The sequence below is a fragment of the Ranitomeya imitator genome, chromosome 1 (genome assembly GCF_032444005.1).
Source record: "Ranitomeya imitator isolate aRanImi1 chromosome 1, aRanImi1.pri, whole genome shotgun sequence".
Taxonomy (NCBI): Eukaryota; Metazoa; Chordata; class Amphibia; order Anura; family Dendrobatidae; genus Ranitomeya; species Ranitomeya imitator.
Genome location: NC_091282.1, coordinates 117,519,680 through 117,663,858, shown reverse-complemented (window position 1 = coordinate 117,663,858; position 144,179 = coordinate 117,519,680). Strand labels below are relative to the sequence as shown.

General features: G+C 45.0%; 1 protein-coding gene across 2 annotated transcripts; it reads right to left on the bottom strand.

Annotated features, from left to right (window-relative positions):
• Positions 1 to 38,713: 38,713 nt before the first annotated feature.
• Positions 38,714 to 110,764, bottom strand: S100Z (S100 calcium binding protein Z). Of its 2 annotated transcripts, none has more exons than XM_069745371.1 (3): positions 110,708 to 110,764; positions 47,414 to 47,569; positions 38,714 to 38,999 (listed from the first exon to the last, which is right to left on the bottom strand). In XM_069745371.1, exons 2-3 carry the CDS (start codon positions 47,552 to 47,554, stop codon positions 38,841 to 38,843), a joined length of 300 nt encoding a protein of 99 aa, XP_069601472.1. In that variant the 5' UTR covers positions 47,555 to 47,569; positions 110,708 to 110,764; the 3' UTR covers positions 38,714 to 38,840. The 2 variants fall into 2 exon arrangements, with proteins under 2 accessions (XP_069601472.1, XP_069601471.1); XM_069745370.1 differs by lacking the exon at positions 110,708 to 110,764 and adding an exon at positions 48,181 to 48,272.
• Positions 110,765 to 144,179: the final 33,415 nt, after the last annotated feature.

The window sequence follows — 144,179 nt, the reverse complement described above, 5'->3', positions numbered from 1 at the left end:
AAAAAAAGCCATACTCACCTCTCTTGCTTGCAGCTCCCGGCGTCCGGTCCCGGCGTCTCTGCGCACTGACTGATCAGGCAGAGGGCGCCGCGCAACAGTCAGAGCGGAGCGACGCCGGGAAGATGGAGCGGCGCCCGGCGGCTGGAACGGGGACAGGTAAATATGACATACTTACCTGCTCCCGGCGTCCGGCTCCTTCCCCCGGACAGCTGTCTTCGGTGCCGCAGGTTCTTCCTCTATCAGCGGTCACCGGCACCGCTGATCAGAGAAATGAATAGGCGGCTCCACCCCTATGGGAGGTGGAGCCGCCTATTCATTTCTCTAATGAGCGGTCCCACGTGACCGCTGAACAGGGGAAGAACTGCAGCACAGAAGACCGTGGGACGGCAGGAGGAGCGCCAGGATCGCTGGAAGCAGGTAAGTATGCCTCAGCGCCCTCACCCCCTCACCCGCCAACCCTGCCGCCCACCTTGACTCGAGTATAAGCCGAGAGGGGCACTTTCAGCCCCAAAATTTGGGCTGAAAATCTCGGCTTATACTCGAGTATATACGGTACATATATTATATACATATATATACCCCTGGCAAAAATTATGGAATCACTTGCCTTGGAGGGTGTTCATTCAGTTGTTTAATTTTGTGGAAAAAAAACAGATCACAGACATGTCACAAAACTAAAGTCATTTCAAATGGCAACTTTTTGACTTTAAGAAACACTAAAAGAAATCAAGAACAAAAATGTGGTGGTCAGTAATGGTTAGTTTTTTTTAACCAAGCATAGGGATAAAAATTATGGAATCACTCAATTCTGAGGAAAAAATTATGGAATCACCCTGTAAATTTTCATACCCCAAAATAACACCTGCATCAGGTTAGATCTGCTCGTTAGTCTGCATCTAAAAAGGAGTGATCAAATCACACCTTGGAGAGCTGTTGCACCACGTGGACTGATATGAATCATGGCTCCAACACGAGAGATGTCAATTGAAACAAAGGAGAGGATTATCAAACTCTTAAAAGAGGGTAAATCATCACACAATGTTGCAAAAGATGTTGGCTGTTCACAGTCAGCTGTGTCTAAAATCTGGACCAAATACAAACAACATGGGAAGGTTGTTAAAGGCAAACATACTGGTAGACCAAGGAAGACCTCAAAGCGTCAAGACTGGAAACTTAAAGCAATATGTCTCCAAAACAGGAAATGCACAACAAAACAATTGAACGAATGGGTGTAAACTGGAGTCAACGTCTGTGACCGAACTGTAAGAAACCGCCTAAAGTAAATGGGTTTTACATACAGAAAAACTAAACAAAAACCATCATTAACACCTAAACAGAAAAAAACAAGGTTACAATGAGCTAAGGAAAAGCTATCGTGGACTGTGGATGACTGGATGAAAGTCATATTCAGTGATGAATCGCGAATCTGCATTGGGCAAGGTGATGATGCTGGAACTTTTGTTTGGTGCCGTTCCAATGAGATTTATAAAGATGACTGCCTGAAGAGAACATGCAAATTTCCACAGTCATTGATGATATGGGGCTGCACATCAGGTAAAGGCACTGGGGAGATGGCTGTCCTTACATCTTCAATAAATGCACAAGTTTATGTTGATATTTTGGACGCTTTTCTTATCCCATCAATTGAAAGGATGTTTGGGGATGATGAAATCATTTTTCAAGATGATAATGCATCCTGCCATAGAGCAAAAATTGTGAAAACATTCCTTGAAAAAAGACACATAAGGTCAATGTCATGGACTGCAAATAGTCTGGATCTCAATCCAAATAAAAATCTTTGGTGGAAGTTGAAGAAATGGTCCATGACAAGGCTCCAACCTGGAAAGCGGATCTGGCAACAGCAATCAGAGAAAATTGGAGCCAGATTGATGAAGAGTACTGCAAGCTGTAATAAAAGCCATAGGTGGTGCAACAAAATACTAGTGATATGTTGGAGTGTTTTTTTGTTTGTTTGTTTTTCATGATTCCATAATTTTTTCTTCAAAGTGAGTGATTCCATAATTGTTCCCCTATGCTTGGATAAAAAAAAGTAACCATTACTGACTACAACATCTTTTGTTCTTGATTTGTTTTAGTATTTCTTAAAGCCAGAATGCTGTCGTTTGAAATGACTGTAGTTTTGTGCCATGTCTGTGATCTGCTTTTTTTCTTTGATTCCATAATTTTTGCCAGGGGTTGTATGTGACACCCCAGGGTCCTGGATGTCACAGTGGCATTGCTTTCTTCACGGGGAGAGTGATGTCACGCTTGGAAGCAAGGGAAGATCTCTTTTATCAGGTAACTACAAAGCACACAACATGTTCACACTCCAGGCCAGAAGGGTGAGCCCTGGCCCAGTTTGTGGGTGGCTCCTATATATATATATATATATATATATATATACTAGATTGTGGCCTGATTCTAACGCATCGGGTATTCTAGAATATGCATGTCCCTGTAGTATATGGACAATATGGACTGATTGGTTGAGGCAACCTTTATGACATCATCGTCGCCATGGCAACCATTATGACATCTACGTCGATACTGTGCCCGTCGCTGAATCAGAAACGTGGGATTTCTATGTCCTTTATGACATCATCGTCGCTGTGCCCGTTGCTGATTGGTCGAGGCCTGACGGCCTCGACCAATCAGAGACGCGGGATTTCCAGGACAGACAGACAGACAGACAGACAGACGGAAAAACCCTTAGACAATTATATATATAGATTCTGCCTTGGAGGGAAAGCAGTCAGTCTGTCAGAGGGACAGAGCAGAGTGAGTGAGAAGAAGGCCAGACAGCAGACTAGAGCAGTCTGAGGTAGAAAGCCAGAGAGTTGGAAAAGGCCAGAGAGGAGCTAGTCTCGGAACTTCAGCTGAGGCGGCGCTGGTACGCAAGGAGAATAGCTGAACAGGTGTGGGGTCTGCAGCTCCTGGCAGAAAGAGGAAGCAAGGAAGAGAGCAGTCTGAATGACTGAGGGGGCCGTGCAGCCAAGAGGGTGCTGCAGCTCCTGGATAGAGAAACAGAGAAGGAAGAACAGTGTTTAGTGAGCATGGAGAAGAGTGAAGCACAGTAGAGGGACAAGAGGGGAGGATAGCTGCAACTGGGCTACCTCCCTGGCAGAGCGCAGACTCCCTGGCAGAGCGCAGACAGCAACAACTATTTATCTCCTTTGCCAGGGTAGCTCTATATAGCTGTTACTTCCTGACCGGGAAAACTCTGGGTCACAGCGTTCCATTGAAATGGCACACCAGGGCCTGCTGGCTGGTGTCTGGGTGGATTGGTTACATCTAGCAGTTGGCCTGGCCTGGCTTGCTGCGCCTGTAGGGACTGAGACTGGTTCACATCTTTTGTAGTCCAGAGTGAACCATCCTTTTTCTCCGATATGGCGTGTATGAGTCACTCGGTCACCAGGATTAAGGTCCCTGTCCGGGTGTGCTTCTATTAAGTGGGACCCCAATGTCCCTCCGGTTCACAAAGATCTTGTTGATCATACCGGCTTCTTTTATAAATCCTTAGCCTCTCTGCTGGTTGAAAATCACTACTTCCTCCTGCCGCAGTGGTCCTCTTTCTGGCCAGGGGTTTTACGCATCTCGGCCTTCCCTGCCAGATTTCTCTCTTCTAAAGCTGCTTTGCGAGCCAGGGATTCCTTTCTCTCCCTCTCCTCCCAATGCCTGCAGTGCTCCAGCCAGGTAATCATGGGGATCTCCCCCTGGAGTGCGATCATGTGCTCCTCTGCGGGTCCCTCTGCGAACACCATGGGCTCTGGGGAGCTAGTCAGGGGTACACAGATTGGGATTAGTGGGGCTGCCATCTGACCCAGGCCGCTGTCCTCCCGGTCCCGGGGTAGCCGGTGACATACCCCTCCAGGCGTTGGAGTCGGTAGGATTTGTAGGGGACCCACCAGGGTGTCATCTAGTCCAGAGGTGGCTGCAGGACTGGCGGCCGGGGTACACTCGGCGTACGGTGGCATTTCACAGAGGACCTCGAAACCCTGGTCGGGTGTGTATAGCGGTGGAGGGGAGTCGGTATATCTGTCTGGTCTTCCACCGTCGGGTTAGGGTCACACCCCTTACCTCTGCTTCTGGAACACCAGATCTTCTTCTCCACTCCAGGCTGGTTGGGGTAGCTAACGGTCGTCTAACAAGACTTCCAATGGAGGCCTCTCTCCATCCAGCCACAGTCTCCTGCTGCATCCGCACGAGCTGCTGGGTAAGTTCTTCTACCTCTCTCTGCAGGAGGTCCGGATCCAGCATTGGTGACCAGTACAGCGCTTGCAGTCTCCGGCTGGGGGAGTCCTCCTGCTCCACCCCATGCTCCGGTGTCTGCTCACCTTCGTCCGCCATGTTGCTTTCCGGCAATGCCTCCTCGGTCTCGTTTCCTGTGGTTTTACTCCACCACGCTTGTCTTCATGGGTGGCACTTTTTCTCCTTCCCGCCATCCCAGACAAGGAGGCGGACTTTTCTAGTTGATGGGCATATTTCTTGGACATAGTAGTATTGATGGGGGGGCGGCCATGGTTTTCGCGCCATTCCTCCAGCTGCCACCCACGTGTCCTTTTCCTCCTGCACACCACATGGTGCAATAATGGTGGCGGTTTTAGCGGTAATTCACAGTCCAATAATCACACAGTTAAGCACAGTCTCTTAGGCACACAGGACCTGATTTTTTGGGTCGGTCCATCCTGTTTGTGACGCCAAAAATGAGCCGCCCGCCAGGACCGTCGGGTACTCGGTACTGGTTCCGGTACTCAAAGGGGAATGTCACGGTGGTGGCGACCTGGTCCATGGCCCTGGGCGCTCAAGGAAAAGGGAATGGTCTTTAAAGGGTTTAATAAAGTTTGTATTCGTGACGCCACCTGTGGTATTTGGTCACTGGTGACCAATGTTGCTTTAAGGGGTCCTCTGGGGTGATGTTATGGCAGCTGGATGGTATCACTTCCCACAGGTGAAGTAGGTCCCCTGGGCTCCCGGTATGTAGCTGAAGATGGTGAATAGTGTAGTAAAGAACGAGGATACAGGTTTGCAGTCTCTTTAACTGGTTTACTGGAGAGTTCAGGTATCTACAGTCCAGGGCACCAGATCACAGGTATAGGCAGGGTCCGGCTGGCTTAGAAGCCAGTTCAGAGTCCCCTTTACCAGGTGGAGATGAAAGCCTTCCACATAGCGCGGTGGTATTGTAGTCCCTTACTGCCTATGGCTTCTAGTAAGGTCCTCACAGTTCCTCTCTGTCCTCCATAAAGGTGGGACACAAACCCGTATGACAGGTGGCTCGAGCCTTTTTATAGTGTCTCTCTCACGACCCGGGCTCTGCGCACCACTGTGCCTCCTGGGTATTAGGGTGGACAGGTAACGTATAGTCCAGCTGTCCTGCCGGTTTCTGCTGTGCCTCCTAGAGTCCGACACAACCTCGGTCTTCCGCCTACCGGTATCTGCGGTCTGCCAGAGAGGTAGCCCAGTCACAGCTATCCTTCCCAGATGTCACTCTCCTGTGCTTTGCTCTCCTGCACGTTCTCTACAATCTGTTCTTTCCTTCTGTATTATCTTTCTCCAGGAGCTGCAACAACTCTGGCTGCACAGCCCCTTCAGTCTTTCCGACACTCACTGTCTGACTGCCCTCTTCTCTCTCCTCCTGACAGACTCCTCACTGACTGACTTCCCCTCCAGCCAGAATATATATCAAGGGAAGTTCCCCTGAAAACCGGGTTCAGAGTTACGCCTTCTGACCTGGAGTGTGAACATGTTGCATGTTTGTGTTTACCTGATAGAAGAGATCTTCCCTTGCTTCCAAGCGTGACATCACTCTCCCTGTGAGGAAAGCAATGCCACTATAACAACCAGGACCCTAGGGTGTTACAATTGCAGAAATGCATAGTTGCTATGAACGTCGACCACAGAGAATAACAGCGGCATTTAACGAGTTAACAGCCACAGGTGAATCGCGACTCCAACCGCAGCTGTTAGGGGCACATATCAGCTGTTCATAACAGCTGACATGTGTCGGGAAAGATGTGGGCTCAGCACCGGAGCCCACATCAAAGGGAGGGACACGACATGCGCAGGGCATATACATTTCATGTCGTGAGGGGGTTAAATGTTATGTTTTTCTCTGAAACTCAGCGATGTTTGAATATCAGGATCATAATACTGTGAACAGATGTAGAGCAGAGAGCCTGTCTGCTCCATCTCTTCCTCCAGCAGATTACAGATTACTCCTGGTCTGTGGCCTCTTGGAGATTGCTACCACACATCAGACATAACATTTTCATAGTCCTATTTCAGACAGGCTGAAAACACTTCAAATATCAGTAACAACCATATTCCCAGGTGAGGGCAATAGCTACCCAGGAAAAACGAAGTGCAGAGGAGAAAGTGTAGTTAAAATTTATGTTTATTAACAAATAATAAAAACATATCAGTTACATATACTGTGTAAGGGGAGGGGAAGACAAGGGGAATATATACCACCAGACAAACACTGGGGAGACGAACCTACTCCGGCCCCTGTATAATTGAAACCCCAAATGGTAACGTGAATGTACACCCAGTACATGCAGATAAAGAGGTCCTCGCCCCCAATAGAAGAAGCTAAGGCGAAACAGCGCTTGTCGGGCGCCCGGGGATCCGCACCTACTGCTCGCCATCTGTGCCCCTGCACTGCTGTGCACCTCCACACAGGTAAATAATTTTGTGACCAGCTGCACAGGTCTCTCTTCAATCACTTACTCCCTAGCAGGAACTTTTCCTCTCACATTCCCTCACTGGGAATCCACCTTCCAGCCTGTTAGCACTCTTGCTCAACTGGATTAAAATTACGGACTCTCATGTGTTATCTATTGGAGTGTTACCTGTCTATGGCCATACAGCACCCATATCCTTAGTGTGGAGATCACCTTTGTGCCATACTGTGCTCTTTATCTGCATGTACTGGGTGTACATTCACGTTACCATTTGGGGTTTCAATTATACAGGGGCCGGAGTAGGTTCGTCTCCCCAGTGTTTGTCTGGTGGTATATATTCCCCTTGTCTTCCCCTCCCCTTACACAGTATATGTAACTGATATGTTTTTATTATTTGTTAATAAACATAAATTTTAACTACACTTTCTCCTCTGCACTTCGTTTTTCCTGGGTAGCTATTGCCCTCACCTGGGAATATGGTTGTCACACATCAGATATGAAGCAGCATGATCGCGCCACTGCATCGTTCAATCTCTGACAAGCTGCAAGAGCAGACTGAGGCTGCAGTTGCAGGGGAGGCTGGATTAAGTGAGTTTAAATTTTTTTATTATGCGTCCTACGATTTGGGTGGGCGGCTGTGGTATAATCATTCTGTGTATAGGGGGCTATAGTGGTATTATACTTTGTATAGGGATTTATGGGGGTATCTTACTATGTATGTGGGGCTATGGTGACATCATACTGTATATAGGGGCTATGAGGACATTATATAGTATATTTATACCCTGCTCAAAAAAAATAAAGGCCACACTAAAACAACAGACTATAACTCAAAGTAAATTAAGCTTCTGTGAAATCAAAATGTCCACTTAGGGAGCAACGCTGATTGACAATCAATTTCACATGCTGTTGTGCAAATGGAATAGACAACAGATGGAAATTATTGGCAATTATCAAGACACACTCAATAAAGGAGTGGTTTTGCAGGTGGGGACCACAGACCACATCTCAGTACAAATGCTTTCTGGCTGATGTTTTGGTCACTTTTGAATGTTTGCTGTGCTTTCACACTCATGGTAGCATGAGGCGGACTCTACAACCCACACAAGTGGCTCAGGTAGTGCAGCTCATCCAGGATGGCATATCAATGCGAGTTGTGGCAAGAAAGTTTGCTGTGTCTGTCAGCATAGTGTCCAGAGGCTGGAGGCGCTACCAGGAGACAGGCCAGTACACCGAGAGCCTTTGTGCAAGGAGGAACAGCAGGATCACTGCCAGAGCCCTGCAAAATGACCTCCAGCAGGCCACAAATGTGCACAAACTGATAGAAACTGACTCCATGAAGATGGTCTGAATGCCCGAGTGCCTGATGTCCACAGATGGGGGTTATGCTCACAGCCCAACACCATGCAGGACTCTTGGCATTTGCCACAGATCACCAGGATTGGCAAATTCGCCACTGGTGCCCTGTGCTCTTCACAGATGAAAGCAGGTTTAAACTGAGCACATGTGACAGACGTTACAGAGTCTGGAGATGGCGTGGAGAGCGATCTGCTGCCTGCAGCATCCTTCAGCATGACCGGTTTGGCAGTGGGTCAGTAATGATGTGGGGTGGCATTTCTTTGAAGGGCCGCACAGCCCTCCATGTGCTCGCCAGAGGTAGCCTTACTGCCATTAGGTACTGAGATGAGATCCTGAGACCCCTTGTGAGACCATATGCTGGTGCGGTTGGCCCTGGGTTCCTCGTAATGCAGGACAATGCCAGACCTCATGTGGCTGGAGTGTGTCAGCAGTTCCTGCAAGATGAAGGCATTGAAGCTATGGCCTCGCCCGCCCATTCCCCAGACCTGAATCCGATTGAGCACATCTGGGACATCATGTCTCGCTCAATCCACCAACGTCACGTTGCATGACAGACTGTCCAAGAGTTGGCGGATGCTTTAGTCCAGGTCTGGAAGGAGATCCCTCAGGAGACCATCTGCCGCCTCATCAGGAGCATGCCCAGGCATTGTACAGTAGGGAGGTCATACAGGCACGTGGAGGCCACACATAATACTGAGCATATTTTCCTTGTCATGAGGCATTTCCACTGAAGTTGGATCAGCCTGTAATTTGATTTTGAATATCGTTCCCAATCCAGACCTCCATGAGTTATTCATTTTGATTTACATCGATTATTGTTATGTTTTATTGTGCTGAACACATTCCACTATGCAATGAATAACAATTTGCAACTGGAATATTTCATTCAGAGATATCTAGGATGTGTTATTTTACTGTTCCCTTTATTTTTTTGAGCAGTGTATATGTAATAGAGTGCAAGGTTGAGTATGTCACCACGAAACAGACAGACCAACTGTTGAGGGGAATTTATTAACAGGAGTAAGATTCTCCTCGCAGGGAGTAAACAGGGGGCTAATAGAGATAAAGTAAACAATTAAGCAGAATCGAAACGGTTAACGAATGTTCTTGTAACTTATCAGTCCAGGGCAGTCCTGACTGGAGGGTCCTTATTCCAATGTGGGTACAGTCACCAGCAGCGCTTGAAGATCCTGAAGTCTCTCCTCTGTCTCCTGGGAACTGGAGACTCTGGGGTTAAGTCTTTGCAGTCTTTTCTCCCAGTGAAGCTGGAAGCAGGAAGTAACACAGCCACTCTGCTGCAAGTCTCTGTATATTAGGCTGGCAGTCTCTCTCTGCAGCAGCAATGCTACACACACACTGAGCAGTTTACTTTGTCACACTCAGGGGTCCTGGCTTGTCAGTGCGGTCACCGGGGCTGCACGCTCAGGTCACTGTAAGGGGATACGTCTCCTCTGATTACGGAGGCTTCCAAGTCCAAACTCTCACATACAGCCTTCACTACGGCTGGTATCTCAGCCTCAGTGCCCTCATGGGGAGCACTCTCTTTTGGGGAGCGCGGCCTGCTCTCTCTCTGGGGTGCTGTTCCCTCTGTCCCGCGCGCTCTGCTCTCCTGCTCTTTTCTGACCACACCCCTCTCTCTTCCTTTCTGCCCCCAGCAGTCACATGGTCCCTTCTGTCCAGGCCAGAAAGTCTTTCCCCCAACAACCCAGCTGTCTGACTAAGTGGTTCCAGGAAAGGAGCAGGGAAAGCAACCTCCTTACATATATATATATATATATATATATATATATATATATATATATATATATATATATAGTCGTCTTTCTTGGGCACCAACACTACACTGGCAGCCCATGGACCATGGGAAGGAACTATAAACCACATATTCAACATGTCGCCCACCTCGGTCTTCATCATTGCCAACAGTGGAGGTTTCAACCAGCAGATGGGTTGTCTGTGTGGAGTGGTTTCCCCTGTGTTCCCATGATGCTGAATCTGGGGTGTTCGACCAGGCTGACTTTAGAACAGGGGTCCATATGTACTGAGCAGGTTTGTTAACTGCTGCTTCTGTGATGAACCAAGCCACTTCCCCAATGAGACATCCGCTACCCCCATTCAGTTTATATAGTCGTCCTTCTTGGGCACCAACACTACACTGGCAGCCCATGGACCATGGGAAGGAACTATAAACCACATATTCAACATGTCGCCCACCTCGGTCTTCATCATTGCGAACAGTGGAGGTTTCACCCAGCAGATGGGTTGTCTGTGTGGAGTGGTTTCCCCTGTGTTCCCATGATGCTGAATCTGGGGTGTTCGACCAGGCTGACTTTAGAACAGGGGTCCATATGTACTGAGCAGGTTTGTTAACTGCTGCTTCTGTGATGAACCAAGCCACTTCCCCAATGAGACATCCGCTACCCCCATTCAGTTTTGGAAATCTAGCAATAAGTCTGGGATCTGGTCCATATCTGGGTCACATTCTTGTAACACCATTGTTGCCTTTCATGAGCTACTTCTAAATTCCAAAGGGCTAAAGCCATGAGGTACCTCATCTTTTCCTAAACTTTTAGACATAATGCAGAATGGGAACCTGCACTCCCAACTCTATCATACTAACTCCAAAGGCCACTGTACTGTTCAGCCGTGCTGTAATTCAAAGGGAGAAAACCAGATAGAACCCTGCGACACCACAAAGGCAGACAAAGAGTAGCTGCTGCAGGTTTTTCTCCCAGTCTCCCCCCTCAATGCTGCACATACCAGCTAATGAGCTGTTTGAGCGTTTCCGTTAAAGTGCTCACACAACCCATTAGTTTCAGGGCAGGAGGGGGGTAGTGCACATGGAGCAGACACCATGTGTCTAAGGGTACCGTCACACTATACCATTTCGATCGCTACGACGGTACGATTCGTGACGTTCCAGCGATATCGTTACGATATCGCTGTGTCTGACACGCAGCAGCGATCAGGGATCCTGCTGAGAATCGTACGTCGTAGCAGATCGTTTAGAACTTTCTTTCATCGCTGGATCTCCCGCTGTCATCGCTAGATCGGTGTGTGTGACACCGATCTAGTGATCTAGCGATGCGATCCAGCGATGCGTTCGCTTGTAACCAGGGTAAACATCGGGTTACTAAGCGCAGGGCCGCGCTTAGTAACCCGATGTTTACCCTGGTTACAAGCGTAAAACTAAAAAAAAACAAACAGCACATACTTACATTCTGGTGTCCGTCAGGTCCCTTGCCGTCTGCTTCCCGCACTGTGACTGCCGGCCGTAAAGTGAAAGCAGAGCACAGCGGCTGTGCTTTCACTTTCACTTTACGGCCGGCAGTCTGTGAGTGCGGGAAGCAGACGGCAAGGGACCTGACGGACACCAGAATGTAAGTATGTACTGTTTGTTTTTTTTTAGTTTTACGCTTGTAACCAGGGTAAACATCGGGTTACTAAGCACGGTCCTGCGCTTAGTTACCCGATGTTTACCCTGGTTACCCAGGGACCTCGGCATCGTTGGTCGCTGGAGAGCTGTCTGTGTGACAGCTCCCCAGCGACCACACTATGATTTACCTACGATCACGGCCAGGTCATATCGCTGGTCGTAATCGTAGGTAAATCGTATAGTGTGACGATACCCTAACAGACGGTCTGAATCAGCTCTCTTTGGAACTGGGCCCCTGGTCAGTTAACACCTCCTGTAGAAACCCTAATTGACTAAAGATGTTGGGTAGAGCTTGAGCCACATGCTACGCATCTATGGATGACAGGGCAATGGCCTCAGGGTAGCGGGTGGCAAAGTCAACCATGGTGAGGATGAACGTCTTCCGCTGTGGCTGGGGATGGCTAAGAGGCTTACTAAATCGATGGCAAGCCTCTGGAAGAGTTCACCTTCCAGGGCCATGGATTGGAGTGGAGCACAGCAGGGTGCTCCCCCCATCCGTTGACAAACCGGACAAGAGACCTCTTGAGAGAACCTTGGCCCAAAGAAACTACTAAGATAACGGTCCAGGGTCTTTTTGACCTCAATGTGCCTAGCTGTAGGGAAGTCATGGGCCAAGTTCAGAAGTTGGAGTTGGTACTGCTGGTGTACCACGAGCTGATGGACCAAGAGTAGGGTTTCTCTGGGCAGATGCCGTCTTTTCTTGATATAAGAGGCCCTTCTCCCAACTATACACTTCCCAGTGATTTTTTTTCTCTGGTCAGGCAGCCATACTGTGGACAAGATCTAGGCCGGGGTCCGTGAGTTTGGCTTCCCTAAACTCCCTACAATCTATCTTCCCCCAGTCAATGGCCACAGTCTGGTCAGGTGTACTCACTGTCACCAGCTCAGAAGAGGATGATAGATGCTTGAAATGTGGCTTATCCTCGGGAAGAGGTGGCAGAAAGATCAATATCAGGGTTATGCTTGGCTTGGTGATGGGTGATGACAAACTGCCTGGACAACCCTTGTCCTAGGTTGTTCCATAAAATAACAGGTATGGGGTGGCTATCCATGAGCCTCACTTTCACCTCTTCCCGGTCAGTCCCCCAGTCCAACTGTACATGTGCCAGAGGGATGTCTGAACGCTGGCCTCCAGCGAGTGAGATGGTCACTTGTCAGCCTGGAAAATGGTGTTCTGGGGGGGACAATGGTTGAAGGGTCTCCTGGCCAATCTGGCTGCTTGCTCTGTGGCTTCGGGTTTCAGGTCTGCTTCTCATTCTCATATTCCTAGGGCGATTTTCTCTGTAAGTTGCTGGAGCATGAGCACATCCCGGAGGGCATCAGCGGAGTGGGTAGCCCGACCATCGAGCCAGCAGTGCCGTCGGTGTTGACTGCCAAATTTGCCAAATTCTACTTGAATTGGACAATAGGTTTTTCTTATTTTCTAGAGAAGTAATGTAAATCAAATTTCCTATATTTCAAGTGTTCATGCAGTAGTGCTACAGTGTGTAACTTTATTTGTTGGTTATATATGGAGATGGCTGCTCATAGTATGCACTTGTACACACCTGTTTTTTGTTTGGAAGTGACGGTCAGTCTTTTGTTATTTAGATTCTACATAGGAGGCCCCTTATCGAGACAAAGTCCAAAACGTAGTGCGATATCTGTCGTGGTGATGGTAATAATGGCCTATAAAATGTCATTAATAGTCCAGTGCAGTGCAGGCATTCCAGAGGCCTAAGGGACTGGACTGCATCCTGGGTCCGGCCAGTCAAATTAGTTCACAGGTATTTGGCCCAATAAGCTGTGGGCACCAGGTGTGAATACCTGGAACATTAGCATCAGGGTCTCAAAACTTTGCAGGTGTTCATCAACCTAAAGGCAATCTGTCACCTCCTGGGACGGTTTTAAGCAATTAATATGGGCATACAGATGTGTTGTGAATTCTGTTGTCAAGCTCCCTCCTGTGGTCATGAATGGTACTTCGGCTGGTTCTGTCCATGGGCTTCCTCTGGTGGTTGTGAGTGGAGCTGCTGCTTCTGAGTTTCCTTCCACAGGTGACGAGGTTAATTCGTTAGCTGGCTGCTCTATTTAACTCCACTTAGATCATTGCTCCATGCCACCTGTCAATGTTCCAGTATTGGTCTTGTTCTCTCCTGGATCGTTCTTGTGACCTGTCTTCCCAGCAGAAGCTAAGTTCCTGCTTGCTTTTCTCTGGTTTGCTATTTTTTTGTCCAGCTTGCTATTTTGATTTTGTCTTGCTTGCTGGAAGCTCTGGGACGCAGAGGGAACGCCTCCGCACCGTGAGTCGGTGCGGAGGGTCTTTTTGCGCCCTCTGCGTGGTCTTTTTGTAGTTTTTTGTGCTGACCGCAAAGTTACCTTTCCTATCCTCTGTCTGTTCAGTAAGTCGGGCCTCACTTTGCTAAATCTATTTCATCTCTGTGTTTGTGATTTTCATCTTTACTCACAGTCATTATATGTGGGGGGCTGCCTTTTCCTTTGGGGAATTTCTCTGAGGCAAGGTAGGCTTTATTTTTCTATCTCTAGGGCTAGCTAGTTTCTTAGGCAGTGTCGAGTTGCATAGGGAGCGTTAGGCAATCCACGGCTATTTCTAGTGTGTGTGATATGATTAGGGATTGCGGTCAGCAGAGTTCCCACATCTCAGAGCTTGTCCTATATTATTGTAACTATCAGGTCTTTCCGTGTGCTCTTAACCACCAGGTCCATAATTGTCCTAACCACCAGGTCATAACAGTACAGGTGGCCAAAAGTACTAATGCATCTCAATAGAGGGATAAGAGAAGTGCTGAGACCATTTTTTTTTCTTTGCAGTGTGTTTTGTCTCTCTTTTCCCCTTTACCTCTGGGTGGTTCAGGATACAGGTGTAGATATGGACATTCAAGGTCTGTCCTCTTGTATGAATAATCTCACTGCAAGGGTACAAAATATTCAAGATTTTGTGGTTCAGAATCCTATGTTAGAGCCTAGGATTCCAATTCCTGATTTGTTTTTTGGAGATAGATCTAAGTTTCTGAATTTCAAAAATAATTGTAAATTGTTTCTTGCTTTGAAACCTCGCTCCTCAGGTGACCCTGTTCAACAAGTGAAAATCATTATTTCTTTGTTACGTGGCGATACTCAAGACTGGGCATTTTCCCTTGCGCCAGGAGATCCGGCATTGCGTGATGTTGATGCATTTTTTCTGGCGCTCGGATTGCTTTATGATGAACCTAATTCAGTGGATCAGGCAGAGAAAATCTTGCTGGCTCTGTGTCAGGGTCAGGATGAAGCGGAGGTGTATTGTCAGAAGTTTAGGAAGTGGTCTGTACTCACTCAGTGGAATGAATGTGCCCTGGCAGCAATTTTCAGAAAGGGTCTCTCTGAAGCCCTTAAGGATGTCATGGTGGGATTTCCCATGCCTGCTGGTCTGAATGAGTCTATGTCTTTGGCCATTCAGATCGATCGACGCTTGCGTGAGCGTATAGCTGTGCACCATCTGGCGGTATTATCTGAGCATAGACCTGAGCCTATGCAATGTGATAGGACTTTGACCAGAGCTGAACGGCAAGAACACAGACGTCGGAATGGGCTGTGTTTTTACTGTGGTGATTCCACTCATGCTATCTCCGATTGTCCTAAGCGCACTTAGCGTTTCGCTAGGTGTGCCACCATTGGTACGGTACAGTCGAAATTTCTTTTGTCCGTTACTTTGATTTGCTCTCTGTCGTCCTATTCTGTTATGGCATTTGTGGATTCAGGCGCTGCCCTGAATTTGATGGACTTGGAGTTTGCCAGGCGTTGTGGTTTTTTCTTGGAGCCCTTGCAGCATCCTATTCCATTGAGAGGAATTGATGCTACGCCTTTGGCCAAGAATAAGCCTCAGTACTGGACCCAATTGACCATGTGTATGGCTCCTGCACATCAGGAGGATATTCGCTTTTTGGTGTTGCATAATCTGCATGATGTGGTCGTTTTGGGGTTGCCATGGCTACAGGTCCATAATCCAGTATTGGATTGGAAATCTATGTCTGTATCCAGCTGGGGTTGTCAGGGGGTACATGGTGATATTCCATTTTTGTCTATTTCGTCATACACCCCTTCTGAAGTCCCGGAGTTTTTGTCGGATTACCGGGATGTATTTGGTGAGCCCAAATCCAGTGCCCTACCTCCTCATAGGGATTGTGATTGTGATATCAATTTGATTCCTGGTAGTAAGTTTCCTAAGGGCCGACTGTTCAATTTATCTGTGCCAGAGCACGCCGCTATGCGGAGTTATGTAAAGGAGTCCTTGGAGAAGGGTCATATTCGCCCGTCGCCGTCACCATTGGGAGCAGGGTTCTTTTTTGTGGCCAAGAAGGATGGTTCTTTGAGACCTTGTATTGATTACCGCCTTCTTAATAAGATCACAGTCAAATTTCAGTACCCTTTGCCGCTGCTGTCGGATTTATTTGCTCGGATTAAGGGGGCTAGTTGGTTCACCAAGATAGATCTTTGTGGTGCGTATAATCTTGTGCGTATTAAACAGGGCGATGAATGGAAAACAGCATTTAATACGCCCGAGGGCCATTTTGAGTACCTGGTTATGCCATTCGGGCTTTCCAATGCTCCATCAGTATTTCAGTCCTTTATGCATGACATCTTCCGAGAGTACCTGGATAAATTCCTGATTGTATATTTGGATGATATTTTGGTCTTTTCGGATGATTGGGAGTCTCACGTGAAGCAGGTCAGAATGGTGTTCCAGGTCCTTCGTGCGAATTCTTTGTTTGTGAAGGGGTCAAAGTGTCTCTTTGGAGTTCAGAAGGTTTCATTTTGGGGTTTCATTTTTTCCCCTTCTACTATCGAGATGGACCCTGTTAAAGTTCAGGCCATTTATGATTGGACTCATCTGTGAAGAGTCTGCAAAAGTTCCTGGGCTTTGCTAATTTTTATCGTCGCTTCATCAGTAATTTTTCTAGTGTTGCTAAACCGTTGACTGATTTGACCAAGAAGGGTGCTTATGTGGTCAATTGGTCTTCTGCGGCTGTGGAGGCTTTTCAGGAGTTGAAGCGTCGTTTTTTCTTCTGCCCCTGTGTTGTGCCAGCCAGATGTTTCGCTTCCGTTTCAGGTCGAGGTTGATGCTTCTGAGATTGGAGCAGAGGCTGTTTTGTCGCAAAGAAGTTCTGATGGCTCGGTGATGAAACCATGTGCCTTCTTTTCTAGAAAGTTTTTGCCTGCTGAGCGTAATTATGATGTTGGCAATTGAGAGTTGTTGGCCATGAAGTGGGCATTCGAGGAGTGGTGTCATTGGCTTGAAGGAGCCAAGCATCGCGTGGTGGTCTTGACTGATCACAAGAACTTGACTTATCTCGAGTCTGCCAAACGGTTGAATCCTAGACAGGCTCATTGGTCGCTATTTTTCTCCCGCTTTGATTTTGTGGTTTCGTACCTTCCAGGCTCTAAGAATGTGAAGGCTGATGCCCTGTCAAGGAGTTTTGTGCCCGACTCTCCGGGTGTTCCTGAGCCGGCGGGTATTCTCAGAGGGGGTAATTTTGTCTGCCATCTCCCCTGATTTGTGGCGGTTGCTGCAAAAATTTCAGGCTGATAGACCTGACCGTTGCCCAGCGGAGAAACTTTTTGTCCCTGATAAATGGACTAGTAGAGTTATCTCTGAGGTTCATTGTTCGGTGTTGGCTGGTCATCCTGGAATCTTTGGTACCAGAGATTTGGTGGCTAGATCCTTTTGGTGGCCGTCTTTGTCGCGGGATGTGCTTTCTTTTGTGCAGTCCTGTGGGACTTGTGCTCGGGCTAAGCCCTGCTGTTCTCGTGCCAGTGGGTTGCTTTTGCCCTTGCTGGTCCCGAAGAGGCCCTGGACGCATATCTCTATGGATTTTATTTCGGATCTCCCTGTCTCTCAAAAGATATCGGTCATTTGGGTGGTTTGTGATCGCTTCTCTAAGATGGTCCATTTGGTACCCTTGTCTAAATTGCCTTCCTCCTCTGATTTGGTGCCATTGTTTTTCCAGCATGTGGTTCGTTTACATGGCATTCCGGAGAACATCGTTTCGGACAGAGGTTCTCAGTTTGTTTCGAGGTTTTGGCGAGCCTTTTGTGCTAGGATGGGCATTGATTTGTCTTTTTCCTCGGCTTTCCATCCTCAGACAAATGGCCAAACCGAACGAACTAATCAGACTTTGGAAACATATCTGAGATGCTTTGTTTCTGCTGATCAGGATGATTGGGTGTCCTTTTTGCCTTTGGCTGAGTTCGCCCTTAATCGGGCCAGCTCGGCTACTTTGGTTTCGCCGTTTTTCTGCAATTCTGGTTTCCATCCTCGTTTCTCTTCAGGGCAGGTTGAGTCTTCGGACTGTCCTGGTGTAGATACTGTGGTGGATAGGTTGCAGCAGATTTGGACTCATGTGGTGGACAATTTAACATTGTCCCAGGAGAAGGCTCAACGTTTCACTAACCGCCGGCGCTGTGTGGGTCCCCGACATCGTGTTGGGGATTTGGTTTGGTTGTCGTCTCGTTATGTTCTTATGAAGGTTTCCTCTCCTAAGTTTAAGCCTCGTTTCATTGGTCCGTATAAGATTTCTGAGGTTCTCAATCCTGTGTCGTTTCGTTTGACCCTTCCAGCTTCTTTTGCTATCCATAATGTATTCCATAGGTCATTGTTGCGGAGATACGTGGCGCCTGTGGTTCCATCCGTTGATCCTCCTGCCCCGGTGTTGGTTAAGGGGGAGTTGTAGTATGTGGTGGAGAAGATTTTCGATTCTCGTATTTCGAGACGGAAACTCCAGTACCTGGTCAAGTGGAAGGGTTATGGTCAGGAAGATAATTCCTGGGTCTTTGCCTCCGATGTTCATGCTGCCGATCTGGTTCGTGCCTTTCATTTGGCTCGTCCTGGTCGGCCTGGGGGCTCTGGTGAGGGTTCAGTGACCCCTCCTCAAGGGGGGGTACTGTTGTGAATTCTGTTGTCAAGCTCCCTCCTGTGGTCATGAATGGTACTTCGGCTGGTTCTGTCCATGGGCTTCCTCTGGTGGTTGTGAGTGGAGCTGCTGCTTCTGAGTTTCCTTCCACAGGTGACGAGGTTAATTCGTTAGCTGGCTGCTCTATTTAACTCCACTTAGATCATTGCTCCATGCCACCTGTCAATGTTCCAGTATTGGTCTTGTTCTCTCCTGGATCGTTCTTGTGACCTGTCTTCCCAGCAGAAGCTAAGTTCCTTTTTGTAGTTTTTTGTGCTGACCGCAAAGTTACCTTTCCTATCCTCTGTCTGTTCAGTAAGTCGGGCCTCACTTTGCTAAATCTATTTCATCTCTGTGTTTGTAATTTTCATCTTTACTCAGTCATTATATGTGGGGGGCAGCCTTTTCCTTTGGGGAATTTCTCTGAGGCAAGGTAGGCTTTATTTTTCTATCTCTAGGGCTAGCTAGTTTCTTAGGCTGTGTCGAGTTGCATAGGGAGCGTTAGGAGCAATCCACGGCTATTTCTAGTGTGTGTGATAGGATTAGGGATTGCGGTCAGCAGAGTTCCCACGTCTCAGAGCTTGTCCTATATTATTGTAACTATCAGGTCTTTCCGTGTGCTCTTAACCACCAGGTCCATAATTGTCCTAACCACCAGGTCATAACACAGATGGTAGAATTGTTCAAATAGTCATACCTGTATGACTCATAGCTGCCATCTTGTTGGTGAGAAGTCATCTTTTAATCATTTATGATAATGAGTTCTTCCAGGCTTTGGGGCAAGCGGTGTCTGGAAGAATACTCCTGTTTCTGGTGTTCATTTGCGTACCACCCCCGTCCCATTAGCGTAACAGTGGCCTGTGACGAGTACTGATGGCTCCGGAATCTCAAAACTGTGCCCAGCAATAGCACGATTATACGGACCTTTTCTACCCTTCTCTGAGCATTGGCTTCATTGTTCTGCCCAGGCGCTGGCAAGCCACTGCTAGAAGAACAATTTTATTATTATTATACATTTTTATAGCACCATTTATTCCATGGCGCTTTACACATGAAGCCAATGACAAGTGGCAGAGTCTCCCCCTTCCGCTGGCTTGCCATAGGTTAGAACCTCCTCAACATCTGGGCATCCAGGGCCAATAGCCCAACCAGCAGACACCAGCCTTTATGTGGCCAGGTGACCCAATTGTCCCAACCTGGGTTATCCAAACAAATTTATGGGCTTAGTGTTGGTTAGAGGAGCAGTTCTGTAATCAACCAGCTGGAACCATAGTCCCTAGGTTAAAGTACTCAAGAATCACTCCGGGGACAGAAGCAGGGCTCTTTTGTAACCCTAGGCTCCAATTTCAGGGCATTATCTCACAGGATTGTGGGGAGGTAGTCATGGCTGTTAACTCATTCTTCGATTGTTCAATTAGACTGCATAATTGTCCTTCAATTGGTACAGACTAGTACACCGCAGGGGGTGATACAATCTGTAATCAGCAGGCATTCCACAAATTAGCATTCAAAAATGATCATCAGACAGTCTCAGATGAAACAATGGCTCATGTCCTATCACTTCCTGAACAAAGGAATAGTACATTTGCCATAATTAAGAATAAGTTTAGACAGATTTCACTTAGATCAAATTTACAAACACCAATTTAGATTTTGTCACACTATGGAGACACTGGACTGAAGACTGTATGTGAAAAAGCACACCAAGGTTTCAATATGGTTTTGGTATCTACAGCATGCTCTCAGTTTGTAGCTAGCACTATTCCAATAGATAAGCATCTACGCACTAGACATAGTTTACTTCTAATAATGCTTAATCCCATAGTCCTATTAAATGACGGCTAGGTCACTCCAAAGAAGTATGATAAACATGGTCTATTGTGAAAGGAATGCCACAAAAGACAGAAGTGAAACAAAGAAAGGGAAATTCAATATAAAAATTAATACATTTTATTTGTACAATACAAAAATATTACAAATATTACAACTATAAAACAGACAGGGGTATGGGACCTCCAAAAGAAAGGGGAAAGATGACCAGCATCATAAAGCAATCAAAAAAATGACAAATAATGAGTCTATTATGAAATGATAAAGTGCACTGTGGTATTAATCAGTCTATTAGAGTTTTAATATCCTAATTTTTAATCCACCCAGATTTTAAGTAATAATTACTACGGTGCAGTACAGATTCAGCCGGGGCAATTACTCTGCTAACCGTGCTGCGCAGTGAAAGATACACTAATTGCACAGAGTATGCTAGTTTTTAATCCATCCAGATTTTAAGTAATAATTACTGCCGTATAGTGCATATTCAGCCGGGGCAATTACTTTGCTGACCGTGCTGAGCAGTGAAGATTATACTGTACTAATTGCACAAAATATAACTTTAGGGAAGGAGAAGAAAAGTTAGATACTCAAAAATAAGCAAAAATTCCAATAGAGATACCTGTTAAAGATGATGCTAGGAATAGAGGCAAGTGCCAGGAGCAGAGCACTGAGATAATAATAATAATAATAATAATAATAATCTTTATTTATGTAGCGCCAACATATTGCGCAGCGCTTTACAGTTTAACAGTATGAAACACAACAGACATAAGTAACAACGTTAACAATACAATAATTAAAGCGAAATAAAATGACCCTGCTCGTGAGAGCTTACAATCTACAATGAGGTGGGGGGAGATACAAAATACAGGTGCGTATTTACAATGATGTATTTACAATGATGGTCCAGCCATCTTCAGAGGGTGAGGGATAGATGGGGATAGTGAATGGGCTACACACACACACACACACAAACATAAAATGAGTTTGATTAGTGACCGTGGTAGGCCGCTCTGAACAAATGTGTTTTGAGCGAGCGCCTAAAACTATGCAAATTGTGGATGGTCCTAATATCTTGGGGTAGAGCATTCCAGAAGATTGGTGCAGCATGGGAGAAGTCTTGGAGGCGGGAGTGGGAGGTATGGATTAGCGCAGGGGTTAGTCGAAAATCATTTGCAGAGCGCAGCGGTCGGTTAGGCCAATAGACAGAAATGAGGGAGGAGATGTAAGGGGGTGCCGCACTGTGGAGAGCTTTGTGGGTGAGAACAAGTACTTTGAATTGTATCCTGTAATGAATGGGCAGCTAGTGTAATGGCTGGCGAAGAGCGGACGCGTCCGAGTAACGATTAGCCAGATGGACGACCCTGGCTGCTGCATTAAGGATGGACTGGAGAGGGGAAAGTCGCGTGAGGGGGAGGCCAATTAATAGAGCATTACAGTAGTCCAGACGGGAGTGGATCAGGGCGACAGTGAGGGTTTTTGTTGTTTCCATGGTGAGAAAAGGGCGGATTCTAGAGATGTTCTTTAGGTGTAAGCGGCATGAGCGGGCAAGAGATTGTATATGGGAGGTGAAGGAGAGATCGGAGTCAAACATAACACCCAGACAGCGCGCCTGCTGCCGGGGTGTTATTATGGTGCCACCCACAGAGAGGGAAATGTCAGATTTAGGGAGGTTAGTAGATGGCGGGAGCAGGAGAAGTTCAGTTTTGGAGAGGTTGAGTTTCAGATAGAGAGCGGACATGATGTTGGAGACTGCAGACAGACAGTCAGTGGCGTTCTGTAGTACAGCTGGGGTAAGGTCAGGGGATGACGTGTATAGTTGTGTGTCATCAGCATAAAGATGATACTGAAAGCCAAATCTGCTGATGGTCTGTCCAATTGGGGCCGTGTAGAGGGAGAAGAGAAGGGGGCCAAGGACTGAGCCCTGAGGTACCCCGACAGTGAGAGGAAGAGGAGAGGAAGTGGAGCCAGAGAACAGAACAATGCTAGTGATGCTTCCCCACGCCCGACGAGTGCCGTTTCGCAATTAGCTTCTTCCGGGGGCGGGTACAGGAGTGTAGGTGTTGAAGGGTTAAACATGGTGCCGTGTGCTCACAGGATGCGGCATGAAGGCCAAGTATGTCAGCCGGACCATAGCAAGCGTGTGCCAAGGTGTCCGGCCCCTAATGCCAAGGGAACTTCCAAAGCTGCGCTCCGTGACCTGCAGTGGAACGCACTTCGGTCACGTGAGTGAGCACCCTTGGAAGTTAGTAGGAGGATACGGCAACTCGCGCACGCGCATCAAGTCCGGGGGGAAGGGGAAGGAAAGGAATATGTGTGTGCCGGACCAAAGATTAAAGGACACAGAGACTGTGAGATAAGGAAATTAAGGGGATAAAGTAACGGAGCACAAATAAATTGGTGAAATGAAAAGCTTAGGGGCATTGTATTTAAAAGGAGGGGAATTGGAGATGAAATAAACAAGATACACACATATATATTATTATTATTATTATTATTATTATTATTTATTATTATAGCGCCATTTATTCCATGGCGCTTTACATGTGAGGAGGGGTATACATAATAAAACAAGTACAATAATCTTGAAAAATACAAGTCACAACTGGTACAGGAGGAGAGAGGACCCTGCCCGCGAGGGCTCACAATCTACAAGGGATGGGTGAGGATACAGTAGGTGAGGGTAGAGCTGGCCGTGCAGCGGTTTGGTCAATCGGTGGTTACTGCAGGTTGTAGGCTTGTCGGAAGAGGTGGGTCTTCAGGTTCTTTTTGAAGGTTTCGATGGTATATATATATATATACACTAGATGGTGGCCCGATTCTAATGCATCGGGTATTCTAGAATATGTATGTATGTATGTAGCAGCCACATAGTATATAGGACAGGCCACGTAGTATATAGGAGTATACTGTGGTATATACCATGTGGCTGCTATATACATACATACATATTGTAGAATACCCGATGCATTAATATAGGTCACACAGTAAATAACACAGCCCACGTAGTATATAACACAGCCCACACATTATATAGCAGCCACACAGTATATAGCAGCCACGCAGTATATAACACAGGCCACATAGTATGTAACACTGGCCACATAATATATAACACAGCCCACGTAATATATAGCACAACCCACATAGTATCTAACAGTGGCCACGTAGTATATAGCACGCAGTATAGAACACAGCCACGTCGTAGTATATAACACTGCCCACATAGTATATAGCAGCCATGTAGTATATAACGCAGCCCACGCAGTATATAACACTGGCCACGTAATATATACCCCCTGACGAAGGCTCACGCTGAAACGCGCGTCGGGGATAGGCACATCCAGGAGACGATCTTTCTACAGGTAATTTCGGCTCAGGTTACTGTTATTATCATTATTGTACCTTCGGTTTATCTCTAGCTTCTACCACTTTATTCATTAGTACCTCTGAGCAATTCCCTGTATCATTTTTTCATTTATAGTGGCTGTGCATTTGCACCCCTTCAGTGTATACTTTACACACACGCCCATGACATGTGTAATCACTATATGCACTTTAATCCCAGAGCATTCTTTTGGGTGGGACTATCCTAATATTTAGCATTGTTGCACATGCACTTTAATTTATAACACTTTCTGTGAGAGATAGATAGATAGATATATATATATATATATATATATATATATATATATATACCGTATTTTTCGCTTTGTAAGACGCTCCGGATTATAAGACGCACCCCAAATTTTGAGGAGAAAAATAGGAAAAAACTATTTTTTAATAAATTGGTGGGGCGTCTTATAATCCATGCGTCTTATTACTTACCAGGGGTTGTGGTTGTGGTGGATCAGGGTCCCAGGCTCGTTGCCGGAGGCAGGAGTGGAGCATTGCTGCAGGCTGGGATGAGGGGGTCTGCAGGGGGCTCCTGTGCTGCAGGGGGGCTCCTGTGCTGCAGCCTGGGATGAGGGGTCTGCAGGGGGCTCCTTTGCTGCAGGCTGGGATGAGGGGTCTGCAGGGGGCTCCTGTGCTGTAGGGCTGTCTCCGGTGCTGCGGGGGGCTCTGGCGACATTTTGTGAAAGACCAGAGCCCCCCGGCAGTTCTTCCATGCGTTCCAGTATGACTAATTCCGGGAAAATGGCCGCCGGAATCTCGAGAGATGAGATCTCAGCGCTGAAATCTCATCTCCCGAGATTCCGGCGGCCATTTTCCCGGAGTCAGTCATACTGGAACTAACTCCGGGAAAATGGCCGCCGGAATCTCGAGAGATGAGATCTCAGCGCTGAAATCTCATCTCCCGAGATTCCGGCGGCCATTTTCCCGGAGTCAGTCATACTGGAACTAACTCCGGGAAAATGGCCGCCGGAATCTCGAGAGATGAGATCTCAGCGCTGAAATCTCATCTCCCGAGATTCCGGCGGCCATTTTCCCGGAATTAGTCATACTGGAACGCATGGAAGAACTGCCGGGGGGCTCTGGTCTTTCACAAAATGTCGCCAGAGCCCCCCGCAGCACCGGAGCCTTCAGCATCACCCGGGGCAGCAGCGGACAACCACGGCAGTGGCGGCGGACGACAGCGGCGGCAGGCGGTAGCGGCGGCGGACACCCCCTCCTCCCAGCCTGTAATGGTAAGCGGTATATCCGCTTTGTTAGACGCACCCACATTTCCCCCCCAAATTTGGGGGAAATAAAGTGCGTCTTACAAAGCGGAAAATACGGTATATATATATATATATATATATATATATATATATATATATATATATATATATATATATATATACATATATTTATTCATTTATTTATACATACACCTCTTTATTTATTTTTAGTATTAATATATATATATATATATATATATATATATATATATATATATATATATATATATATATATTCATTTGTTTCACTGATTATTTATTCTTGTATTTGGCAGCCACTTTTTCATTTTTATTTTGTTCAAATCCAGTCTCCTGGTATTTGTGCCTTTCTTTTGGTTTCTGTTCCCCCCTACCACATGGTGTATCCTACTCTGTAATAAATATTTATTAATTTATTTATTAAATTTATTAATTTATTTGGGCATGAGTTCGGTCTGTTTCTTCCTCTGTTCTCGCTTGTAAATCCCCGAGTTGTCCGTTACTTCGTCCATTTTGGGTTACATACTAGGTACTTATACATACTTGTACAGTATATTGTTTCTTCTTTGTTATTATGTTGTATTCTGATCCACGTGTTATGTATACCCTGCCCTGAGATTTATATATACGTAATATATAGCACAACCCACGCAGTATAGAACACAGCCCATACAGTATCTAACACTGGCCAGGTAGTATATAGCATGTTGTGAATTCTGTGGCTGAATTCACTCCTGTGGTCACAAGTGGTACTGCAGCTTCTGAGCTTCCTCCCTCAGGTGTTCTGGTGAGCTCGTTAACTGCTTCATTACTTAACTCCGCCTGATGCTGCTATCCTTGCTCCTTGTCAATGTTTCAGTGTTGGATCTGAGCTTCTCCTGATTGTTCCTGTGACCTGCTGATCTGTATAGCTAAGTGCTTTTTGCTTTTTTGTTGCTTTTTTTCTGTCCAGCTTGTCTTTTGTTTTGCTGGAAGCTCTGAGACGCAAAGGGTGTACCGCCGTGCCGTTAGTTCGGCACAGTGGGGTTTTTTTTGCCCCCTTTGCGTGGTTTTGCTTTAGGGTTTTTTGTAGACTGCAAAGTTCGCTTTACTATCCTCGCTCTGTCCTAGAATATCGGGCCCCACTTTGCTGAATCTATTTCATCCCTACGTTTTGTCTTTTCATCTTACTCAGTCATTATATGTGGGGGGCTGCCTTTTCCTTTGGGGAATTTCTCTGGGGCAAGTCAGGCCTATTTTTCTATCTTCAGGCTAGCTAGTTTCTTAGGCTGTGCCGAGTTGCCTAGGTAGTTGTTAGGCGCAATCCACAGCCGCTTTTAGTTGTGTTTAGGATAGGATCAGGTGTGCAGTCTACAGAGTTTCCACGTCTCAGAGCTCGTTCTTGTATTTTTGGGTATTTGTCAGATCACTGTGTGCGCTCTGATCGCTAAGCACACTGTGTTTCTGGATTGCCTTCATAACACCTGTCATTAGCAAACATAACAGTACAAGGAGCCCAAACTAATGATTCTCAATAGAGGGAAAGAAAAAGTTCTGACATCATTTTTTTTTTTTTTCTGCTCTGTGTTCACTTTTTTTTTTCCCCTAGACATTTGGGTGATTCTGGACACAGGTGTGGACATGGATATTCAGGGTCTGTGTTCTTCAATGGATAATCTCGTTATAAATGTACAAAAAATTCAAGATACTATTGATCAGAAATCTATGTTAGAACCAAGAATTCCTATTCCTGATTTGTTTTTGGAGATAGAACTAAGTTTCTAAGTTTCAAAAATAATTGTAAGCTATTTCTGGCCTTGAAACCTCATTCTTCTGGTAATCCTATTCAACAGGTTTTGATTATTATTTCTTTATTGCGCGGCGACCCTCAAGACTGGGCATTTTCTCTTGCGCCAGGAGACCCTGCATTGAGTAGTGTCGATGCGTTTTTCCTGGCGCTCGGATTGCTGTACGATGAGCCTAATTCAGTGGATCAGGCTGAGAAAAATTTGCTGGCTTTGTGCCAGGGTCAGGATGATATAGAAGTATATTGTCAGAAATTTAGGAAATGGTCAGTACTCACTCAGTGGAATGAATCTGCGCTGGCAGCTTTGTTCAGAAAGGGTCTCTCTGAGGCTCTTAAGGATGTCATGGTGGGATTTCCTATGCCTGCTGGTTTGAATGAGTCTTTGTCTTTGGCCATTCAAATCGGTCGACGCTTGTGCGAGCGTAAATCTGTGCACCATTTGGCGGTACTGCCTGAGGTTAAACCTGAGCCTATGCAGTGCGATAGGACTATGACTAGAGTTGAACGGCAGGAATACAGACGTCTGAATGGTCTGTGTTTCTACTGTGGTGATTCCACTCATGCTATTTCTGATTGTCCTAAGCGCACTAAGCGGTCCGCTAGGTCTGCCGTCATTGGTACTGTACAGTCCAAATTCCTTCTGTCCATTACCTTGATATGCTCTTTGTCGTCGTTTTCTGTCATGGCGTTTGTGGATTCGGGCGCTGCCCTGAATCTGATGGATTTGGATTATGCTAAACGTTGTGGGTTTTTCTTGGAGCCTTTGCGGTGTCCTATTCCATTGAGAGGAATTGATGCTACACCTTTGGCCAAGAATAAACCTCAATACTGGGCCCAGCTGACCATGTGCATGGCTCCTGCACATCAGGAAGTTATTCGCTTTCTGGTGTTGCATAATCTGCATGATGTGGTCGTGTTGGGGTTGCCATGGCTACAAACCCATAATCCAGTATTGGATTGGAATTCCATGTCGGTATCCAGCTGGGGTTGTCAGGGGGTACATGGTGATGTTCCATTTTTGTCGATTTCGTCATCCACCCCTTCTGAGGTCCCAGAGTTCTTGTCTGATTATCAGGATGTATTTGAAGAGCCCAAGTCCGATGCTCTACCTCCGCATAGGGATTGTGATTGTGCTATCAATTTGATTCCTGGTAGTAAATTCCCTAAAGGTCGATTATTTAATTTATCCGTGCCCGAACACGCCGCTATGCGCAGTTATGTGAAGGAATCCCTGGAGAAGGGACATATTCGCCCATCGTCATCACCACTGGGAGCAGGGTTCTTCTTTGTAGCCAAGAAGGATGGTTCGCTGAGACCGTGTATTGATTACCGCCTTCTTAATAAGATCACTGTTAAATTTCAGTATCCCTTGCCATTGTTATCTGACTTGTTTGCTCGGATTAAGGGGGCTAGTTGGTTCACTAAGATAGATCTTCGTGGTGCGTATAATCTGGTGAGAATCAGGCAAGGAGATGAATGGAAAACTGCATTCAATACGCCCGAGGGTCATTTTGAGTATCTAGTGATGCCGTTCGGACTTGCCAATGCTCCATCTGTGTTTCAGTCTTTTATGCATGACATCTTCCGTGAGTATCTGGATAAATTCCTGATTGTTTACTTGGATGACATTTTGATCTTCTCAGATGATTGGGAGTCTCATGTGAAGCAGGTCAGAATGGTTTTTCAGGTCCTGCGTGCTAACTCTTTGTTTGTGAAGGGATCAAAGTGTCTCTTCGGTGTGCAGAAAGTTTCATTTTTGGGGTTCATCTTTACCCCTTCTACTATCGAGATGGATCCAGTTAAGGTCCAAGCCATCCAGGATTGGATTCAGCCGACATCTCTGAAAAGTCTGCAAAAGTTCCTGGGCTTTGCTAATTTTTATCGTCGCTTCATCTGTAATTTTTCTAGCATTGCCAAACCATTGACCGATTTGACCAAGAAGGGTGCTGATTTGGTTAATTGGTCTTCTGCTGCTGTGGAAGCTTTTCAGGAGTTGAAGCGTCGTTTTTGTTCTGCCCCTGTGTTGTGTCAGCCAGATGTTTCTCTTCCGTTCCAGGTCGAGGTTGATGCTTCTGAGATTGGAGCAGGGGCGGTTTTGTCACAGAGAGGTTCTGATTGCTCAGTGATGAAACCATGTGCTTTCTTTTCCAGGAAGTTTTCGCCCGCTGAGCGTAATTATGATGTGGGCAATCGAGAGTTGCTGGCCATGAAGTGGGCATTCGAGGAGTGGCGTCATTGGCTTGAAGGAGCTAAGCATCGCGTGGTGGTATTGACTGATCATAAGAACTTGACTTATCTCGAGTCTGCCAAGCGCTTGAATCCTAGACAGGCCCGTTGGTCGTTATTTTTTGCCCGCTTCGACTTTGTGATTTCGTACCTTCCGGGCTCTAAAAATGTGAAGGCGGATGCTCTGTCTAGGAGTTTTGTGCCCGACTCTCCGGGTTTATCTGAGCCAGCGGGTATCCTCAAGGAAGGAGTCATTGTGTCTGCCATCTCCCCTGATTTGCGGCGGGTGCTGCAAAAATTTCAGGCGAATAAACCTGATCGTTGTCCAGCAGAGAAACTGTTCGTCCCTGATAGGTGGACTAATAAACTTATCTCTGAACTTCATTGTACGGTGTTGGCTGGTCATCCTGGAATCTTTGGTACCAGAGAGTTAGTGGCTAGATCCTTCTGGTGGCCATCTCTGTCACGGGATGTACGTACTTTTGTGCAGTCCTGTGGGATTTGTGCTAGGGCTAAGCCCTGCTGTTCTCGTGCCAGTGGGTTGCTTTTGCCCTTGCCGTTCCCAAAGAGGCCTTGGACACATATTTCGATGGATTTCATTTCTAACCTTCCCGTTTCTCAAAAGATGTCAGTCATTTGGGTGGTCTGTGATCGCTTTTCTAAAATGGTCCATCTGGTGCCCTTGGCTAAATTGCCTTCCTCCTCTGATTTGGTACCTTTGTTCTTTCAGCATGTGGTTCGGTTGCATGGCATTCCTGAGAATATTGTTTCTGACAGAGGTTCCCAGTTTGTTTCAAGGTTCTGGCGAGCCTTTTGTGGTAGGATGGGCATTGACCTATCCTTTTCCTCGGCTTTCCATCCTCAGACTAATGGCCAGACCGAACGAACCAATCAGACCTTGGAAACATATCTGAGATGTTTTGTTTCTGCAGACCAGGATGATTGGGTGTCCTTTTTGCCGTTGGCTGAGTTCGCCCTTAATAATCGGGCCAGCTCGGCTACCTTGGTTTCTCCATTTTTTTGCAATTCTGGGTTCCATCCTCGTTTCTCTTCAGGACAGGTTGAGTCTTCGGACTGTCCTGGTGTGGATTCTGTGGTGGATAGGTTGCAGCAGATCTGGACTCAGGTAGTGGACAATTTGATCTTGTCCCAGGAGAAAGCTCAACTTTTCGCTAATCGCAGACGCCGTGTGGGTCCCCGACTTCGTGTTGGGGATCTGGTTTGGTTATCTTCTCGTCATATTCCTATGAAGGTTTCCTCTCCTAAATTTAAACCTCGTTTTATTGGTCCGTATAGGATTTCTGAGGTTCTCAATCCTGTGTCTTTTCGTTTGACCCTCCCAGACTCCTTTTCCATACATAATGTATTCCATAGGTCGCTGTTGCGGAGATACGTGGCACCTATGGTTCCATCTGTTGAGCCTCCTGCCCCGGTTTTGGTGGAGGGGGAATTGGAGTATATTGTGGAGAAGATTTTGGATTCTAGTGTTTCTAGACGGAAACTCCAGTATCTGGTTAAATGGAAGGGTTATGCTCAGGAAGATAATTCCTGGGTTTTTGCCTCTGATGTTCATGCTTCCGATCTTGTTCGTGCCTTTCATGCGGCTCATCCTGGTCGGCCTGGGGGCTCTGGTGAGGGTTCGGTGACCCCTCCTCAAGGGGGGGGGTACTGTTGTGAATTCTGTGGCTGAATTCACTCCTGTGGTCACAAGTGGTACTGCAGCTTCTGAGCTTCCTCCCTCAGGTGTTCTGGTGAGCTCGTTAACTGCTTCATTACTTAACTCCGCCTGATGCTGCTATCCTTGCTCCTTGTCAATGTTTCAGTGTTGGATCTGAGCTTCTCCTGATTGTTCCTGTGACCTGCTGCTCTGTATAGCTAAGTGCTTTTTGCTTTTTTGTTGCTTTTTTTCTGTGCAGCTTGTCTTTTGTTTTGCTGGAAGCTCTGAGACGCAAAGGGTGTACCGCCGTGCCGTTAGTTCGGCACGGTGGTTTTTTTTTTGCCCCCTTTGCGTGGTTTTGCTTTAGGGTTTTTTGTAGACTGCAAAGTTCGCTTTACTATCCTCGCTCTGTCCTAGAATATTGGGCCCCACTTTGCTGAATCTATTTCATCCCTACGTTTTGTCTTTTCATCTTACTCACAGTCATTATATGTGGGGGGCTGCCTTTTCCTTTGGGGAATTTCTCTGGGGCAAGTCAGGCCTATTTTTCTATCTTCAGGCTAGCTAGTTTCTTAGGCTGTGCCGAGTTGCCTAGGTAGTTGTTAGGCGCAATCCACAGCCGCTTTTAGTTGTGTTTAGGATAGGATCAGGTGTGCAGTCTACAGAGTTTCCACGTCTCAGAGCTCGTTCTTGTATTTTTGGGTATTTGTCAGATCACTGTGTGCACTCTGATCGCTAAGCACACTGTGTTTCTGGATTGCCTTCATAACACCTGTCATTAGCAAACATAACAATAGCAGCCATGCATTATATAACACAGCCCACGTAGTATTTAGCAGTGTGGGCACCATATTCTTGTTAAAAAAAATAGTTATATACTCACCCGGCGGGATCCAACGTAGATCCAGCGAACCTCTGGCGATGCGCGCGGTTGCTGCCATCTTGCATTCCCAGGATGCATTGTGAAATTACCCAGATCACTTAGCAGTCTCGCGAGACCGATAAGTCTTCTGGGTAATTTCGCAATGCATCTCTGGGACCAGAAGCTGGCGGCAGGCGCGAGCACCTCGTCGGACTACGGAGGGTGAGTATAGCAGGTTTTTTGTTTTTTTTAATTAATTTTAACATTAGACCTTTTTAATATTGATGCTGCATAGGCAGCATCAATAGTAAAAACTTGGTCACACAGGGTTAATAGCGGCGGTAACGGAGTGAGTTACCCGCGCATAACACGGTCTGTTACCACTGGCATTAACCGTGTGTGAGCGGTGACTGGAGGGGAGTATGCAGGCGCCGGGCACTGACTGCGGTGAGTATGGAGGGGGCGCCGGGCACTGACTGCGGGGAGTATGGAGCGGGCGCCGGGCACTGACAGCGGGGAGTATGGAGCGGGCAGGGGAGTAGGGAGGACTAATTGGACTGTGGCCGTCGCTGATTGGTCGCGGCAGCCATGACAGGCAGCTGCCGAAACCAATCGGCGACTTGGATTTCCATCACAGACAGAGGCCGCGACCAATGAATATCCGGGACAGACAGACAGACGGAAGTGACCCTTAGACAATTATATAGTAGATACCCCATACATATACATACACATACAGTATATATATAAATACACATGTTAAAATATATATATATATATATATATATATATATATATATATACACACACGTCAAAAATAAAGGAAAACATGTAGGTTTAAACTAAAAAATAGTAAGTGGTGTGGGGAAAGGAGAGAGAAATAAAAAATGGGAGAGAAAAGATGTCAAGGTGAATCATTTTGCACTTATAATATAAAATTGTAAATGTAATTGACAATAGAATCAGAAAAATTGAAATAGATCAATTTAGACTGGGTAGTCAATGAAATCAGAGCAAAAAGGTGAGACATATGTGAGCATGTATATTGTATATAGTTATAGTGACAAGAAAACCACAGAGGATAAAAGTGAGTCATTTTAGACTAATAATCATCATATCATAGTGAGAATGGATGCCGTGAGGAAAAAAAAAAATTAATACCACAGTGCACTTTATCATTTCATAATAGACTCAAAATTTGTAATTTTGTTGATTGCTTTATTGATGCTGGTCATCTTTCCCCTTCCTTTTGGAGGTCCCAAACCTCTGTCTGTTTTATAGTTGCAATATTTGCAATATTTTTATATTGTACAAATAAAATGTATTAATTTTTATATTGAATTTCCCTTACTTTGTTTCACTTCTGTCTTTTGGGGCATTCCTTTCACAATAGACCATTTCTAATAGTGCTTGTCTACATCTGTAATATGAACGCAACCCCTGGAACTCCCACAGTTCATTATAGCCAGAGTTAAGCTTAAGTCACACTAAACGACTTACCAACGATCACGACCAGCGATACGACCTGGCCGTGATCATTGGTAAGTCGTTGTGTGGTCGCTGGGGAGCTGTCACACAGACAGCTCTCTCCAGCGACCAATGATCAGGGGAAAGACTTCGGCATCGTTGAGATTGTCTTCAACGATGCCGAAGTCCCCCTGCAGCCCCCGGGTAACCAGGGTAAACATCGGGTTACTAAGTGCAGGGCCGCGCTTAGTAACCCGATATTTACCCTAGTTACCATTGTAAAAGTAAAAAAAAAAAAAAACACTACATGCTCACATTCTGATGTCACGTCCCCCGCCGGTGTCCACAGGGTTAAAACTGCTTTCGGCAAGAGCGCTGACGGTGACGTCCCCGCTGTGCTCTGCTTTACAGCTGGCGCTGACACATTAGCAGCGCTCCTGCCGAAAGCAGTTTTAACCATGTGGACGCCGGGGGACGTGACAGACATCAGAATGTGAGTATGTACTATTTTTTTTTTTTTAACTTTTACAATGGTAACCAGGGTAAATATCGGGTTACTAAGCGCGGCCCTGCGCTTAGTAACCTGATATTTACCCTGGTTACAAGTGAACACATCGCTGGATCGGCGTCACACACGCCGATCCAGCGATGACAGCGGGTGATCAGCGACCAAAAAATGGTCCTGATCATTCCCCAACGACCAACGATCTCCCAGCAGGGGCCTGATCGTTGGTCGCTGTCACACATAACGAGATCGTTAGCGGGATCGTTGCTACGTCACCAAAAGTGTGACGTTGCAACGATATCGTTAACGATATCGTTATGTGTGACTCACCTTTTAGGTCACCACAGAAGCATATAGTGCTCTAACACCCTTTGAACCTTGCTTGTGCTAAAATATGTTTGGCCTCTCTATTCTGGTGTGCAGAAGGGCAACTATGTGTTATGCAAACTTTGCAACATTTAAAACTGTTGTATGCCAATTTTCTGGTTAAAAAAACTGATTGGCAATTTGCTTTTACGACCCCAATTCATCATGATTGATGTCTTGGATAGAGATGGGCGGACCCATGGACGTTCGGGAAAGGCAGGTTCGGCAGAACAGTTAAAAAAAGTTTTGGTTCAGGTACCAGAACAGTACCCCGAACATAGTGTTTGTCATGTGCATGAAAGTGCGGCAAACACTGCATCTGATCGGCTGTAAAATCATTACCGCCATTCAGACAGCCGCAGTTCCCACACTTTCAAATGACAGCGTGAGCCCTCAGCTGTGATCGGAGGTATAGAGTTTACCTCCGGTCACTGGCGTGGGCTGAAGGGACTGCTGCCGGTTGCCGCTAATAACAGTGAGAGCAGGCTGCGACTGAAGGGAGTATTCATCAGTTGGTGCTGTAAATAAATTTTAAAAAATGGCGTAGGTTCCCCTGTATTTGTGATAACCAGACAGACAAAACTGACAGCTGGGGGCTGCAACCCTTTAAATAAATCATTTAAAAAAATGACGTGGGGTCGCCCCATTTTTGACAACCAGCTTTGCTAAAGTAGCCATACACCTCTCCATTATAGATGCCTCTCTATTACTAATCCTACAGTTATATTGTAAATAAACACACAGCCAGAATAAAGTCTGTTAATTGAAAGAATGACACAGACTCCTTTAATGATTCTAAATTAAACCATACTCACATCATGGACCATTCCATTGAAGCCCTCATCTCCTGTAATAAAGAAAAAATAAAAAACAACCACATCCCTCACCTGTCCATCTTCTGTCCCACACCGTAATCCATATCTGGAGATAAGCAGTTTTCAACCTGGACCGTGCCAAGATGCAATCGTCCAGGCTGAGAACCACCGGAGAATGAGCTGCTGCGAGCGCAGCATCAGTGACTGGCAGTGACATCATCAACATTACTGCAATCACTGAGGAAGCATTCTCAGCAGGGCCAACGAACTGTGGTGACCTCGGTGAGATCACCGCTCACACAGTGAGAAAAAGCCTCACGGTGCAGCAATAAGTTCACTGGGAGAAATTTCTCCTGGTGCATTCACCTCTGCACCGTGAGGCTTTTTCTCACTGTGCTTGCAATGATCACTGCAGTTCAGGGTCCTGGATGGGAATGCAGCCTCAGTGAACTGTAGTAATCTCAATGAGGTCACCACTAGTCACTAAGGCTGCGCTTGCAGCAGGTCATTCATCAGTGGTTCTCATTCTATAGAGAAGGATTGCGGTGTGGGACAGAATGACAAACAGGTGAGTGATATTGTTGTTTTTTATTTTTGTTTATTACAGGAGACAAGGAATTCAATGGAATGGGCATTGGGTGAGAATAACTGTGTTTATTATTTTTAAATCAAAAAGTAAAAGTGTGTTTTGTTTTATTTCAAATAAAAGACTATACTGGCTGTGTGTTTATTTACCATACAACTATAGGATTAGTAATGGATAGATGTCTTATAGACGCCTCTCCATTACTAATCTGTGGACTTGATGTCACCTGGCAATACGAAGGTGACATCAACCCCACAAATATTACCCCACTTGCCACGGCTACAGGGCATGTGGTAAAGTCGGACAAGGCACCAGAATTGGCTTAACTGGGCAGTTCTGGGGTGCTATTTTTAGGCTGGTGGGGGCAGTATCCATAGCTCTTTACCAGCCTGAGAATACCAGCCCCAGCTGTGAGTTTTGCCTGGCTGGTTACCAAAAATACAGGGGAACCCACGCCGTTTTGTTTTTTTTATTTCAACTATAAGACACACTTTTATTCCTCCAAAAAAAGTATACAGTCCGGATGTACTGGCTGTGGATGGGGAGGTGGGGGAACAGCAGCAGCGGAGCAACAGGTGACAGGAGGCAGGAATCAGCTGCTGTGGCTAACTCCTGTGCCAGCTGCTAAAGAGAAATGAATATTCACTGCACTCTATGCCCATGGATGTACAGAGTAGTAAACATTAATTTCTCTTTAACAGCAGACACTCTGTTAGCCGCAGCCGTCGGCTTCCTGCAGCTGTCGGGCGTTCACGTGTGCCCGCTATTAAAGAGAATGAATATTCACTGCTCTTAGTAAATATTAATTCCTTTTAGTAGCGGGCACACGTGAACGCCCGGCAGCTGCAGGTTAACACTGTGTCTGCTATTAAAGATCAGTGAATATTCAATGCTCCACAAGCCCATAGTCCAGGCATGGGGGCAGTGTGTATTCCGGCAGCTGTACTCTGCTTGCAGGCAATTCATTCAGCAGTAGTCCCATCAGCCCACGCCAGTAATCGAAGGTTAATATTATACCTCCGATCACAGCTGCAGGCTCACTGTCATTTGACAGCGTGGTAACCACAGCTCCCTGACTGGCGGTAATGATTTTACCGACATTCAGAAGCAGTGTTAGCCGTGACAGCACTACAAAGACCCGGTGTTTTGGAGCCGAACCTGAACAGTAAGATGAACTTCCTGGTGAAGTCAGTGTTCGTTGTCCGTGCCCAAACAATAGGTGTTCGGTGCTGACGCCGAACTTTACTGCTTGATTTCGCCCATCGCTAGTCTTAAAAGCTGCTGGAGACAGATACGCATTGGAAACTAGTTGGAAAGCTGCATCTCTGGTGGATTCTTGCTCACCTGGAATGAGAGGTCTCTTTCTACATCCGTGTACAGGGAGCGACCTGTCAGTCACTGTCAACAGGCAAAGCCGCCAGCATGTAAGAGAAGATTTTCTCTGAAACATTTCATTATTTCAGAATCAAATATATGTGGCTGATATCATGCAGCCAGTGTTAGGGCAGGTGGAGACGAGCGTATATTCTCTCATCTGAAAGAATCATGACAATTATGCAAATCACACTCTGGTCAAACTCTGATCAGAGTGTCAGCATAGTGTAATCCGATTCTCTTGGATAAAAAGATGGAGAGAAAAAATTATTCATCTTCTCTATTCTGTCAGTCTGGAAATCCAACTGAAATCCTAATATAGGATCCAACTATAGGATCCGTGCCGGTGAAAGCAGGTGTATGAATGCAGTAACGGTCAGAGGCAGAGCAAGGGTTAACAGAGGGATTTAATCTAACAGCGTTACTTCACACAGGGAGGGGGTAAATGGAAGGTAGGATAATAAAACTGATATGATTAACTTAGGGACAACAGGTGTATAATAAGGTAGGGGAGAGTTCAAAAACATCAAACTTATTGATCCGGCGTTGATGAGGAGCAGTCTCTGAGATGATACACTTGAAGAATCTGGTGTCATCCTGGTATGGAAAGGGCCTTGGATTCTGGTGTTGTCGGTGGTCCTGGAATGTCCGGTCGCAGGTTCTGGGTCCAAGGGGGAGATCCGCTGGAGCAGGAACAGCCTTTTCTTTTAAATGCCGATACAGCACAGGAGTATGCGGGATTGGGTATGTCAGGCAGCCGCACTCTGTCTGCGGACTGGTTGTCCCGTCTGGGAGTGTGCCCAGTACAGTCTGGCTGCAAGGAGGAACCACTCACGGTCAGTGGCACTACGGGAGTCAGCACGGTCAGCGATCTCTGGAAGCGTCTTAGTCTGTAGTCTCTTGTAAGCTTCCGTAGGCTACTCTGGCTTGGGCCAACTTTGTCCTGACTGTGCAGCACAGGAGGGCTCGCACTCAGTCCCTGCACACTACAGCTTCCCGCCCACACTGAACTCGTTCCCGAGCACTGTCGCCCTTTTATGTCCTCCACGCCCTCTAGTCTCAAGTTCAAAGCTCTGTCTGAAGAACTAAACTCTCTCCCCTGCAATTTAGGTTTACAGCACTGGTGGTTCTGGACTTGTCCCGGAAAAGGCACACTAAGGCTGTCTCTCCTCCTTACACCTGTCCGAGTAAAAAATACAACATGTGAATGGTCCAATAGAATAACATTGGTCCAATTGAGATCCAGTGTTTTGTTGGATTGCATTTGTACCGAAAATACAACCATGTGCAGGAGCCCTTACATTGTCTGAACCATGGGCAGCATGTATCAACTGTCTGGATCCCATTAAGAGGAGTCTGCCTCTTATTGAATTTAACTCATCTTTTAGCTGTTTGTGATTTTTGCAGATTATGTTAAAATAGCATAAAAAATTCCAGTCAGGGAATGTACCATTATGCCACACATTTAGAAGAATCTGATGGGACAGGTATGGCCATACCCTTTTTTGCTAAGCTCCACCTATTTTATAAAAAGTTGGCATAAAAACGTTAAAAGGTGCAACATCTTAATGCAAATATGGGGTGTGCAAAAATTTGGGGTTAAAGGGACACTGTCACCTGAATTTGGAGGGAACAATCTTCAGCCATGGAGGCAACGATCCCGCTAACGATCTCGTTATGTGTGACAGCGACCAACGATCAGGCCCCTGCTGGCTGCATGCTGGCTGCAATATTGGATTGAAGTTCATTCTCTGTCCTCTGTAGTACATGCCTGCGCAAAGCAATCTTGCCTTGCGCAGGCGTGTACTATGGAGGACAGAGAATGAACTTCAATCCAATATTGCAGCCACCGGGTAAGGAAAGGGTGAATCAAACACCCAAAAACCCCGCCTCCATGGCTGAAGATTGTTCCCTCCAAATTCAGGTGACAGTGTCCCTTTAACTGATTGAGGAAATGGGTTTTCTTTAAATACAGCATTAGTTTTGAGCGCCATATTTTTTTCAGTATCGTTACACCCCAAAACATTGAGTGCTAAATTGCATAGCAGAAAGAGTCCTAAAAAATAAGTGAGAACAATGGTCGATGGAAGAATTTTACTATATGTGCTTATAATTACGATATCTTGGGTACCCACTTCCCAGCACAATGGCTCGTTAGTTACTCATCTAGGCTGAGGAATTAACTGCAAAGACAAAAATGGCTTCATCCAGTATTTATTATGTAACAGTAATTGATACAGTAAATCCATAATGCTGATACTTTCTAATGTTACATTTGGACAAATGCTGCCTGTGGGATTCAGCAAAGTAAGAATGGAATCATATTTATTTTCCTTTTTTTCTCAGCTGTTCTTCAAAGAAGTCATTACAAGCCACGGTCAGGGCCGCCACCAGTACCACAAATTCATTAAAGTCAACTTCGTTGTCTTTGTTGGAGTCCAGATCGTTCATGATCTTGTCAACCAGCTGTGGATCTTTTTGACACTAAAGGCAAAAAAAAAGAGAGATTGAGCATCATTGTCGTTGATGTGAGCATCCAAAATTCTGATTATAATTCTTTATAGATTGAAATGATTCCGTTCTGGCTGCCCGCTGACATTGGTAAGGAAGTTTAGATTCTCGCTACATATTTCATTTAGCTTAGTGATTCCGAAAAAAAAAGTATGAAGTAAGCTTTTGCAATGGTCTGATACACTCCATGCTCATTGACACACCCCCAAAGCTCTTCCAGATTAATTTGCATATGACTTTAAATTGATTTCTTACTGCTCTCACATTGGATTACAACAAAATAGACAATCTTTTTAATGGTTGTACTAGGCAGCCTAAAACTAGCTCCAATAGTAAAGTGAGACAGATTCCATACACATCCCCACTACTCTATTGGTCCCTACAGTGATCACAAGCTGTATATCCATGTGACCCTACAGCCCGTGGCCCAGTGATTGGCTGCAGTCACGTGAATGACATCATAACTGCAGGAAAAACCAGAGGCCAGCAGTGAATAATAGGCTTTGTTCACACTGCCCATATTTGAAAGGGAACCAGCAAAAATGCTATTAACCTGAATATATGGGATTAATCTGCAAGTTAGGGGTATGTGCACACTGTGCGGATTTGGCTGCGGATCCGCAGCGGATTTCCATGCGGTGTACAGTCTCATGTAAACCTATGGAAAACCAAATCCGCTGTGCACATGCTGCGGAAAATTCTGCGCAGAAACACAGCGGTTTATTTTCTGCAGCATGTCAATTCTTTGTGCGGATTCCGCAGCATTTTACATCTATTCCTTTATAGGAATCTGCAGGTGTAAAAATGCAGGTAAAATCTGCAGACAACCCGCAGGGAATCCGCAGGTAAAATGCAGAATCCATGTGGAAAAATCCACCATGGAATCCGCAACGTGTGCACATACCCTAAGGCTATGTGCACATTCTGCGTATTTTGCTGCGGATCTGCAGCGGATTTGACCGCTGCGGATCTGCAGCAGTTTCCCATGAGTTTACAGTACAATGTAAACCTATGGGAAACAAAAAACGCTGTGCACATGCTGCGGAAAATACAGCGCGGAAACGCTGCGGATTACATTCCGCAGCATGTCACTTCTTTTCTGCGGATTTTCACCTGCTCCAATAGGAAAATGCAGATGAAAATCCGCATAAGAATCCGCAGTAAAAACCGCGATAAATCCGCAGTAAAAAACGCGACGGGTTTTCACTGCGGATTTTGGAATTCCGCTGCGGAAAAATCCGCAGTGGAATCCGCAAAGTGTGCACATAGCCTAATAGTGTTATTTCTCTGTCCAGCGCCTGGACTTAGCCGAAAGCTGCGAGAAGAAAATGAACTTCATTCTTCTGGGAGCATTCAATTTCAGTCATGGGGCAGAGCCACGGGGGGTTCAGTCACTGATCTCAGTATAGAGAGCGGCGGCTATAACCGCACCCCCATCACTGACTGACACTGACTCTGGGCCCGGCTGTCAGTCAGAGTCGGGGGTGTGGTTACAGCCGCCATCTACAGCAGTGCTCCCCAACTCCGGTCCTCAAGAGCCACCAACAGGTCACGTATTCAGGATTTCCTTAGTATTGCTCAGGTGATGCAATTCTTGCCTTTCCAGGTGATGCAATTATCACCTGTGCAATACTAAGGAAATCCTGAAAACATGACCTGTTTGTGGCTCTTGAGGACTGGAGTTGGGGAACACTGATCTAGAGGGATGACTGAACCCGCAACGGCGCTGCCTCTGTGACTGAAACTGACTGCTACCGGGGAGAATAAAGTTCATTTTCTCCCCACAGCATTCGGCTAAGTGCAGGCACCGGGCAGGTTTATAATGCTAATAACCTGAAGATTAACCCCATATCTGCAGGAAAATAGCGTGTTTGGTGGTGACAGGTTCCCTTTAATACCATCTTCTGCTTCGTTATAGAAGCAGAAAAAAAGAGATTAAAGGGGTTGTCTGTATTTGGAATGAAAGTCTGCGTCACTTTACGTGATTGCAGAATTGTGAATCCTCACATTTCACATCGCGGGCACTGTCGGTATTCTCCAATGCCGGCGTTGAGACCAGGAGGTCATGTTACGACAAGTATGCGATTTGCAGCCACATTCTCACTAGACGTGCACAGCCTCACTTGTATTGAACAAGGCTGTGCACGACTAGAGTGACATGCCATCCTGGACAACCCCTTTAAGGCCGGGGTCACACTTGCGTGTGCAATGCGAGTAACTAATGCGAGTCTCTAGCTCCAATATCCGACACTGCCACTGGCAGTTTGGACCGGAGCGTTCAGCTGCATAGAAATACATGCAGCCGCACGCTCCGGTCCCGAGTGCCGGCGGCAGTGCTGGGTATTGATGCGAGAGACTTGCACGAGTTTCTCGCATTGCACACGCAAGTGTGACCCCGGCCTAACAGTAGTGCTAGACTCATTGCATGCTGGACGCTAGCAGTGTATGGCAGAACTCTTTGACTGTAATCGGGTTCTTCAGGTTTCCATCATGGTGTCTGTCACTTTACCAAAACAAATGCTGAACTAATTGTTGTGGTAAAATATAGGGGGGACCTGCAGTTGACCAAGGTGTAAACAGAGGCCTATGCCTCATTCACATGTGAGTGACTTTCGCGTACGGTCCAAGTTTCCTCAGTGTTTTTTTTTTTATCATCAGAGTTTGATCAGTGAATCAGTTTTTACCATCAGAGATTAATCGAAGCTTCATCAGGGTTTTTTTTTTAATGAGCTCTGCACCCATAGTCCTTTACTTCACCAACATAATAAAAGACAATTAATTTGTGGTCCAAATCAATTCATGTCAATAGTACAAAACAAATGAGCGACCAGTGATAATGACTCGTGGGTGCACCGTACAGTGTCAGAAACACCGGCAATGCTCAATGAATTACCTATGGAGCATCAATGAGTAATTCATTGATGAACAGATCAATAGAAATATTACTGTCGGGTAAATGCAAGCACAAAATGCTACAAGAAAGGTATAACGCTCCTCATAAGGCTGGAGTCACACTAGCGAGTTTTACGGACGTATGAGTGCAGAAAATACGTCCGTAAAACACGCCTAACAAACGTCCCAATTATTCTCTATGCCCCTGCTCCTATCTGCCGTATTTTACTGATCAGTATTATACGGCTTTCTACGGCCGTAGAAAATCGCAGCATGCTGCGTTTGTCACCGTATTGCGCAAAAAAATCGCCAATGAAAGTTTATGGAAGCCAGAAAAATACGGATTACACACGGACCAGCAGTGTGACTTGCGAGAAATACGCAGCGGTGTTAGAGTTCATATGAGGACAACCAGCAGAGGGCGCCTCTTATGAACTCGAGCCTGGGAGCTTTCTAGGAAAGTTCCCACGATCTAGGAACAGCCAGCAGAGGGCGCCTCACCGCAAATTAAGGTAAATATAGGTCATTGACCTACTTTACCTTCATTCCCCGGGGTTTTGCAGCAAGGAGCAACGCTGCATTAGCAGAGCTCCTTGCTGCAAAATATTTTAACACCTTCAGATGGATTTACATCGTTGGACGTTACAGATCTGCGGAAGGTATGGATATTGTTGGTTTATTATTTTTTTTTGTTACAGATCAAGGGTCTTCAGTGATTGGATTGAGCGTAGAATAAAATATTACAACAACCTTTGTTTTTATTTCATTAAAATAATTTTTAATAATGTGGTTGTGTATTTTTTAACCCTTTACTACTATTGGATTAATAATGGATAGGTGTCATAATTGACGCCTCTCCATTATTAATTTGGCTTAATGTCACCTTAAAATAGCAAGGTGGCATTAACCCTTCATTACCCCATATCCCACCGCTACACGGGAATGGGAAGAGAGTGGCCAAGTGCCAGAATAGGCGCATCTTCCAGATGTGCCTTTTCTGGGGTGGCTGGGGGCAGATGTTTTTAGCCAGGGGGGGGCCAATAACCATGGACCCTCTCCAGGCTATTAATATCTGGCCTCAGTCATTGGCTTTACTACTCTGGCGGAGAAAATTGCGCGGGAGCCCACGCCAATTTTTTCCGCCATTTAACCCTTTAATTTAATAGCTAGAACAGCCAAATTTTGCATATACACACTACTAACATTAGTAGTGAGGAATATGCAAAAAAAAAAGGTGATATGATATGAGACCTGGTTTACATACAGTAAACCATCTCATGTCGGGTTTCAGGAAGGAGATAGCAAAAGCCGGCAATTGAATTACCGGCTTTAAAGCTATCTAGCGCTGTATGAAGTAATAATATATATACATATATGTGTCTACTGACATATATATATACATATATAGACAGTATATATGTTTTTTTTTTTTTTTACACATGGATCCCTTGTATAGCCGTATGTTGGTTTTGCAAGCCTGCGAGAAAAACACACAGTACGGATGCCATACGGATTACATACGGAGGATGCCATGCGCAAAATACGGTGACACACCCTGCCTACGGAGGAGCTACGGACCACTATTTTGGGGACTTTTCAGCGTATTACGGCCGTAATATATGGACCGTATTGTCTTACGCTGAGTGTGACTCCAGCCTAAGACATCATTCCACTCCTCTAAACTGTATCTTCTATAGACACAACTCTGCCTCCCAAGAGGCTCTGAAGCAGCTGAGGGTGTTTCTCACATTATCTCTTATCTGCAGATCTGACTGGAGGAGAGGTCTACCACTGGAAACATAAAGTGTATTCAAACCATGCATTGCACATAAAGTGAGGAGCTAAGAGCGGGGAATTTGCATTCTAGGGCAGCGCTGGGTTAGGAGACAGCAGTGCAAATTAAAACAAACAGCGCTATGCAAAGTGTGTCATGGCGGGCTGTCATACAAAGTCCATGCCGTCTGCCTCCGAAATCTAAAATCCACATGCAAATAGTTATATTAAAGAATATTGAAATAAACCACCCAGACATTTCCCAGTCAAATATAGAATCTCGCTGTTTTCTATTTTCCAAACTTAGGATTCCACTGCAAATCCTATAGAATATATCTCCTGACAAAACTGACCCAAAGGGTGAATACAAACATTGAAGTCAAGTAAATCAATCAGGGTAAAGACGCAGTCAAACTGGAGTATAAGTTGGCCTGAAATCAGAACTCAGTGCTGGACTGGCCGAGGAGACTCCAGACCCAAGCGACTGTCACACTCAGGTGAGGAGACCGGCCACTCAATCCGGCACTGAGTTCTTATTTCAGCCCAACTTATTCTCCCTTCTGACTGCGCCCCAATTTCAGGTGTCAAGCTACACTATGACATCACATCCTAAGATTTCTTATGGGGTCTCACTGTGACCTGGGACCCATCACGATTGTCACATAGAGTCACAAATGTGATCAATTTTCTGTCCCTGGTTGCAAGTTGCAGACAACTCAAAATTTAAAGAACTTAAATAGTTGTACGATAGCAAGTCACAGGCAAGTCACACAAATGTTTTTGGCCAAACAACCTGTCTCAGGATTGCTGTCGCCACCCCAGCCTTATTGAAATTGGGAGTTCTGGTGAACTACAGTAAGTTCTAACTGCAATGGAATATTAATTATATACATAACCTGACAGTTATCACCAAACTATAGCTCTACAACTGGGGTGAAACTACAAGTCCCAACAATAAGCCGCCAAGGCACGTTGTGAGTTGCAGTTTCACCGTAGCTGGAGCGTTGCAGGTTGTACACTACACTTTATGGAACTGACAGTGTTAAAATTTGAGGTTGCAGAGAAAATTATGAATACAATTAGACTGTCCTCTTATCTCTTCTATTTTTGTCAGTCTATGATATGTTCACACCTTGCAGCAAATTCTTCTGCTAAAAAACTGTTGTATACATCTGAATAAGGTTTGCAAACCACATTCCCACTTAGGCTGGTGTCACACTTGCGAGTGTAACGTGAGAAACTCGCGCAAGTCTCTCGCATCAATTCCTGGCACTGCCGCCAGCGGTTTGGACCGAAGCGTTCAGCTGCATAGAAATACATGCAACTGCACACTTCGGTCCCGAGTGCCGGCGGCAGTGACGGGAAATGATGTGCGAGGTTCTCGCATTTCACTTGCAAGTGTGACACCAGCCTTAGGGGATGTCTGAAGTAATTTCTGTCTCTTGTCAACATAACATTGAAGGGTTTGTCCAGTCTTAAGCTACGGGTATGATGCCGTCACTGGAAATGGTGGTCACATGATCATGAGTATGGGATATGCTACTCCCAGCCACATTGGGACTAGATGGGTGTAGCTTCACTCAATGCAAGTGTATTGAGCAAGGCTGGAATCAGTCTAGTCGGAATGTGACTGGGAAAAGAATGTTGCATACTTGCGGTCACATGACTGCCTGCTCCCGAATCTGGCGAATCCTGACAGCACTCAGTGTGCGCAATGTGAGGATTCAGAAATCTGCAGTCACGTAGAGTCACTGCAGACTTTTAGCTTAATCCTGGACAACACCTTTAAAGGACAAATGTTTATAAACTGAACATATGCAGTAAACTCTTCATAAACAGTTGGCTGTGCCAATATACAGTACATAAACAAGATAAACCCATGTCTTACACACAGATCTCCATTTAGGAGGACAGGCCACATTATGATGACCAGCAGAGAATGCTTTGTATGCAGTGAAGAAAGGAGACCAAGAGGCGCATCATTTTCTTATTGCTCCTGTTACTGTGATTGAATGAGATCACAGTGATGGCATCCCCAGATATTGGTGACACATCTTAGTCATGGGTCATCAATGTCTCCGGCGAGACAACTATATTGGAGGACTATTATGGAATAAGGTGTGGATGCTGTGCTCGATACATTTTCCAGTTACAATATTAATTTTGAGTGGTGCAAGCTCTCACCGTAAATGTATCAAACTGTCTAACAGAAAACAAGATGTCCGTGTTGCTATCAATGTAGCTTTTATTCCTTAGCCTGCCTTTATAAAAGGAAAACTGCGATATAATTGGTTGCTATGGGCAAGAATGACAAAAAAATTCTTTTAGACAGTTTTGATAATCTTATGCTTAGTTTGTGAACTTTCAGTTCAATATTTTAGGTATCAGTAGCCTGTCCAGGCAGTCAGTTCTACGACTTCAATATTAACAATATTTCATATACTGTATCTCTTGTTTATAGGCCACCTTTATGCACAACGCTGCTTTCTATAGTCATAAATGTCGGCCATGATCACATCTGTGTTGGTACATTTTGCTTTCATCAAAATTACAGAAATCTGAGCTAAAGGGCGCAGTCAGATGATTGTATATATCGGACCAAAATCGGAGGCCAGTGTACAGACCGGCCGGATGCTCTCCTGATCAGAGCGTGACAGCTGCATAGAAATACATGCTTGGGTCGGAAGGTCCACCGGCCAGTCCAAGCAGTGCAATCTGATCTCGGTGCAATTTATAAATCTGTCACACTGTGCCTAAAAAGTGACTGATGCCTTTAGAAGTCCAGTGGTCATTGCTTGTGTTTTTACCACAGATCCAGCACTGCTTTGTATTTCTTGTTTATCGGCGCTCTCATCTCTTTCACTAGGTTCCTTAATTTAAGTTAAGCGCCTCCTCCAATTGCCCCTATGTTCTACGGATATAGATTTCAATTTTCCCTATAAAACCAACTGGGCGTATACCACAGAACTTCTCTGTTGGTATTGTTTTTCTCCTGTATGACATAAATGTTGTGGTATACGCTTAGTTGTTTGAAGGGTACATTTTCATTACTATTATCAGTGGGCATAACTTCGGAATGGAGAGGCAAGAAAAAGGAACTGTTCCAGAATCAGTGAAACAATAGCAATTGTAGGAGGTACTCAGTTTAAATTAAAAAATCCAGTGAAAGATCCTCTTTAAGGCTGGGCTCACATATATACATGTTGCATCACATCCAGATTTTTTTTAACCTGATGCAACTCAATGGTTCAGAATCGATGTCAAAACTGATGCAAAAATATATCGGTTGCCATCTGACTTTTAAAACATTTACTCCTAGGCATTGGTATGGAGCCAACTTCTAATATTATATGAAACATTGTGATCGGTCAACTGGACCAACACCTTCATCGAAATAAAGACTGATGTACCGGAGAGAAAGGAACAATCATTTAGCAAACAATGAGAGCACTTCCTCCATCAGGCTCCTTACCAAAAATGCCATAATAAAACAACCTTGCCGCACCGGCCTCATGTCAACTCAACCTACAGACTGTTTCACTTGCCTGACATTCAGGATTTGAATACAGATAAGGCTGTTGTGTTCGGATCAGGAGATCTACAACACAACCAGTCTGGATATTATGGTTGGTTCTCAGATCGTGAATGTCAGATATGTGAAAAGAGCATAAATCTTGCATTGCAATGAGCATTGGCACCAATCTATTGATCTGTTTACTTACGGCAAGGAAGTCTGTGAGCTCACTCTGCAAGAGTTGCTTCAGTTCTCCTTTGTTCAGCTTGTACTTGTCACCTTCTTTGCCGGAATAATGGTGAAAGATCCTGATCATGGTATCCATGGCACCTTCCAACTGGGTAGGCATAATAAAGATGAGAGTCTAAAGGAGGTAAAAGAGAGAATATTCAGGATAGAATTATCAAGTCAGATCAATAAATCCTTATATTGTCCAATCAGGTCAATAAATCCTTACATTGACCAATCAGATCAATAAATCCTAATATTGGCCAATCAGGTCAATAAATACTAATATTGGCCAGTCAGGTCAATAAATCCTAATATTGGCCAATTAGGTCAATAAATTCTAATATTGGCCAATCAGGTCAATAGATCCTTATATTGCCCAATCCGGTGAATAAATCCTTATATAGCCCAATTAGGTCAATATATCCTAATATTGGCCAATCACGTTAACAAATTGTAATATTGGCCAATCAGGTCAATAAATTGTTATATTGGCCAATAAGGTCAGTAAATGCTTATATTGGCCAATCAGGTGACAGTGCTGCAGAATCTTATCCTTTTGATCTAAAAGTAATATACCGGTAAATGTTATACCCATCATCCTCATTTACCATAACGTAAATGAAACATAATCTGCTCCACCGGCAAGAAATGTCAGCAGGATTAAATAGAAATAACTAAAAAGGTTATTCTTAGGGTGGAATTCAAGCTAAAAAGCAAATGACGAAAGGGCAGTAATCTTCATACCTGTTTATCCGCTGCAAGAAAAAAAGAGAGGAAGAAGAGAATCAGGTAAAGAAATCTGCGTAGCTGGGTTATTTATACATAGCGTCCACTAAATCACAGGAATTCCCAAAATGTAAAATCTCCTTGATCACCAATGAGGACGGGTAAGCGTCCTGCGTCAGTCGTCACTCAGCACTGATTGGTTGCCGGCATAGTGCACTTTCATCACCTGCATATTTGAGGATTTGAATACCTTGTGCAGCCGATAGTACCTGGTGGGGAGGAGACTTGTCACTGCACATCTGCTCATTAAAATCAGGTAGGAAGTTAAGGCAATTAGTTGCTAGGAAGCTCAGGCAGAGGAAAATGTCCAAAAATAAACTGGAGGAAGAAGGGAATACATTGTTATTGCCTAAGTGATGGTGCTTTCCTCCGGGGAGGGTTCTGCAAAGGAAGACTGTACACAATGTAGTGTTACTTTTCATGTAAACCATCAAATAATGCTGCATTAAAGCTTTTATATATCTTTTATATATATCATTATCTAGGACAAAACATGTGATAGAAAATATCAGAATAGTATAGCTGTAAGATGACCTAGATAATTACGGTATGTACTCCGAGCAGGAAGCCATTGTTAAAGTTGAGGGCGATTATTTTCTCTATGTAATCGGTAGGAAAACACAGGAAAACAATCGTAAGTGGATTGTGTGGCTGCGTTCCCATGATGAGTATTGGTGAGTTTTTCTGCAGAATTTCTGCATCTATTAAAATATTTAGAATTGAGAGTCCTCAGTGGTTGATACCTTTTAATGGCTAACTGAATAGATGGTAACAAATTGCAAGCTTTCGAGACTATACAGGTCTCTTCATCAGGCAAAGACTAAAAGAAATTCTGAAGAATTACATATTTATGCACGACCAAAGTGCCACTGTGAGACGGTAAGTGTTTTTGTTTAATTACATTGGCTGTGTCTTGGACGCTATATCTGGACAGACATGTGAGAACACAGTTTCCTTACTTGGATGCCACCTTGTGGCCACATTACTGCCCATTTATGCATCACACTCTCCACTAGTTTAGGATTTGATGTCTTGCATACCAGGATTTATTGTGAAATACTATGTGACTGCTCACCTGTTCCTTTATGAGTGCTGGTTATTCTTGTTATTACCTAGGGTGACGTTCTTTTTGTATCTTTACCTTATACCCAGGGCCGGTTTTAGGTAACGTGGGGCCCTAGGCAAAAGTTTAAAATGGGGCCCCAAATGCTAACAAATTGCACCATCACACAGAAACATTTCGGTTGTAGTTACGTGCGCCGATTTCAGGCCACTAAACGAGTGTGATCAACAATATTGAAGTCATTCGCCGCTTGTTTCCGGCCACTTTACACTGGCTGAGGAATAATGATGGGGACAGAATACTCACTAGTAGATCAATCTGTCCACATACAGTATCATCTTAGCAGCATATCTGCAGTTTTCACTGGGCAATGTGCTGCTCAGAACAATGATTTTTGTTGCGGCATAACCAATCCAATCACTCGATGAATATCTTGCATTTTGCACTCCCCCTAGTTCTCCATATAGTATAATGTACTTCCATAGTCCTCCATATAGTATAATGTACTCCCTCTAGTCCTCCATATAGTATAATGTACTCCCTCTAGTCCTCCATATGGTATAACACACTCCCCATAGTCCTCCATATAGTATATATAGCCCCTGAATGTCCTGGCTACCCACAGTGGAGTATATATGAAATAATCAGAGTAAGTGTCTTCTCGCTTCCACCTACCCGTCCTGTGTTTACACTTTTTATAACAGCACTTTATTTTCTCTTGCAAATTATTGCAATTATACCCATTACATTACATGTATGTTATTGCACTGAGGCACATTGCACTTTTTTCACTTTTTATTCAATTGAGAATTCTTGATATATATATTTTTTGATATTAGCAATAGGTGGTAGGATTGAGTAGTGACCTTATGTTGATTTAGATTATAAATAGCCAGTTGTATTGGGGCACGTAGTAATAATTTGGTTACATATATATTGATAATTAATTATTTTTTATTTTCTCTTGTAATTTTATATGTGGAATTTAATAAAACTATATTTTATGATTATATCCTTGTCCTGATTGTTTTTGGATTTTTTACCATGGGAAGAGCTTGATTTTTCTCCATATAGTATAATAGACTCCCCATAGTCCTCCATATAGTATAATACACCCCCATAGTCCTCCATAGAGTAAAATACACTCCCATAGTCCTCCATAGAGTATAATGCAGTCTCCATATAGAATATAATTCTGACCTCTAGTATAATGCAACCCCCCATAGCATACAATGCATCCCCCATAGAATATAATGCAGTCCCCAACAGAATATAACACTGTTTTTGTAATAAACATTTATATGCGTTACACCGTACATACATAGATACACATATACTGTACATGCAAACACATACTGTACATACATACACACAGATAGACATACATATACCGTACATACATACACACACATATTGTACATATATACAAACACAGATACACATACATATACCGTACATACATACACACAGAGATACGCATACATATACTGTACATGCAAACACACACATATACGATACATACACACAGATACACATACATATACTATCATACATACATATACTGTACATACACACATATACCGTACATACACATAGATACGATACGATACGATACACTTTATTGATCCCGTGGGAAATTATGGTATCACAGCAGCACAACTTAAATCATAAAAATCATAAAGGAATTACATAGTTGACATGACAGTGGAGTTGACAGAAGAACATTATACATTATACATTAGAATAGGACATACACAACAAGTGAACTGAAATGTAGAGAAATATGTAGACATTCACCTTGGTGGTTTAACCCTAATGTTATTGTTGTACATTCCCATGGCAGTTGGCACAAACGATTTCCTATATTTTTCCTTCTTACACCTCAGAAGTATTAGCCGGTTACTGAAGGTGCTCTTCTGTCTCATGAATAGCTCATATAATGGATGTGCATTATTGTTCATAATTGCCATACACTTTTTCAGAGTTCTTTTCTCCACTACCTCCCCAAAAGAGTCCAGCTTGCAGCCCACAGCAGAACTTGCCTTCTTAATAATCTTATTCAGCTTATTAGCATTAGAGGCCCGCACACTACTACCCCAGCACGTGATTGCAAAAAAGATGGCATTTGCCACTACAGATTGGTAGAACATTTCTAACATTTTGCTACACACATTAAAAGACCTCAGTTTCCTTAGGAAATACAATCTGCTCATCCCCTTCTTGTAGACAGACTCTGAGTGGCATCTCCAGACCAGTTTGCTATCCAAATGGACCCCCAAATATTTGTAACTCTCCACCTGCTCTACCTCCTGACCAGCAATAGTGATCGGTAAGCATTCCAACTTTATCCTCCTATAGTTGGCCACCAACTCCTTAGTTTTCTTAACATTTAGTTGTAGATAGTTACCATTGCACCAATCCACGAAATTCGACACTACCCTTCTGTATTCCTCATCCCCCTGATCTCCCCTAATGCATCCCACAACCACGGAGTCATCCGAAAATTTTTGAAGGTGGCAAAGTTCAGATTTATACTGAAAGTCTGAAGTATACAGTGTGAATAGAAAGGGCGCGAGCACCGTTCCCTGGGGGCACTTACACTGCTCAGTAATCTGCTTGACACCACTGCTCCCATCTGTACAAACTGTGGCCGATGTGATAGGTAGTCAGTTATCCAATTTCTCATCCCCTCCTCAACCTTCATATCAGTCATCTTTTTGTGTAGTAAAAGTGGCTACAGGGAATTAAATGCACTCGAGAAATCAAAGAACATCGCTCGCACTGTGGTTCCGTCAGTCTCCAGAAATGAATGTACCCTATGTAACAGAGAAAGAATAGCATCATCCACCCCCAATCTATGTCGGTAGGCAAACTGAAGGGGATCGATAAAAGCATTGACCCTTGGTCTTAAGTGAGCAAGCACTAATCTTTCCAAGGCCTTCATAGTGTGAGATGTTAAGGCTACAGGACGATAGTCATTTAGGGTTGCAGGAGAAGAAGTCTTGGGTACCGGCACCAGACAGGAAGTTTTCCATAACACAGGTACCCTCTGTGTTTGTAGACTTCCATTAAATAGGCGTGTAAAGACAGTACACAGCTGGTCTGCACAAACTTTAAGGACACGTGAGCTGAGTCCATCTGGTCCTGCTGCTTTACCAATGTTAAGTGACTTAAACTGCCTCCTCACATCATTTTTGGATACTCTAAAATTAGTCTGCTCCTCCTCCAATATCGATGTTGCAGAATTTGCACCCAATTCCCATCGCCTATCAGTTGGCAGTGCACATGTACTGCTAAGCCTGTTGAAATACTCATTCATCTCATTAGCCTTGTTTAGATTTCCACCATCATGTTCAGGCCTCACCTTAAGCCCAGTTAGTAATTTCATTCCTGACCAAAGCTCCCTGGTATTATTGTGGGACAGTTTCTTTTCAAGTTTAATTCTGAAGGCTTCCTGGGCCTCCTTTATTTTATGCTTCAATTCATGCTGTATCATTTTAATTTCCTCTTTGTCACCTAATTTAAATGCCTTTTTTTTCTGTTGAGCAAATGCTTCAATTCCTTTGTTATCCATGGCTTGTTGTTTGCAAAACACCTAATCTTTTTAGCCGGCACCAACATATCAGTGCAGAAGTTAATGTAGTCAGTCACTCTAGCAACCACTTCATTAACATTTGTATACTCGTCCATTGTCCCAAGCAGCACATCCCAGTCTGTAAGATGAAAGCAATCCTGCAAAGCCTGTTCATTTGTTGGACTCCACATTCTAACTGTTTTAATGGTAGCAGGCTGTTTTCTAACAACAGGTTGGTAGACTGGTGACAATAGTATAAGATTGTGATCAGACTTCCCCAAGGGCAGCAGGGTAGACGATGAATAAGCATTCTTGACATTCGCATAGAGTAAGTCCAACGTAATTTTGTCACGTGTTGTACATTTAACAAATTGATAGAATTTAGGTAAGGCAGTAGAAATTTTAGCCCGGTTAAAATCCCCAGAGATTACAGTAAGCGAGTTGGGGTGTTTCAGCTGGAGCCGAGCAATGACCCCTGACAGCACTTCACCTGCAGCCTCATGGTTTGCAGTTGGTGGTATGTACAACACTATTGCAGTAACAAGCGAAAATTCTCTAGGAATATAGTAAGGTCTGAGGCCAACAACTAGCAATTCAATGTTAGGACAACAATGGCGCTCCCTTACAGTCACATGCCCCTGATTGCACCAACCATTGTTTATGTAGAGTATAACTCCACCACCCTTTTTTTTGCCGCTCTTCATAGTGTCTCTATCCGCCCGGACCATGTGAAATTCTGGTTCTGAGACACTTGAGTCCGGGATCTCGCCACGTAACCATGTTTCAGTAAAACACATCAAACTGCATTCCTTGTATTCCCTCTGGGTCCGTATTAATGCCAGCAGTTCATCCGACTTATTACCCAGTGATTGAACATTCCCCATGATGATGGTCAGAACTACAGGTTTAAACCGTCTTCGCCTTGCCTTAAGTTTTTTGCCCGCTCTGCAGCCTCTGTAGGGTCGCCTTACCTCACACGGGACACGTGGTCTACCCACTGCAGGAGAAGGCATTAGCCTGCGCAGCTCCAGAAGTCGGCCCCTTGAGTAAGCAACGCGTTTATGAACAGACTTAGGGACATCAATCAAAACCTTGCCCATGTTAGTCGCACTAAGCCTGTCCGTGTAGGGAGGCATACAGTGCACGCCTCCAGACATAGCTGTGCCAATTCCCAGACAGGTAGTGGCCGTCTGGCAGTAGGTGCGTATAATACCAGTCCTAGGTTGCAAGGAGATCACAAATGCACAATCCAGATAGCTGCGGGTAGCAGCAAACATCCAAGGGAAACCTTTCAGGGGAGCCAAGGATCAGAAGTATACATCCAGAAAGCTGTGGGTAGCAGTATGCATCCAGGGGAAACAAATCAGAGGATCCCAGGTTCAGAAGCAACCAGCCAACGGGAAATCCAGGGTTCAGCATAAATCCAAGGGTTCAGCATAAATCCAAGGGAAGCATTCCAGCGGATCCAAGTTCAGAAGGAGAAGGTACTGAGGAAAAGAAAGTTCCTTAGGAGTACCAAAAAAAACAGGTTCAGAAAGAAAAAGGTTCACACATAACAAAAATAATTCCAAAATAAAATAAAGTAAAATAAAACCAAATAAAACAAAACAAAACTATTGCTGCTGCAATGGGCTGCCACTAGCACGGCGCCTTATTGTCCTCATCCAGCAGAGAGCAGACAGACACGTCTGCTCTCCTTGGTGTCCTATAACTACACATACATATATACACATACATACATATGTATGTGTATTCATATATACACATACATAGATACACATACATATATCGTATATGCATACACACATATGCTGTTCAAACATACAGGTACACATACCCGTACCGTACATACATATACACACATACCGTACATACACACACATATGCTGTATATACATACACATATACTGTACATACACACACAGTTATATACACATATAGTACACACATACGGTACACACATATACATACACATACACTGTACATACATGCACATAAACATACATATATACATACAAATATATCGCATATATACAGATACACACATATTATACACAGACATCCACATATACTGTACATGCATACACATAGATACACACACACTGTACATACACAGATGCACATACATACATCTACAAGCACATATATACACACATACTAATCTTGTATATCAGGTGATCAGATGAGCCCTGGAGGGGGTCAGTTCAGTTGGAGAGGGTTGCAGAACTCACTGTGGGGCATGGGGGCACAGAGCAGACAGGACTGATATCAGCCACCTGGTGTTGTTCCGTGCAGTGAGCTCCTCCCCCATCTCTTCGCAGCCTGCCGGGAACAGAACAGTGGAGGGAGCAGAAGACACAATGTAACTCCTGCTCTTCCTCCACTGCTGTCCCTGTGTGCTGTGCGGCGGGGCCCCTGACTGTAGGTGAGTACTCACCATGGGGACGTGTCATGCAGGAGAACAGAGAGACAGCAGCCAATGTGCATTTTCCTCAGTCTGGTGAGGAAAGCGTTCATTGGCCAGCGACTCTCCCTGCATGACACGCCCCCTTTTGAACTCCTGCACTAGTGCACTCCGCGCGCCGCTCTCTCCCTGGCACTGGGTGTTAGCATGATTACAGGAGGAAGTGAGAGGGGCCCGATGCTACATGATACGGGGCCTGCCTGCAGAGACCACCCTCCATCCTCGGCCCCAGAGCTGTGGCACCAGCGGTATGTCTGCCCCTAGGTCAGCAGGGGCCCTAGGCAGCTGCCTAGTCTGCCTGCCCCTAACTCCGGCCCTGCCGGCAATTGAATTACCAGGTTTTAAGCTATCTAGCGCTGTATTAAATATATATATATATATATGTGTCTCACTGACATATATATATGTATATGTATACAAACATAGACTGTATATATGTTTTCATGAATATTTGAGCCCATGGATCCGTTGTATGTCCGATCTGCAAACCGGCGAGAAAATCTCGCTGTACGGATACAATATGGATTACATACGGAGGTTTACATGTGCAAAATACGCTGACACACCCTGCCTACGGATGACATACGGATCACTATTTTGGGAACATTTCTGCGTATTACGCATGTAAAATACGGAGCGTATTTCCCTACACTGAGTGTGACACCAGCCTAAGGCTGGCGTCACACTCAGCGTGTGAAGAGCAGAACAAAAAAGATTACCTCAATGAACAAAAATAAAAAAAAAGAATTTGTGATAAATATTGACCTGTCCATTCAAGGACATTTTAGCTATAGTATGAAATCCTGTTTTTCCTGTCTGTGGAATTGCCTTTTGTACTGTTTGTTGTGAAACTGCCGCCCACGAAACTGTTTTCTTTTCTTTTCTTTCTTTCCTGTTTTGTCTCTTTGTTTAAACATGCAAAACTTGTATAACCACTAAACCTACTGAAACAACTATATAAAGAAGGGATAGCACTTTGAAGGCAGGCGTGCTTCAGAGACTTCCCAGTGATACACTATACAAGACGTGTCTTGTGTATTATTTCTGGTGATTCTCCACTTCCAAAGGCTGCTCCGACTGAGTGTGATCCCGACATTTCCTGGCGCCAGAACAGGGACCCGAGGTCTGTGTATTCCTTCAAGAACACCGGCAGAATACGAACGAAAAGAGAATCTGGGATAATGGCCGGCAGATGAACAAAAACCTGGCCAGGTAAGAGACACTGTTAGATCTCTTATATCTGCCCTGCACTGTCCGTAAGATTTTCTGTGTCTTGTTCTTTAGCGGGTAGTTCTAGTAGAGGAGGATACCTATAGCTCGGGTTCTTGAACTATTTAGGAATTGATCACCTCACGGAGTACGGCATTGAATGAGAGTGAATGTGAATAGAAGGTGTGTGGAAGTTGGGAATAGCCCTATAAGCCGCCCAGGGGGTTGAAACAGAAGAAGTGACTGTCCCACTGGGCAACGTGGTTGCGTCCTTTCGGGGAGACCTCCGCGCCTATGTTCAATCTCTGATCCTGTCTTTGACAAAAACCTGGTGACGGATAAGTGTATGATAGTATGAGCCCAGGACAGATAAATTAGCCTGGGACAAGAATACGTTGTATGTGATAGTATAAGCCCAGGACAGATAAATTAGCCTGGGACAAGATACGTTGTATGTTCTTTTTCTTTTTCTGTCTGGTTGCATTTGTTTTGTTTGCTATAGGTGTAGGAATCAGGATTTTCTTACATCAACACAGTTTAAACATCCTAGCTCCTTAGGAAGAAGGTAACGAGGTATTCTCATACCCAAACGCCACCTAGGGCAAGAAAAAGACATCCTAGCTCCTTAGGAAGAAGGTAACGAGGTATTCTCATACCCAAACGCCACCTAGGGCAAGAAAGCTCAGGATAAGAAAATGGGGAATAAGCAAACAAAGTCGGAACCAGAAGAATTAGATATCTATACTATCATAAAGGAGAGAAGTGGTGAAGATGCCACTAAGGTGCTGAAAAAGATTTTTAGTAAGTTTGGAGTTACTAGGGCAGAAGCTTTTAGTAGAAAACTATGGGAAGGAATTCAGGAAAGGAAAAAAGGCATAATCAGAGACAAGAAATGGATAGATCAGATCCAAGCATTGATTGATGTCTCTAGGGTAGCAGAAAATGAGGGATGGACATATAATCAACAGAGTAAAAAGTGGTGTATTAGACCCACAGGCTGTGGAGAAAAACAAAATGTGGAATCTAAAAATACCCCACCCCCATACCTTAACCCACATGCCCCATCTTTTCTCCAAACACCACCTCAAAGTTTAGCCGGACCAGGAGGATGGGTATGTCCGCACTGTGGACAACAAAATCCAGACTGGAGAAATGATTGCCTAGCCTGTGGTACACCTAGACATGGCGCTGTACTTGCCCCTGTTAGGGTAGTACCAAGACCCTTTAGGGAACCTGGTGCTGACGGAGTAATGGGAACTAGATATCACCAAACTCGACAATATTTCCCTTGGTCCCCCGCTGAAGGCATGTCTCTCTTGCATAACGCACCAGATCCCACCCAGTGTCCAGTTAGATTTGCACAATATATACAGCAAATTATGCAGACTCACGCTGGAGTTTGGGCAGATGGAGAAGAATTATGTAGAATGAAAATGACTCCTGGACTCTTCCAGGAGCTATTAGCGAATCTACAGGTACATAGGCCCCAAGCAGGAGATGGTGCCTTACAAACGATAGAATCAGGTACACAATTTGTAGATCACTTAATGGTTTTCATGAGGGAGAGACAGAGGCAGAGAGGAACAACGGGAGTGGTGGCTCAGAAATCTGGACAATCAGTAGACGAATATTATCTAAGTGTAGAAAATAATTTCAGAGATGAAGGCATGGATCTAACCGCTCCAGGAATGATGAGGTTAGTTACAAAAACCTTTATAGATGGATTGTCTCCAAAAGTGAAGGAAAAGCTTAAGGCCGCAACCCCTGATTGGAGAACCTTGGAAGACCCACACCTGGCTAGACAGAAAGCTGTAGGGATAGAAATGGACTTAAGAGAAAATTCTAAGCCAGTAAGAATTGCACAGGCTAATACTGGCTCTGCTAATCAAAAGTTTACTTGTCATTACTGTAAGAAGCCAGGACATTTCCAAAGGGAATGTAGGAAGAGAAAAGCAGATATAGATTCAGGAACCTTTGTACCCAAAAATAGGATAAATAACCCAGTGCCTGATCAAACAGACAGCTCAGAATGACTGAAAGTTATGCAGGTCTCTCTTCCTTCTAGAAGACCAATAATACAAGTTGAAGTTGAGGGTAAAAATGTACCTTTTCTGATAGATACGGGAGCAACATCCTCCATTTTAAATCAGGACTTTTTACCATATCCTGACAATATATCCTCAAAGGTTACATATGCAGAAGGGTATGATGGTAAAATTCAGGCGTTGCCCTTTACAAAACCTTTAAATGTGAGCTTTGGCCCTAAAACTTTTGTATCCAAATTTTTATTTGCTAAAGGTGCACCTACCTGCTTGTTGGGTACTGATGTCTTAAGTAAAATGCATGCAAACATCCATTTTAGAGAAGATGGCACAGTTATGCTGACCATCCCTGAAGATGCAGAAACTCTGGAACCATATGTTAGAATACAGGCAATGGAGGATTTTCCCGAAATTTACACTCAACAAGCAAAAATTGACTTGTCTCGGGTTCCTGACAGCCTATGGGCAAAAGGAGACACTGATGTAGGATTTTTATCAGTAGCTCCTATACTGTTAGAAACTGCCCCGGGAACCATATTACCTCAGCTTAGGCAATACCCCATCAGCGCCCAGCAAGAACAGGCGATTTCTCAACAAATTCAGGATTATGTGTTACAAGGTGTTTTGGTAGAAATCAGGTCACCCGCCAATACACCCTTATATCCTGTTAAAAAGAAAGTGTCCTCCAAAGAAACTATGGTGAAATATCGCATGGTGCACGACTTACGGGAAATCAATAAGGTTTTGGCACCGGTCACCCCTGTGGTACCGAATCCTCATACCTTACTGTCTCAAATTCCCAGCACTGCTGCATATTTTACGGTAATTGACTTATCAAACGCATTTTTTTCTGTGCCACTACATAAGAACTGTTAGCATTTGTTTGCCTTTACATTCAAGGGTAAACAATTAGCATGGACAAGATTGCCACAAGGTATGGTACACTCACCAACTTTGTACTCTGAAGCAATGCAGACCGTGTTAAAAAATTTCATCCCAGAACCAGGAGTAGTCATTCTACAGTATGTAGATGACTTACTTATTTGTTGCCCTGATGAGCAGACGGCAGTTACCTCAACTGTTAATTTCTTAATTTTCCTAGCGCAAGAAGGCTGTAAAGTAAATAGACAGAAACTCCAGGCTTGTCAACAAACAGTCGTGTTTTTAGGTCACTGCATATCACAGGGCATCAGACACCTCACACCTCAACGTACGGAAGCCATACGTAACATGCTTGAACCCAGGAATCACAAACAGCTGCGTGCTTTCCTAGGTATTGTTTCACACTGTAGACAGTGGATCATACATGCAAGTCAACTCATGCAGCCTTTATATGACTGTATTGCCAACACACCATATTCACTCAGTGAAGAGGCTAAACAGTCATTTTCCTCTTTGAAAACAGCACTGGTATCAGCTCCGGCTTTGGGACTCCCAGACTACACTAAACCTTTTCAATTGATGGCAGCTGAGATATCCTCACATGCTACAGGGGTGCTCACACAAAAACATGGAAACAAACAGAGACCTGTGGCATACATATCAGCTCATCTGGACCCTGTAGCTAGAGCCGCACCTTCTTGTGTAAGAGTAGTAGCCGCAATTTCACTGTTATTAGATAAAGCTTCTGAGATTGTTCTTGATCACCCACTTCTAGTTCAGACCACTCATGATGTACATGGCATTCTTAACCAGGTCCAACCTAAACATATTTCAATGGCCAGACACCTCCGTCTCCAATGTTCCCTACTACTGCCGCCCAACATTTCCTTTGCCAGGATTCAGACTCTTAATCTCGCGTCTTTGCTCCCTTTAGAGTCTGAGGGGGGTACCATACCTGAGGAAACTGCAACTGCACTCTCCAACTCCTTTGACCCATCAAAGTCAATGCATGATTGTGTACAATTAATGGAACAAGAGACTCAGGGCTTATGTAATGTACGTGACAAGCCACTCTGTAATGCTACATTTGAACTTTTCATAGATGACAGTAGATATGCAGATATGAATGGACAATTTCATACAGGTTATGCGGTAGTAACTCAGCATGAAGTGCTGAAAGCAGAACCTCTCCCTGCTAATCAGTCTGCACAAGAAGCAGAACTTACGGCATTAGTTGAAGCTCTAAAAATAGCCAAAGATCAGACAGCAAACATATACACTGATTCTAGATATGCACATGGCATTATTTTCGATTTTGGCGTAATATGGAGAGCCAGAGGTTATATGACTGCTTCAGGCCAACCTGTTAAACATGCCTCCCTCATTAGACAGATTCTGGAGGCAGCACAAGAAACTAAAGAAATAGCGGTGATAATGGTAGCTGTACATGTGAGACTCGACACCGAGGAAGCCAGGGGTAACGATAAAGCCGATAAGGCAGCAAAACAGGCAGCACGTAAACCCTTACATCATGCCCACACACTAGATAGCTCTGAAGATGATGAGGAAAGATTGAAGGAAGCTCAGAAACAGGTAGACGACGAAGAACGAGGGCAGTGGCAGAAAAAAGGGGCAGAAGATCAGCAAGGATTATGGAAAAAAGGAACTTTGTTGTGTTTACCCAGAGCCTGGTACCCCGCAGTGCCAAGTGACCTCCACCTACCCACGCATGTGTCGGCAAATGGTATGACGCTCAAGGTAAAAGAAAGGTGGTTGGCTCCAGGTTTTGGTAATTTTGCTCGGAACATGTGTGCTGCATGCGCTATATGCCTGGCACACAATCCAGGTCAGGCCATTAAAACCCCAACCAAGCATCATGTAAGACCACTGTATCCCTTTCAAAGACTCCATATCGACTACATCCAACTTCCTAGGTACAATGGATACGAATATGTGCTTGTGTGTGTGGACATGTTCTCAGGGTGGCCAGAGGCTTATCCAGTTCGTAGAGCCTCAGCAAAAACTACTGCCATTAAAATAGCACATGAACTGATACCCCGTTACGGCATGCCTGAGGTGATCGAGTCAGATAGAGGTACCCATTTTACTGGGGAAATATTCCAGAATGTTATGAAAATGTTGGGAGTAGAAAACCAGTTTCACACTCCATATCATCCACAGAGTTCAGGTAAAGTGGAAAGATTAAATGGGACAATAAAATTAAAAATCCAGAAGGCCATGGCAGAAACAGGAAAGCCTTGGAACGAGTGTCTACCACTTGCCCTGTATTCCATCCGAAACACCCCAAGGGGGAAGGCTAAGCTGTCACCACATGAGATTCTTTTTGGTAGAGCAGCAAATTTGGGTTGTTATTTTCCACAACAACTGATGTTGAATACTGAGACTTTAACTGCTTATGTACAAGAATTACAAAAACGTTTAACTAAAGTGCATTCGCAAGTTTTTGCTTCCCTTCCAGATCCAGAAAATCTCGAAGGAGGCCACAAGTTGGAACCTGGTGATCAAGTCTACGTGAAAAGACACACCAGAAAGACTCTGGAACCGAGATTTGACGGACCTTTCCAAGTCCTGTTAACAACTCCAACAGCAGTCAAGCTTGAAGGAAAGGCATCATGGATACATGCAAGCCATTGCAAAAAAGCAGTATAAGACTCATGATATTGATGTTAATAATGTTAACCTCAACGGAGGCATGGGAAAGACTGAATTCTCTAGCCCCTTTGAACAATAGATTCGTACAACATCATAGAAAATTAGTGCATGACTTGTTAAATAATACGCAACCCCTGGCAGATTGTTGGATCTGTACCCATTCACCAGTATCAGCCACAAGTATACCTTTTCTAGCAGTTCCCGTGTCAGCTGAAGAAATATTCGCTTGGCCTAATTGTTCAGACAACCTGGCCAACAACCAACCTGGCAATACTAGACTATGGAATACTACAATCGCCATACCAATTGTGGGATGGGTAGAATTTCCTTGGTGGCAGGGCAATCTTACAGGAAAAATAGACAACGTACAATATTTAGCATTCAAGGGAGGAAAATGGGTACCTAGGAATAAGACTGGATTAACTGATTTAGGACAGGTCCCCACTGAAAATCTACAGCTCAGTTTCAGTACAACCACCCCTTCCTCTGATGCTTTCAAACCTACAGTATTGGAAAGATACATACATAATAGAAAATGGGAACATTCTGAGTTGTTCCCCCAAGGTGATGCAAACAGTTGTACAAGTAAGCCGGGGAACCTGGTTTGTAATGAATCCAATGAGTATGTCAACGGAATGCATGTGGTAATCCCGCAGCCGGGTACTGTAGCCCCTTGGGACAAAAACCCTCTTGGTGTATGCTTCAGAATGTATCTAGTTTTGTGGATTTGGCTCACAGATTGGTATTGCAGCACTCAGCTTTGTGGGATCTGCCTGAGGGTACATTTTGGATATGCGGAGAAGGAGCATATAAATGGCTTCCCGTAGGTATAAAGGGTACTTGTACATTAGGACGCCTAACCCTGGCTACTTTCATAATTTCAAATAAACAAGTGAATATGCAAGCCGTGCCCAAGCACACACTGTATAAAAGAGCTGCAGATAACTCACCACGTCCCTCGGGGAGGCCGCATATAGTACAAATGGGAATTCCCAACAAAATTGCTAGTACCATTTTTTATTTATCCTATGTTAACACAGATGTGGGATAAATTAGTTAGAGCCACGGATTATCTAGATGATCAGATTTGGGATATATTGGACATATTAAATACTAGTATAGCTGTACAGAATCAGCTTATAATAGTCACTAACCAACATACCCTGGTATTGGATTACCTAACTGCCTCACAAGGGGGTATGTGTCAAATCATCGGACCCACCTGCTGTCATTATATAGACCCGAATAGTACTATGAGTATGAGATTTAAATTAAAAGACGTACAACGACTCAGGGATCAGTATGACAAAGACAATGACCAAAATAAGGATAGCTGGTGGTCAGATACCTTTTCTTTTCTTAACCCGGCCAATTGGTTCAGAGGGATCGGTGGGTGGGTTACCGGGATTATGCAAAGCCTAATACATACAGTTATGGTTATTGTAATTATAAATGTATTGTTCAAGGTTGTACTCAAGGGTATCTCGGTATGCACAAATAAATTTTGTGTAATGGATGCGAGAATATAAAGTTTTTTTTTGTAATATCACAAAAAGAATGACTAAAATGATCGACAAGGTTTTGAATGGAATATGTCAAAGGGGGGATTGTGAAGAGCAGAACAAAAAAGATTACCTCAATGAACAAAAATTAAAAAAAAGAATTTGTGATAAATATTGACCTGTCCATTCAAGGACATTTTAGCTATAGTATGAAATCCTGTTTTTCCTGTCTGTGGAATTGCCTTTTGTACTGTTTGTTGTGAAACTGCCGCCCACGAAACTGTTTTCTTTTCTTTTCTTTCTTTCCTGTTTTGTCTCTTTGTTTAAACATGCAAAACTTGTATAACCACTAAACCTACTGAAACAACTATATAAAGAAGGGATAGCACTTTGAAGGCAGGCGTGCTTCAGAGACTTCCCAGTGATACACTATACAAGACGTGTCTTGTGTATTATTTCTGGTGATTCTCCACTTCCAAAGGCTGCTCCGACTGAGTGTGATCCCGACAAGCGTAAGACAATACGGTCCGTATATTACGGCCGTCATACGCTGAAAAGTCCCCAAAATAGTGGTCCATAGCTCCTCCGTAGGCAGGGTGTGTCAGCGTATTTTGCGCATGGCATCCTCCGTATGTAATCCGTATGGCATCCGTACTGCGTGTTTTTCTCGCAGGCTTGCAAAACCGACATACGGCTATACAAGGGATCCATGTGTAAAAAAAAATATATATATACAGTGGGGCAAAAAAGTATTTAGTCAGTCAGCAATAGTGCAAGTTCCACCACTTAAAAAGATGAGAGGCGTCTGTAATTTACATCATAGGTAGACCTCAACTATGGGAGACAAACTGAGAAAAAAAAATCCAGAAAATCACATTGTCTGTTTTTTTAACATTTTATTTGCATATTATGGTGGAAAATAAGTATTTGGTCAGAAACATAATTTCATCTCAATACTTTGTAATATATCCTTTGTTGGCAATGACAGAGGTCAAACGTTTTCTGTAAGTCTTCACAAGGTTGCCACACACTGTTGTTGGTATGTTGGCCCATTCCTCCATGCAGATCTCCTCTAGAGCAGTGATGTTTTTGGCTTTTCGCTTGGCAACACGGACTTTCAACTCCCTCCAAAGGTTTTCTATAGGGTTGAGATCTGGAGACTGGCTAGGCCACTCCAGGACCTTGAAATGATTCTTACGAAGCCACTCCTTCGTTGCCCTGGTGGTGTGCTTTGGATCATTATCATGTTGAAAGACCCAGCCACGTTTCATCTTCAATACCCTTGCTGATGGAAGGAGGTTTGCACTCAAAATCTCACGATACATGGCCCCATTCATTCTTTCATGTACCCGGATCAGTCGTCCTGGCCCCTTTGCAGAGAAACAGCCCCAAAGCATGATGTTTCCACCACCATGCTTTACAGTAGGTATGGTGTTTGATGGATGCAACTCGGTATTCTTTTTCCTCCAAACACGACAAGTTGTGTTTCTACCAAACAGTTCCAGTTTGGTTTCATCAGACCATAGGACATTCTCCCAAAACTCCTCTGGATCATCCAAATGCTCTCTAGCAAACTTCAGACGTGCCCGGACATGTACTGGCTTAAGCAGTGGGACACGTCTGGCACTGCAGGATCTGAGTCCATGATGCCGTAGTGTGTTACTTATGGTAGGGCCTTGTTACATTGGTCCCAGCTCTCTGCAGTTCATTCACTAGGTCCCCCCGCATGGTTCTGGGATTTTTGCTCACCGTTCTTGTGATCATTCTGACCCCACGGGGTGGGATTTTGCGTGGAGCCCCAGATCGAGGGAGATTATCAGTGGTCTTGTATGTCTTCCATTTTCTAATTATTGCTCCCACTGTTGATTTCTTCACTCCAAGCTGGTTGACTATTGCAGATTCAGTCTTCCCAGCCTGGTGCAGGGCTACAATTTTGTTTCTGGTGTCCTTTGACAGCTCTTTGGTCTTCACCATAGTGGAGTTTGGAGTCAGACTGTTTGAGGGTGTGCACAGGTGTCTTTTTATACTGATAACAAGTTTAAACAGGTGCCATTACTACAGGTAATGAGTGGAGGAAAGAGGAGACTCTTAAAGAAGAAGTTACAGGTCTGTGAGAGCCAGAAATCTTGATTGTTTGTTTCTGACCAAATACTTATTTTCCACCATAATATGCAAATAAAATGATAAAAAAACAGACAATGTGATTTTCTGGATTTTTTTTTCTCAGTTTGTCTCCCATAGTTGAGGTCTACCTATGATGTAAATTACAGACGCCTCTCATATTTTTAAGTGGTCGAACTTGCAGTATTGCTGACTGACTAAATACTTTTTTGCCCCACTGTATATATATACTGTCTATATATATATATATATATATGTGTGTCAGTAGACACATATATGTATATATATTATTATTTCATACAGCGCTAGATAGCTTTAAAGCCGGTAATTCAATTGCCGGCTTTTGCTATCTCCTTCCTAAACCCGACATGATATGTGACATGGTTTACATACAGTAAACCATGTCATATCACTTTTTTTGCATATTCCACACTACTAATGTTAGTAGTGTGTATATGCAAAATTTGGCCATTCTAGCTATTAAATTAAAGGGTTAAATGGCGGAAAAAATTGGCGTGGGCTCCCGCGCAATTTTCTCCGCCAGAGTAGTAAAGCCAGTGACTGAGGGCAGATATTAATAGCCTGGAGAGGGTCCACGGTTATTGGCCCCCACTGGCTAAAAACACCTGCCCCCAGCCACTCCAGAAAAGGCACATCTGGAAGATGCGCCTATTCTGGCACTTGGCCACTCTCTTCCCATTCCCGTGTAGTGGTGGGATATGGGGTAATGAAGGGTTAATGCCACCTTGCTATTGTAAGGTGACATTAAGTCAAATTAATAATGGAGAGGCGTCAATTATGACACCTATCCATTATTAATCCAATACTAATAAAGGGTTAAAAAAAAAACACAAACACATTATTAAAAATTATTTTAATGAAATAAAAACAAAGGTTGTTGTGATAATTTATTCTACGCTCAATCCATCTGAAGACCCTCGCTCTGTAACCAAAAAAAAAATAATAAACCAACAATATCCATACCTTCCGAAGATCTGTAACGTCCAATGATGTAAATCCATCTGAAGGGGTTAAAATATTTTGCAGCCACGAGCTCTGCTAATGCAGCGTTGTTCGTGGCTGCAAAACCCCGGGGAATGAAGGTAAAGTAGGTCAATGACCTATATTTACCTTCATTTGCGGTGAGGCGCCCTCTGCTGGTTGTCCCTAGATCGTGGGAACTTTCCTAGAAAGCTCCCAGGCTCGAGTTCATATGAGGACAACCAGCAGAGGGCGCCTCTTATGAACTCGAGTCTGGGACGTTTGTTAGGCGTGTTTTACGGACGTATTTTCTGCACTCATACGTCCGTAAAACTCGCTAGTGTGACACCGGCCTAAGAAAGCAGGGGGTGGCAGATATCTGTCACTAAGGTGGTTGGCCTCAATAGTGTAAAGTCTGTACTAGTAATACTAGGTTACTGAGAGAGATTTAATTTGACTAGATTTTGGGTTTGGGATTTTTGAACCAACCAAAAGAGTCTGGGTGAGAGGTTGTTTCCATAATTTAGCCCCCGGGCTTACAGGCCTAATTACAGGAGATGGGTTAGCTCAGCAGTGTGGCGTTTGGGCTGGAGCTAAACTGAGGTGTGTTTGTCTGGTGACTGAGCACATTTTTTTTACAAATGGAGCTGCTATGGCCTGAAATACTGCGATTGGTGAGGCTTGAAGGAAGGACTGTTCAGGCATAGGGAATGTTATTCAACTGTGCTGGAGAAAGAACCCTAAAGCATGTAAAAAAAATGCAATGAAAAAAACGCAAGTACCGTAACCTAAAATAAAATAAAAAAATCACCAAAAACTTATTGTCAGAAATTAGCCCAAATGTTTCATAAATATGAAAAAAAAAAAACAGGAGTATTATATTGCATTGTTCACAGTGGACAATCCCTTTTTGCTGTGGTTTTCTCTGCTGACCGCAGCTGTAATTGATGAAGGAACCCAGGAGCAAATATTTCATTTCTCTGCAGGATTCCCACAAGGTAAATTAAATAATACACAATTCCTATTAAAATAAATCTGCTGTCTGTATGGTGCATCGACATGCTAAGGCTACGTTCACACTAGCGTTGTGCGCCGCTGCGTCGGCGACGCGACGCACAATGCACCGAAAAACGCGTGCAAACGCATGCAAAAACGCTGCGTTTTTCGACGCGTGCGTCGTTTTTTGACGAAAATCGGACGCAAGAAAAATGCAACTTGTTGCGTTTTCTTGGTCCGACGCTAGCGTCAAAAATGACGCACGTGTCGGAAAACGCAACACACAAAAACGCATGCGTCCCCCATGTTAAACATAGGGGCGCATGACGCGTGTGTCGCCGCTGCGTCGCCCGACGCTAGCGCGACGCACACTAGCCGAACGCTAGTGTGAACGTAGCCTAAGTCCTTCAGAATGTCGGAAGATTTTTTTAGCCACTATCCATTTAGCATGGGTTTATGTGCACCCAAAACTGCTCCCCTGTGGAATCTTTGCAACAGTAGCTCCACTAAAAATTTGCATTAATCTTGTTGCAGATTTTAGGCTATGTGCACACGTTCAGGTTTTTTCGTGTTTTTTTTTGCTTTTTTTTCGCGGTAAAAACGCTATAAAAACTCATTAAAACGCATACATTATCCATCCTATCATTTAGAATGCATTTTGCATGTTTTGTGCACATGATGCGTTTTTTTCTGCGAAAAAAACGCATTGCGGTAAAAAAAAAGCAGCATGTTCATTAATTTTGCGGATTTTCTGCGTTTTTCCCGCTATTCTATGCATTTGGGAAAAAAACGCACATAAAACGCACCAAAAATGCATAAAAAACGCATGAAAAAAAAAACGTGAAAAAAAACGCATGCGGATTTCTGGCAGAAATGTCCGGTTTTTGTCAGGAAAATTTCTGCAAGAAATCCTGACGTGTGCACATACCCTAAATGTCAAGCATACAGCTTTAATGTGGAAAATCATTGCAAAGCATTGTAACAGGCAATTCCCACTGCACATTTTCTCCAGTGTGTGGATCAGATTTCATAAAGTCTCAGCCAAAGCGATGGCGCTGTAATAAGCAGTGGCAGTGTGTTATCTGATGCGATATCCACAGCGGATCCCGGCCAATCGCTCATATCCATCTCCAGCACATATTCATCTTCAGAGGAAATCATCCCTGCTTTGCATTTTAACAGATTCTGCTAAGCAAGTCAAAAGTCTGAGTGTACTGACAGTATGTTATTCAATGTATATAGTGATTAGAAAATCAAAATCAGTTTTGCATTATTCCTGGGGAGTCTCATCTTTTGCTGCTGAGTGATTCGGCTGCTTCAGCACGTCCCATACAGTTGTGCTCAAAAGTTTACATACCCCTGCAGAATTTTTGCTTTCTTGGTCTTTTTTCAGAGAATATGAATGATAACACCAAAACTTTTTCTCCACTCATGGTTAGTGGTTGGGTGAAGCCATTTATTGGCAAACTACTGTGTTTGTTTTTTTGTTTTTTTTTAAATCATAATGATTGACAACCCAAAACATCAGTGCAGCCAATCAACAAGCTTTTCCAGTGTAGGCACTTCTGGCTCCATCACATTCATGCTGCATATTGGCATGGCTGTGATTGACCGACGCAGTATGTTAAGCAAAGAAATAAATTTAAAAAAAAGACATGGGGTCCCCTTTATTTTTGATAACAAGCGCAGGTAAGGCAGAGAGCTGTGGGCTGAAGCCCACAGCTGTCTGCTTTATCTTGGCTGGTAATCAAAAGTAGAGGGGCCCCAGGCTATTTTTTTTTAGTTATTTAAGTAAATAATGTAAAAAATATCATGGAGTCTCGCCTATTTTTGATTACCAGCCAAGGTAAAACAGGCAGCTGAGGGCTGGTATTCTCAAGCTAGGAAGGTTGATGGATATTTGGTCCTCCTCAGCCTAAAAATAGAAGCCTGCAGCCATCCCAGAAAAGGTGCATCCATTAGTCATAAGCCTGGCTCTTCCCAATTGCTCTTGTGCATTGGCAAGCGAGGTAATATTTTGAGGTCAATGTCATCTTTGTAATGTCCATTGACATCAAGCCAATGGGTTAGTAATCGACAGGGGTCCCCCATTGCTAACCCCATAGTGAAAATCAATAAACACACACAAAGAGAAAAGTCCTTTAATTGTAAAAAGCACACCTCGACCCTCTTTTACCCATTTATTCATCATATCATTATTCATTCATTGATCTAAAACCAAAGGTGATTTTAGTACTAAATGTCTATTTCAATAATAAAGTGCCTGCCATTCAGTTTGAGAGTGCATGATGGGATACTCAAATGGAATGCCATCAGGATGTTTTTCTTTGTATGTTTGTTTTTTTTTTAATATGAAAAAATCTCTGATAAAAAATTGTTGGTAATAACTAGCACAATAACCAAACCCTGATGGTAGATGTACAGGATGGTAGAGTTAGTCACATGTAAAGTATATAGGTACTTACAAGTAAATGCCGGTAAGGTATTTTCCCCACCGCCTCTACGTCCGTTTCACCCTTTCTTTGTCAGGGGGCGTGACTACAGGAAGTGAGGAGTAGGTAGATATATGTTGTGTCAAACAATCATTTTAGCCTGGAGGAGTTAAGCTTCATATATATATATATGGTATAGGATCCCATTAAAGGGAACCTCTCACCCCCCAGGGCGTTTTTATGTAAAAGAGCCAACTTCTGCAGCACTTAGGCTGCATTCTGTGAAGGTGGCTCTTTTATAAATTGCGCGCCATACCTGTATTGAGTCCGGGGGTACGTTTTTTCCCCCTGACTCAACCGCCTCGCAGCTGTCAATCATCCCCTCAGTGCACCGGGCACCGCCTCCTCTGTTTTAAATTACATCACCCGCGCCTGCAATTATTTTGCGGGCATGCGCCGTGCGCACTGCCCTGGAACTTACATCAAGTGATGTAAGGAGATCAGCTGATGTGAGTTCCAGGGCAGCGTGCATGGCAAATGCCTGAAAAATGAGGGCACAGCTCAGACATCGGTGACATGAGGAAACACAGAGGAGGCGGCACTCGGTGCACCGAGGGGGAGATTGACGACTGCGGGGCGGCTGAGTCAGGGGGAGAAAACGTACCCCCCGGACTCAATACAGGTATGGCGCAATTTATAAAACTGAATATTTCAGCATTATTAAAGAGCAAAAACATAAGAGCCACCTTCACAGAATGCAGCCTTAGTGCTGAAAAAGGTGGCTCTTTTACTTAAAGGGAACCTGCCACCCCCAAAATCGATGGTGAGGTAAGCTCACCATCATCAGGGGCTTATCTACAGCATTCTGTAATGCTGTAGATAAGCCCCCAATGTAAACTGAAATAGGAGAAAAAGAGGTTAGATTATACTTACCCAGGGGCGGTCGTGCTGTGGTCCGGTCAAATGGGTGTCTCAGGTCCGCTCCGGCGCCTCCTATCTTCATTCCATGACATCCTCTTCTGGTCTTCACGCCGCGGCTCCAGCGCAGGCGTACTTTATCTGCCCTGTTGAGGGCAGAGCAAAGTACTGCAGTGCTCAGGCTCCTGGCCTCTCTGACCTTTCCGACGCCTGCGCACTGCAGTACTTTGCTCTGCCCTCAACAGGGCAGACAAAGTACGCCTGCGCCGGAGCTGCGGCGTGAAGACCAGAAGGGGACATCATGGAATGAAAATGGGAGGCGCTGTTCCAGACCTGAGACACCTATCAGAGCAGGACCGCCCTTGGGTGAGTATAATCTAACGTCTTTTTCTCCTCTTTCAGGTAACATCGGCGGCTTATCTACAGCATTACAGAATGCATTACAGAATGCTGTAGATAAGCCCCTGATGATGGTGAGCTTACCTCACCATCGATTTTAGGGGTGACAGGTTCCCTTTAAAAACGCCCTGGAGGCGAGACAGGTTCCCATTAAAGAGAGGTACATCTTGTCGTTGCTCGTGGCTCTTACAAAATAAAGTTACTTTGGATACAAATTGGCCAATTCATAAGTATATTCTGTATGGCAGTAATGAAGTCCAAGCTTCATATATTCAATGTTTGCATACATCTTTTGTTTGTCAAATGATATAAGCTGACAATTGTTTTCAACATCTAATATGTACTAGGATCTCCTTTGACATTTCATAAGTACATCTAATTGTTAGCGACAGCAATATGGTGGTGCTGTACCAACTAAGGATTTATAACAAATAGTTATTAGCAGACGGTGAGTAGCATATTTTAACTTTATTGAAGTGTGATCATTATTATTTTAATAGTAATTAATAAAAATGAAGTATTCCTATTATAGGGTGGTGAAACATTGGTAATTTTTATCCTTAGGACCAAATATTTTTTTGCCATACGTTTTGTCTTTTGTCATTTATTTTAACTGCTTCATGCTTCGAAAGCTGTAAAGAGGCTAAAAGCAGTGACCACTCAATTCTTCAGTTGTCTTCCACTTGGAAGCCACCAATACATTATGTATGGAATTTAAAAAAAATCGGTGGGAAGGGCACTCCAAAAACAGAGCAAAAAAGAGTCTTCTGCTTAAAAGCCTACGATGGTACAACGGAGTCTAAAAGACGTCGTCTTCACATACCCCGGTCATTATAACTATCAATATTAGCAATGTATCAGCAATATGCAACATGACTAATCTGTGTACTGTGAAATAGTTCCTTCAGATATTACATAATCTGTCTACAATGGAAAATAGTGAACCTGTATTGTTGTAGGCTAATGCATGCACTGGTTGGAACATGATGAGCAGATCTAGCATCAATTCCCTTTGCAATCATCAAGGCAAATTTGCTATATCCCCATATGTTTCTGTTACTAAAAAAAGAAGTCGTCATGGGAGTAACAAAGTAAAACAGAATATGACCGTACAGATTTAGAATAAATTACATTGTATATATTTAACATGACAAATTTAATTACCGTATATACTCGAGTATAAGCCGACCCGAGTATAAGCCGACCCCCCTAATTTTGCCACAAAAAACTGGGAAAACTTATTGACTCGAGTATAAACCTAGGGTGGGAAATGCAGCAGCTACCGGTTAATGTCAAAAATAAAAATAGATACCAATAAAAGTAAAATTAATTGAGACATCAGTAGGTTAAGTGTTTTTGAATATCCATATTGAATCAGGAGCCCCAAATAATGCTCCATACAGTTTATGATAGCCCCATAAGATGCTCCATATTAAAATATGCCCCATATAATGCTGCACAAAGGTTAATAATGGCCCCATAAGATGCTCCATAGACACATTTACCCCATACAATGCTGCATAAAGGTTGATGGCCCCATAAGATGCTCCACACATTATGGCCCCATAAGATGCTCCACACATTATGGCCCCATGAGATGCTCCATACATTATGGCCCCATGAGATGTTCCATACATTATGGCCCCATGAGATGCTCCATACATTATGGCCCCATGAGATGCTCCACACATTTTGGCCCTATGAGATGATCCATACATTATGGCCCCATGAGATGCTCCATACATTATGGCCCCATACATTGTGGTTCCATGAGATGCTCCACACATTAGGGGCCCCATGAGATGCTCCACACATTATGCCCCATACGATGCTCCATACATTGTGGCCCCATGAGATGCTCCACACATTAGGGGCCCCATGAGATGCTCCACACATTATGCCCCATAAGATGCTCCTCATATATGCCCCATAACATGCTCCTCATATATGCCCCATAAGATGCTCCTCATATATGCCCCATAAGATACTCCATACATTTGCCCCATTTGCTGTTGCTGCGATTAAAATTAAAAAAAAATCACATACTTACCTCTCTTCGCTCAGGCCCCCGGCACTTGCGATAGTCACCTTCCTCGTTCCTTCGCTGCGCGCTCCTCTGTCTTCCATCCTCGGCACTGACTGTTCAGGCAGAGGGCGGCGCGCACACTAATCGCGTCATCGCGCCCTCTGACCTGAACAGTCACAGCCAGAGGACGGAAGACAGAGCAGCGCGCAGTGGTGGAACGAGGAAGGTGACTATCGCGCAATGCTCCCCCTCCTCTGATATACTCACCTGCTCCCGGCGCGGTCCCTGGCAGCGTCTCACTGTCAGATGGTCTCCGGGAGCCGGCGGCATCTTGTGTTCAGCGGTCACGAACCGCTCATTAGAGTAATGAATATGCGTGCATATTCATTACTCTAATGAGCGGTACCACGTGACCGCTGAATACAGGAAGCGCTGCCCGGAGACCATAGGACATGCAGGGACAGCGCCAGGAGCAGTTAAGTATATCACAGCCGCCGCTCCCCTCACCCACCGACCCCACACCAACACTGACTCGAGTATAAGCCGAGAGGGTCACTTTCAGCCCAAAAAAGTGGGCTGAAAATCTCGGCTTATACTCGAGTATATGCGGTAACCTATTTTAGATTGAAGGAAAGTGTCATAAAGGATCAGTAAATCGTGCTTGATGCTACTCTGAAGCACAATTATCTGACGTCAGAAAAAGTGGACCACAGACAGCATGAACATAGCATTCGCCATTCATACAATTGCCTATTATTTCACAGGCAAAAGGAGAAGGACATAACAGTTTTTCTGGAGCTGTGAGAGTGCAGGAGCCGCCTGATCAGCGGTGCCTTTTTTTTGCATCATTTTCCATTAGTATATGCAAAATAATTCTTTCACAAAGTACTCCTGAGGGACACTTTGCTAAGCAGTAACGGGTGGTCCAAAACTAATATTATTTTTCATTCTTAGACTATGCTCACACATTGCGTCTTTGTTGCGTTTTTTTCTGCAGGGAAAACCTGCTCTGTTGGCAGTAAAGAAGCTGCTTCCAAAAAGCAGGTTTTGCTTGGTATTTGCTGCTGTTTGTTGCATTTTTGTTGTCTCTAGTACATGCTGATAAAGTTTAATGCCCCCCAAAAAACATGATGCAACTTCCTTAGATTTTTGCATCAATAATGCAGCAAAACTCCATACCTGTGTTTTTGCTGTTTATTTCCACATACTCATTGCTTTCTATGGGTCAAAAAATGCTGTAAAAATGCTAAAAAGAAGTGACATGCTGCAGTTTTCAAAAGCGCAGCAATTTTCCAGTATAGTCAGGACAAAAAACTAATATATGTGTATGAGATTTCTGAAATCTCATAGCTTTTGCTGGTAAGGTAAAACGCAGATTAACATTTGCATAAAAAAACCACAGCAAAAAACGCAACAAATTGTAAACATAGCCTAAATGCCTTTATTTTAACAATGCTGTAGTTTTTCTAATATTAAATACAAAGTTTTTTATATGGAGTCCCAGTATTAGAGAGGTTAGAACTCAATATGTAGTATAATCACAACAACCCTATGTACAAATGACTTGTTGTTGAGAAATGTTATATTCTTTCCTCATGATTTCTTCCAGGCTCCTGGGCATAGTTTGCCTGGGAGAAATCCCTGCCTCCTGTCTTCATTATAATACTACCCCGATCCCTTGCACGTCAGTTCTGGCGCTGGGATCCCACTCCTGCGCCCTGCTCTCCCCACACATGACCGCTTATCGCCAAGACTGGGTCTTCTACGTAAGGAATCTTCCACCCCCACTACCATGCCACCTAAACCTCCACTTGCCAATCATTAAAATGAAACACATTAATTGCTTTGGATAAATTGGCCACAGCGGCCGTTTTTTAACAAACAATTACATAAATAACAACATGTATACAATTACATATGTAAAAAACTTGAGGGGAGGGTTCTTGGAGCTAAAAAATCTGGCTCACAATAGGTAGAAAGCCACCACAAAAATTTAAACCAAACACTTTTTTACCCTCAGCCATAACCACCAGCTCGAGGGCACCATGTAACCCATTTCAGGCAAACAAACCCCAAAGCTCCCGAGGTAAATTCCCCGTCCAGAGCCCGTAAACAAAAGCCAGATCAACCCCATAAAACATCATCATCAACTCCAAGAACCCCACCCCCCGCCACACACAAACAGCCCTGACCACCTCAGGCTCTTGAGTGCCCCACCACAGCCACAGCTCTTTCGACTCCTTCCTGTAGTGCGAGCACCCACAAATCCATACCGATGTCATTGAGATGAACACCATCATCCCTCCAAAAATTGCCAATCCCTGACTCCAATTCAAAATGCCTCACGGCAATACCCCCGTTCCGAGATACAAAGCTCGCCACCGCCATATTCAGCTTCACCCTGGCCCTATTAATCCCTTTTTGAGAACGTGCATCCCGCCACTTCCGCGGTGGCACAATGTCTGACCAAACCGTCAGAACACCGGGAAAAGATACCCATAGTCTCAAAAAATCGAAACAGATATCCCGAATCAATTCCCTCACTGGTTTTGCTCCCAAATCGTTTCCTCCGAGATGAACCACGACGATGTCCGGGGATCGATCCAAACGAGCGGCGTGAGAAAATTCAGCTAAAAACCTACACCACAACATACCCCGAAAACCCAACCATCTGATGACCACTTCATCCCTACCAAAACCTGATTCCCTACCATTCGGTCTGGCAGCAGCCCGGAGAGAACCCAAATAAACAAATGAATGTCCAACAATCCAAGCCAACACGGGGAATCCGACCTGGAAAACAAAACACAATTGACACCAGGCTAAAAATTTTGCCCCAGCCCCCCTGACTCAACGCCTAACATAGGACAAATAATGGTTTGAACTCCATCTGCCAATTCTCTTAATCACCTATGCTCCCAAGCCCAAACCATCAGCTTCTGACGCAGCCCCAATTCTAAACGAGTGCCACCCGTAACTATCCGGGTTAACACCCAGCAACCCCAAACCTTTTTTTAATATCACCGTAAATCAAAAACGCGACAAAAAATCCCCCTTTTGGTGTGGTAACAAAGGGCCTGACCGCACTGGCCATAGCCTCCAGTACGCTTCCAAACAATGTTGCGGGCACATCAAGCCACCACCAACTCTTCCCAACACAACCTGTTTTCCCCTACCCAGCTGATCAGTCTTTGAATACCTTATCCAAAAAACAATGCCTCCTGCCCAAAAATCAACATCTTCCGCTAAAAGTCCCCCAGCCTTATCTTTATTCGGGGACACCAACTCCCCCAAGCGCAAAGCCCCAAAAATGCAAACGAAAAAGGCCAACCTGAAAAGTACAGCCTCGACATGAGAACAAATGCTCTCTAAGGCCTCGCCCAAACGCTCCAACATCCCAAAAGAAATGGGCCTACGGTTATCGAACGTCACGTTGCCTTTCCGAAAACCCTTCAATGCCTGCCTTATTACAAAATCCTTTGTCACATCAACAGACCCTTGAAGCTTAAAACCGAAGGCCAAACCTGCAATAAATTTATTTAACTTTGACACCGACCAACCCCATTCAGCCACTTTGCCTATCAACACTAATAACGCCAGAGTCCTGGCACTGTCAGACTCAACCGGGCCGCATTGACCCAACCAACTTTCCCACATGCCCCATGCTGCTTCGTAATCTGACCATATCCGGCTCGACACCGAGGCTTGGATCAACTGACCTCCTTGTCCGCAACAATCTGCCACAAATGCAAAGGACATCCTGCTCCTGTAGCCTCCGAGTCTGGTGCCAACTCCAGGAACCGCTCCCACTGCAAATGAGACAAAGCATCGGCTATAGAGTTTTGAACACCAGGCACGTGTACAGCCGAAATCCATGCATTCAATTCCAGACACCGCAACACCAATGCCCTGACCAACCTGATCACCGGGGGGGAGGAAGAAGATAGGCTGTTAATCACCCACACCACACTCAAATTATCACAATGAAAACGCACACGGCGATCCCTAAAAATGTTGCCCCAAATAAACACCGACACCACAATTGGAAACAACTCCAGCAACCCAAATTCTTGGTAAACCCATTCTCGCGCCACCCTTCCGGCCACACACCATTTACCTCTACAATAGGCACCATAACCAACTCCTCCCGCTGCGTCCGTGTAAATCTCGCAATCAAAATCATTCAAATCCTCTTGCTGAATCAACGTCCTGCCATTATAATTTTCCAAAAAACGCTGCCAAACGAGCAAATCCTCCTTATATTCTCTACGCAAACAGATGAAATGATGAGCCGCCCGAACTCCCGCCGTAGCTCTGGAGAACCTACGGCAAAAAATCCTGCCCATAGGCATGATATGGCACGCAAAACTTCAAACGACCTAGCAATGACTACAACTCCTTCAATGTCGCTTTCTGCAATTTTCCAATTCTGAACACCTCATGCTTAAGCAACAACAACTTATCTTCTGGCAACCTACACTCCATTTTTTCGGAATCAATAAGAATCTCGAGAAAACTTAAAACCTTGCAGGAGCCCTATGTCTTGTCCTGCGCCAAGGGCACACCAAATTGCCCAGCCACCCATTCCATGGTAGCCAGTAAATTTCCGCATAAGGCAGAGACCGGCGGACCTACAAACAAAAAATCATCCAAGTAATGAATGACGGAAGGAACGATAGAAACGTCTCTAACAACCCATTCAAGAAAAGTACTGAAAGTCTCAAACAATGAACAAGAAATTGAACAGCCCATAGGCAAACACCTGTTTAAATAAAAAACCCCTTCCCAACAGCAACCCAATAAAGGAATACTCTCCGGGTGCACCGGAAGCAGCCAAAAAGCTGATTCGATATCTGTCTTTGCCAGCAAAGCCCCTGCCCCGTACTGCCGCACCCATTGCACTGCCACGTCAAATGATGTGTATACTACGGAGCTCAACTCTTCCATGATGCCATCATTCACAGAGCACCCCTTGGGATATGACAGATGCTGAATCGAACAAAACTTATTTGGCTCCTTCTTAGGTACTACTCCCAACGGGGAAGCAATCACACCCTCCATGGGCAAAGAACTAAATGGCTCCACCATTCTCCCCTGCTCCACCTCTTTCGCCAACTTAGCCGTAACAACGTCCGCATGTAAACTTGCCGACCTCAAATTCTTTGTAGAAAAGGGGACCTCATGAGTAGGGCGAGGAATCTTAAAACCTTCAGAAAAACCATCCTGAATAACCTCCGCCTTTGAACAATCCGAGTACCTACTTAGATAGGGAGCCATCTTTTGCAGCCTCACTGGCGTCACCTCCTTGACTGCTACCCACTGCTGGGTTTCCCCTTGCTTTTTTAAAACATTTAGATGCCCCATGCGAGGCCCCATTGCAATGGAAACACGCGTGTTTAAATTTGCAGGTGTTACCATATTTGCACTGGCCGTCATTAAATTGCCAGCACGTTCCCGTTTTCTCTTTTGCACCCTGTTTCCCCTGTCCTCCTCCCCCTTATCCTGACTGCTGACTGTTCCTCCCTCCACCCCATGAAAGGACTGCCCATACCACAGTGGGGCCATCACCTTTAACCACAGTCCAATGTCCTTTTGTTCCCATTTAGTCTCAGGCCTAACCGCCTTCCGCTACCTAAACTGTTCATCGTAACGCAGCCACGCCTGGTCCCCATACGTACAGTGTGCTTCCCCGGTGGCATCAAAGTAACAAAAAAGACCTGAGCAATTTTCTGGAAATTTTTCGCCTATAACACTTGCCAGAATAGCGAAAGCCTGCTGCCAGTTTACAAACGTCTGAGGTATCAGGCGCCAACATCTCTTTTCTTCCTCCTCCTTTTTCCTATCATCTTTCTTTCCTTTGTCCAAGTTAAATTTTTCCAAAGGAAGGAGAGAGAAAATCTCTACGTATTCATCCTTCCAAATTTTTTCCTTCACCTCTTTCTTTAAATGGGCACCGAGAGGACCCTCAAAGCACACGTAAACCTCCCATTTCGCTCTATCGTCTAATTTCACCGAATCCCCTTTTTCTTTTTCAGTTTGAACTGACACAGACACCCCACCCGATGGTGCCAAGCCACCGGACCTCCCTGTCTCGCCAGCCAACCCTACTCCGTATCCTGAACCTGTCAACCAAGCCCCCATAGGTCATGACCCCACGCTATCCGCCACCCCACCATCAAGTCTCCTCAAATATGTGACATGCCCGCCAAAAGCTCTCTAACGCCAGGTAAACCTGAGCTATCATCCCTAACCAGCTCCCCTGCCCCCACCCCACTCGGCGCCACAAAAAGACTAGACCTATGCTCATGAGGCTGCACAGGTGCTGTGTCCTCACCAGCCGGGCCTCCGGAATCCTGCTGCTCTCCATCGTCCCGGTGATCGCTCCCAGATCCGGAGTCGTCGTTGCCGCTCTGTTGCCCCAGGCCCACGCCCCTGGCCTCCACATCACCAGGGGGGACCGAGGCTGGTGAAACATTCCGGTCCCTTGACCTCCTGCTGGATCGAGTCCTGGCAACTGCCGGTAGTCATGAAAACCGGAGGGAAAAATAGGAGTATACGTCCACAATTTTTAAGTATAAAATTATTTTCAAAGTTTATTACATGAAATAAATACAAGACATATCACATAACAAAGCCAGTACTACAAAGTGACAATGAGGGAAAAGCTGAAACAACACTGAAAAAAGCAACACACATCCGGGGAAAAGCCCCTGGAAATGTCCGTATTAGCAAGTAAAGTGCCACTAGTGCATGTCATAAAAATGGGTAAGCAAGAAATTACTTGGAGAGAGTAAGCATACCGTGCTAAATCCTATTACCCAAATCAGGGGTTACCATTCAATGTAACGCACTCAATGCTCACAATCCCTATCAAGATCTTACCCATTATCCGGAACACCAGGAGTTACCACCGGAGCCCCAACTGCCGGTAGTCCTCTGAACCGTTCAGCCGGTCTGGCCCCGCTGGCCGCTGCACCCGCAGGGCAACCTCCGCGACCCGGGCCCTGCTGAAGCACTGAATTCTGCCTGCCCATCGACCTGCTCTTCCGTTCTGTTGCTGTGCCAGGTCCCCCCGGCGACCATGATCCCGGGGTACCCACCGCTGTAGACACTGCCTCCATATTCTGTGCTGCCCCACTGGGCTCCTCCCATGCACTGATGCCGCCGCTGTTGCCTGCGTTGCTCCCCGGCGGGTCCTGCATCCTCTCCCGGCTGCCGCTGCTCCACCGCGCTCGGGACTAGGCTGCGCTTCCGCTGCAGCCCTCACTTCCGGTCGCACCTGCACTGTCCCCGCCATGTGCCGCCGACTTGCGCCAGCAGAGCCGCCTGTTGGATTCCTGCCGGAGGGGAGAGCAGGTGGGGTTGCCGCACCGCATCCCACAGCCCCCGCGGCCTGCGTCTGCCGCGTGTCGCTATGTCGGGGGATAACATTTCAGCAGGCCTTGTCCTGCTGCCCCGACTCCCGCTGTCACCGAGCAGCGTGGTTAGCTGCTCCTCCAGCCATCCATCTCTCCTTGACCGCGCCTCCCTTCTCAGCAGCGCGTCCAGGCTGTCCACCGTGGCCATGGTAAGTCCGCTGTGGGAGGCACGTCTTCTCACTTCCTCTGACAATGCGGTACTGCTATTTTCCCACACATTTTCTTCCTATACCCCGCCTCTTCGTCCTATCAATACGCCCCCTCCATCACCCCACCAATCCCAGTACACCTTTTGTTTTTATTTGACTTCAACTCCTCCCCTTGGCAATGCAGTCATGTGGGGCTTCCATCCAGCTGCGCCCATTACAGCCCCCCGCTATCCGTATCATTTCCTCCCTTCTGTGGGCACTGCATTCAGGGATCTTCAGCGCAGGCAAATCACTGTGACCTCCTTACATAGTCATCATCGCAATGTACATATGGATCCTAGTGATGACTATGCAGGAAGAAAGTGGTGAGAGCATCTTATCATCATGCACGCTGGAAGTCACTATAGCGGAAGTCGCCGGTGCCTGTGCAGAAGATCCCTAAGTACAGTGCCCATAGAAGGGAGGAAAAGGTGCGGTTTGTGGAGTGAGTGCAGTGCACAGGAGCGGGATTATGGCTCCACAAGGGAAGGGAATAGTATTATAATGAAGACAGGAGGGCAGGGATTTCTTCCAGGCACCGCACGCCCCGGAGCATGGAATAAATCATTAGCATAAAGAAAGAATATAAGATTTCTCAACAACAAAACCTCTAATATGAGGAATACAGGTAGGACTAGTTTAACATTTCTATTACCTGTATGCCCACATTAATAGGTCATATATGTCCCAGGGGGTGAAAGATTCCCTTTAAATGAAAAATCCTACCATTCCCTCTCTAATCTAGCTGCTATATTTTTTTTTTACCTATTTCCGTTTTGATGATGTGAGTCGCCCCATGGGCTAGGGGTACTCGGTACCGGGTCTTGCTGTTTCACATGGGGATGTCACGGTGGCTGCGACCTGGTCGGTGGCCCAGGGCGCCCATGTAAAAGGGAAAGGTCTTTAAAGGGATAGAGTTTATGTTCCTGACGCCACCTGTGGTATTCGGTCAGGGTGACAGACGCTGCTTTAAGGGGTCCACTGTTTAGAGGCCTAGGCAGGTAAGCATCTCTGCCGTGTTTTGCTGTTTTTTCACAAAATATGTCCCCCACATTGTCCCTCTTATGGTACATGCTCTTCACACTGACCTCTCCTTTCCATACCGGCCCCCTCTTCACACTGTCCTCTCATACTGTGTCACCCTATAGGGCTCAGTATTTATACTGTACTCTCATCACAATCCCCCTCCTTGGTATACTCTCCCCTCCTGGCTGTGCCCTTACACTGTCCCTCTGTGCTACGCCCCCACTACTCAGTTTCTATTCTGTGCCCAATCACTTTTCTCCCCCTATATTGTCTCCTCACACTATTGCCCTCCCTCCTCATACTGTCTCCTCTTACATCCCCCTGTTCACCATACTGTCTCCTCATATATTTACCCCCTCACTTTCTACACTGCCTGCTCACCTGACTCCCCATACTGTGTCTGCACACATCCCATCACCCTCACTCCCCGTACTCTGTCCACATACATTTTTCACATCGCTACTCATTCTGTGTCCACATACATTCCCCCGTTCGCTCCTGATACTGTCTGCACCCATCCCCGATACTGTTTCCTCAGATATGCACCCTATTCCCCAGTACTGTTTCCTCATACATGCCCCCTATTCCCCAGTACTGTTTCCTCATACATGCCCCCTATTCCCCAGTACTGTTTCCTCATACATGCCCCCTATTCCCCAGTACTGTTTCCTCATACACGTCCCCTATTCCCCAGTACTGTTTCCTCAAACATGCCCCCAATTCCCCCAGTACTGTTTCCGCATACATGCCCCCAATTCCCCCGTACTGTTTCCTCATACATGCCCCCCATTCTCCTGTACTGTTTCCTCATAAATGCCCATTATTTTCCTCTACCCCACCCCATCATTGCTCTCTTCACCACCTCCATCTTTGCCTTCTCCACCACCACTATCATTGCTTTCTCCCCCACCACCCCATAATTTCCCACTCCACAACCTCCATCATTTCCTCCTTCCCCAGCACTCTCATCATTACACATTCCACCACCTCCATCATTTCCTCCTTTGCCTTTTCTACCACATCTATCATTTTCTCTTCCCCCACCATCCCCATCATTGCCCTTTCCACCACCACCATCATTGTCCTTTCTGCTGCCATCACCATACTTGCCCATTCCACCACCTCCATCATTTTTTCCCCTCCAATATCATCAGTGTGCTTTCCACCACCACCATCCTTGTCCATTCTACCACCTCCATCATTTCATCCCCCCTCATTACTGCCCTTTTCACCTCCATGATTTCCTCCCCCCACCACCATCATTGCCCATTCCAATTTCCACCTCCATCATTTCCTCCCCCCACCCCATCATTGCCCATTCCACCTCCATCATTGCCATCTCCATCATTGCCCATTCCACCACATCCATCATTTCCTCCTCCCCCTCCATCCCAGTTATTGCCCTCTCCCCATCAGCCCCATCATTGCCCTCGCCTCTCCTCCCCGTGCACATACAAAACCATTTCCCTTTCTGCACATTCACCCGCAGCGCTACGCATGCACACACACACAACACCCACACACACAGCACCTCTCACCTCTATATACACACACGCACAACACACACACACACAGCACCTCTCACCTCTCTCTCTCTCTCTCTATATATATATATATATATACACACACATAACACACACAGCAGCTCTCTCCTCTACATACACACACGCACAACACACACAGCACCTCTCTCACCTCTATAGATGCACACACACAGCACCTCTCACATCTATATACACACACGCACAACACACACAGCACTTCTCACCTCTATATATACACACACAACACACACACAGCACCTCTCACCTCTATATACACACACGCACAACACACACACAGCACCTCTCACCTCTATATACATACACACAGCACACACAGCACCTCTCACCTCTATATACACACACGCACAACACACACACCACCTCTCACCTCTATATATACACACACACAACACACACAGCACCTCTCACCTCTATATATACACACACACAACACACACAGCACCTCTCACCTCAAAATGCACACACGCACAACACACACACAGCACCTCTCACCTCTGTATATACACACAGCACCTCTCACCTCTATATACACACACGCACAACACACACAGCACCTCTCACCTCTATATATACACACGCACAACACACACACAGCACCTCTCACCTCTATATATACACGCACACAGCACCTCTCACCTCTATATACACACACGCACAGCACGTCTCACCTCTATATATACACACAAACACACACAGCACCTCTCACCTCTATATGCACACACACACAACACACAGCACCTCTCACCTCTATATATACACACACAACACACACACATCACCTCTCACCTCTATATAAACACACACCCACAACACACAGCGCCTCGCACCTCTATATATACACACACAGCACCTCTCACCTCTCTATACAGACTCACACACAACACACACAGCTCCTCTATATACATACACACACACACACACACACACAAGCTCTCACCTCTCCACACGCTCTGCCACAGCATCTCATCACCTTCCTCTGGCACAACACACACACAGCACCTCTCACCTCTATATATACACACACACGCACAGCACACACAAAGCACCTCTCACCTCTATATACACACACGCACAACACACACACAGCACCTCTCACCTCTATATACACACACGCACAACACACAAACAGCACCTCTCACCTCTATATATATACACACACAACACACACACATCACCTCTCACCTCTATATAAACACACACCCACAACACACAGCGCCTCGCACCTCTATATATACACACACAGCACCTCTCACCTCTCTATACAGACTCACACACAACACACACAGCTCCTCTATATACATACACACACACACACACACACACACACACACACAAGCTCTCACCTCTCCACACGCTCTGCCACAGCATCTCATCACCTTCCTCTGGCACAACACACACACAGCACCTCTCACCTCTATATATACACACACACACACAGCACACACAAAGCACCTCTCACCTCTATATACACACACGCACAACACACACACAGCACCTCTCACCTCTATATACACACACGCACAACACACAAACAGCACCTCTCACCTCTATATACACACACGCACAACACACACACAGCACCTCTCACCTCTATATACACACACGCACAACACACACACAGCACCTCTCACCTCTATATATGCAGCGCCCCAGAGTCCTGGTTGTTGCAGTAATGTCGCTCTGCCACTAAGGGGAGTGATGTTATGTCTGATTGCACTAAAGGAGTTTACCTGACCAGGTATCACAGTCACACATTACACTTCACACTCCGGCCACCAGGGGGAGCAAAAGGCGCTATGTGTTAGGCCACTCCTCACACTCTGGTAAAACTGGGGGTTGGATAGGAAGTTAGTCAGAAAGCAGCCTGGGAGAGCTCCAGGGAGGACCTGTCAGGGGTGGGTTCCTGGCAGGTACTTAGCAGAAAGGACAGATCATTACGGAGCCGCGCCTGCACTACCTTGCGGCGGCATCCTAAGGAAGGACACGAAGCGAAGTATTTTGTGGAGAAGTGAGAAACGAGATCACAGCACAAGGAGATAGAACCAGTAGGAGTCGTGCCCCGAGATCAGCGACATCCTGCTGAGGCGTGTAGCCGGTGGCCGGAACGCCGAGGAAGTAACTGACTCCAAGCACTACTTCAAACAGCGGCAGGACAGTTGATTACAGGTTGGCTGTCTACCTTAAATCACTTAAGCAGACATAGGGGGCAAACGTGGAGAGGGGCGTCTCTAGGGTCCCAGAATAGCTCTGAGCCTACCCATCATACGGGTGCGTCCTAGCCAGATAAACTTGGGGGACGGAGAAGAGAAAGAACTGATACGAGAGTTGTGAGGACTATCCCGTGGTGCTCAGCAGGGAAGGAATACAACACACAGGCGCTAGTTGGTAGGCAATGATTTCCACCTGCAAAGGGAACTCTGGATGTGCCTTCGGACCGGCCGGTCTCAGCCAGCCCTGTTAGCAGTGCTCTGGATTGCAGATCCCGAGACTACAACCCTGTGTCCTCGTTATTAACCGCAACTCACATCATCACCACCTATACTACTGGGAAGCCCAGGGGATATACTTCACCTATGGGAAGGTATACCATCTAGCTGCCATAACACCACCCCAGTGGGCCCCAAGCAGCGTCGGTCACCCTGACCGAATACCACAGGTGGCGTCATGAAACCTTGACAAACTTGCATCACCTTTCATTGGAAGCCCCTTAGCAAGGTCACAGACCGGGTCCAGCCACCGTGACAACCCTAGAACCGAGACAGAGAGGACCGGTACCGAGTACCCCGCGGCCCTGTGTCTGGGGGTGCTCCATATACACACACACACAGCACCTCTCACCTCTATATACACACACACACAACACACACACAGCACCTCTCACCTCTATATATACACACACACAACACACACACAGCACCTCTCACCTCTATATACACACACGCACACAACACAGAGCACCTATCACCTCTATATATATATATATACACACACAGCACCTCTCTCCTCTCTACATAGCATCTCATCGCCTTCCATTGACACAGCCGGCCGCTGAATGATGACGTCATCCAGCGGCGCTGCCTGTGTGAGAGGAAGCTCGGGCAGGAAGACAGATCGCTGCAGCTCTGCTGCTATTTTCTCTTGTAGGCAGCGGAGCTGCAAGGATTTCCGCCAGATCCTGATGCAGCCACACAGGCTGCACATGCGATATGTCCACACATGTTGGGAGCCGGCGCGCTGCAGCTTCTCTGTGCCGGCTGTCAGCTTGACAGTCGGCACAGAGAACAGCCGACACTCAATCCGGGGGGTGGCAGAATGCAGCCACCGGGGGAGACAATGCGGACCACCGAATTAGGCGGCCCGACTGCGCTCCCCTGCCGGTTGCGCCCGGGGCACATGCTCCGGCTTCCCCACCCCCCTAGGTACGTCACTGATTTTGCCCACACCCAAAAGTGTCTTTGTCTCTGTCTTTAACTGGTTTTGTGATTTTTTAGTGGAAAAGATAGCATGTTTTGCAAAAACTGTGCCAAAATGACTGGCATACAGAAAAACACCCCAACGGGGGACTGGAGTAAAGTTGCACCAAATTTTACAACTTTTTAAATAAGTTACATTTCATGAATCAGTCTAAAACATCTGGAAAAGCTACATTGACTTAATCAGAAAACAAACTAAACCACAAAAGACAACTTTAAAATGACACAAATCATTTGATGAATATCCCACATCTAAAAGTTGCTAATTGTGAGGTATTAACACCCAAAACTGGTGGAAATGCAGTGATGAGTTTGAGGCTGTGTGAAAATGAAATGTGTAGCCTTGTCATAGTTCCTTGGCTACTTATGGTTTCCACAAGGTATCATTAGAATAGATGAAATAATAATAGGCTTCATGAGAGATCTTGTGTTACAGGCAGTTGCTCTTGTAGTGGATTAATAATCCGCTGGGATTTGCAAAAATGGCTTAGTCTCTGCCGGCTATAGCGATGTATTATAGCAGCAGGCTGCACCTGTATGTACGGTTTACTCCACCTGTCTGATTAGTCATGTGAAAATAATGTGCACAATAGTGACAGAGGAAATCTAGGATAATGCAGTCCCACATGTCATATGAATAAGAGCCTGACACCTGCGCGGTGTCATCATGTCAAAACACTCACTGCGCCATACAGTGTGAAACACCTTCTGTTCAGAATAAGCCTGGAACATGATACCAAGTTAGAGACTCCATTACAAGTCATATTATACATATGGAAACCTGATGTATACACTCGCAACAATCAGTATTCATTAGCGCTGTACACCATGTGCATGCATGTATATCCTTACGGAGCCATATTTACAGCTCTAGTCACCGTGACCATAGGTGCCAAGACTTAAAAGGTTCCCAGCTCATCAATGTGTCGTACTTATCCTTTACACGGTTATATACAAATAGTAATGTTGAATAAAGGATTTGTACAACTGTTCCCACAGGTATCATCCTATATTTCCAAGGTCCGGTCTCATGGTGCAGCAGTTCCATCGTTAGGCCTTGTCGTGACGTGTTCTGTGTTTTTCACAGACAGAACACATATCCAATATAGTCTATGATGCAGTTCAAATGACTCTTATTTTTACTAACCAAGTGGTCCACAGAAAGTTACTGAAACATGTCCATTTTTGATCCAAATCAAAATTGTCCATACAAGTCTTTGGATCTGTGAAAATCTTTGAAGCTGCAGGGAGAAATAATGTTAATTTCTTCCCAGTAGCCGGTATTTCAGAGTGGTGGCTGGGCAGCTTTAGAACGCTATTAACCTGCAGATTAAGCCCATAGCTGCAGGTTAATAGCATATGTTTTGTATATATATTTATTTTGGGACTTGTTACCAGTTATTATGATACCAAGGAGAATTTTGGATGGTCTTCAGAAAGTATTATTGTAGGAAAATACAGAATATGTGAAGTAGTTACAAAGAAACAGACCATTTTTCTATAGTTAGTTCATTAGACTGGTTGACAGCAGTATCTCATCCATCTTTCTCTTTATCCTGATTGCGTAAACTTGTCAACTTGGACAACTTGTCAGTTGTTTGTAACTCTCTGAGAATCTAGCGCAGCAGAGCAAAGCAAAATTGCAGTCCCTGAGTGTAGGCTCTGTGTGAGTGTCATGTATTGAGATATACATAACATGGCTTTTTAGCTATTTTGTTACATTACAACCTGTGTTTAAAAATTTTTCTAATACGATTTGTGTGTGATGCATCAGCACTAAATAGTCTAAGTTGATGAAGTGAAGTGAGAAAAATATAGACATATATTAAATTTATGGGATTAAATAACTCCCCGAAGAGGGGACGGGAAGAAAAACATTAGACTCGAACAAAGACGACCCAGGAAAACATACTCAGAAGGGAGGTAAGAACATTTCTAAAACAATCCACAGTGAGGAGATTGGAACAAAACAAAATCCTCTAAACTGCATGCTCGCAAACGCCAGAAGCCTGACAAACAAGATGGAAGAACTAGAAGCAGAAATATCTACAGGTAACTTTGACATAGTGGGAATAACCGAGACATGGTTAGATGAAAGCTATGACTGGGCAGTTAACTTACAGGGTTACAGTCTGTTTAGAAAGGATCGTAAAAATCGGAGAGGAGGAGGGGTTTGTCTCTATGTAAAGTCTTGTCTAAAGTCCACTCTAAGGGAGGATATTAGCGAAGGGAATGAGGATGTCGAGTCCATATGGGTTGAAATTCATGGAGGGAAAAATGGTAACAAAATTCTCATTGGGGTCTGTTACAAACCCCCAAATATAACAGAAAGCATGGAAAGTCTACTTCTAAAGCAGATAGATGAAGCTGCAACCCATAATGAGGTCCTGGTTATGGGGGACTTTAACTACCCGGATATTAACTGGGAAACAGAAACCTGTGAAACCCATAAAGGCAACAGGTTTCTGCTAATAACCAAGAAAAATTATCTTTCACAATTGGTGCAGAATCCAACCAGAGGAGCAGCACTTTTAGACCTAATACTATCTAATAGACCTGACAGAATAACAAATCTGCAGGTGGTTGGGCATTTAGGAAATAGCGACCACAATATTGTGCAGTTTCACCTGTCTTTCACTAGGGGGACTTGTCAGGGAGTCACAAAAACATTGAACTTTAGGAAGGCAAAGTTTGAACAGCTTAGAGATGCCCTTAATCTGGTAGACTGGGACAATATCCTCAGAAATGAGAATACAGATAATAAATGGGAAATGTTTAAGAACATCCTAAATAGGCAGTGTAAGCGGTTTATACCTTGTGGGAATAAAAGGACTAGAAATAGGAAAAACCCAATGTGGCTAAACAAAGAAGTAAGACAGGCAATTAACAGTAAAAAGAAAGCATTTGCACTACTAAAGCAGGATGGCACCATTGAAGCTCTAAAAAACTATAGGGAGAAAAATACTTTATCTAAAAAACTAATTAAAGCTGCCAAAAAGGAAACAGAGAAGCACATTGCTAAGGAGAGTAAAACTAATCCCAAACTGTTCTTCAACTATATCAATAGTAAAAGAATAAAAACTGAAAATGTAGGCCCCTTAAAAAATAGTGAGGAAAGAATGGTTGTAGATGACGAGGAAAAAGCTAACATATTAAACACCTTCTTCTCCACGGTATTCACGGTGGAAAATGAAATGCTAGGTGAAATCCCAAGAAACAATGAAAACCCTATATTAAGGGTCACCAATCTAACCCAAGAAGAGGTGCGAAACCGGCTAAATAAGATTAAAATAGATAAATCTCCGGGTCCGGATGGCATACACCCACGAGTACTAAGAGAACTAAGTAATGTAATAGATAAACCATTATTTCTTATTTTTAGTGACTCTATAGCGACAGGGTCTGTTCCGCAGGACTGGCGCATAGCAAATGTGGTGCCAATATTCAAAAAGGGCTCTAAAAGTGAACCTGGAAATTATAGGCCAGTAAGTCTAACCTCTATTGTTGGTAAAATATTTGAAGGGTTTCTGAGGGATGTTATTCTGGATTATCTCAATGAGAATAACTGTTTAACTCCATATCAGCATGGGTTTATGAGAAATCGCTCCTGTCAAACCAATCTAATCAGTTTTTATGAAGAGGTAAGCTATAGACTGGACCACGGTGAGTCATTGGACGTGGTATATCTCGATTTTTCCAAAGCGTTTGATACCGTGCCGCACAAGAGGTTGGTACACAAAATGAGAATGCTTGGTCTGGGGGAAAATGTGTGTAAATGGGTTAGTAACTGGCTTAGTGATAGAAAGCAGAGGGTGGTTATAAATGGTATAGTCTCTAACTGGGTCGCTGTGACCAGTGGGGTACCGCAGGGGTCAGTATTGGGACCTGCTCTCTTCAACATATTCATTAATGATCTGGTAGAAGGTTTACACAGTAAAATATCGATATTTGCAGATGATACAAAACTATGTAAAGCAGTTAATACAAGAGAAGATAGTATTCTGCTACAGATGGATCTGGATAAGTTGGAAACTTGGGCTGAAAGGTGGCAGATGAGGTTTAACAATGATAAATGTAAGGTTATACACATGGGAAGAGGGAATCAATATCACCATTACACACTGAACGGGAAACCACTGGGTAAATCTGACAGGGAGAAGGACTTGGGGATCCTAGTTAATGATAAACTTACCTGGAGCAGCCAGTGCCAGGCAGCAGCTGCCAAGGCAAACAGGATCATGGGGTGCATTAAAAGAGGTCTGGATACACATGATGAGAGCATTATACTGCCTCTGTACAAATCCCTAGTTAGACCGCACATGGAGTACTGTGTCCAGTTTTGGGCACCGGTGCTCAGGAAGGATATAATGGAACTAGAGAGAGTACAAAGGAGGGCAACAAAATTAATAAAGGGGATGGGAGAACTACAATACCCAGATAGATTAGCGAAATTAGGATTATTTAGTCTAGAAAAAAGACGACTGAGGGGCGATCTAATAACCATGTATAAGTATATAAGGGGACAATACAAGTATCTCGCTGAGGATCTGTTTATACCAAGGAAGGTGACGGGCACAAGGGGGCATTCTTTGCGTCTGGAGGAGAGAAGGTTTTTCCACCAACATAGAAGAGGATTCTTTACTGTTAGGGCAGTGAGAATCTGGAATTGCTTGCCTGAGGAGGTGGTGATGGCGAACTCAGTCGAGGGGTTCAAGAGAGGCCTGGATGTCTTCCTGGAGCAGAACAATATTGTATCATACAATTATTAGGTTCTGTAGAAGGACGTAGATCTGGGTATTTATTATGATGGAATATAGGCTGAACTGGATGGACAAATGTCTTTTTTCGGCCTTACTAACTATGTTACTATGTTACTATGTTACTAACTAAAAATTGTCATGTGTGTGGCGCCCCTGAGGGTTCAGTCGCCACAGAGGTACTGCACCTCATCCAGATGTGTGGTATCCCACTCTCAGGTAAGGAGGGGCACTAGCCAGGACTCTAACACCAGCATCCAACACCACCCCACTCCAGTCAGGGCACCTGGGCATACCCTATGGGAGGATGGCCTCATCCCAGACTGGAGAGGGTAACTAGGTAGAGGGTGTGGGTGGAGTGAGTAGATAGGGGAGGAGCTAATTAGGAGGGAAAGTTAGTCAAAGATTGTGAGAGGAGCTGAATGGAGTAAGACGTGCAGAAAGAGGCTCCCTGTCAGAGGGAGCTAGAGAAAGAAGAATAGAGCGAAAGAAGCTTCAGGAGAGAAAGAAGGGGTCCTAGGGGCACAGGTAGTGAGCAATCCACCCGTGGGGCCCGCATTCACGCTGACCATCGCCAGGTGAAGGGACCAGGTCGCAGTGAGGAACCGAATCCCAAGACTAGTGGAGAACTACAAAGCTCAGCTAGCAAGCTGGAGGCTGTGGTATCTGTAAGTGCCACAGCCACATCCACACATATTCGCTGAAAAGGCAGCCACATAGAATCAAGGGGAATCAGAATACATCACCCAACAAGGTCCGCGGCTGCTGGCTTGGGACACTGTGTGTGAAGGCGCAGGGCAGGAGAGATTGGAATCAGCACAGTGAGACGGCCAGAAAAGGAACATAAGAGAGGAGTCCTGGAGAAGTGTACCCCAAATCAACTGGGGGTTGGCTGGACCACAGACCCGAAGGACACAGCACACGGCTGGAGAAAGTAATCTGCAGAACTGTGAGTAAAGGGTTGAAAACTGCACCCAGCTGTGTCCTCTGAATTATTCTTGTGCCACTTGCCTTGCACTACAACTATCACACTGAGGACTAAGAGCACACTTGTTGCTCGAAACGCGTCCAGTCGGGTGTTGGTTAAGGTACCTTCACACATAACGATATCGTTAACGATATCGTTGCTTTTTGTGACGTAGCAACGATATCGTTAATAAAATCGTTATGTGTGACAGCAAGCAACGATCAGGCCCCTGCTGGGAGATCGTTGGTCGCTGAAGAAAGTCCAGAACTTTATTTCGTCGCTGGATCTCCCGTAGACATCGCTGGATCGGCGTGTGTGACACCGATCCAGCGATGTCTTCACTGGTATCCAGGGTAAACATCGGGTAACTAAGCGCAGGGCCGCGCTTAGTAACCCGATGTTTACCCTGGTTACCTTCCTAAAAGTAAAAAAAACAAACAGTACATACTTACCTACCGCTGTCTGTCCTCCAGCGCTGTGCTCTGCACTCCTCCTGCTCTGGCTGTGAGCGTCGGTCAGCCGGAAAGCAGAGCGGTGACGTCACCGCTCTGCTTTCCGGCCGCTGTGCTCACACAGACAGTACAGGAGGAGTGCAGAGCACAGCGCTGGAGGACAGCGTTTTAACATGAACTAACAAAGTTTCTCTATTTTATTCCCGGAGCTGGAGCCATCTCTTTTCTCTCAAAACGTTGATCAGTGTTGTGGCAGAAACACTTTGCTTCCGTGCTCGGACTGATTTTTACCACATCGGACAAATGAATAAGGGTGAGCTGAAATACAATTTTTTTTCTTTTGTACTACAACTACCACAACCATCATCATCACAATCAACACCTATATCTGCCCTAGGGACTAGCTCTGCCCGTGGAGAGCTGAAACATCTTTGCTGCGTCACCAACTGCCCCAGTGGATCTGAACTGCAGCGTCGGCCATATTGACCGAACACCACGGGTGGCGTCACAAACAATTCCCCTTTTCCCATAAACTTTATTTTCCCCTTTAATTTCACTTTTACATGGTCGCTCAGGGCCATGGACCAGGTCACTGCTTTAAGAATTGCTGTGTCAGACCCGGTACCGAGTACCCCATGGCCTGGGCAGGGTGCTCCATGTGCATAGGTATTCACCACTTTTGCGATGAAACCCCCTAAAATTTCTTGTGCAAGCAATTACCTTCATACATTCATAAGTCAGATACTTAGTGAAAGGAAGCCCAAGTCACGATTGGGTTATAATAAATTATCCAATCTCTGATGATCCCCCAAAGCACCATCAAATCCATTACCATCAAATAAAAAGAACATGTTACCACAACAAACCTGCCAAGAGAGGGCCACCCACCAAAACTCTCAGCTCGGGCAAGGAGGGTGTTAATCAGAGAGGCAGCACGGAGACCAAAGGTAACCCTTAAGGAGGTGCAGAGTTCCAAAGCAGAGACTGGAGTATTTATTCATAAACTCACAATAAGTCATACACTCCTTTATAGAAGAGTGGGCAGAAAAAAGCTATATTTACACACACAAATTGTAAAGCTTGTTTTGAATTTGACAAAAGACATGTGGGAGACTCTCCAAATGTATGGAGGAAGGTGCTGTGGTCAGATGAGCCGAAAATTGAACTTTTTGGTCACAAAGGTAAACGCTTTGTCTGGAGCCATACCAAGACAGCTCATCACTCCAAAAACACCATCCCCACAGTGAAACATGGTGGCAGGATCATGCTGTGGGAATGTTTTTGGCAGCAGGGACAAGGAAAATGTTCCGAGTCAAGGGAAGATGGATGGTGCGAAATACGGGGATTTTTTGAGCAAATCTTGCTTGTTTGTTGGTGATTTGATATTTGGATGGATGTTCACTTTCCAACAAGACAATGACCCAAAGCATACTGCTAAAGCATTACTCAAGTGGTTTAAGGGTAAACGTGAACATTTTTTCGAGTGGCCTAGTCAAAGCCCAAATCTTAATCCAATTCAGAATCTGTGGGCAGACTTGAAAATTAAAGTTGAAGGAACTGGAGTAGTTTTGCATTGAGGTATGGGAAAAAAATCGCAGTGGCAAGATGTGGAAAGCTCATAGAGACTTATCCAAAGCCACTTGCAGCTGTAATTACCGCAAATGTAGGCTCTACAAAGTACTGACTTTAGTGGGGTGAATAGTTATATACACTGAAGTGTTCAGCAATTTTGGCCTATTTGTTGCTTGGTTCATAAAAAAAAAATCGAAAACCAAATCTTCATAGTTGTATGCATGTTCTTTAGGGGGGGAGGGGTTGAATGCTTTCGCAGGTCACTGTATATCCTGGACTAAGCACCTGTTGTCCATCTATTGCCCAAGCTAAGTGTCCAGTCATATTATATGTAATGTCAGCAGAACCTTCTGCTATGAATAATTCCTCATTCACACATCAGTATTTTTGCATCAATATTTGTATGCCAAAGAAAGGAATAGAACGTACAGAGAAAAGCTATAATTGAAAGATTGACAACTGTTCTGTGTTTTGAAGATACTCCTGGTTTAGGCATACAAATACTGCTGATGAAATACTGTTCAAAAATACTGATTTGTTAATGAGGCCTTAAGCAATGTATTTGTAAAGATGAATAATATAATTTGTCACTAATTAATTAATATTCAGCAGTTCCCCGTTCCTCTTTTTGAGAGTGACAGACATCCATTGGAACCACTAAAATAGACAAATTTACCAATAGGATCACGGGATCTTCATTCTTCTCTTCTTCTTTTACAATGTAATTTAATGCCCATAACTTATAAAATATAATAAATAGATGTTTAAAAGAGCAGCAAAACTTCTGTATACAGTTTAATATTTTTGGCTCTTTGAGCACACATACGGTATATTGAGCAGAGTATGGATTCAACAAACAATCATACTTTCTATTGAATCTGTACTCCGTCCCTTACTCGTTCAGGCAGGAGATGTGGACTTCTGGTGGGGGTCTCATCCATACTCTTCTTCATCTGCACACAAGCAGGAGCTTGCGCTCTTGTCTCTGGAGCTGTGGACCTCTGGTGGGGGTCTCATCCGAACTCTTCTATATGTGCACACAGGCAGGAGCTGTGCGCCTCCTGAGCTGCGGACTTCTCAGTGGTCTTTTAAGATATTGTTGGGGGTCTCATGTCCTAGACATCACCATTATTAAGCTAAATGCGTGACTTGCATCATATTTATTAATGCCTAGGAATACTGGGATTTCAGTTCTCATGCAACACCTGCTCCAAGCATCACCACACAGCTGCTGCCTGCATTGCTTCCCTCTTCTGTAATCCTGGTGCTTAATGTAAAGTATTATTGATTTTCATACTGTAATTCTAAAGCTGTTAGCAAATAAGAATAAAAAGCCCATACATAGTAAGAAAATATTGAAAAAATGTAATCCAACTTAATGCAAATTACACATAAACCTTCCTTTCTAAGCAATGGGTAATGAAGTCAATTTAATCAGGGCTGTGGAGTTGGTTAGCCAAATCACCGACTCCTAACTCCGACTCCTCCATTTCCCTGACTTCCAACTCCACGACTGCGACTACACAGCCCTGCCTCACTACTGAACATGTACATAAAGGGCAGCACAGCTTCACTACTGAGCATGTACATAACGTGCAGCACAGATTCATCTCCACAACACTGCCTCACTACTGAGCATGTACATACAGTGCAGCACTGCCTCACTACTGAGCATGTACATACAGTGCAGCACTGCCTCACTACTGAGCATGTACATAAAGTGCAGCACAGCTTCACTACTGAGCATGTACATAATGTGCAGCACAGATTCATCTCCACAACACTGCCTCACTACTGAGCATGTACATACAGTGCAGCACTGCCTCACTACTGAGCATGTACATACAGTGCAGCACTGCCTCACTACTGAGCATGTACATAAAGTGCAGCACAGCTTCACTACTGAGCATGTACATAATGTGCAGCACAGATTCATCTCCACAACACTGCCTCACTACTGAGCATGTACATAAAGTGCAGCACAGATTCATCTCCTCACAGCACTGCATCACTGCTAAGCATGTACATAAAGTGCAGCACAGATCCATCTCCACTAAGAGCCAAGATCCTTACATCACGAACAGGCCAGACATTTATAGGAAATTTTCCCACATTACTATGAAAACATTTACAGCACATCCTACATTATACTATTGTACCCAATTTATTGTAAATTTTAGGAGTCGGAGTCAGTTCAATTTATACCGACTCCAACTCCGACTCCACTAAAATGGACACCGACTTCGACTCTACAACTCCAACTCTGACTTCACAGCCCTGGGACTGGAGTAATCCCAAATCTCAGTAAATATTTCACAGTTGATACTACATGGCTGGGACTGCATTGGAGACTTTGGTAAGGAAACAGGTTGTGCGGCCAATGATTGCAATTGAATGGCTTACAATGAACAAAGGAACCGCGACCGTGAGAAGCAAGTCACAAAAATCCAACTGGTTCCGAATTTTTGTGACATGCTTGTCACTGTCGCAAACGCGAGACCATTCACTTGCATTACACTCTGATGTATAAGCAGCATTCAGCCATTGTTGGCCTTGTGACCGGTGTCGTAGCCAAAGTCGCTGTGTATTATATGGTAATATAAATAATATAAAAAAATAAGCAATTCAGTGAAAATAGAAATCAAATAAAAGAAAAGCAAGTTGTCACCTTTTTTTTTCTTTAAAACTGAAGATGATTTGGCCACTGCTTGACAAGGGTGGGTGCTAGGAGGGGGTCACCGAATTTCATGCAATCATTCAGATGAGATTTTGAAGGAAAGGGGGAGGTTAAGATAAGTGATTGATAACTGACCGCATGGTAATTTGGAATTTTTGTGTTTTTTCCACAGCTTTGTCAACTCCTACTCTGTTAAATTATTTTGGATTAATAGACGAGAGTCACCAATTCAGGACCTCATTCAATGAGCTGAGAGCAACAAACAGAAAGGTGCAATGAGCTTTTCTCTATTTCCATGTATACGGCCCACTGAGATTTGAGAAAACTGTGTAGATGAGCTTTTGGTGAGTTATTGACATTGCATATTTTTTTTGTATCAAATACACACTTTGTTCCAGGAAAGTGGATGAGATTTATAGAAATCTCCTGCCCACTGTGTTTCTATTTGACTCAATGTAATCTGACCTGCGGTGCACGTTTCAAATCCATTTTCTTCTGAGTACGCTGAGTTCTGTGTACAGATGTTCCCTTTAGACTTACATTAAATGTGGAAAATCCAGAGATAAAAAATGCACGTGTGTTTTAGTATGCTGTGGATCGGCACAATTATGGCGATACCAATTTGATGTAGTTTTATTTATGTTTTACTACTTTTATATAATGAAGACAAAAATGATTTAAAAAAATGCATGAGCTCCTGGGTAATTTTCAAAACCAGCAGAGGGAAAGGCAACCTATGGGGCTGATTTTAATAATCTGGGAAAGGAGCCATTAGCCCTAAAGGCTCCCAGGCTATTGATAACAGCTCACGACTGTTTGCTTAACCTTTAGTTTACAGGGGGACTCCAGAAAAAATGACGTAAGGTCCTCCCAGGGCCGGCTGCAGGTTTTTGAGGGCCCTGGGCGAAAGAGTCTGTGTGCCCCCCCTTTAACACATACCACGATTCATGATACACAGATACAGCAGAGAAATATAGGTATAGTACAATGCCAGATTTCACTTCTCACATGAGTGATAGCTATTGTAAATTCTACAATACCATACAGCAGAGGGGCTTTATATAAGTCAACCCCTTATGCGCCAATTTTTGTGACCTACTCCCTCTTCCTCAGTTACCAGTAGGCATTTTATTGTTAGCTGAACTTGCTGCAAAGAAAAAACTGCATACATTGAATATGACAATTTTTTTATGGAAAACGTTTTAAAGTAAACATTAGAAAGTATTAACGTAGAACATTTGTAAAAGTGCAAAATGGGTAGCATATAGCACAGCCACGTAGTATATAGCACAGCCATGTTGCATATAGCACAGCCATGTAGTATATAGCACAGCCCACGTAGTATATAGCACAGCCACGTACTGTATAGCACGGCCATGTAATATGTAACAGCCACATAGTATATAACACAGCCACGTAGTATATAACACAGCCATGTAGTATATAACACAGCCCACGAAGTATATAGCACAGTCACATAGCATATAGCACAGCCCACGTAGAATATAGCACAGCCACGTAGTATATAACACAGCCCACATAGTATACAGCATTCACGCAGTATATAACACAGCCCACGTAGTATATAGCACAACCACATAGCATATAGCACAGCCACATAGTATAGCACCCAGTGTGGAGGAGAGGAGACTCTCCTCCAGGGACTGGGCGCCATATCCCTGTAATTAAAATAAAAAATAGTTATATACTCACCTTCTGGCAGCCCCCGGATCCAGCCCTGGCCTTAGCAATGCTCCCAGCAGCTCCAGTTACCAGTAATTCCTCACGGCAATGACCTGCGATTACGTAGCGGTCTCGCGTGATGCTACGTCATCTGGGGTCATTTTGCAAGTCATTACTGGGAACGGGAGCTGCTGGGAGCATCGCACACTTATCAAAATGGGCCCACCATCTCGCTAGGTCCCCGGCACTTGCCCGAGTGCGCCGGGTGCTGACGCCGACCCTGGGTCCACCTACAAAAAATTTTAATCAGCAAAGGCTAAACAGACGGCTGTGGGCAGATATTAATAGCTAGGGAAAGGACCATGGATTTTGGCCCACCTACCAGGCTTATACCATCAGCTCGCAGTGGCCCTAGAAATGGTGCATCAATAAGATGCACTAAATCTGGCACTTAGCCTCACTCTTGCCACTTGCTCTGGTGCAGTAGCAAGTAGAGTAATAGGGTTGGTGTTGATGTCAGCTGTTTTATGGCCGCTGACATCAAGCCCAGGGGCTAGTAATGGAAAGGAGTCTACAACTCCCATCATTGTCACCTGGTCACGCTGAGCTCAGGAAGACCAGGCGACAATGATCAGAGCTATCTTCAGCACCAGGCGCCTTGGAAAGCGCACACTGTACAGCTTTTCCCAACACTAGTAAATGTCACTCTGATGACACATGGATGTCATCCATGTTTTATCAGTGTGCACGTGTGCAGCGATCATTTTGTCTGTGTTGCTGGTAAAAAAACGGACATGACTGTGGGTATTTCACATGGACACATGGTCCGTGTGAAAAACCTGACATGTGTGCACCACCATTGAATACAATTGATGTGCCCTTAAAAAAACGGACTGCGCACGGACATGAAAAACAGATGGGTGAAGTAGGCCTAATGCAGTGTAGCTGCTACATTGAAAGCCCGGCTTTCGGGAAGAAATTAATTTATCCCAGCAGCCTCCAGCTTCAGTTATAGAGGTGTGCCCAGCATAGCTTCAGTCCCACTCAGTAGATAGTGAGCACTGGCTGTAATCATGCCCTGGCACATTGACAGCCAAACGTCTCTGCACTGATGCACTGTGTAATGTGCCCCTGCACACCTGTAAGGGTATGTGCACATGTTGCAGAATGGTGTGCGGGTTTTTCCGCACTGATTTTGGTAAATCCGCAGGAAATCAGCACTGCGGAATTACTGCGGAATTAGCGTGGATTTTTTTTTGTGAGGATTCCACCTGCTGTTTTACACCTGTGGATTCCTATTATGGAGCAGGTGTAAATCCGCACAAAGAATTGACATGCTGTGAAATAAACAGCGCAGCGTTTCCGCGCCTTTTTTTCTGCAGCATGTGCACTGCTGATTTTGTTTTCCATAGGTTTACATGGTACTGTAAACTCATGGAAAACTGCTGCGAATCCGCTGCAGCCAATCCACTGCGGATCCGCAGAAAAATCCGCAGCGTGTGCTCATATCCTAAGACTGAAAGATGACGAACCCAGGGAGGAATAAAGTGAATTTCCTTCCGGTAGCCATACATGCATCTGTGCAGTTTTCACACGCTACTAACCTGCAGAATTATTTAAAGGGCCACTGTCACCCCCCTCCAGCCGTTATAAACTAAAAGAGCCACCTTGTGCAGCAGTAATGCTGCATTCTAACAAGGTGGCTCTTTTAGTTTTAGGTTCAAGTAAACCCCAAATAAAGCATTTTTATACTTAGCCACAATTCCTGTCTCTAGCCAGGGAGGCGGGTCCTCACTCCCCAGCTCAAACCGCTCCTCTGCCGTCACACTGAACGGGAAACCACTGGGTAAATCTGACAGGGAGAAGGACTTGGGGATCCTAGTTAATGATAAACTTACCTGGAGCAGCCAGTGCCAGGCAGCAGCTGCCAAGGCAAACAGGATCATGGGGTGCATTAAAAGAGGTCTGGATGCACATGATGAGAGCATTATACTGCCTCTGTACAAATCCCTAGTTAGACCGCACATGGAGTACTGTGTCCAGTTTTGGGCACCGGTGCTCAGGAAGGATATAATGGAACTTTCTGGATTTGATGAGTTACATGCTATAACAAAAATATCGCGGAAAAGCCGGCACAATATGTCTCCAGATGACGGGCAGCTATGGATACTGATAGACAGATGTGAGCTCCTGCCTGCTGGTTTTCCACTGTGGAAATCACTGAGACACCAGGGACAAATTAAGCATTAACATTAACCTTTCCTTGTTATCTTCATGTGCATTGTATGCAAAAGAGAAAGTTAAAGAAGCACAATGTAAAATAAGGCAAATTCACTGACAAAAGATGTAGCGCTAGCCCACAAGTTTTGGATCGATTCCCAGAAATTATGCAAATCCACATGAAATGAGCTGTTTTTGCATTATGTCGAAGGGTGATGTTTTTCTTTACAAGAGTACAAAAAGGGTATCTTTAAAACTGGATTCAACAGGATGTCTACGTTACTGCCACTGACCTCTATTATACAACAAAGTGTTCGCGCACACTGGCGTATAACTAGGATGAGTGCAGTCCAATAAATCAGACTCGGACCAATATTATTCAATAAGGCCATGCAGATCTGCGAGCGGAAGCCGAGTGTCAGTGCTCTGTGCCCCGATACTCTCGCATGAGAAAATCAGAGCACAGCTGTGGAGGAGACAGAGAAAGCAATTTCTCCATCTCCTCGGCTGCTGGCTGGAATCGCACTGCACTTGGATGATATCTGAGTGCAGTGCGATATTTCACACGCACCCATAGACTTATATGGGTGCGTGGGATCTGATCCTTGGGTGTAATCGCAGCATGCAGCCTGCTGTGATTGCTTTTGCATGCCGAATCAGCATGAGAAAATAATCGCATATGTGAGCTGCACCATAGAGAAACATCGGGGCGAGTTCAATCCAATTTTTTATCGGATTGCACTCATCCAATTGCATCGTAAGTGAGAATGAGCCCACACATTACAATTCTGTAGCATAGGAGATTACAAATGATTAATAGCCTGCTGAGTGAAAAAAGCAGATTACATACGGACAGCACACGGATGACAAGTGGGAAAAAAAAGTCCCATAGGCTATATTCACACATGCAAACATTAAGCAGTGTTTTACAGCACCAGCAAAGTTTGAGAGTTCAGAAGTTTCATGCACAAACATTGGTTTTATTTTCCTGACTAATTTGAAAAACTGCTGTGTTTTTGAAAACTGCAGCATGTCACTTCTTTCAGCGTTTTTTCATCCATAGGAAACAATGGGTAAGTGCAAAAACACAGCAAAAAGTGCAGGAATCAGTTTTTCTTGCACGTTTGGTGCACAAACTTAAGGAAGCTAAATCATGCTTTTTTTTGGGGGGGGGGAGGCACTAAACTTTATCAACATGCGCAAGAGACAACAAAAATACAGCAATAAAAACAGCAAAAACACATGAAAAAATGCACCAAAACGTTTTGTAAGAGAGCAAAAATGCAATGTGTGACCACTGCCCAAGAGTACATTCCCACAATCAATATTAGGCCGGGGTCACACTTGTGAGTGCAATACGAGACACTCGCGCAAGTCTCTTGCATCAATACCCGGCACTGCCGCCGGCACTCGGACCGGAGCGTGCGGCTGCATAGAAATACATGTGAGCAGGGCCGGACTGGCGATCGGGCACTTCTGGCAAGTGCCAGAAGGGCCGGTGCCAGTAGTGGGCCGCTGCACTCTTTCCTCCCCTCCCCCCGCCAGTGCCGCCGCCGCATTCAACTATACCGGCGTCTATGATGCCAGTATAGTTCAATGCAATAATGGAGGAGAGAGCATCCGCTGACGCTCCCTCTCCCATCATTCCCCGCTCTGCCTCTGACACTGCGGGTGCGCAATGACGTCATATCATCGCGCACCTGCTGTGTCCCGTGCAGACTGCAGCCGCCGAGACAGGAGCAGCGCAGGCAAGAGAAAAGGTGAGGAGAGTGTTTTGGTTTTTTTTTTAAACTGGACTGTGGAGCCATTATTGGGGGATGAGATGTGGGTTGTGCTGTATATACCACTGTGTGGGCTGTGCTGTGTATATACCACTGTGTGGGCTGTGCTGTGTATATAGCACTGTGTGGGCTGTGCTGTGTATATACCACTGTGTGGGCTGTGCTGTGTATATAGCACTGTGTGGGCTGTGCTGTGTATATACCACTGTGTGGGCTGTGCTGTGTATATACCACTGTGTGGGCTGTGCTGTGTATATATCACTGTGTGGGCTGTGCTGTGTATATAGCACTGTGTGGGCTGTGCTGTGTATATAGCACTGTGTGGGCTGTGCTGTGTATATAGCACTGTGTGGGCTGTGCTGTGTATATACCACTGTGTGGGCTGTGCTGTGTATATACCACTGTGTGGGCTGTGCTGTGTATATACCACTGTGTGGGCTGTGCTGTGTATATACCACTGTGTGGGCTGTGCTGTGTATATACCACTGTGTGGGCTGTGCTGTGTATATACCAATGTGTGGGCTGTGCTGTGTATATACCACTGTGTGGGCTGTGCTGTGTATATACCACTGTGTGGGCTGTGCTGTGTATATACCACTGTGTGGGCTGTGCTGTGTATATACCACTGTGTGGGCTGTGCTGTGTATATACCACTGTGTGGGCTGCGCTGTGTATATACCACTGTGTGGGCTGTGCTGTGTATACTACTACGCGGGCTGTGCTGTATATACTACTGTTATGGACCTGGTGGTTAGGAGCACCCGAAATGACCTGATGGTTAAACCGATACGGGACAAGCTCTGGGAAGTGGGAGCTCTGCTGACCGCAATCCCTAATCCTATCACACACACTAGAAATAGCCATGGAGCGTACCTGACATGGCCTAGATGCCTCGACACAGCCTAAGAACTAGCTAGCCCTAGAGATAAAAAGTGCAGGAATCAGTTTTTCTTGCACGTTTGGTGCACAAACTTAAGGAAGCTAAATCATGCTTTTTTTTTTGGGGGGGGGGGGAGGCACTAAACTTTATCAACATGCGCAAGAGACAACAAAAATACAGCAATAAAAACAGCAAAAACACATGAAAAAATGCACCAAAACGTTTTGTAAGAGAGCAAAAATGCAATGTGTGACCACTGCCCAAGAGTACATTCCCACAATCAATATTAGGCCGGGGTCACACTTGTGAGTGCAATACGAGACACTCGCGCAAGTCTCTTGCATCAATACCCGGCACTGCCGCCGGCACTCGGACCGGAGCGTGCGGCTGCATAGAAATACATGTGAGCAGGGCCGGACTGGCGATCAGGCACTTCTGGCAAGTGCCAGAAGGGCCGGTGCCAGTAGTGGGCCGCTGCACTCTTTCCTCCCCTCCCCCCGCCAGTGCCGCCACCGCATTCAACTATACCGGCGTCTATGATGCCGGTATAGTTCAATGCAATAATGGAGGAGAGAGCATCCGCTGACGCTCCCTCTCCCATCATTCCCCGCTCTGCCTCTGACACTGCGGGTGCGCAATGACGTCATATCATCGCGCACCTGCTGTGTCCCATGCAGACTGCAGCCGCCGAGACAGGAGCAGCGCAGGCAAGAGAAAAGGTGAGGAGAGTGTTTTGGGTTTTTTTTAAACTGGACTGTGGAGCCATTATTGGGGGATGAGATGTGGGTTGTGCTGTATATACCACTGTGTGGGCTGTGCTGTGTATATACCACTGTGTGGGCTGTGCTGTGTATATAGCACTGTGTGGGCTGTGCTGTGTATATACCACTGTGTGGGCTGTGCTGTGTATATAGCACTGTGTGGGCTGTGCTGTGTATATACCACTGTGTGGGCTGTGCTGTGTATATACCACTGTGTGGGCTGTGCTGTGTATATATCACTGTGTGGGCTGTGCTGTGTATATAGCACTGTGTGGGCTGTGCTGTGTATATAGCACTGTGTGGGCTGTGCTGTGTATATACCACTGTGTGGGCTGTGCTGTGTATATACCACTGTGTGGGCTGTGCTGTGTATATAGCACTGTGTGGGCTGTGCTGTGTATATACCACTGTGTGGGCTGTGCTGTGTATATACCACTGTGTGGGCTGTGCTGTGTATATACCAATGTGTGGGCTGTGCTGTGTATATACCACTGTGTGGGCTGTGCTGTGTATATACCACTGTGTGGGCTGTGCTGTGTATATACCACTGTGTGGGCTGTGCTGTGTATATACCACTGTGTGGGCTGTGCTGTGTATATACCACTGTGTGGGCTGTGCTGTGTATATACCACTGTGTGGGATGTGCTGTGTATACTACTACGCGGGCTGTGCTGTATATACTACTGTTATGGACCTGGTGGTTAGGAGCACCCGAAATGACCTGATGGTTAAACCGATACGGGACAAGCTCTGGGAAGTGGGAGCTCTGCTGACCGCAATCCCTAATCCTATCACACACACTAGAAATAGCCATGGAGCGTACCTGACATGGCCTAGATGCCTCGACACAGCCTAAGAACTAGCTAGCCCTAGAGATAAAAAGTGCAGGAATCAGTTTTTCTTGCACGTTTGGTGCACAAACTTAAGGAAGCTAAATCATGCTTTTTTTTGGGGGGGGGAGGCACTAAACTTTATCAACATGCGCAAGAGACAACAAAAATACAGCAATAAAAACAGCAAAAACACATGAAAAAATGCACCAAAACGTTTTGTAAGAGAGCAAAAATGCAATGTGTGACCACTGCCCAAGAGTACATTCCCACAATCAATATTAGGCCGGGGTCACACTTGTGAGTGCAATACGAGACACTCGCGCAAGTCTCTTGCATCAATACCCGGCACTGCCGCCGGCACTCGGACCGGAGCGTGCGGCTGCATAGAAATACATGTGAGCAGGGCCGGACTGGCGATCAGGCACTTCTGGCAAGTGCCAGAAGGGCCGGTGCCAGTAGTGGGCCGCTGCACTCTTTCCTCCCCTCCCCCCGCCAGTGCCGCCGCCGCATTCAACTATACCGGCGTCTATGATGCCGGTATAGTTCAATGCAATAATGGAGGAGAGAGCATCCGCTGACACTCCCTCTCCCATCATTCCCCGCTCTGCCTCTGACACTGCGGGTGCGCAATGACGTCATATCATCGCGCACCTGCTGTGTCCCGTGCAGACTGCAGCCGCCGAGACAGGAGCAGCGCAGGCAAGAGAAAAGGTGAGGAGAGTGTTTTGGTTTTTTTTTAAACTGGACTGTGGAGCCATTATTGGGGGATGAGATGTGGGTTGTGCTGTATATACCACTGTGTGGGCTGTGCTGTGTATATACCACTGTGTGGGCTGTGCTGTGTATATAGCACTGTGTGGGCTGTGCTGTGTATATACCACTGTGTGGGCTGTGCTGTGTATATAGCACTGTGTGGGCTGTGCTGTGTATATACCACTGTGTGGGCTGTGCTGTGTATATACCACTGTGTGGGCTGTGCTGTGTATATACCACTGTGTGGGCTGTGCTGTGTATATATCACTGTGTGGGCTGTGCTGTGTATATAGCACTGTGTGGGCTGTGCTGTGTATATAGCACTGTGTGGGCTGTGCTGTGTATATAGCACTGTGTGGGCTGTGCTGTGTATATACCACTGTGTGGGCTGTGCTGTGTATATAGCACTGTGTGGGCTGTGCTGTGTATATACCACTGTGTGGGCTGTGCTGTGTATATAGCACTGTGTGGGCTGTGCTGTGTATATACCACTGTGTGGGCTGTGCTGTGTATATACCACTGTGTGGGCTGTGCTGTGTATATACCACTGTGTGGGCTGTGCTGTGTATATACCACTGTGTGGGCTGTGCTGTGTATATACCACTGTGTGGGCTGTGCTGTGTATATACCACTGTGTGGGCTGTGCTGTGTATATACCACTGTGTGGGCTGTGCTGTGTATATACCACTGTGTGGGCTGTGCTGTGTATACTACTACGCGGGCTGTGCTGTATATACTACTGTTATGGACCTGGTGGTTAGGAGCACCCGAAATGACCTGATGGTTAAACCGATACGGGACAAGCTCTGGGAAGTGGGAGCTCTGCTGACCGCAATCCCTAATCCTATCACACACACTAGAAATAGCCATGGAGCGTACCTGACATGGCCTAGATGCCTCGACACAGCCTAAGAACTAGCTAGCCCTAGAGATAGAAAATAAAGCCTACCTTGCCTCAGAGAAATTTCCCCAAAGGAAAAGGCAGCCCCCCACAAATATTAACTGTGAGTTAAGATGAAAGTCACAAACACAGAAATGAAACAGGTTTTAGCAAAGGGAGGCCAGACTAACTAAACAGACAGAGGATAGGAAAGGTATCTATGCGGTCAGCACAAAAAACTACAAAAGACCACGCAGAGTGCGCAAAAAGACCCCCGCACCGACTCACGGTGCGGAGGTGCCACTCTGCATCCCAGAGCTTCCAGCTAGCAAAGCAAAATCATGAAAGCAAGCTGGACAAGGAAACAAAGAACAGAAAATAACAATCGGGGACTTAGCTTCTTGCAGGAAGAGACAGGTCACCAGAAAGATCCAAGAGCGAACTGAACCAGTACAAGAACATTGACAGCTGGCATGGAGTAACGATCTGAGTGGAGTTAAATAGAGAAGCCAGCCTAAGAATAACCTAGGTCACCTGTGGAAGGAACCTCAGAACCAGCAACTCCACTCACAGCCACCAGAGGGAGTCCATGGACAGAACTCGCCGAAGTACCATTCATGACCACAGGAGGGAGTTCGATAACAGAATTCACAACATACTACTACGCGGGCTGTGCTGTATATACCACTACGCGGGCTTTGCTGTATATACTACTACGCGGGCTGTGCTGTATATACTACTACGCGGGCTGTGCTGTATACTACAACGCGGGCTGTGCTATATTACGCAGGTTGTGCTATATACTTTGCAAGTTGTGCTATATTATATGTGGGCTTTGATATATACTATGGGAGGTATATTATATTCTATGGAGGTGGCCATGTTATATACTATGTGGCTGTGTTATATACTATTGCAGGGGTATATTCTATTCTATTGGGGAGGCTGTGTTATACACTATGGGGGGCTGCATTATATATTATGGGGAGGTGGGCTGCATTATATTCTATGGGGGGCTGTATTAGATTTTATGAGGGATGATTGCATCATACTCTTTGATGGGGCTGCATTATATTCTATGGGGAGGTGGGCTGTATTCTGTTCGGGGCTACATTATATTCTATGGGGGGCTGTATTATATTTATATTCTATGAGGGGTGATTGCATCATACTCTATGGGGGGGCTGCATTATATTCTTTGGGGGGTTACATTATACTCTGGGGTGGCTGCATTATACTGTATTGAGGACTATGGGGAATACGTTATACTATATGAAGAACTATGGGGTGCATTATACTATGGGAAGTGAATTGTACTACATGGATGACTATGGCGGAGCATTATACTATATGGAGCACTATGAGGAGTGTATTATGCTGTATGAAGGACTATGAGGAGTGTAATATACTATGTGGAGGACTGAGCAGTGTATTATACTATAAGGAGGACTATAGGGAGTGTATTATACTATATGGAGGACTGTGGTGCACATTATAATATATGGAGGACTATGGGGTGTATTTTACTAAACAAGTAAAATGCTGCATATTCAGATTGTTTTTGCCGGAACAAAAATCCTTGTTCTCAGCAGCACATCGCCGGTGTAAACTGTAGATGTGCTGCTGATAACATGATTCTGTATGGTGATCTGTTAGTGATGGTTCTGTCCCACCATTATTCCTCAGCTGGTGGAAAGAGGCCGGGAAACAAGTGTTGAACAACTTCAGTATTGTCGATCAAACTCATTTAGCGGCCTGAACTCAGCGCTTGTAAATACAACCGAAATGCTTTTTGTGTGATGTGCAATATGTTAGCATTTGGGTCCCCATTTTAAACTTTGCCTAGGGCCCCACTTTGCCTAAAACCTTCCCTGCCTACAAGTTTACAAAGATATTATACAGTCACCATGTGACAAGTGGGCCTGTGTAACTTCAAATGCCAGGGCTGAATTTTAGTCCCAGTCCGGCCCTGGAGATAAGTGTTCTATCAATGATAAAACTTCCCCATTCTTCTGATTGGTGCAGTTTCTAACAGTCGGACCAAAGTGATCACCTATCCTGTGGAGCCCATAGATCGGTGATAACTTGTTTTAACCAAAGAACCATATTAATGTAAACTACCGTCATTATACATCCCAGTTATTGTGGTGCACAGTAGATGTGCAGGATCTGCCTGTGTTTTACAGCCGATGCTCCACTATAATGGGGATAACGACTGACAGATATTTGCATATAGCTGTAGGGTGGGCCCCTAGAGTCCATTCCCGTGGTGGGCCCCAGATACCCCAGTCCGATTCTGCTCACAGTTGACAGAGGAATATTTAGGAGGGAAGACATTTCATGAACTGCCTTGTTACACGGGTGGTTCCTATTACAGGACCATGTTGGTATCAGTGAGGTCTTTACCACCAGCCATTCTGACACATTTTAGTAAAGGCACATGGCATGGCGAGGGGCCGGATGTTATACACCTGTGTCAATGGGACTAAATGTAAAGCCTGAATTCATTGATTAAGGCTATGTTCACATGTTGCGTTTTTGCTGCAGGCAAAACCTGCTCTTTTGGCAGTAAAGAAGCTGCTTACAAAAAGCACATTTTGCAGCGTATTTTCTGTGTTTTTGTTTTCTCTTGTGCATGCTGATAAAGTTTAGTCCCCCCCCAAAAAAACATGATGCACCTTAGGGTTTGGCACCAAAAGCATAGAAAGTGTATGTGCACACGTTGCAGATTTGCCTGCGGATTTTTCTGCACTAAATCCGCTGCTCTTGGCAGAAAACGCAAGTGCGTTTTTTATGCTTTTTTTGCGTGGTTTTGATGCATTTTTGTATGTGTTTTTGAAAGCTAAATAAAGATGTATTATTGAGCAAAAAAAAAAATTGTGATGTAATTTCTTGTCCAACCTCCTCTTTTACATTTGTCCAACCCCCCACCTGTCCATAGACATATAGATAGATAGATCTATAGTCCAGAAAGATGAAGGCAGCACTCCAGTAGAAAAAATAAGAGTATTTTATTGGCCCATGTGCGACATTTCAGTCCAAAGTGTGGACCTTTCTCAAGCAGTTATAAAGTGCAAATGCATACATATATATAGTGGATTGAACAAGCAAAGAAATTTATAACAATCAGTGAATAATATTAAATATGAAGCTAGTACAAGATTCACAGAAAAAAGACCAATCAAAAAAGGCGCAGTGAATGTGCAATAGCGAGTGCCAAGGACACATATAGCGCCTGTTACAGTATAATACCAAATGGCAGACAATTGCCAATAAAAATCAGCTGTGAATCATAAAATACTGGAGGCATGACTCACCCCACATGTCTTAGGAAAGGAAAAAAAAGAGCAGTATTCAGGGTTCCTAGGAAAGCATTGCACATGTCAGGAGGTTGTCTTGCCATATAGTACATCACATCCTGTTCAGGGGCAGATGGGAACTGTAGTTCACAGCACGTCGCCATCTTTAACCAAAAAAAAAACCAAACACACTGACTTGTTTTGTATATACTGAAGCCACCTGGGAGAAATCATTCTTATAGAACACTGCATGTAAAGGGACTCAGTTAAAAGAGACCACTTTCTGCTCAAGAAACAGGGGGCTATGGGACTAACCCAGTGGCGCCGAGAGCACCCCCCATTAGCTGGGAAAAGGTCCCCTTGGGCACCAATGGAAGGTGGGAGAACCCCCCTGTGGAGAGGGAACTCAACCAACTACCAAAAAAAGGGTATAATCATCCCAAATAGAGCCGCTGTGAGCAAACGAAGATACATCAAGAGAGGTGCGAACAAGTATTTTATTTATAATGCAATATTTAGGAAAATATTAAATAATAACCATGGCAAAAAAAGTGACAAAAAAAGGAAAACAGTAATGACATGGCATATGAAGAATCCAAAAATACAAGAAGGGCGAGTCATGTGTCCAGGTAATCGTAGCATTCATCCAATTTCTCTGGAAGAAAGAATAAAATAGAATTAAAATTTGTGTGATGATATGTGGCACCACCATTTTGCCCGATGTTTTTAGTTACACCATGGAGGATGAAGAGAGAATCTTGGGAACCATAGAAGGGGATGCCAATTTTTTAAGTGTACCTTCACCAGCTGATTTAAAATGCAAGTATGGCTTTGAAACTTAACGTATTACTACTCTCCAATTACATCTTACAACCCTAAGGGTATGTGTCCACGTTCAGGATTGCATCAGGATTTGGTCAGGATTTTATGTCAGTATTTGTAAGCCAAAACCAGGAGTGGAACAATTAGAGGAAAAGTATAATAGAACCATATGCACCACTTCTGCATTTATCACCCACTCCTGGTTTTGGCTTACAAATACTGACATAAAATCCTGACCAAATCCTGATGCAATCCTGAACGTGGACACATACCCTTAGAGAATATTTTAAAAATAGAAAAATTCCCAGAGGCTTAAGGTCCAATATTCGGCCAAACCTATTCGCTGATAATGACGTTTTTTGTGACAAATTTTTTGCTTTATCCAACAAATATGGCATGGACATTTTACTACTTAATATGGAATTTTTACAAGCTGAGATTGTCACCTTGAATTCAAATGTCTTGGAAATTGAAGGCAAACTCAAAGACGTTTTGGGGGTTGAAGCTTTTGACAAATTTAAGTGTTCTGTGACTTTGCGACTAAACAAGACTAGAGAGGAATTGGAGGATGTCAAAAGACGTAAATGGATCAGGGACACGGAGGACTATCGTTCGGGCAATATATATGTGTGGCAAAAAGACAATAAAGTAAAAAAGAGCTTCACTAGAGTACCAGGTGGTTATAATGACTTGGGAGGTTTGAACAATGCTCCCACTAGTTGTTCTGACTTTGACTGTCTTTCTAGACCATTTATCCAGCATGCTAGACAACATCATAGAAGGACAAGAAGAGGAGGGAGGAAACATCACCGTCGAGAAAAAAGACAAAAAGCAGAAAAACCGAATCAACCATCCGAAGCAGATGACAACCAGAAAAAAGGAATTAGATCTGGTAGTAAATCTTTCCTCTAAAATACTTACTGATGATGAGATTTTTGTATTATCTAGGGGTTTATCTTTTAGCCCAAATTGTCATGTGAATTGGTTCAAACTTGAAACTGAGCTTTTCAAATTTTTTAGACAAATCAATTGAAACATTGGTTTTCTGGTAGCAGAAGCTTTGAGAATAAACCTTTGTCATCTAAACCTGTGATGAAATTGCAGGATTTCGGTCTCAGTAACAGGAGTGAGTTCATTCCTCCTGATAATGTGCCCGCAATAGAGGCCTTTATTTCTGCTGTTAACAATGATGTGGAATCTCTAAAAAGTATGAGCAAATGGGGCTCATTTAAATATTTAAATATGTCTACTAAACACAAAAATGCTCTACATGCTTTGATCAATGACGGCGACATCACCATCAAGTCAGCCGACAAGGGTGATGCTGTCGTCGTCATGGATACGCCCAATTATATTGCTGAGATTCGTAGGCAATTGTCGGATAATATGGTTTATGAAAAGATTTCTTCTGATCCCAAATTCAAAATCGCCAATAAGCTTAAATTGATCTTGAATAGTGCATTGAACACTGATATTATTGATGAGAGTCTATATAATTTTTGTATTATCGAACATCCTGTTACTCCGGTACTGTACGTCTTGCCTAAGATCCATAAAACTTTGGTGAACCCTCCCGGCAGACCTATAGTGTCGGGAAGGGGATCAATTTTCAATCATGTTGGTATTTTTTTGGATAAAATTCTTGGTCCTTTGGCAAAAAAAGCAGCATCATTTGTTCTGGACACTACAGACTTTTTATGCAAATTGAATGATACCAAGGTCAATGATGACGTCATTTTGGCCTCATTCGACGTTGTATCACTCTATACCTCAATCAATCATGACCTGGGATTAGCAGCAACACGCAGAGGGTTAGAAAAAACCAACTATGCACAAAATGTGGTTGAGTTTGTCCTTGTTTTGTTGGAATGGGTGTTAAAGAATAATTATTTTCTTTTTGGCGAAGATTTTTTTGCTCAATTAAGGGGTACCGCAATGGGCGCTAACATGGCATCTGCGTATGCTAATCTGACGATGGTGGCATTGGAGGAGGACCTCGTCTATGTGTCCCACCACTTCACGCATGTTTTGGGGTGGTGGCGATACATAGATGATGTCCTCCTCCTTTGGACAGGCACTCTGAGTGAGCTTACAGATTTTCACGATTTCCTCAATACTATAGACAATGATATTAAATTTACTCTCACATATTCAAAAAAAGAGATTCAATTTCTAGATGTTCTAATCAGGAATGTTGATAATAATTTGGTTACAGAACTGTTTGTGAAGCCTACTGACCGTAATAATATATTATGCTATGATAGCTTCCATCCACGACGAATGGTGGAATCCCTACCACTTAGTCAACTATTACGTGTAAGGCGCATCATCAGTGAGGACGTTCAACTAACACCTACTCTAGACAGCATGGTTCAGAAATTTGAGCAAAGGGGTTATCCCAGAAAATTAATGAGGAAACTGTCTGATAGAGTGTCTGGATTGGCCCGTACTGATTTATTATCTAAATCGCATGCTAGTAATCCCACTCCTAAGAGGATTCCATTTATTACCTCCTTCTGTGAGGAGAGTAGGGACATTGTGGCCATCATTAAACGCCACTGGTCCATTTTGGGTAAATGCTGTCCTGGCATAGATGAATTTAAATGCCCTCCCCTTATATCTTACAAGCGAAAAGCGAAGAGTCTCCCTAAGCTAGAAGATCGTTGGGTACAGCCGGGACCAGCTGATTGGAAAGCATCACCAAACCAGGGAATCAAGCTTGAGGAGGCTAATTTGCATATTCCAGGTGCCTTCTGGGAAAAGCGAAGAGTCTCCCTAAGCTAGAAGATCGTTGGGTACAGCCGGGACCAGCTGATTGGAAAGCATCACCAAACCAGGGATTCAAGCTTGAGGAGGCTAATTTGCATATTCCAGGTGCCTTCTGGGAAAAGCGAAGAGTCTCCCTAAGCTAGATGATCGTTGGGTACAGCCGGGACCAGCTGATTGGAAAGCATCACCAAACCGCGCGCCGTAAGGACATTATTGCAAGAGAGCTTGGCTGAGTAGATTACACAAGAAGGAAAACACACAGCAAGTCAGCAGGATCTAGGAGCAACATGGCAGATGTGACAACCTACATGGTGAGCTGCAGCATGTGCTACATGTTCACAGATCGACCAGAAGAAGAATCAAATTTCACCTGTCAGAAGTGTAGACTAGTGGCCCTTTTAGAAGAAAAGGTGCGGGGTCTGGAAGAAAGAATAGCAACTTTGAAACTCATCAAAGAGAATGAAGACTTTCTAGACAGAACAGAAGCATCTCTACTGGTCACAGAAGGCGAAAAAAGTGTCAGAGAACCTCCAAAAGCAGATGAGTGGAAGCATGTGACCAAAAGAAGCAAGAAGACCATGGAGAAATCACCAACCACACAACTAAAGAACCGATATCAAATCTTTGTAGAGGATGAAGATGGCACACCTAAGGATGAAGCAATACCAGCAAGCAAAAAAGAAAAGGGCACACAACAACAAGTGACAGCAAAAAGTACAGCCAAGAAGCAACGAAGAGTGGTGGTGGTGGGAGACTCACTACTGAGAGGCACAGAAGCAGCCATCTGCAGACCGGACATAACTGCAAGAGAAGTATACTGCCTTCCAGGTGCGATGATCAAGGATGTGACCGATAGGATACCAAAGCTCTTTAGCTCCAAGGACGTCCACCCATTTCTTCTGATACATGTTGGCACCAATGACACGGCAAGGAAGGACCTACCGACAATCTGCAAAGACTTTGAAGAGTTGGGGAAGAAAGTAAAGGAACTGGATGCACAGGTAGTTTTTTCTTCTATCCTTCCAGTAGACGGGCATGGCACCAGGAGATGGAACAGGATCTTTGATGCAAACAACTGGCTAAGACGATGGTGCAGACAACAAGGATTCGGATTCCTGGACCACGGTGTGAATTACTTGTACGATGGACTCCTCGCCAGAGACGAACTACACCTCAACAAACCTGGGAAGCACACATTCGCCAGAAGACTCGCTACACTCATCAGGAGGGCGTTAAACTAGAAGAAGAGGGGACGGGAAGAAAAACATTAGACTTGAACAAAGAAGATCCAGGAAAACATACTCAGAAGGGAGGTAAGAACATTTCTAAAACAATCCACAGTGAGGAGATTGGAACAAAACAAAATCCTCTAAACTGCATGCTCGCAAACGCCAGAAGCCTGACAAACAAGATGGAAGAACTAGAAGCAGAAATATCTACAGGTAACTTTGACATAGTGGGAATAACCGAGACATGGTTAGATGAAAGCTATGACTGGGCAGTTAACTTACAGGGTTACAGTCTGTTTAGAAAGGATCGTAAAAATCGGAGAGGAGGAGGGGTTTGTCTCTATGTAAAGTCTTGTCTAAAGTCCACTTTAAGGGAGGATATTAGCGAAGGAAATGAGGATGTCGAGTCCATATGGGTCGAAATTCATGGAGGGAAAAATAGTAACAAAATTCTCATTGGGGTCTGTTACAAACCCCCAAATATAACAGAAACCATGGAAAGTCTACTTCTAAAGCAGATAGATGAAGCTGCAACCCATAATGAGGTCCTGGTTATGGGGGACTTTAACTACCCGGATATTAACTGGGAAACAGAAACCTGTGAAACCCATAAAGGCAACAGGTTTCTGCTAATAACCAAGAAAAATTATCTTTCACAATTGGTGCAGAATCCAACCAGAGGAGCAGCACTTTTAGACCTAATACTATCTAATAGACCTGACAGAATAACAAATCTGCAGGTGGTCGGGCATCTAGGAAATAGCAACCACAATATTGTACAGTTTCACCTGTCTTTCACTAGGGGGACTTGTCAGGGAGTCACAAAAACACTGAACTTTAGGAAGGCAAAGTTTGACAAGCTTAGAGATGCCCTTAATCTGGTAGACTGGGACAATATCCTCAGAAATAAGAATACAGATAATAAATGGGAAATGTTTAAGAACATCCTAAATAGGCAGTGTAAGCGGTTTATACCTTGTGGGAATAAAAGGACTAGAAATAGGAAAAACCCAATGTGGCTAAACAAAGAAGTAAGACAGGCAATTAACAGTAAAAAGAAAGCATTTGCACTACTAAAGCAGGATGGCACCATTGAAGCTCTAAAAAACTATAGGGAGAAAAATACTTTATCTAAAAAACTAATTAAAGCTGCCAAAAAGGAAACAGAGAAGCACATTGCTAAGGAGAGTAAAACTAATCCCAAACTGTTCTTCAACTATATCAATAGTAAAAGAATAAAAACTGAAAATGTAGGCCCCTTAAAAAATAGTGAGGAAAGAATGGTTGTAGATGACGAGGAAAAAGCTAACATATTAAACACCTTCTTCTCCACGGTATTCACGGTGGAAAATGAAATGCTAGGTGAAATCCCAAGAAACAATGAAAACCCTATATTAAGGGTCACCAATCTAACCCAAGAAGAGGTGCAAAACCGGCTAAATAAGATTAAAATAGATAAATCTCCGGGTCCGGATGGAATACACCCACGAGTACTAAGGGAACTAAGTAATGTAATAGATAAACCATTATTTCTTATTTTTAGGGACTCTATAGCGACAGGATCTGTTCCGCAGGACTGGCGCATAGCAAATGTGGTGCCAATATTCAAAAAGGGCTCTAAAAGTGAACCTGGAAATTATAGGCCAGTAAGTCTAACCTCTATTGTTGGTAAAATATTTGAAGGGTTTCTGAGGGATGTTATTCTGGATTATCTCAATGAGAATAACTGTTTAACTCCATATCAGCATGGGTTTATGATAAATCGCTCCTGTCAAACCAATCTAATCAGTTTTTATGAAGAGGTAAGCTATAGGCTGGACCACGGTGAGTCATTGGACGTGGTATATCTCGATTTTTCCAAAGCGTTTGATACCGTGCCGCACAAGAGGTTGGTACACAAAATGAGAATGCTTGGTCTGGGGGAAAATGTGTGTAAATGGGTTAGTAACTGGCTTAGTGATAGAAAGCAGAGGGTGGTTATAAATGGTATAGTCTCTAACTGGGTCGCTGTGACCAGTGGGGTACCGCAGGGGTCAGTATTGGGACCTGTTCTCTTCAACATATTCATTAATGATCTGGTAGAAGGTTTACACAGTAAAATATCGATATTTGCAGATGATACAAAACTATGTAAAGCAGTTAATACAAGAGAAGATAGTATTCTGCTACAGATGGATCTGGATAAGTTGGAAACTTGGGCTGAAAGGTGGCAGATGAGGTTTAACAATGATAAATGTAAGGTTATACACATGGGAAGAAGGAATCAATATCACCATTACACACTGAATGGGAAACCACTGGGTAAATCTGACAGGGAGAAGGACTTGGGGATCCTAGTTAATGATAAACTTACCTGGAGCAGCCAGTGCCAGGCAGCAGCTGCCAAGGCAAACAGGATCATGGGGTGCATTAAAAGAGGTCTGGATACACATGATGAGAGCATTATACTGCCTCTGTACAAATCCCTAGTTAGACCGCACATGGAGTACTGTGTCCAGTTTTGGTCACCGGTGCTCAGGAAGGATATAATGGAACTAGAGAGAGTACAAAGGAGGGCAACAAAATTAATAAAGGGGATGGGAGAACTACAATACCCAGATAGATTAGCGAAATTAGGATTATTTAGTCTAGAAAGAAGACGACTGAGGGGCGATCTAATAACCATGTATAAGTATATAAGGGGACAATACAAATATCTCGCTGAGGATCTGTTTATACCAAGGAAGGTGACGGGCACAAGGGGGCATTCTTTGCGTCTGGAGGAGAGAAGGTTTTTCCACCAACATAGAAGAGGATTCTTTACTGTTAGGGCAGTGAGAATCTGGAATTGCTTGCCTGAGGAGGTGGTGATGGCGAACACAGTCGAGGGGTTCAAGAGAGGCCTGGATGTCTTCCTGGAGCAGAACAATATTGTATCATACAATTAGGTTCTGTAGAAGGACGTAGATCTGGGGATTTATTATGATGGAATATAGGCTGAACTGGATGGACAAATGTCTTTTTTCGGCCTTACTATGTTACTATGTGCTGAAAATTTGGGAGATAAATTAACACACTCAGATATAGGCCTTTTGAAGACTAACAAACAAACTTCTCTGACAGGAAAATCAAGGACAGGTTGCTTTCCCTGCCTCAACTGTGTTAACTGCTCCTATATGATGAAGGGTCCAATCTTTAAACATCCAACCACCAATGAAATTTTTCCTCTCAAATATTTTTTGACATGTTCCTCTGATTTTATAATCTATGTCCTACAATGTCCCTGTAAACTTTTATATGTGGGTGAAACTACCTGCGATTTGAAAACCCGATTAAACCAACACAGATATACCATCAGGAAAGTTAGGCTGAATCTACCAGTCCCTAAGCATTTTATTGAAAACAAACACAGGGAGAGGGACCTCAAGTTTATTATCATTGATCAGGTCCACCACTCAGAAGGAGTGGAGATAGGGAGAAATTACTTAAAATAAAAACTGAAATGGATCAAAAAGCTCAACACATTTAAACCATTTGGCTTGAACGTAGATTTTAAGCTTGGTATAACACTGTAACTGGTTTTTCCCTCTTTGATTCTTACCATAGTCACTCTCTGAAAACCTTCATGGTGTGTGTTAGGAGTCGAGTTTCCTCTGCTGCACAGGGGGAATCTCGATCCGTGTCTGCTGCGGTCTCCCATTCTGCTTCGGCCGCAGTGGGCTCTGCTCAGCGGAGGCGTCACTCCCAGCGTCTTGCTGGGACTGATTCTCTGCAAAGGGTTACTGCTGCCTTTTCTGGCTCTCCTGTTGTTCCCTGCACTGATCTGCGGCGAGCGGGCTTCTCTGGGACTAAGTCCTTATTTGCACACACTGAGCATGCCCAGGGCAAGATCTCCCGTTGGAGATCGAGGGTCACATGCTCAGGTACTGCAGCACATCCCATTGGTCCTTTTGGCAGGTCCTGAAAGGGCAAAACTTCTGTAGCTGTTTCCTGTGCTGCAACTATATAAACTGCGCATGACCGCACGGCCATGTGCTAGTATTGTCTTGATATAATGTGTGTGTGTAGATGGATGTATGTCGATGGATGAAAGCTCCTAAGTATCCCTCCCTAGTGTTGTTGACTGCTCGCGGATGATGGTAGCTATCTAGCGCCTGACTAGCCATCTGCACGTAACACACATCACAGCGTCCAGTTGCTGTGTCCACCAGTACGGCGCCGTGCGCTTCCTCTGCGCTTTCCTTACCCAAGCCTGGGTGGTTAGTGGCGTCCGTCAGCGCGGCACCGCATGCACTCTCGTGCCTTTATATACTTTTTTCATAGTTTCCTTACACACCCAGTTGCGGTGTTGTGCCAGCATGTGGTCTAATCGGACTTCAATCCTGAGTTGGGGTTGTGTTCGCTGACTTCTTGCTCGTGCTCTATGTGCGGTACCGCGGTCCTGTGATGCAACAGGATCGCTTCCTTCACGCAGGGTGAAGTTAACCCGTGCGTGTATACTTATAGTACCGCCATATAGTCCGTCTTACTAGCAGCAGGGTTTTTACCTGCACGGTGGACCTCGGACTGCGAACGCACCTAGTTTCATATCATCTATACTTGGTGCGTTCCGCCAGTCCTTAACATAATACTAGCGCGCCAAGGTCTAGTAATGACGGACGATCAGCGTCTACAGCGGTACATTCAGCAGCTGGAGGGAAGGTTGGCGGCTCTAGAGCGTTCAACCTCAGCTGTGGACGTTACTGCTGTCGCTGTTCAGGCTGCAAGTGTGGCTGCAGCTACGTTGTCCACTGCCGCCCCTGTACCGACGCTATCTCGCCTCCCGCTACCAGACAAATTTTCTGGTGACAGTAAGTCCTGTAGGGGATTCGTGAGTCAGTGCTCAATACATCTCGAGCTTCTGGCCTCTCGTTTCCCTACAGAGCGGGCTACGCCGCTGTGGGAGCGTGGCGATCATGTGGTGCAGAGTGCTCCGTTATTTCTGAGCACTCTGAAACAGGTTTTCTTAGGACCTCGTGTCACCCATGATACGGCGCTCCAAATGTTGGCATTGACTCAGGGCTCGTCCTTGGTCAGCCTTTTTGCCGTCCACTTCCGTACTCTAGCATCTGAGCTGGAGTGGTCGGATAAAGCCCTTATCCCTATATTTTGGAGGGGGCTGGCTGACCACGTTAAGGACGCCCTGGCCACTAGGGAGATTCCCGCCACACTGGAAGAATTAATAACAGTTTCTACTGGTATTGACCTCCGTTTTCACGAGCGGAGGTTAGAGCGAGCCCAGTGTAGGCAGAGGTTTCGGCTGGCTCCCACCTTCACCAAACCTCTGGAATCTCCAGTCCAGGCTCCTGAGTCCCATGAACCTAAGGTAGTGTCACGAGCGGGATCTACGTCCCGGACCGCTCGTGCACTCCAGGTTTGCCATGTATGCCAACAGTCTGGACATCTTGCCACCAGATGTCATCAGCGGTCGAGGAAACGTCAGCGTCTAGTGGTAGTAGGTGGAGGTGCACTAGACACTGCGACGTTTGCCTCCAAATTGTCCTTTAAGGGGACAATTACTTTTGGCTCATCCTCCCACTCGGTAGAGCTCTGCGTGGATTCTGGGGCGGAGGGCAATTTTATGTCTTCTGCCTTCGCCCAACGTCACGCAATACCCCTGGTAATGCTACCTCAACCAGTAACGGTACGAGTGGTGAATGGGTCGACACTTCCCGCACAGATAACACATCAGACCATTCCTTTTACTCTGTCCATGTCCCCATCCCATCAGGAGATTATATCTCTGCTCATCATTCCGGAGGGGATTGATGAGGTCCTGTTGGGGATACCTTGGTTACGGTACCACTCTCCTCACATCGAGTGGTCCTCAGGCAGAATTCTGGGATGGGGTGAATCATGTGGGGGTAGGTGTCACCGAGAGTGCGTTCAGGTTGCTACTACTGAGGTACCCGCAGATCTATCCTCTCTCCCCAAGCAATATTGGTCTTACGCAGACGTGTTCTCCAAAAAGGCGGCGGAGACCCTTCCGCCCCATCGCCCCTATGACTGTCCTATCGATCTCTTGCCTGGTGCGGAGCCTCCCCGGGGTCGAGTTTATCCATTATCTCTCCCGGAGATGGAGGCCATGTCTCAGTACATTCAAGAGAATCTGGCAAGAGGGTTTATCAGGAAGTCAGTGTCACCTGCTGGGGCAGGGTTCTTCTTCGTGCAGAAGAAGAATGGGGAACTACGTCCATGCATAGACTACAGGGGTCTTAACGCTATCACCGTTAAGAACAAGTATCCTTTGCCCTTGATATCCGAGCTCTTCGATAGGCTTCGGGGAGCTAGAGTGTTTACTAAATTAGATCTGCGGGGTGCTTATAACCTGATTCACATCCGTGAGGGGGACGAATGGAAAACGGCGTTTAACACCAGAGATGGGCACTATGAGTATCTGGTGATGCCCTTCGGGCTCTGTAATGCCCCAGCCGTTTTCCAAGACTTTGTCAACGACATCTTCCGGGATATGCTTTCCACCTCAGTTGTAGTCTATCTGGATGATATTCTCATCTTTTCTCCAGATATTGACTCCCACTGGAGAGATGTTGGCAGAGTCTTCGACCTCCTACGGGCAAACTCTCTTTATGCTAAGTTGGAGAAGGATTACAATTATTAGGTTCTGTAGAAGGACGTAGATCTGGGGATTTATTATGATGGAATATAGGCTGAACTGGATGGACAAATGTCTTTTTTCGGCCTTACTAACTATGTTACTATGTTACTATGTTAAGTGTATGTTTGAGCAGGAGTCTTTGCCGTTCCTGGGCTATATCATCTCTGCCCAGGGATTGGCTATGGATCCTGCCAAACTACAGGCTGTGATGGACTGGCAAGAGCCCCATTCTCTTAAAGTGGTGCAGCGCTTTATGGGGTTCATTAACTATTGCCACCAGTTCATTCCCCACTTCTCAACTCTGGTAAATCCCTTGGTAGCCCTCACCAAGAAGGGAGCGAATCCCAAATTGTGGTCGGAAGAGGTCTCCAAGGCCTTCACTTCTATTAAGTCCCACTTTGCTAGCGCTCCCATCTTACATCGTCCCGATGTGGATAAGCCATTCCTAATGGAGGTGGATGCCTCATCCGTTGGTGCTGGAGCAGTCCTCTATCAAAAGGATGCTCAAGGTCGGAAGCATCCATGCTTCTTCTTCTCTAAGACCTTCTCGCCAGCGGAGAGAAACTACTCCATCGGGGATAGGGAGTTGCTAGCAATGAAGTTGGCCTTTTCAGAGTGGAGACACCTTCTGGAAGGTGCGCGGTTTCCCTTCCAAGTTTACACGGACCACAAAAATTTGGTCTACTTGCAAACAGCCCAGCGGCTAAATTCTCGCCAAGCCAGATGGTCCTTGTTCTTTTCCCGGTTCCACTTTTCCCTTCATTTTCTCGCTGGGGAGAAGAATATTCGTGCTGATGCTCTCTCTCGCTCCCTTATGTCAACTGAAGAGGAGGAAGATGAGCCTTGGCTTATTGTCCCTTCTGAGAGCCTGAGAACCATAGCGCCGGTTTCGCTGGAGTCTGTGCCACCGGGCAAGACTTTTGTGCCTATTAATTTGCGACCGGAGGTTCTCTCTTGGGCTCATTCGTCCAGGGTGGGTGGACACTTTGGGACAAAAAAGACATCTGAGCTACTGGCGAGGACGTACTGGTGGCCGCATATGGTCCGGGATGTCAGGGATTATATTCTGGCGTGTGTCTCCTGCGCCAAAAATAAATCTCTGCGTCAAAGGCCAGCTGGGTTGCTCTATCCCTTGCCGGTGGCAGATAGGCCCTGGGAGATGGTCGGGATGGACTTTGTCGTGGGTTTACCCAAATCTCGCGGCTGTACCATCATTTGGGTCATCACCGATCATTTCTCAAAAATGGTGCATTTGGTGCCGCTACCACGGTTACCTTCTGCACCGGCCTTGGCAGCGTTGTTCATTAAACACATCTTCCGCCTACATGGTATGCCTGACAAAAGTGTCAGTGACCGGGGTCCCCAATTTGCGTCTCGGTTCTGGAGAGAGCTTTATCGTCTTCTCAGTATTGCGTTGAATCTCTCTTCCGCTTATCATCCCGAGACGAATGGGTTGGTAGAGAGGGCCAACCAGACCTTGGTCACATACCTGCGACATTTTGTTTCAGCCAGGCAGGATGACTGGGCATCTTTGCTATCATGGGCAGAGTTTGCGCTGAACAACGCCGTAGCCGACTCCACTGGACAAACCCCATTCCTCCTCAACTATGGTCAGCATCCACAGGTACCTGTGCCTATGCCCGTGTCTTCCGCAGACTCCAGGGTGGCAGACTAGGCTGTGGAGGCACGGGATATTTGGGACCGCACTCAGGATGCCATTCGGGCCTCTAAGGAGAGAATGAGGTCCTCCGCCGATGCTCATCGGCGCCCCGCTTCGACCTTTGCTCCTGGCCACTTAGTGTGGCTCTCCGCCCGTAACATCAGGCTGCGTGTTGAGTCCACTAAGTTTGCTCCTCGCTACTTGGGTCCCTTCAAGGTCCTCGAACAGGTTAATCCTGTGGTCTACCGTCTGGCCCTTCCTCCACACCTTGGTATCACCGACACCTTTCATGTGTCCCTTCTTAAGCCCGTATACATGTCCCGGTTTTCTGAGTCATCTGCCGAGACATCGGGTTCGTTTACGGACGATTCCGAGGTGAACGCTATCTTGGGGAGCAAGGTGGTACGTGGCAAAAAATTTTTTTGGGGTGGATTGGAAGAGTTACGGCCCTGAGGATAGGTCCTGGGAGCCTGCTGAGAACATTCGGGCTCCGCAGCTTATTGCTGCCTTCGAACGTAGCGAGGCCCAAGGAGGGGGGGCCCTGGGAGGGGGGGTAATGTTAGGGGTCGAGTTTCCTTTGCTGCACAGGGGGAATCTCGATCCGTGTCTGCTGCGGTCTCCCATTCTGCTTCGGCCGCAGTGGGCTCTGCTCAGCGGAGGCGTCGCTCCCAGCGTCTTCCTGGGACTGATTCTGTGCAAAGGGTTACTGCTGCCTTTTCTGGCTCTCCTGTTGTACCCTGCACTGATCTGCGGCGAGCGGGCTTCTCTGGGACTAAGTCCTTATTTGCACACACTGAGCATGCCCAGGGCAAGATCTCCCGTTGGAGATCGAGGGTCACATGCTCAGGTACTGCAGCACATCCCATTGGTCCTTTTGGCAGGTCCTGAAAGGGCAAAACTTCTGTAGCTGTTTCCTGTGCTGCAACTATATAAACTGCGCATGACCGCACGGCCATGCGCTAGTATTGTCTTGATATAATGTGTGTGTGTAGATGGATGTATGTCGATGGATGAAAGCTCCTAAGTATCCCTCCCTAGTGTTGTTGACTGCTCGCGGATGATGGTAGCTATCTAGCGCCCGACTAGCCATCTGCACGTAACACACATCACAGCGTCCAGTTGCTGTGTCCGCCAGTACGGCGCCGTGCGCTTCCTCTGCGCTTTCCTTACCCAAGCCGGGGTGGTTAGTGGCGTCCGTCAGTGCGGCACCGCATGCACTCTCGTGCCTTTATATACTTTTTTCATAGTTTCCTTACACACCCAGTTGCGGTGTTGTGCCAGCATGTGGTCTAATCGGACTTCAATCCTGAGTTGGGGTTGTGTTCGCTGACTTCTTGCTCGCGCTCTATGTGCGGTACCGCGGTCCTGTGACGCTACAGGATCGCTTCCTTCACGCAGGGTGAAGTTAACCCGTGCGTGTATACTTATAGTACCGCCATATAGTCCGTCTTACTAGCAGCAGGGTTTTTACCTGCACGGTGGACCTCGGACTGCGAACGCACCTAGTTTCATATCATCTATTCTCCGCCAGTCCTTAACAGTGTGAATGGTCACATATCATCACACAAATTTTAATTCTATTTTATTCTTTCTTCCAGAGAAATTGGATGAATGCTACGATTACCTGGACGCATGACTCGCCCTTCTTGTATTTTTGGATTCTTCATATGCCATGTCATTACTGTTTTCCTTTTTTTGTCATTTTTTTGCCATGGTTATTATTTGATATTTTCCTAAATATTGCATTATGAATAAAATACTTGTTCGCACCTCTCTTGATGTATCTTCGTTTGCTCACAGCGGCTCTATTTGGGATGATTATACCCTTTTTTTGGTAGTTGGTTGAGTTCCCTCTCCACAGGGGGGTTCTCCCACCTTCCATTGGTGCCCAGGGGGACCTTTTCCCAGCTAATGGGGGGTGCTCCCGGCGCCACTGGGTTAGTCCCATAGCCCCCTGTTTCTTGAGCAGAAAGTGGTCTCTTTTAACTGAGTCCCTTTACATGCAGTGTTCTATAAGAATGATTTCTCCCAGGTGGCTTCAGTATATACAAAACAAGTCAGTGTTTTTTTTTTGGTTAAAGATGGCGACGTGCTGTGAACTACAGCTCCCATCTGCCCCTGAACAGGATGTGATGTACTATATGGCAAGACAACCTCCTGACATGTGCAATGCTTTCCTAGGAATGCTGAATACTGCTCTTTTTTTTCCTTTCCTAAGACATGTGGGGTGAGTCATGCCTCCAGTATTTTATGATTCACAGCTGATTTTTATTGGCAATTGTCTGCCATTTGGTATTATACTGTAACAGGCGCTATATGTGTCCTTGGCACTCGCTATTGCACATTCACTGCGCCTTTTTTGATTGGTCTTTTTTCTGTGAATCTTGTACTAGCTTCATATTTAATATTATTCACTGATTGTTATAAATTTCTTTGCTTGTTCAATCCACTATATATATGTATGCATTTGCACTTTATAACTGCTTGAGAAAGGTCCACACTTTGGACTGAAATGTCGCACATGGGCCAATAAAATACTCTTATTTTTTCTACTGGAGTGCTGCCTTCATCTTTCTGGACAATAGCATGAGGTTTGGTATATACCTGGAAGGATTTTTTGCATCCTCTGTCTTCTTTTGGTGCTGCTTTTTGTTTTCTTTTTCTAGATAGATCTATAGATATATGAATAGCAAAAATAGTCCTGAAGTCATATTAAACTAGTAGTATTACCATGCATATAGTAGCATGTATGTGCTAAGTAGCATATTGACAACAGGCAAAAAACGACTCAAAACATATCTGCTATAACAGGAAAACAATGAGTCAAAGAGCATGCCAATATTTTACAAACATGAAAAAACTTTATTAAATATGAAGTAAAATAAAAACAGAACTGTCATATTACATGTTTACAGTTCAAATGAGCAATCAATACAAGACGTAACGGCATGATAACAACAGGTGTGGGACAGAATTCCAACATAAGTAAGGAACGGTACACCAAGCCTAAATGTGTAAATACACAGGGTATAAAATGCTAGATCAAATATCCTCCATGACTACGGTACTAAATGTTATATATGGAGGGGGTATGATAGTGAATAAATAAGACTAAGGCCGGCGTCACACTCGGCGTAAGACAATACGGTCCGTATTTTACAGCCGTAATACGCGCGTAATACGCCGAAATGTCCCTGAAATATTGTTCTGTAGGTAATCCGTTGCCTAGGTGTGGTCGCGTATTTTGCGCATGTACTGTTGCGTGTGTGATCCGTATGTGATCCGTAGGGCTTATTTTTCACACAACATCACAAAATGGACATTTAACGGTTCTCTGGCCTGCAAATAATTCAAATCATCATTAACAACCCTATTTAAGCCCTCTACAACAGGTGGAACCCTCCCATCTGCCCATTTCTTTGTGGAGCTTATTTTGGCTGTGTTGGTTTGAGCTACAAAACATGTCTGACCATGTGTCTTTAAGCACAACTCAGCGGGTGTTGTTTCACTGGCTGTTGTCGCGTCGCTTTGGGCAGCCATATCCGGTGAATGTTGATCCGCGAAGGAGGAGTCGAAGATTGTGGGTGCATCCTCTATTGACCCAACGCCTCACTAAGGGACATTTTGAGAGGCTCTATGCAGCTTTAAGGTCACATCCTGACAAGTTCTATGTGTACTGTCGCATGACCATCAGGACCTTTGATATCTTGTTGGAGATCTTATGTCCAGGTATCACCTATCAAGGCACAAGGATGCGAAAAGCCATATCTGCTGAGGAGCGTCTTCTCCTAACCTTACGGTATGTATTCAACATTCTCACATACTGTATGTTGATGATATTTTTGGGGGGATGTTGTGTTTTAGCATGTTTTGGTAAGTATTTGTGGGCATTATGGCACAAGCACTTCACCAAAACTGTGGGGAATGTTGTCATAAAGTAACCCAGGTTCTTTTTAATGTGAAAATGAAAATAATGTCTTTGTAAATATATTATGCACTTGTGCTTTTTCATGTTTTATTTATACTCCTGTAAAATAACAAATATTATCTTTCTTTATCTTTCAGCTTCCTGTCCACAGGCTTGTCGTATGCGGGACTACACCTGGAGTTTCTGATTGGGTGGTCAACAATTTCGGCCATTGTTCGTTCAACCTGTTTTCAAATATGGGATAAACACCAAACAGGAGGCTTGGCTTAAAATCGCCCGTGGATTCCAGAACACTTGTGACTTCCCTAACTGCATTGGAGCTGCGGATGGGAAACATATCAGGGTACGTAAGCCGCCGAACTCTGGCTCCCAATTCTACAATTATAAGCAGTTTTTCTCTGTAGTTCTGTTAGCTGTTGCTGACAGTAACTACAGGTTTATAATTGTAGACATTGGGGCCTATGGGCGAACTGGAGACTCTAGGGTCTTCAATGCGTCCATTATGGGTCGGCGGCTACGTGACAAGCAGATAGACCTCCCACCACCACAACAACTCCCAGGCTCCAATGCGGAAGCAGTGCCTTTTGTTTTGGTAGGAGATGAGGCTTTCCAACTGACAAGGCATGTCATGAGGCCTTATCCCCGGCGCAACCTGGACCACCGGCGGAGGGTCTTTAATATGAGGCTTTCCAGGGAGCGGAGACTGGTGTAGTGCGCCTTTGGGATTCTTGTGGCAAAATGGCGTGTCCTCCAGTCTGCCATTCAGCTCAGTGAGGCTACAGTGAATGAAGTGATAAAAGCCTGTGTTATTTTGCACAATTTTACCTGCATACATGATTGTTCCTCAGCTGATATTGGTGAACACCTGATGAGCAATGTGATTAGGCCTACCCCATATGGCCGTCCTCCGCGGCGTCCCCTTTCTGGGCTTAAAGTTAGGGATGTATTCACCAATTTTTGTTTCTCCTCAAGGTGCCACTCCCTGGCAAGATAATGCAATTTTTGATGTTTGATTTGTTGTCTTTGGAAATATTTCACATATTTAATTTAACCCCTTAGTGACAGAGCCAATTTGGTACTTAATGACCGAGCCAATTTTTGCAATTCTGACCACTGTCACTTTATGAGGTTATAACTCTGGAACGCTTCAACGGATCCCGCTGATTCTGAGACTGTTTTTTCGTGACATATTGTACTTCATGTTAGTGGTAACATTTCTTCGATATTACTTGCGATTATTTATGAAAAAAACGGAAATATGGTGAAAATTTTTAAAATTTTGCAATTTTCAAACTTTGTATTTTTATGCCCTTAAATCAGAGAGATATGTCACGAAAAATAGTTAATAAATAACATTTCCCACATGTCTACTTTACATCAGCACAATTTTGGAAACATAATTTTTTTTTGTTGGGGAGTTATAAGGGTTAAAAGTTGACCAGCAATTTCTCATTTTTACAACACCATTTTTTTTAGGGACCACATCACATTTGAAGTCATTTTGAGGGGTCTATATGATAGAAAATACCCAAGTGTGACACCATTCTAAAAACTACACCCCTCAAGGTTCTCAAAACCACATTCAAGAAGTTTATTAACCCTTTACATGCTTCACAGGAACTGAAACAATGTGGAAAGAAAAAATGAACATTTAACTTTTTTTTGCAAACATCTTAATTCAGAACCATTTTTTTTATTTTCACAAGTGTAAAAACAGAAATGTAACCATAAATTTTGTTATGCAATTTCTCCTGAATACGCCAATACCCCATATGTGGGGGTAAACCACTTTTTGGGCGCACCGCAGAACTTAGAAGTGAAGGAGCGCCATTTGACTTTTTCAATGCAGAATTGGCTGGAATTGAGATCGGACGCCATGTCACGTTTAGAGAGCCCCTGATGTGCCTAAACAGTGGAAACTCCCCACAAGTGACACCATTTTGGAAACTAGACCCCTTAAGGAACTTATCTAGATGTGTGGTGAGCACTTTGAACCCCCAAGTGCTTCACAGAAGTTTATAACGTAGAGCCGTGAAAATAAAAAATCGCTTTTGTTTACACAAAAATGATCTTTTCGCCCACAAATTCTTATTTTCACAAGGGTAACAGAAGAAATTAGACCACAAAAGTTGTGCAATTTCTCCTGAGTACGCTGATAGCCAATATGTGGGGGTAAACCACTGTTAGGGCGCACCGCAGAGCTTGGAAGAGAAGGAGTGCCGTTTTACTTTTTCAGTGTAGAATTGGCTGGAATTGAGATTGGACGCCATGTCGCGTTTGGAGAGCCCCTGATGTGCCTGGAGAGCCCCTGATGGGGAAAGAGCGCCGTTTTGGAATGCAGACTTAGATAGAATGGTCTGTGGGCGTTATGTTGCGTTTGCAGAGCCCCTGATGTACCTAAACAGTAGTAACCCCCCACAAGTGACCCCGTTTTGGAAACTAGACCCCCCAAGGAACTTATATAGATGTGTGGTGAGAACTTTGAATGCCCAAGTGCTTCACAGAAATTTATAATGCAGAGTCATAAAAAAAATATATATATATTTTTCCACAAAAAAGATTTTGTAGCCCCCAAGTTTTTATTTTCACAAGGGTAACAAGAGAAATTGGACCCCAGAAGTTGTTGTCCAATTTATCCCGAGTACGCTGATGCCCCATATGTGGGGGTAACCCACTGTTTGGGCGCACGGCAGAGCTCAGAAGGGAGGGAGCACCATTTGACTTTTTGAGCGCAAAATTGGCTGTTGTGTTTGGAGACCCCCTGATGTACCTAAACAGTGGAAACCCCCCAATTCTAGTTCTAATCTCAACCCTAACCTCAAACCTAACCCTAATCCCAATACACCCCTAATCACAATCCTAACCTTAACCCTAATCCCAAACCTAACCCTAATCCCAAGCGTAACCCTAATGCCAACCTTAACCCTAATACCAACCCTAATCCAAACCCTAACCCTAATCCCAACTCTAACCCTAACTTTAGCCCCAACCCTAGCCCTAACTTTAGCCCCAACCCTAACCCTAGCCCTAAGGCTACTTTCACACTTGCGTCGTTTGGCATCTGCCGCAATCCGTCGTTTTGGACAAGAAACGGATCCTGCAAATGTGCCCGCAGGATGCGTTTTTTGCCCATAGACTTGTATTGCCGACGGATCGTGACGGATGGCCACACGTCGCATCCGTCGTGCACTGGATCAGTTGTGTTTTGGCAGACCGTCGGCACAAAAAAACGTTCAATGAAACGTTTTTTTGTACGTCGCATCCGCCATTTCTGACCGAACATGCGTGGCCGTAACTCCGCCCCCTCCTCCCCAGGACATAGATTGGGCAGCGGATGCGTTGAAAAACTACAGCCGCTGCCCACGTTGTGCACAATTTTCACAACGTGCGTCGGTATGTCGGGCCGACGCATTGTGACGGCCCCGTACTGACGTAAGTGTGAAAGAAGCCTAACCCCAAATTTAGCCCCAACCCTAACCCTAAATTTAGCCCCAACCCTAACCCTAAATTTAGCCCCAACTCTAGCCCTAACCCTAACCCTAGCCTTAACCCTAGCCCTAACCCTAGCCCTAACCCTAGCCCTAACCCTAACCCTAGCCCTAACCCTAGTCCTAGCTCTAGCCCTAACCCTAGCCCTAACCCTAATTTTAGCCCCAACTGCTGTTCTCCTGCCGGCCAGCAGATGGAGACAGATGGCGGGCGCACTGCGCATACGCCCGCCATTTTCTTTTGCCGGCGGCCAGGAGGAGCAGCAGGAGGATCCAGGGACACAGGTGAGTATGATAGGGTCCACGAATCCCCCTATTTCTCTGTCCTCTGATGTGCGATCACATCAGAGGACAGAGAATTACACTTTACTTTTTTTTTTTTTTTTTTGCAGTCGCCGGTAAACAGTTAATTCTCGCGGGGCCGGCCGGCGGGCGCACTGCGCATGCGCCCGCCATTTTTAAGATGGCGGCGCCCGCCGGGAGCCACGAGGAGCACCGGGGGAGATAGGTGAGTATTGGGGGGCTACCTGGGACCCCTTTTCTCTGTCCTCCGATGTGCGATCACATCGGAGGACAGAGAAATAAAAAAGAGATCGCGTTTTTTTTTTTGCGATCGCCGGTAAACGGTTAATTACCGGCGATCGCAAATGCGGGGTGGGTAAAAAAACCCCCAAATCATGTTCTCTGGGGTATCGGCTACCCCCGGCAGCCGAGACCCCGGAGAAAATCCGACTCTGGGGGGCGCTATTTACTTTTTCCACAGCGCCGTTAATTAACGTCGCTGTGGTTTAAGTACCCTTAGCGGACGCCGTTAAAAGGCGTATCGGCGGTCGCTAAGGGGTTAAAATTTTATTCTCAAACTAAAGCTACTGTGTGTTGTCTTTTCTTAATTCACATATGGTTCTGAGGCTAGCATGTGTGTGTGATGTAATAATGATTTGACGACAACCCAAATTAGGCTTTTTAACTGTTCATTTTTACTTAAATTAAATGCCTCTTTTATTTTTTTTAAGCAAACAAACTCTTTTTTTAACCTCTTTTAAGGCAATAAATTTTTTGGCAAATATATGCCTAAAACAATAACATAAGAACAAAGTGCTATGTTAGCACAAACATAATCAAGACATGAAAATGTCCGCCAAAAAAAAAAATCACAGATCTTGATACGTAGGTGGTGGAGATGGGTTTAGATCTTGGGCATCAGCAGGTGGCCTTTGTTGGCCAAATTGTCCTTCACCCTGTGTGGATGATGTGTGGGCTGGAGGAACATTCTGCCTGGACTCATGTGGGCTAGTTGTGGAATGGCCATAAGGATTTTGGGGAAATCCCTCATGCTCCTGAAAATATGGCCTGGAATCACATCCAAACCCAATATGGCCATGTCGTCCAAGCCCAGGTCGGGACCAGCCTCCAGCACTGGGTCTGGACAAGTAGCCATATTGGGATGGTTGCTGATAGCCTGCCATATGGGCCTGAGGTTGCCATGGTGGGTTGGGTGTGGGTAGGGATTGAGGTGTAGGCTCACGTGGAGGGGGTGGTTCAGATCCCTGTTGAGCATGCACCTGTGGACATCTTTGCAGCTGCAGGAGATTTTGTGGTGACAGCTGCCAACTTTCAATAGTCTCCATAAGCTGGTATGGGTTGTTTGGGGGGGGGTGCATGCATCAATAAGGATCTGAAAGCAACCCCTCACACGAAGCCTCACCTCACGCTCTAGGGGCCGTAAATACCGGGCCAGGCTCCTCGTAAAGCCCTCCTCCCCATCATCCTCACGAACCCTTGCCAGGTAGTTCAACACCCCAGCATCAACATTTCTCCTACTTTGGAGTAGCTCTCTTCTGTGGCGAGCATGCTGTGAGATCACTGCAGCCTGTGGTGATTGCTCCAGGTCAACAGTAGGGCTGCTGCTGTTAGCATTGTCATCCTGGCTAGCTTGTGCTGCTGCTGGGGCTGATGCTGATGGTGGGGCATCTTCTTGGGCTGGTGCTGCTGGAGCTGGCTGGTTAGATGTCGATAATCCTGGAGGGATGGAGCCTGAGGGATCAGAAGATGGTCCAGCCACCTCTTCTCCTTCCCCAACTGGGTCTATGACCAACTCTGAATCCGACCCTGTCTCCCTGTCAGTGAGGTTAGACTGTGTTCTGTAATGAAATATTTGTGCAAATTTTAATATTCTTTCCCTTTTTTAAAAAAAAAAAAAAAAAAAAAAAGAGGGAAATGTGTTCTGAGGTTTGTACTTACGGTCTGAGGTCCATGCTGGGATTCAAGAATGTCAAGCGATCAAAATAAATATATTTTTTCTTCTTAGGAGGTGCGTCTGCCCCACTCTTTTCACGCTGCTGCCTCTCCCTCCTATATTGATCGCGCATGCTCCGCCATCTTGTCGTCACATCACCCACTGAAACAAAATACATTAAACAAATTGATTACCACATTATGCACAGTGGTCACACAAGGTGTAATTGACAACACAGATTTTAGTGTAGCATAGGAATATGCATTTGTGGAATACATTTCTTAGTAATTGAGATCAAATAATACAATTTGTATGTAAGTGATCCAACTAAGGAATTTCTACAGGAACTCTCAGGTATTTTAACATCAGCATTACAACATAGGCTGATTTCCAAAAGTGAGTTTGATTTCCTTTTGCCTAAGTCTCCAACTACAGCGACATTTTATGCATTACCGAAGGTGCATAAGGGGATTTCCCCTCTTAGGGGACGCCCTATTGTGTCGGGTGTGGGTGCTCTTGCACAGAACTGTAGCATTTACTTGGACAAACTGCTTCGTCCTTTTGTGTTGGCTCTACCCTCGTACATCAGGGATACGGGGGACCTCCTGACTAAATTAGAGGGCATTACAATGGAGTCAGATACGATCATTGCCTCAATTGATGTCGAAGCGCTGTATAGCAGCATTAGACACCAGGATGGCCTGAGGGCTGTCAAGTTCTTTTTGAGCAGTAGGGGGGTTCATTTGAGACTACACAATGAGTTCTTGATTGAGCTATTGGGTTTTGTTTTGCAGCATAATTTTTTTCTTTTTAATGGGAAATTCTACCACCAGCTCAGGGGCACAGCAATGGGGAGCCCTTGTGCCCCCACATATGCTAATTTGCTCCTGGGCTGGTGGGAGGACATTTTTGTTTTTCGGGATGAGGACGATGTCTGGTGCCCCAGGATTATTTTCTGGGGCAGATATATAGATGACATTCTGGTGTTCTGGAAAGGTGGGACAGAGTCCTTTGTTGAATTTATGCGGTACCTTAATAGCAATATTGAGGGCCTTAAATTTACATACGAGATTGGAGAGGACAATATCACTTTCTTGGACGTCCTCATCTCGAGACAAAGTGATGGCTTCCTCAGCACTACTATTTATCGGAAGCCTACGGCCACAAATGGTTTGCTGAGGTGGGAAAGCTACCATCCATGTCCTCTAAAAAGGGGTATCCCCAAGGGACAATTTTGTAGACTGCGGAGAAATTGTTCCAGGTTGGGCGATTTTGAAAGAAAGTCTGTGGACCTAAAACAACGGTTTGAAGATAGGGGATACCCGAGGGATGTTATTGACTCTGCATATCATGCTGCATACAAAGCTAACCGGTCCTCTTTGCTGATTCCAAAAAGAAAAGAGGACGGTGTTTCTGTTACACGCTTTATTGGCACCTACGACGACCAGTCGACAAAGGTTTGCCAAATCCTGAGAAGGTACTGGCAGATTTTAAAATCGGATCCGGACATTGGCGAGCACATATCCCCATATCCCTCGGTTACGTATAGGAGGGGCAAATCAATAAAGGATATGGTTGTTCACAGTCATTACACACCTCCAAAGAAACCTGGTACCTGGTTGGAAAATCGGTCCCTTGGGACGTTCAGATGTGGACACTGCTCATCCTGTAAGCATGTACTACCATCTAAGACTTTTATTAGTTCTGCTACAGGTAGATCTTTTCAGATGAGACATTTTGCAAATTGCAGGACCATGGGAGTGGTGTATGTGTGCACTTGCTCCTGCCCAAAAGACTATGTGGGTAAGACCAAGCGGGAACTCCGTGTACGCGTGGGAGAACACATGGGGGATATTAGACACAAGAGGGATACCCCGGTGGCTCGACACGTAAATGAAATACACGGGGGTGATCCCGCTTCCCTGGTCTTTAGGGTTATTGAGGTAATCTCCCCCTCAGTGAGACTGGGTGATTGGGACAGAAGAATATTACAGCGGGAAACGAGATGGATCTATCTGCTGAGATCGGTGAGTCCCTTGGGCCTCAACGAACAGATGTCCTTCGTTAGCTTCATCTAAAACCATCAAGGGGTTTTGATTTGTATCTAACCTGCTTGGGTAGATCTGTACCCTTAGAATAAATGGGAATATTTATTCTTGTTTATATTTTGTATTAGTTTGTTCTTTTTTTGTTTGTTCAGTTTATTAAATTTTTTGGAGTATTCTGTACATGCCGTTTTGTTGGGTACCTGAAAATTCATTGGTGTATTACATATTTCGCCAGTTTTAAAAACGTTGTTAATGTATGTTGCCTTCCTTTTCAGAGTTTCTTGTAGGTGCGTTAACTGACGCATGCGCAGTATATATAGTGTTACTCGTGTGCGCATCGCCCTTGGATTTGGACTGGGCGAGCGTCGGATTTGGACGCAGGTGTGGTATGTCTTTTGATAAGTGCACCGCTATTTTGAGTATTTATATCGCTAGTTTGGAGCGCTTAGGCGTTCTGGTTTCGCACCTCTATGAGCGCTGTGCTGAGAGTATGTACGCATGCGTAGTACCAAAATGCGATTCATGTAGTGTGCGCGCCGCCCTGGATTTTTCGTGTGGCGGGCGTCGGATGGGCACGCATGCGCGGTATGTGTTTTCAATATACACCGCTGCGTTTAGAACGTCATTTTTGGGAATCTGCAAAACTGGTGCGCTCCACCTGATTCGACTCTCTGATTCGACGGATCAAGAAAAAATTTTTTTTCTGTTTTTCTGCTATGTTTATTTTTTTTTATTTTTTTCTACTTTCATTTGTGTAGTGTTTTGATTTTTTATATTTCTTTCATTTTTTCTGGGGTGGATAGATTTGACACATCTTTTTTAGGGAATATAGGGTCTATTTAGGGCTATTAGGGCCAGTCGTCGAGGAGCGGGGGCGCCTACCGCAGAAACTTAGGGTGCCAACCTCTGCTGTCAGGTAGTGATTGAGAATAGGCTACCAGACAGGGTAAGGTAGTTTGTATCTGACTTTCATGGGTGATAACTTGTAATACCTTTGTTGCATATATTGGAACAAACTTTTTTAGCTTTAAATATTAAAAGTTATATTTTAAGGATCCTTGTTGCGTTTTGGTTTTTTGGTTACAATTTGTATGTAAGGCCACAAGGACAGTCCGCTACCCTCTATCCAGGAATGATATTTTTCTGGTTAACACTGTAAGGGACATCTGTTCAAACCATTATTTAATCCGTTTATCATGTACAGCACCATGTAGCTACTGGTGTGCCTTATATTAAGAACTGTAATAATTAAAAAATTCAGGAATACCAATTGTAAGGAGTTAGCTACTACTGTTTCACACGAAAATTAAATTACAAACATGAGTGTACTTATTTGTCTCTGTGCCTCACGTGGCTGCTGCTCATAATGTGGGAATAGGGACCCACAGACACTCCTCCATGCTGCCTCTTTTTGGGGCCTGTTGGCATAGTTGGGATCTCTCTGGTCCTAAATGACTGGCCTTTCTTGCACCAAAATTAGGAGCATATCCACATTGATAATGTGAGACATGGTGATTCTCACTCCGTGGAGGCGTGCAGCAGACTTCCGGGTTCACTGTCTGGCTTTTTGAGCTAATTAGCATGTCTCAGCTTCCTGATTGAGCCCTTTGGACAATTGCTGACACCTGCCTGAGTGTAGCATATTTCTCGCAAGTCACACGCATGGTCCGTATGCATTCCGTATTTTGTGCGCCCCCATAGACTTTCATTGGCGTATTTTTTGCGCAATACACTGACAAACGCAGCATGCTGCAATTTTCTACGGCCGTAGAAAGCCGTATAATACGGATGCATAATATAGGACCTGCCCCATTGAGAATCATTGGGCCGTGTCTAATGCGTGTTTTACGGACAAGTTTTATGCGCTCATACGTCCGTAAAACTCGCTAGTGTGACGCCGGCCTAAGTCATATATTCATATACAGGGAGGAAAGAGGGGGCTTTTTCTAAGCAAAGCAGGTCAAATGACCTCCATCAATCCCAATCACACACCACTCAAAATAACCCAGAACGTAAATAGCCAGTCTAATAACAGTAATCAATATCCCCAAGGTAAGCCGCAGTGACAGAGAAATTATAAACAGTAATTACCCATGTGGTGAGAGGCAGACGTGACCGGTCCTAGATCCCCAACGCGGTCACATGGTACAGCTCATTACAGTAATGAATATGCGGCTCCATCTCCCATTCCCATAGTGGTGGAGCCGCATACTCAATACTGTAATGAGCGGTAATGGTGACCGCTCAGTAGAGCAAGAAGCTGCGGCGCCGGGAAGCAGGGACTGCACAGCACCAGGAGCAGGTGAGTATAACAGGGAGGGGGAGCGTTGCGCGATATTCACCTGCTCCTCGTTCCGGCGCCGCTCCATCTTCAGCGTCTTCTGCAGTGACGCTCAGGTCAGAGGGCGCGGTGACATGGATAGTGCGTGCCCTCTGCCTGAACGTCAGTGCAGAAGATGCTGAAGATGGAGCGACGCCGGTACGAAGTCAGATGAATATTGAAAGTGCCGGGGGCCTGAGCGACGGAGAGGTGAGTATGTGATTTTTTTTTTATCGCAGCAACAGCAAATGGGGCAACTGTCTGTATAGAGTATCTTACGGGGTCATAATGTTTGTGCAGCACTATATGGGGTAAGTGTCTGTATGGAGCATCTTATGGGGCCATAACGTTTGTGCAGCATTATATGGGGCAAGTGTCTGTATGGGGTGATAATCAACGTTTGTGCAGCACTATATGGGGCAAGTGTCTGTACGGAGTGTCTGTATGGGGCCATAACGTTTGTGCAGCACTATATGGGGCAAGTGTCTGTATGAGGCCATAACGTTTGTGCAGCACTATATGGGGCAAGTGTCTGTATGAGGCCATAATCAACGTTTGTGCAGCACTATATGGGGTAAGTGTCTGTATGGAGTATCTTATGGGGCCATAACGTTTGTGCAGCACTATATGGGGCAAGTGTCTGTATGGGGCCATAACGTTTGTGCAGCACTATATGGGGCAAGTGTCTGTATGGGGCCATAATCAACGTTTGTTCAGCACTATATGGGGCAAGACTCTGTATGGAGTATCTTATGGGGCCATAACGTTTGTGCAGCACTATATGCGGCAAGTGTCTGTATGAGGCCATAACGTTTGTGCAGCACTATATGGGGCAAGTGTCTGTATAGAGTATCTTATGGGGCCATAATGTTTGTGCAGCACTATATGGGGCAAGTGTCTATATGGGGCCATAATCAACGTTTGTGCAGCACTATATGGGGCAAGTGTCTGTATGGAGCATCTTATGGGGCCATAACGTTTGTGCAGCACTATATGGGGCAAGTGTCTGTATGGAGTATCTTATGGGGCCATAACGTTTGTGCAGCACTATATGGGGCAAATATCTTTATGGAGCATCTTATGGGGCCATAATCAAGGTTTGTGCAGCACTATATGGGGCAAATATCTTTATGGAGCATCTTATGGAGCCATAATCAACGTTTGTGCAGCATTATATGGGGCAAATATCTTTATGGAGCATCTTATGGGGCCATAATCAGCCTTTGTGCAGCATAATATTGGGCAAATGTGTCTATGGAGCATCTTATGGGGCCATTAATAACCATTATGCAGGATTATATGGGGCATATTTTAATATATGGAGCATCTTATGGGGCCATCATGAACTGTATGGAGCATTATATGGGGCTCCTGATTCAATATGGATATTCAAAAACACTTAACTTACTGATGTCTCAATTAGTTTTACTTTTATTGGTATCTATTTTTATTTTTGACATTTACCGGTAGCTGCTGCGTTTCCCACCCTAGGCTTATACTCCAGTCATTAAGTTTTCCCATTTTTTTTGTGGCAAAATTAGGGGGGTCGGCTTATACTCGGGTCGGCTTATACTCGAGAATATACGGTATGCTAATAAAGTGTTGTCAAAGCAAAAAACTAGGAAGTATCATATCAAAGCAGCTTTATCTAAAGCATGACAAACCAAAAAGACACAAAAACTGTAGTGTCAAAAATGTGATAAAATCGCATGTTAAAAAAATGCATACTAAAACATAATTAAAAAAAAGCAAGCAACCTAATTTAAATGATAGGTGCAGAAATTCTGCAACATCAAAAAAGCACCAAAACATCATTGTGGAAACACAGCCTAAGGCCAGTCTCAAACGTCCAGATAATTCCGGTACCGGAAAAATCGGTACCGGAATTATCCGTGTCCGTGTGCTCAGGTGGCACATCAGTGTGGCACACGTGCGGCATCCATGTGCCGCCCGTGTGCCGACTGGGTAACACGTGCACCGTGCAGGAGACAGCGCTACAGTTAAGCACTGTCCCCTGCATCTGGTGCTGAAGCCGCCATTCATTTCTTCTCTCCAGCAGCTTTCGCTGGAGAGAAGATATGAAAAATCTCTTTTTTTTTGGTGTTTTAAAGAAGATCCCTGTCCCCAACCCCTTCCCACCCCCTGTGCGCCCCCCGCTGTTAATAAAATACTTACCCGGCTCCCTCTCTGCTTCTCCTCGCCGCAGCTTCTCCTGTATGAGCAGTCACGTGGTGCCGCCCATTACAGTGATGAGTATGCGGCTCCACCCCTATGGGAGGTGGAGCCACATATTCATCACTGTAATGGGCGGCACCACGTGACCGCTCATGCAGGATAAGCTGCTGCGAGGAGAAGAAGCAGCGAGGGAGCCGGGTAAGTATTTTATTAACAGCGGGGGGCGCACAGGGGGTGGGAGGGGGTTGGGGACAGGGTTCTTTTTTTAAAACTCCAAAAAAAAAAAAAAAATGATTTTTCATATCTTCTCTCCAGCGAACGCTGCTGGAGAGAAGAAATTAATGGCGGCTTCAGCACCACACGCCGGGGGGACAGCGCTTACTGTAGCGCTGTCTCCTGCATGGCACACGGACAACATCCATGTGCGGTACGTGTTTTACACGGACCCATTGACTTCAATGGGTCCGTGTAATACGTGCGCTCCCACGAACACTGACATGTCTCCGTGTTTTTCAAACGGACACACGGTCCGTGAAAACACGCTGACATGTGCAGAGACACATTGATTTTAATGTGTCTACGTGAGTCAGTGTGTCCGGTACGTGAGGAAACTGTCACCTCACGTCCCGAAGCCACTGACGTGTGAAACCAGCCTAAGAGGGGAGTCTCGATGCTTCTTTCCATGTAGTGTATGTGCAGTGGAACAGCACTGTTGGTAGTATTATTCAGTGGAGGACACAAACAGAAAGGGCCCCTGTGCAAACACAGTGTATGTATATGCCTTTTGCTGGTCAATATTTCTGTCTATGACGGAAGCTGCTTGCTAGTAAGTAGAAATGGGCCCTCTTACCTCTTGGGCCTCTGCGCTGGCACAGGTTGCACCAATGATATGTCTGCCCAGGGCCGGCACCAGGTTTTCGTGGGCACCGGGCGAAAGACTCTCAGTGGGCCCCTTTAACACATGCCACAATTCATGATGCACAGAAAATAAATAGAAATATAGGTATAGTACAATGCCAAAGATTTCTCTTACTTGGTTCATTACATGAGTGATATCTGTTGTAAATTCTACAACAACTCAGAAACAGGACAGTACAGTCCTCCATACAGAATAATGAACCCCGTATATTGCTCCATACGGTATAATGGGCCCCACATAGTGCTCCATACGGAATAATGAGCCCCATATAATGTTCCATACAGTAAAATAAACCCCATATATTGCTCTATACAGAATATTGAGCCCCATATATTGCTCCACACAGTATTATGGGCACCATACTTTGTATCTTCTTTCATACTGCACCCAAACACACAAATGATACACAATTTCAAAGGTAAACTTCCCTCTTCAGCAAGAAAATAGCCAAATAAACCACACATCCACGATGTTATCACAAAATACATTTTAAGCCTAAAAGGGACCGGACAGGTCTTGAACCATCAGATTTTCCGTATTATTGGATAGTCATTGCAAAGTTTATCTTCCTTCTAAGGTTGCAGCTTATTGGTGACCTGGAGTCACCTCTGGTTCCAAGTAAAAATCTGCAGCGTTGACATAATTCAGACTGTACATTGCTTCCTGATGGGAGAGATTGGTGGAAACAACCTTGGCAAAATTGAAAAACTAAATATCCGACTGTAGGGGAAAAAAAGGTAAAATAATCTGCAGATATTACTTTTTTTAAAGGGATATTCCCAATTATTATACAATGGTGTAAATACGCTCAGTTATGGGGTCAATTGTCTTTCATCATTTTTACTGTCAAAGTGGCACTGCTGTACAGGAAGCTGCTCCGTTCACATACATAGGGCTGTGTTGCACTTCCCTACACTGCAGATAGATGGCAGTGCTGCTGTGCAGGGGAAAAAATGTTGCTGTCCCTGTTCTTTTACAAGGTTCTGATCAGTAAGTAAAATACCATTATGTTTAACCCCTTAACCCCCAAGGGTAGTTTGCATGTTAATGACCGGGGCCCGTTTTTACAATTCTGACCACTGTCCCTTTATGAGGTTATAACTCTGGAACGCTTCAACGGATCCCAGTGATTCTGACAATATTTTCTCGTGACATATTGTACTTCATGATAGTGGTAAAATTTCCATGACATTACTTGCATTTATTTGTGAAAAAAACAGAAATTTGGCAAAAATGTTGAAAATTTCGCAATTTTCCAACTTTGAATTTTCATCCCCTTAAATCAGAGAGATATGTCACACAAAATACTTAATAAGTAACATTTCCCACATGTCTACTTTACATCAGCACAAATTTGGAACCAAATTTTTTTCTTGTTAGGGAGTTATAGAGGTTAAAAGTTGACCAGCAATTTCTCATTTTTACAACACCATTTTTTTTAGCGACCACATCTCATTTGAAGTCATTTTGAGGGGTCTATATGATAGAAAATACCCAAGTGTGACACCATTCTAAAAACTGCACCCCTCAAGGTGCTCAAAACCACATTCAAGAAGTTTATTAACCCTTCAGGTGTTACACAGAAATTCTTGGAATGTTTAAAAGAAAAAATGAACATTTAACTTTTTTTCACAAAAAATTTACTTCAGATCCAATTTGTTTTATTTTACCAAGGGTAATAGGAGAAATTGGACCCCAAAAGTTGTTGTACAATTTGTCCTGAGTACGCTCCAAACAAGCAAAAAATGAAACACTCACCTCTCCTCTCTGGCTGCTGTTCTGCTCTGGACTCCTCAGCATCAGCGTCCTCCTTCTCTCTGCACTGTGACTGTCCAGGCAGAGGGCGCACAAACGTGACGAGATCGCGCCCTCTGACCTGAAACGTCACAGTGAGAGGCAGAAGACGCCACAGTGGAAGAACGGAGAGAGGTAAGTATCACAAGTACCGGAGCCCTGAGCAAGCTGGGGGAGTCCACTCATGTGCACTGGCATGGGCACCGGGCCCCCATAGTGTGCCGGTGTCCTCAACTGCGAGTAGGCCCCCCTGACTGCTCCGGTCCCCGGCCAGGCTCGGACTGGCCCATAGGGTAACAGGGGAATCCCCTGGTGGGCCCCTATGTAGATCTGGGCCCCAAACCCCACTCTATGGGCATTATTTGGCATAATTCAATTGATTTACTCCGTACATAAAAAAGCAGCATATCATCATTCATTAACCAAACTACACAGTTTATTATAATTGTATAGACTCTACACTATAGAGATATAGGTAAATTTGTGAACCAGGGTCGTGTAATATTTGTATGGAGGTGAAAAGTGGCCCCCCCCAGTCAATGTTACTTGTGGGCCCTTAGCACCCCAGTCCGACACTGTCCCTGGCACTGTGTCCGCCCCTTGCTGATAGCATGGTGAGTAGAAGATTAAGTAGTGGTCAGCTAAAATATACAAGAACAGAATGTATCAGAGAGATAAAAAAGTTTTTGCTGTTTTCACAGCAAGAAAAGGGCGAATTCTGGAGATGTTTTCTCATGTAAATAGATGAGTGTACAAGTGATTTAATGTAGGGAGTGGAGATAAGATGCAAGTGAAACCTGACCCTATCATCTGGGTAAGTAATGTGTTTGAATTCTGGGAAATCCCATTTGAGGCGAATAGAGGTGAATACTGAGAAGGAGTTAAGGTATCTTCTCACTGAATGATATCGCTAGCAATCCGTGACGTTGCAGCGTCCTGGCTAGCGATATCGTTCAGTGTGACAGGCAGCAGCGATCAGGATCCTGCTGTGATGTCGTTGGTCGCTGCATAAAGTCCAGAACTTTATTTAGTCGCTGGACTTCCTGCTGACATCGCTGAATCGGCGTGTGTGACGCCGATTCAGCGATGTCTTCACTGGTAACCAGGGTAAACATCGGGTTACTAAGTGCAGGGCCGCGCTTAGTAACCCGATGTTTACCCTGGTTACCAGCGTAAAAGTAAAAAAAAACAAACACTACATACTTACCTTCCGCTGTCTGTCCCCCGCTGTTCTTCTCTGCAGTGTGAACGCCGGCCAGCCGGAAAGCAGAGCACAGCGGTGATGTCACCGCTCTGCTTTCCGGCCGCTGTGCTTACACAGTGCAGGAAAGCACAGCGCCGGGGGACAGACAGCTGAAGGTAAGTATGTAGTGTTTGGTTTTTTTTACTTTTACGCTGGTAACCAGGGTAAACATCGGGTTACTAAGCGCGGCCCTGCGCTTAGTAACCCGATGTTTACCCTGGTTAC

Bases quoted from the DNA above. Each gene is read 5' to 3' on its own strand.
- S100Z (XM_069745371.1), bottom strand. From the start codon at position 47,554: ATGCCTACCCAGTTGGAAGGTGCCATGGATACCATGATCAGGATCTTT. The intron at 39,000-47,413 runs GTAAGTAAACAG...TTTTGCCTTTAG, and splicing joins AGCTCACAGACTTCCTTGCC to TGTCAAAAAGATCCACAGCT.